The sequence below is a fragment of the Microtus pennsylvanicus genome, chromosome X (genome assembly GCF_037038515.1).
Source record: "Microtus pennsylvanicus isolate mMicPen1 chromosome X, mMicPen1.hap1, whole genome shotgun sequence".
Lineage (NCBI taxonomy): Eukaryota > Metazoa > Chordata > Mammalia > Rodentia > Cricetidae > Microtus > Microtus pennsylvanicus.
In genome coordinates this window covers 73,212,032-73,356,210 of record NC_134601.1, presented here as the reverse complement: position 1 = coordinate 73,356,210, position 144,179 = coordinate 73,212,032, and the positions used below count along the sequence as shown (strand labels likewise).

General features: G+C 35.2%; 1 protein-coding gene across 2 annotated transcripts; it reads left to right on the top strand.

Moving 5' to 3' along the window:
• The first annotated feature begins 41,666 nt into the window (after window positions 1-41,666).
• Window positions 41,667-133,436, top strand: Klhl4 (kelch like family member 4). Of its 2 annotated transcripts, none has more exons than XM_075957781.1 (11): window positions 41,667-42,360; window positions 89,888-90,052; window positions 90,612-90,748; window positions 92,815-93,011; window positions 98,015-98,227; window positions 107,231-107,399; window positions 112,201-112,425; window positions 113,700-113,862; window positions 115,737-115,949; window positions 131,551-131,722; window positions 132,062-133,436. In XM_075957781.1, the coding sequence occupies exons 1-11, from the start codon at window positions 41,939-41,941 to the stop codon at window positions 132,119-132,121; spliced, it is 2,136 nt and encodes a 711-aa protein (XP_075813896.1). In that variant the 5' UTR covers window positions 41,667-41,938; the 3' UTR covers window positions 132,122-133,436. The 2 variants fall into 2 exon arrangements, with proteins under 2 accessions (XP_075813896.1, XP_075813895.1); XM_075957780.1 differs by having other exon boundaries at window positions 41,730-42,360; window positions 107,231-107,417.
• The last annotated feature ends 10,743 nt before the right edge of the window (window positions 133,437-144,179 follow it).

Here is a 144,179-nt window from a genome sequence, read left to right as displayed (position 1 = left end):
AACCCACTTCAGAATTTACTGCAAGACTTAAGAGAAGCTGCTGTATATAAAATTTCTTTGTCATTTCTTTATTTATAGTAATCTAATCAAAGCTGAACACTGGTTAGTGCTCATACAGTTTATAGAAAACATACTTTGCAGTATCTCAAGCTCAGATTTTATTCCATTTAATTATGCATGCAGTTGCACAATCTGCTGGATATACAGTTCTAGTGTCAATTTTTAATCATATTTAATGATCTAAGATGGCTAAAGTACTAAGGCACATTAAAAGTCTTTAAATTGATTTAAATAAAGCAGAATCAAGTTCACCAAACAAGGAAATTTCTCTCTCTCTCTCTTCTCCTCTCTCCTTCCTCTGCCTTCTCCTCCCTCTCTCCCAGATTTCTCTGTGCAACTCTAGCTCAAGCTGACCTGAACATATTTCTCTTTGAACTGAGTTTTTTCATGAGATAATTCATCTTTCTAGTGTTGTTTTTCTTCACTATAAAAATTGAAAAGGATTGTTCTGGCTATCCTGTGTTGTGGGAGCTCCTTCTGCTCTTTCAGCCAATAGCCACTGAGATACCATCCCATTGTTGATGTGGGAAGGTCATTTATCTATTGTTATTTTCATTGGTTAAATAATAAAGAAAATGCTTGGCCTGATAGGGCAGATAATTAGGTGGGTGGAGTATACAGAACAGAATGCTGGGAAGAAGGGAAGTGAGGTCAGACAGGATGGAGCCAGCTGCCAGGTCAGATATGCTGAATCTTTCCCAGTAAACCACCACCTCATGGTGCTACATACATTATTAGAAATGGGTTAGTCAAGATGTGAGAGTTAGCCAAGAAGAGGCTAGGTTTCTTTTAAACACAAGCAGTGTTTAAAAGAATACAATTTGTATGTTATTATTTCCGGGGCTAAGCTAGCCAGGCGGCTGGGACACAGGTGGCAGGAATGCAGCCCACAGCCCCTTACTACAAATGTTATTTCAGGTATAAAGCTAGCCATGTGGGAGCCAAGCGGGATGAAAAGCAGATTTGCTCGCCTAATCACTACAAATGGTGCCCAGACAAGGATAAGTGAATCCACAGAAAGCTTGAGAAATCTTGGGAAAGAATAGAGTAAAGCATGTTTTCTTGGTAGCAGCAGTTTCTCAGCTCTGCTCTGCTTTCTAGAGGCAATCAAGTGTTCTCATCTAAGAGAGATTTCCTGACTCAGCTTTAGCTGCAAAGCCCTGCAGCTCCTTTAAGAGGTCCTGCCACAAAACACTTAAATGTTGTTGATGAAAAACTGTAGCAGGAAAAGAGCTACGCCATTTTAAAATGCCAGTTTTCTGGGCCATCCTGCCAGGGCAAACTCTGTCTCTTTCAGGCAGGCAGTCTGACTGAGTGTGGTCTGTGAGCAGAATGTTGCAGTGTGCTTGCTGGCAGGGACCTTGAAACGCCATAGAGTTGTGGCAATAAAAATGACTACAGCTGGTACCTCTGCCATGAGGCTAGAAAGCTATGGAATGGGCTAGATCTAGCCAGCAAAGCCACAGCTTTAATTCTACCCAGATCGATCAGTAATTTAACGGTTCATGTGGTCAGAGAGAGAGAGAGAGAGAGAGAGAGAGAGATAGTAAACAGAGATTCAAAAGCAAACAAACAAAATAAAATACCTTTAAATGATTTACAGTATGTTAAAAATATATGCAGGATAAAAGTTAAAGTCCTTAAAGTAAAAAACAAAAAAAAAAAAAGAAGAAGAAAGAGAGTAGTTGGGTGTGGTAGTACACACCTTTAATCCCAACACTTGGAAGGCAGAGAGAGATTGACCTCTGAGACTTCAAGGGACAGAGGTAGATTGACTTTGGTGACTTCAAGGTGTGGTAGCACACACCTTTAATCCCAATGCCTGGGAGGCAGAAAGACAGATCTCTGTGAGTTCAAGGTATGGTAGCATACATTTTTAATTCCAGCAGTTGAGAAGCAGAGGCAAGTGGATCTCTGTGAGTTCAAGGACAGCCTGGTGTACAGAGTTATTCCAGGGCAAAGATATACAGAGAACCTGTCTCAAAAAATAAAAGTAAAAATAAAAAAAGAGGTTAAAATAAAGCCGCAGAAAGATGGAAAATACACAGATAATCTTGATACTGTATGCTATTATGCTCTCTTTGAATTGTTTGAATGCTGAGGAAGGAGCAACAGCTGCTAAAAGATATTCATTTATAAATGCTGCTGAACTAATCCAAAACAGATATTTTGAAAATACCTTGACTTCCAAATTTGGATCTAAGGTTATGATGCTTTGGAAAAGTCCTTTTTTTGTTTTCACAGAGGATGAGACCCCGTGGATTGCTTCTACCCCAATATGGTATGATAGACCATGCCCTCCTGAAAGGTTGCTGTGAACACCCTCAAAAAATTACTTCATTCAACTGCTGACTGAGATGAACCTGGCACACAGGTTGCACCATAAAAGACATGATTAACAGTGCCCCCATTCAGCAGGAAGCAATTTGGAGAGAAAAAACTGTGCCCATGTTCCCAAATATTGTTTATAAATGTTCTTTTACATTTAAAGGGGGATATATAGGATATAGATATGAATAATTTGCATTGTTATGACTCTTGGTTTATTGATACAAGTTTAAGGTCAACTTTGTTATATGTGATTGTGTAGTTTATGTAAAAATGTAATGTATATAGGCTGTTAATGGATAATCATTAATAATAATCAAGCTTGTAGTCATGTTAGTTAGATTTTCCTGATGTGCATAGATATATTTCAGATAGGCATTCCTCATGTCTTTCAAAGACTATAGAATATGGCATTTAATATTTTAATAACTTAGGCCTTTTCATGACAATGAGACATGTCTGCTCCTGGCAGCACCGATCTACTTCAAGAGGAAGATGGGCATCGAAGAGGCTCCTCATGGAGTTGGTTACCATTTGGGAAAGAAACTGCTCTTGCAGGACTGATGCCTAAACTGGACACAAAGAACCTGCTGAAAGAGGACTGCTAAACTTTCCTAAAGATGAGATGGTCTTTCGGGGTTTCTGATTCATGAAAGAGTCTGTGAGACATTCTGCAAGACACAGCAGATAGTGACTGAACTGCCTTTGAAATTTCTTGCTTCATGGAAATGTCTCTGGATACTATGGGCCTGTAGGCTGAAGATGGATGCCCCAATGGTACAAAAGAATTTTGGGTGACTGTACAGGCAGCGAGATGTCTCTGTCATTCCTAGAGTTTTGGAAGTTGCTTACTTCTTGTTTACTTAGGTAATATTATATCCTTCTGGAGACTTTGATGGAGTTAAAGGATAGATAGCTATAGTTCTCCTTAATTATAATAAAAGATAAAATAGATATAAATATTGTAAGTGTAATTCTTGCTTTATAACTGTTTTTCTATATGTAATTTTACTATGTTAAAGTGAAAGCCTTTCTTTTTTGTTTAAACAGAAAAAGGAAAAATGATGTAGGAGGGTCATCTGTCTATATGTTACTTTCATTGGTTAATAAAGAAACTGCCTTGGCCCTTTTGATAGGACAACAGCTTAGATAGGCAGAGTAGATGTAACAAAATGCTGGGAGAAAGAAAGCAGAGTTAGGCCGATGCGATGCTTCTCTTACCCAAGACGGGCAGTGGTTAGACTCATGCCTGTAAGCTACAGTCAAGTGGCAATACACATTAATAGAAATGGGTTAATCAAGATGTGAGAGTTAGCCAGTAAGAGGCTAGAGTTAATGGGCCAGGCAGTGTTTAAATGAATACTATTTGTGTGTTGTTATTTAGTGTGTAATGCTAGACATGCGGAAACTGGGTGAGACGAAAAGCAGGCATGCTCGTCTCATCACTACAACCTTGGGTTTTTTGCTTTTCTGTATGAAGTTGAGTACCGTTCTTTCAAGGTCTGTGAAGAATTTTGCTGAGTGTTGTACTGAATATGTAGTTTGATTTTGGTAAGCTTGCCATTTTTATTATGTTAATTCTACCTATAGAAGAGCATGGTAAATCTTTCCACTTTCTGGTGTCTTCAATTTCGTTCTTCAAAGATTTAAAGTTCTTGTCATATAGATCTTCCACTTATTTGGTTAGAGTTACACTGAGATATTTTATGCTATTTGTGGCTATTGTGAAGGGCGATGGTTCTCTAATTTCTTTCTCAGACCATTTATCATCTTTGTAAAGGAGGGCTAGCTACTGATTTTTTTGAGTTAATCTGGTATGCTGCAATATTACTGAAAGTGTTTATGAGTTGTAGAAGTTCCATGGTAGAATTTTTGGGGTCCCTTATGTAAGCTATCATATCATCATCAATAGGCAGAACCTGGAAACAACCTAAATACCCCTCGACCAAAGAATGAATAAGGAAAATGTGGTGCATTTACACAATGGAGTATTACACAGCAGGAAAAAATAATGACATCTTGAAATTTCCAGCTAGAAAACATCATATTGAGTGAGTTAACCCAGACCCAGAAAGACAAATATGATATGTACTCACTTATAAGTGGGTTTTAGACATAAAACAAAGAAAACCAGCTTATAAATCATAGTCCCAGAAAACCCCTAGACAACAATGAGGACCCTAAGAGAGACATATCTGGACCTATTCTACACGGGAAGTAGAAAAAGATAAGATCTCCTGAGTAAATTGTGAGTTTGGGGACCATGGGAGAGGGTTGAAGGGAATGGGAGAGAAATAGAGGGGAGTAGATAAAAACATATGGTTCAATAAAATCAATTAAAAAAGAAAAAAAAAAGTTGGTGAGAACCCAGCCAAGCTAAGGCCAGGAATGTAAAATGTCAGAAAAGTCTTCATAATTGTAAAATAAAGCTTTATTGCTATTTTCACATTGTGGGCAATAATTTCTATCTTAGAATGTTAAATGAATTGTTTATTAATAAGTAATATCCTTAACAGTGCCTAGCATATGCCATGTAGTCAATAGATTTTTGCCTTTTTAATAGAATAGTAACTGGACTCACAGTCTTCAATGTTTGATATTCATATTCTGCATAGATATTTGCATTTGTTTATGAAGAATATATCTATTATTTAACTAAGTATGGTAAGTGGTTTGTCATTTAAAAACACTATAATCAATAATAATTTAATATACTTAATTCCAGAATTATAACAAATTGCCTTTTTAGAATTCAGCAAAGAGTACAGCTAAAACTGTGATTTAACTAACATATACTTCTTTCTAGGTTGAATCAATTATATACCAGATCTAATAATATGAATTTTAAAATTAAGACCACAATAAGTTGATATTTTACTGAATTACTTTTTAAATTACCATTATAAAATTTGGAAAAACTTTTAAAACAAATAAAATGAGAGTGGCCAACATTCAGTATCATACAGAGGCAAAAGCCAACCAAAGTTTGTAAGTGTATATACTATCTAAGTATTGGTTAAAGTCATAAAGCGATATTTACATAGATTTATGTGATAGAGATGTACAAATAACTTCTATCTTGTAATTTCTGTTTTTGAACATTTATTATTTTAATAACTATTTGATTACTATTTACATTGAATGGATCTCCAAATGGCTCTAGTTTCAACTGAAATCATTTCTCTTTCTCTTCTTATTGACTAAGTTTGGAAACACATGTATCCTATTTTTAATAAAAACATACATATGTGGTGGTTTGAGTAAGAATCACCCACACACACAGGCTCATGTATTTGAATGATTAGTCACCTAGGAATGAAGCTGCTAAGATCTGAAATATTAGGGGATCAGGTGGAGTAGCTGTGGCCTTGGAGGAAGTGCGGTACTTTGTGGCATGGGATCTGGGACTTCTAAAGTCCTGGAAAGGCCTGGTTGCTCTATTTTGATGCCGCTTGCAGATCCAGATGTAGAATTCTTAGCTACCACATCTGCCTGTTTGCTATCATGTTCCTTGCTATGAGGATGTTGGACTAAACCTCTGAAACTGTAAGCAAGCTCTAGTAAATGCTTTCTTTTTTGAGAGCTGCTGTGGTCATGGTGTCTTAGAAGACTAAGACAATATACATGATGCTTTACATATTAACATATTTATCCTGCATATAAGGTTTACTAAAAGACTCCATATACTTTACTTTTCTGAATTGAATAAATATGCAAATTTTCTTATTTCCCTTTTGCTTTTATTACTTGCTTTCCATGGTCATATTATGATCTGGAACTAGAAATGAACTATGCTTTTAGATCAAAGTGTTAGGTTTAATAAGCGATTATCAAAAATTCTTTAGGCTTTACTTTAGCTTAGCTTTTAACATCAGGCATAAAACTTGCATATGCCACGTTCTGATTACTCTAATAGTCTTGCTCCACTCCATATTTTTCTTCAAAATTTTAAGAGTTTTGAATATCTGCCTGTTTTCACATTGCAATTAATAACATTTAGTATAACTTCACAATGAAGAACTAAATCAATTTTACATAATTGTTTTCTTAAAGCTTCCTAAAACATACTTTGCTCTTTTTTGAAACTTTAATTTTTTATTGCTTCTTTAAGATTTTTGAATGATAATAGATGAATTTATTGTTTTATATTTTTGTGTACTGCTTCAGTTTTTAAACTTTATTTTGATAGATTTTAGATTTTTATTTTATGATGACAAATATTTATTTTTCTCAAAATTGTTAAGCATTACTAGAATATTTCATTATACACCATTATATTGGTTACTTTTCTGATTCTGTTAATAAAATGCCATTCTCTAAAGCAACTTATAGAAGGAAGAATTTAATTTGGTTTATGTTACACGGGGATATGAATATCATGGTGGAATGAGACGTATTGCCAAGGAGCAGACATGGCAGCAAGAGCAAAACACTGAACAAATACATCTCAACCACAACACAAAGCAGAGAGAAAACAGAAATTAGGGTGACTCTCTAAAAAATCAAAGCCTGCCTCCAATAGCATACTTCTTCCCACAAGGTTCCACTTTATTTAGGTTCTAAAACCTCTCCAACAGTATCAACAACTGCAAACTGAGTGTTCAATTACAAGAAGATATGGGCAACATTTCTCATTCCAGCTATCAAACTCTAATCCCTGGCTCCCAGAGGACTCATGGCCATACCATAATAGGAAATTACTACTGTAAAAGTCTCCATAATCTTCTACAGTTTTCAACACTGTTTTAAAGTTCCATACCCAGCCTTGTTTTGATAGTCAAAGAAATTTCTGAATTGTAGAGCTCTATAAATCAAATGAGATTATAAGCTTCCAATATATAATGACACAGAATATACATTGTCATTTTAAAATAGAGACATGAGGGCATAGTGAGGAAATAGGCCAAACAAAAATGAGAACCCACGAAGACAACTATCAAGTCCTGTAGGTTCATGTGCAAAGTTTGGGACTTTAATTTTAAAAGGCATAGATAACTTTGCCCCTCCAGCTTTGCTGTTCAGAATGGACTAATTTCCAGGTGCTGTGCACCTCTCCCTGTTGCATTGGTTACACTACTAGTATATAACTGTCCTCATCAGATCCATCTCCTCAGCTTCCATCTCCAACATCCAAGTCTCACCACCATAGCTCTTCCTTCATGTTCACAGCTTTATGTAAGGATTCTCAATGCCTGCTATCATGGACCCACATGTCACATGAACTCTTGACTCAGCTGCTTTCTGACACTGGATGGTTTATCTTCACTCTTGTATCCTTTATGCCTCTAAATCAGTAGCACATGGACAACATTGTTTTACTTCCAGCTTTAGATAGATACTGTCCTTAATTTAGCAGTACATTTTTAAAATCATGACTCAGTTATTTTCTAGGAGCAGAAAATGCCTTAGGCTCTCTTTTACAAGTTGGTAGTATAACTGGATGGTTTTGCTCTGGGAATATCTTCTGCCTTATTCCAGTGCAAAACAAGCCTCTTCTTAATGGCCCTGATCTCCTTTACATTTACAACTTCTCTTCCAGCACCTGCCTCATCTGTAACATTAAGATTTATATTGGCTTCTTTTCTCTTCCACACCATATACTTTGTATTTCTGCCCCACTTGCTCTTATGGCCATGAATAAACCTTATCAATAGTAACTAAGGAACACACTCAACAATATGCCGTGTCAAAATATCCTCTACAAAATAAATTAGTCCATTGTTTGTTTGTTTTTTTAATTTAGCCTCAGACACCTTCTCAGTACTTGAGCTGAATAAAGTCAGGTTCTTTGCCAAAATATCTCTGGATTGGCCTCTACCCATATTTGTGCTAAAGTACTTATTTTGCTCTGAAAACTCTAGAGCTGGTACTTCATGGTCCACATTGTTTGAAGTACTGCTGTCCTTCCAAGCTTCTATTAGAATGATCCCTTAATTTCTGCTTACACTTCTCAACTACAGTTCTTTTCCAAAATTTTAAAGTCTTTCAAATTCCTCCTAAAATAACATGGTCTGTTTCTTCACAGCAACAACATACACCCTGGTAGCAACTTTTGTGTTGCTTAATTTTTCTGTTGCTATGATAAAAACCATTACCACATGCAATTTGGTAGAAAGTGAACAGGAAGTGGAGCAACACTGTAAACACAAATCCTTCTGCCAGTGAAATGCTTCCTTTAACAAGGCTCCACCTCTGAAAGTTCTGATGCCCACTGACTTCTGTGGAAATATTTAATGGTATTAATGTGAACAATTTTCTATGATATTGAGGTGTTTTATATATAGAGTTGTTTGGCTACCTCAATTTTGTGCTTATATATGGCATAGTTTGTGTTTATGTGACTTTTATGTAGTGTGCGTATCCTTTTGTTCTTAGTCTTTTGAAACTGGACTATATTTCTATATTAATTTTACAGACACTATTTTTTAATCTGAAAAGACCTTTGAAGCATTGTAGTAACTTATTAGCTCAAAAGACACAATTTGTTATCTCAAAATGATTATAGAAAGGTAATAGTTTAGGTATAGTGACAGCACATTTTGGGAAATTAATTTTGACAAGAAGACAACAAAATGAAATAATAAACAGACTTTGGAAGTTATATGGACAACTCATACTGAACTTGACTGAGGGACTAGAAATGGGAAAAAAGAAGATGTATACTTAAGAAACTAATATTAAACTTTTTGACTGTGAAAAAATTAATTAATGCTTCTGCTTTATAGGAATATCTATAAAAGTTGAAGATAATGAGCAATATGCAAAATAATTTAACATCTGATTATTTACATTGTGATGTACATCTATAACACTTACATCACATTGGTGTCTACCTGGCTTGATGACTGTCCAAAAATATTGTGGTTTATAAATATGTTTCTATACTGGTGGTACCTTTCACTACTATTCTAATACATGCTGTAATTTCTGAGTCATCAATGAAAATAAAAAACTATTCCTCCATTTGAGGAAATTAATATTATTTAATGAATGTATTGTTAACAGTTTCCCCATAGTCATCCACTGTCTCTGACTTTTAAAACCTTTCTATCCCCTTTTCTGCCATAATATTTGATTTATTGGCATGGAAGAGTATAATATAGATGGCCCATTTAATGATGAGCCTTTTGAAATTTCAGATTATCTATATCTTGGATATCTGTGAATATCTATGTTAATTGCCATTGCTGCAGAAGAAGATTATCTTTTGAGGAATGAGATATGCACTAGTCTATGAGTATAACAATAAGACATTAGGAGTCAGTATAAAAATATCTACTTATAATAACAATAGCGGAAGTTTCTTACCTAGGACCTATTATTGGTCAAACCACAGGGTTTTTTTGGTCCTAACAATAATGTCAGGTGTAAGTTCCATTTCATGGAACAGGCCTAAAATACATTTGAAAGTATTTAGTTATTCCTATAACATTTATGTCAGTATTGAACCAGTAGGCATAGCTAATCATGCTTCTCATTGGTACACCACACAAAATTCTCTGATGAGTAAGACTGTTATTCCTTTTATTTCCCTCTGTCAACATTCATAGACTCAGCAGTAGCAAAATGTCCAATAGAGATCAAACTTCAAGGACAGTACCATAAAAATTCTCCATGTCCCAAATTTAATCTATATTGAACAGAATATATTGATAAATCACTGAATATATTCTTACTTTCAGGACTTAAGGGTCCGAAGGGAAATAATGCCTGAAAGTAAATGTCTAAATAGAGTGGTAACTTGAATAACAAGAATGCAGAATGTTAAAAAATAGTTTTACTGACCATTTTTTCTTTCTTACCTGCCTTATCTTCCTTCCTTCCATCTCTCTTTTTCAAAAATCACTGACTGCATTCAGTTGTGTACCAATGGTGATACCATCAGGTTCCATTGGATAGTTCCAATGAAATAGTTGTACACACGGTACCGAATAAAATAAATGGATAACACAACAAAGCCAATAATCACAAATCTTAGGATTTGGAGGATTGGTAGGGATAGTAGGAAGATTTAAAAAAAAGGTATAAGGAAAAGAAAGAATTATTAGAACATATTGTCTACATGTGACTACATATATATGAAAAGTTAGGAGCCATATTGCACAATTATGACTAAAGCTAATTAGATAGTGTCTATGGGAAAAATTAAATGAGTAAATATTTGAGGATGCAAAAAATGGTAATGGTAAATATGTTAATATTCCTCATAATATTAATTTTTCCCTGTTCGTATGCATCAAATACTGTTAATTTTGCAAACCTTGAATTTTATTTTATAATGAATATAATGTGGGTTCTAGAAAAACAAATAAATATGAATGAGGCATAGGCTGGATGTAAAACACGAAACACTTTCAGTAATGTAGCAGGATACAAGATCAACTTAAAAAAAAATTAGTAGCCCTCCTGTACGCAGATGATAAAAAGGCTGGGAAAGAAATCAGAGAAATTTCACAATAGCCACAGATAGCATAAAATATCTTGGAATAACTCTAACCAAACAAGTGGAAGACTTGTATGAAAAGAAGTTTAAATCTTTGAAGAAAGAAATTGAAGAAGATGCCACAAAGTGGAAAGATCTCCTATGCTCTTAGGTAGGCAGAACTAACATAGTAAAAATGGCAATCATACCAAAAACAATCTACAGATTTAATGCAATGCCCATCAAAATCCCAGCAAAATTCTTCACAGACTTTGAAAGAATGGTACTCAACTTTATATGGAAAAGTAAAATACCCAGGGTAGCCAAAACAGTCATATACAATAAAAGAACTTCTGGAGGCATCACAATCCCTGACTTCAAACTCTACTACAGAGCTACAGTACTGAAAAGAGCCTGGTATTGGCATAAGAACAGACAAAAGGACCAATGGAACAAAAGACCCAGATGTTAATCCACACACCTTTGAACACCTGATTGTTGACAAAGAAGTAAAAAATATCAAATGGAAAAAAGAAAGCATATTTAACAAATGGTGTTGGCATAACTGGATATCAACATGTAGAAGAATTAAAATAGACCCATCTCTATCATCATGCAAAAAACTCAAGTCCAAATGAACCAATGACCTCAACATAAAGCCAGTTAGACTGAACCTTACAGTAAAGAAAGTGGGAATTACACTTGAACACATTGGTATAGGGGACCACTTTCTAAGTATAACCCTAGTAGTACAGACACTTAGAGAAACAATTAATAAGTGGTACCTCCTGAAACTGGAAAACTTCTGTAAAGCAAAGGACATGGTCAACAAGTCGAAACGGTGGCCTACGGAACGGGAAAAGATCTTCATTAACCCCATATCAGACAGAGATCTGACCTCCAAAATATACAAGGAACTCAAGAAATTGTTCATCCAAAGAAGAAATAATCCAATAAAAAAATGGGGCATAGACCTAAACAGAGAACTCTCAACAGAGGAATCTATTATGGCTGAACGACATTTAAGGAAATGTTCAACATCCTTAATCATCAGAGAAATTCAAATCAAAACAACTCTGAGATTCTGTCTTACACCTGTAAGAACGGCTAAGATCAAAAACACTGATGACAACTTATGCTGGAGAGGTTGTGGGGAAAAGGCAACATTTTTGCATTGCTGGTGGGAATGCAAGCTGGTACAGCCCCTTTGGAAGTCAGTATGGCGATCTCTCAGAAAATTGGGAAACAACCTTCCTCAAGATTCAGTAATACCACTTTTGGGTATATATCCAAAGGATGCTCAATGGTGCCACAAGGACATGTGCTCAACTATGTTCTAAGCAGCATTGTTTGTCATAACCAGAACCTGGAAACAACCTAAATGCCCCTCAATCGAAGAATGGATAAGGAAAATGTGGTTCATTTACATAATGGAGTACTACACCACAGAAAAAATAATGACATATTGAATTTTACAGGAAAATGGATGAAGCTAGAAAACATTATTTTGAGTGAGGTAAAGACTTGTCAAATCTAGGTCCTCCCCCCCCCAGGAAAGATTCCTAGACAGTGGAGGGAAAAGAGGGCAGCAGATGAACATAGAGGGCTTCTGGTCTTGGTGCCTCTTCACTGTGCTAGAGCAACCCCACAAACCTCGCTAAACCCGTTTCTTCACCTTCACATGCCTCTTCAATTTAAGGGACACTCTGGAAGGCCATTCCATATTTATTTATTTATTTATTTATTTATTTATTTATTTATTTATTTATTTATTTTTGAGACAGGGTTTCTCTGTGTAACAGCCCTAGCTGTCCTGGAACTAGCTCTTGTAGACCAGGTCGGCCTCAAATTCACAGAGCTCCGTCTGCCTCTGCCTCCCGAGTGCTGGGATTAAAGGTGTGCACCACCACCGCCTGGCTAAAACAGATTCTTGTAGATATATTTCAAATCATGTGAGTGAGGGCTGGAGAGATGGCTCAGCGGTTAAGAGCACTGGCTGCTCTTCCAGAGGTCACGAGTTCAATTCCCAGCAACCACATCGTGGCTCATAACCATCTGTAATGAGATCTGGCGCCCTCTTCCTGCACGTGGGCATACATGAAGGCAGAATGTTGTATACATAATAAATAAATAAATAAATCTTTTAAAAAAAAGACAAAAAAAAACGAAATAAAATTATCACCTGTACTCACCAATAGGTGGTTTTTAAACATAAAGCAAAGACAACCAGCCTACAAATCATAATCCCAGACAACAATGAGGACACTAAGAGTGACTTACATAGATCTAATCTACATGGGAAGTAGAAAAAAACAAGATGTCCTGAGTAAATTGGAAGCATGGGGTCCGTGGGGGAGGGTTGAAGGGGGCATGGAGAAGCAGGAAGGGAAGCAGAGAAAAATGTAGAGCTCAATAAAAATCAATAAAAAGAATTAAAAAAGGACAGTTTTGGAATTCAGTCCTCATCTTCTACCTTTTGTTCTGGGGAAAAACACTCAGACCATCAGCTTTGTGCTGAAAGTACTTTTTTCCAAACTTCACTTTGAAGTTTTATATATATATTTGAGACCTGGTCTTTCATTAAGAACTGGGGCTTGTCAATTTGGTGATACTTGACATAAATGTAAGGGATCGACCCATTTCTACTTTCTCAGCTTTGAGATTACAACTCTGTACTTCCACACCTGGATTCTTAATAGGGGCTCAACAGAGGTCCTCCTGGTTAAGGCAATCAGTCTGAAATTATTTTATAATTAAATTTAAAATTATAAATCTCCTTAAAATATACTAGGTGCAAGCTGCAATATAACATCCTTTGTCCTATAGGTTAAATGCTTTTGCTTCTTTAGTGTAGTCCCACAATATTCAAGTGGATTAGCTTATTAATGAGATACAGAGCACAAAATACAACTGATTATTAACATAACTTAATATACTTAGCTACTTAAAATTGATGACAACTAAAATCACAGATGAAATCTCTACATAGTTTTCATCAACTTTGTGTTACCAATACAAATGTTTATCATTTCTACATGTATATCTATTAAGAAGTATTGGTGTACATTGTTATTTTTAATTCTTTGATTTAAACTTTTTTTTACTCAGGTTAAGACTGATTTAATTACAATTTGTTTATGAATGTACTTTACTTGTAAGATTTTTGTTCTTGTGTGCTTTTGTACTGTTGTTTGAAGTTTATTCAGCTGGACTGCAAGGTCAAGCAGGTTGTTGGCTAGACTCCCTGGTAGGGTGGTGCTGTTATTTAGGCTTTTGGTTAGCCTCCCCTCTTGGATAGCCTTCCTGCTTGGGTGTGATCTCTCCTGCAGAGTTCAGCATTCTTGGGGATACTAACTTGCTATCACAGTCAAACAGTACAAATTAGAGGAACTCCACATTTTCATGAAAGTGTTTGTGGCAATTCAGGTGACAGAACAAGTGCATATGGGTATAGTGTAAACAGAAGTGCTGTGTACTAAATCAGTGTGATGCCCTCTGCTATGCTCCTTGCTTTCCCCAATAGTATAACTGCATCAATAACAAAAAATGTTCAGTTTCTAAAACAATATAATTAAAGTGAGCCCAGAATTTTCTGTTCCAAAATGATTCATAATAAATACTGGGTGTCTTGCACAATGTGTTAAAGTATTGCTATTGAATATTCACCTTTGTTTTTTCTTTCTTGCTCAAAGAGAAATTGATTTCAATGATATCTTTTCCTACATGTACTTTCCTGACCCAACTAAGAGTGAGTAGAAATTAGTGTCATTTATACTCTTATCATTTGTCATTCTATTTGTATGTTCTGTTAGGGTTCTGTGACCTCATACTATATTATGAAATTCAAATAAAGGCATTCTTCTTTATGAATTATACTAAATTAGTATTTTATTCAAGGGATCACAACTGTGGTCTTATTCCCATCTTTCTGAGTTGGGTTCAGAGTCACCATGAAGTTCTGTGTACTAATTAGTGTGATGATTTCTATCTTTCCTGATGTATTTTACAAACTTTGTAATTTAGTGCACTTTCTCTGAGCATAATTTGTCTTTTCTTTTAAACGTTTTATTTATTTATTTATTATGTGCAAAATGTTCTGCCTGCCTGTATGTCTGCATTATAGAAGAGGGTACCAGATTCAACTATAGATGTTTGTGAGTCACCGTATGGTTGTGCGGAATTGAACTCAGGACCTCTAGAAGAGCAGCCAATGCACTTAACCTCTGAGTCATCTCTTCAGTCCCATAATATTTCTGTATCCTTATATATGTAACAATTACAGTCTCCTGCATCTTTCCTTCATGTCTTTATATTAAAATGAAACCCTCATGTAATTTACTTGTACAAAACTCTCTAGCTGCTCCATAATATTTTATTATTTTCTTAATACAATTCTTAAAAAAATCCTTATTTCGGTATTAATTCCAAATAATTCTTATTTTTGTTCATATAGTTCCAGTGGGTTTCCTAAGTCATTTTGTGATTAGGATATCTGATCTGTGAACTGATATCATGTAATTATGTTGGGATATGTGGAATGTCTGTGGAATTCCCCAAGTGAATATTAAATAGAAATGTTTTGAATCATGTGGATTTCAGAAAATATTCATGAAATCAATTATCTCTTAATAATAAGGTTGAGTAATAAAAATAGAATCTCGGTAGATTTCTATTATTAGCTGGAATGTTGATTGCATTACTGAAGCAATCCTAATGAGGTGACCTAGAATGATTAAAAGGCCAAACTTTGCATCATTTTTAGGTTATCTCACAACCATAAAGTACAATTGAATTTTTACAAAACTTTTTTTGCATATATTAATTTTAACAAATGAAATAATAAGTTTTATTTATGGCATTTTCATACAAATATTTCATACACTTTGAAAATATACAATGTTTTTCTAAGTCTGGTTATTTCATATAAAATTATTATCTCCGTTTTCATCCATTTTCTTATAATTGATGGAATTTCATTCTTCCAAAGAAAATGTGGTCTCCATAAGCAATGAAGTTTTGTTCATCCATAAATTTTGCTATAATTCTAATGATAATTGTTTACAGTGAGATACAGTGTGTACACATATAATATAGCATAGGCATAGGAAAAGCACTGCCATTTGATGAACATTAATCCAATGATCAATCAGTTCTATCTTCAGTAGCTACTGTGTCTATCAACATTCACTTTCTGTTGAGAACGTAAGAGACATATAGATAAGTAACTTCTGAACAAAGTGAAATAATGAGAATGATCCATTTAGACAGGAAGCTATCAAGGGAAGAGACCATGACTGTGTTAAATGGAAGTGTTAAGTCATTGATTATTTTATATTTTATCTGAATTACATCTTTAGAATTGTCATAAATCCCTCTGGACTTTCTCCTAATGAGAACAAAGGTACTATATTTACAGGATCCAAAGAACTTCTGAACTCCCATCAAGTGTCACACAGGGGTACAGAATCCTGATATCAGAAGAGAGTAAAGATTAATAAATATGGAGCAACTAGATGTGAGTCCTGAAGAAAAATTTAGGTTGTTCAGAGTGGAAATGGTGATCTTGATTTTTAAATCAGAGAAAATTGTGTAAACACAGATGAAAGTTGATAATAGAATGTATTATTCACTAATATAGCTTCAACTGAGAATCTCACACAGAAATTTTCAAGCAATATAGGTGAATAACTATACGACATTTTAGAATCCTTAATAAATGGGGAAGTGAGAGGACCAAAATAATATTGAATTCTATTTACATAGTGCTTGCTGACATACTTTGCTCATCAATTTTACTAGTATCCTTTCCTCTCACTGATCAGTATCTCTTTAAAACTTCATCTAGTGCTATAAAGCTACAGGTCTAACGAAGAACAATCTCAACCCAATGTTATTTCCATTTTCTTTAAAGAAACATGTTTCTTGTTCCACATATTCAACTTAATTTGAGACTAGCCTTTTAGGAGGAGAAACTGAAACATTATATTCCATAACATATCGGGCTGCTATATATGAACAAAAATAGACCCATCTTTCAAAGGAATGTCTTTTTCTGAAACACAGCAAATTGTTCACAGCTTTTACTCATGTCAGAATTTATCTCTTAATTTATTGTTTTGAGTTGATACTCAGCAGTCACGTTTTAGTGTGTGTATGTGCAAATGGACTATTTGCTATTTAGGAAATGACAGCTATACATATGCCAAGTCACTATAATACTTGTAAGTTATAAAATAACATCTATTACACTGTATCAAATAATTATGGTTTAGTGGAGTGATAATTTCCGTTTTAATGGAGGGAAGAGGTAAGGGAAAACATAGAGCTGTAGTCTTTAAAAAGCCTTAAAGTAGCATCAAAACCATGTTGCAGCACTTCTTTCTCTACTACAGACCATATAATTTCATCTGGCTACTGGATTGCAATATTATATCATATATACCTCCTCAAGCTCAACCTAGTTCCTAATCAATTTATTCCACTAGTGGTCATAAATCATGGTTGGTGAAACAATTTAAAGTAGGATAGAAGGTTGCAAATTTGGGCAGATATTCTTTACATCTTGTATACATTAAGAGGTTTATTAATATTACAATAGAAATGGACCAAGCATTTTTTCCTTTCATTTGTATTCATTTTATGCAGGTCTCTACCACAGTTGTTATGACATTTTTTGTTCTGCAATCTTTAATATTTAAAAGATTTCTCATCATTGAATGCCCGATTCAAATTAATTTGTTTATTGATTTTTTTTATTTTTTATTTATTTTTTTGTTTATTGATTCTGTATTTTTAATTTGGTAAGATTTTTTTTTGTTTTTTTTCGAGACAGGGACAGGGTTTCTCTGTGGTTTTGGATCCTGTCCTGGAACTAGCTCTTGTAGACCAGGCTGGTCTCGAACTCACAGAGATCTGCCTGCCTCTGCCTCTCTAGTGCTGGGATTAAAGGCATGAGCCACCACCGCCCGGCTTTGGTAAGATATTTTTAAAAACTGTACATGTTACACTTTCCCTTGCACTTTACTTGACAGACACATTTGGTTGATTTATGCTAAATACATAGTTAATGAAATAAATTGAACTTCACTTAGAAACATATAACATAACATTATATATGTTACTTGTTTCCCATTTTCATAAATAAAGTTTTAAAAGAATTTTGAAGAGCAGTCAGGGTTCCCTACCCTGTGGAAAGTCCAAGGTCCTCCCCGCTCCATCCAGATCTAGGAAGGTGAGCATCAAAACTGGCTAGGCTCCCACAAAGCCAGAACATGAAGTAGGATCAAAACCCAGTGCCATTGTCCTTGGCTTCTCATCAGCCCTCATTGTCCGCCATGTTCAGAGAGTCCAGTTTTATCCCATGCTTATCAGTCCCAGTCCAGCTGGCCTTGGTGAGCTCCCAATAGATCAGCCCCACTGTCTCAGTGGGTGGGTGCACTCCTCGCGGTCCTGACTTCCTTGCTCATGTTCTCCCTCCTTCTGCTCCTCATTTGGACCTTGGGAGCTCAAACAAAGAAAAAAATAAGAATTAACTGCAGGGGGATTTGTAGCCCTTTGGTTGAGGACAGGGCATACGATAATCTTGTCAATCCAAGTTTGGGCATAAATGCTTAGTATCTGTTTCCTCATTATTATGTAATTACAACAATATTGTTTGTCAAAAAAAAGAATAAAAACATTCATAAGGGTTATCTCAGAAAATTAAAAAAAAAAAGAATTTTGAGCCAGTGATATGGCCAAATGGGTGAAGTCACTGGATGCATGCATTCTAGCTGCATGACCCACAGTGAAAGGGGAGAATGAACTCTTCAAAGTTTTTCTCTGTTGTCTTCATGCACACTCTGGTAGTTTAGATCAAATACAAATATACATATGAGCACCTTGGCACATGTGAATGCATGCATAAATGCTTGCACACACACACACACACACACACACACCAAATAATTTCAATACAGTACAATGTTTTCATTTCAGAAAAAAATCAGTGATCTAGAAGTGACTTCCATAAAAAAATGCACACCACCCTCTACCTGCAATTAAACTTCATGCTTAAATTTAACTATATATAATTAAATATATGCTAAATATATATCATTAATATATATATGTGTATATATATACATATAATGATATCTCAGCGTGTAAACTATTTTCCATACAAACACAAGAATCAGAGTTCAATGCTAACTACCTATGTGAAAAATAAAGGGCCAGAACTACAGTGTGCACCTATAATCAGTCCCGAAGCTGTAGAGGCAGAGAGGAAGAATTTCCGGGTATTGATGGTAAGATAATCTAAATACTTCGGTGAGCTACTTTAGTGAAGGACCATCTCAAAATATACAGTGGAAAGCAATGTATGATAATGCCCCAAAATTGATTTTTGGTGTACACACCCACACTAAAACAGGTCTACACACTCTAGAAAGAGGTATAATACATGATTAAGCACTCACACGCATACACCCACACATGTACAAACATACACATCTATTTGAAAGCATTTTAAAAGTACTATTTTCTCTCTGATTGTAAACTGCAACCCTGCCAATAGGTGGTACTGAAATAGTAGAATCACAGTGCCGATATCTGCATATAATATATAATTTACCATAAAATTAAAATTTAAAAAGTTGTCTACCATCTAGTAAAACCATGGGACAGAACTGAATTCTAATAGACTCAGCTTGCATAAGCAAAAATATACTTCCTATGCTTTAGGAATTATGGTAGGATAGTATTGAAACTTTTTAGATTATCTTTAGTCAGTAAAATAGAATAAATATAGAAACCACAATATATATATATAATTTAAACATTCAACAAATATATTCATTAGTCCTTTCCAAAGCCTGAACTAAAGATAATATAAAATTTGAAATGCTTTGAAAGTTTTGATAATTTGATTTCATTTTTACATATGTCTAGGTACAATATGCATTTACTATAATTTTACTGTTAATGGTTTATATAAATTCATAATCTATTTAATAGATGCTATAATTAGAAATTTGGAACTGACCTCTTGTTTCACCTAATTTGTCATTGCTCTATATTAGCTATATAATAATCATATTTTATATTTTACTTTCCTGTTATTTATAGACTATCATGATCCTGTAACTTCAATCTTCCAGTTTTGTGATAATTACACAAGCACAGCAAATCTCACTTATTTGTAGTAACTATACACCAACAAGTAATTTTGAAATCATAATTAATAATAATGATGCAAGTTTTCTACATAACTCTGACTCTTTGTCCATAACATTTTCCTCAACTGGTCAACTTATAAGGTTCTTTTAAAACTAGTTATTTTTAGTTATGCATATATTTTATGTATGTGGTAGGCTCATGGTGCCTGCACAAGTGAAAATGCATCAAAACCTCCTGGAGTTGTAGTTCTAGAAATTTGTGAACTATTGAATGTGGTTGATAGAAACTGAACTTGGGTCCTCTGCAAGAGCCGTCTTTACTCTGAACTGCTGAACCATCACTCCAACCTTCATGTAAAGTTCTTAAATGCATATTTCTTCTTATGGGCATCTGATAATTTACAATCAATGTATTTTTGTGACTTTTAACAATAAATTCATAACAACCCATATTTTAAATCATGCTTGAGTTAATTCTATCACATTTTCTTTTCTGCAAGTCACATTATAACTTCCTAGTTCAGAAGCCGAATTACAAAGCACTATGCTTTGGGGGGCATTTCTAACAATAAATTATTAATGTAAATTATGAAATGCAATAAATTTGAGACTAAATAGACTATTGAAAGCACTTGTTTATGATATGGAATACAATACAAGAAAACAGAACAGTTTACCTGACTTTATGCAAAATATATGCATATATATATAACTATATACATGATATAAAGAAACCAAATTTTCTCATACTCTTCATAAGGGTTAGCAATGAATATGTGTGATAATATAGTATACTGCTAGGCTATACTGTTAAACGGTAGGTATATTTAATGTATATGTATCTTACAATTTCTTTTTACTGTTCCTGGATTTATTGGAACCTAACCTCATTGTAATCAAGGAACATGAATACTTAAAGTATTTAAAGAATGTAGTTAATTAACTATTATGTACTCTTATATCAGCAATTCCAAGATTTGCAGAGTTAATATATTAATTCTCTGATGCATTCTGACTTCTCCTAAGAAAGGTTTCATAATTTATGAGCCATTTTTAGGTGAAAGGAAATGCAAATTCACTTTATTTTTGGAACTTGGATATATTCTCATATATAAATAAGACACAAGATTGTTTTAAATTAAATTGTTTGTGTTCAATGGATAGGGTATTAAGTTTATGAACAAATTTAAATTATACCCTCACAAAAGATAAGCAATCATTAATAGTTTTTAAAAATAGAGTATTTGGTAGAACATAAATTCCCAGTATTTTATTTGCTTTCATGTAGAAATAAAAACTGCATTAATCATTGATTTGTATAAGCAGAGAGTTTTATACATCTTCATTTATAAAATGTTGCTCTTATAATAGTACATATTTCAATGATAATTCACCAGGGCTTGGACTTTGTCAAAAGTATATGCTTGCACATATACAATAACATATTTTATTTTATGTCATAACAAACTCCTAAAATGAAAGTGAGTGCATTTCAAAGAGTCTTTAGAGAAATAGAACTGATAGAATGAATACATACAGTATCTATTAGATCGCATTAAAGCTTATGGTCCAACTATTCTTACAATGGCTGTCTCTAGATGGAAAGTTCAAGAGTTAAGTAGATTTCAGTACACAAGGCTCAGTGTCTCAAGTGGTCTTCAGTATACGCTGGAACCCTGAAGAAGTAGACTGCGATACTGATGAAGGAATAGATGTGCTTGCAAAACAAGGGCAACCTGGCAAAGAGCAAAATCTTTCTTTTTTGTCCTTACATAGGCTGCCAGGAGAAGGTGCAACTCAGATTAAAGCTGGGTTTTCTTACCTCAAGTTATATGAATGTAGCAAGGATCTTTGATGGAGGAAGAGCATTGGTTAATTAATAAAGAAACTGCTTGTCCTGATAGGTTAGAACATAGGTGGGTTGAGTAAATAGAACAGAATGCTGGGAGGAAGAGAAAGTGAGGCAGATGCCATCCCTCTCCTATCCAGGGCAGACGCGATGAAGCAAGCCGCCAGGTCAGACATGCTGAATCTTTCCCAGCAAGACTGGTGCTACACAGATTACTAAATATTGGTTAGGCAAGATGTGAGAACTAGCCATTAAGAGGCTAGAACTAATGGGCCAAGCAGTGTTTAAATGAATAGAATTTGTGTGTTGTAATTTGGAGTATAAAGCTAGCTGGTGGCCAGGAGCTGGGCAGTGGAACACAGCCCGCATCTCCTACAACAGATCTTCTTTCATCAAATGATCCAATTAACTAAAAATCTCTCACATGTTTGACCAGCTGCTGTGGAATTTAGTTAATTCTATATACAGTCAAGCTGGCAACTAAGAATAGCCATCGTAAGTATATCCCTTTTCAGCATGACCCATAATCATATATCTCTAGCTTGCTTAATTTCCAAATAAAAAACAATAACCGTGTCATAATCACACCTAACTTGATATAATTAACGCATATTTGCTTGCTTGAATAATTGCTTAGTGGGTAATAACACTGGCTCTTCTTTCAGAGGACTGGGGTTTGATTCCAAACAAAGCCACCTCCTAGGAATCCCTGCTATAGCCCTCCAAGACACTGATTGTATATTTGTGCTATAACTTTATTCAAAAGGCTATTTCTTCCTTTCATGGGGCCAGATGCTACAGGAGAGCGGAGGACATGCTAATACAATGGATTCCATGATTTTTTTGTCTACTGTCACACTTCTTTGGCTGTAAGTGAGTGCCTTGGTCAGAAGCAATACTGTGCAGAATACAATGATGGTATATAAAGCATCTGTAAATCCATACATCCTAGTTTAGGGAGAAGCATTATGTGCATTAAAGGCAAATCCATAACCAGGATAAAGATCTAGCTTTGAGATATATACATGAAGTAAAACTGCAAAGCTCTTCCTCAGAGGTACTTTGCCTTCAATCAAGGGGTGTCACAGTCTGCAAACTGGTTTAGTTCTTGATATTGTTTCATTCACTGGTATTTCCTCTTGCTTCAATATAATGCAACCACTCTTTTATTTGTTTGAGACTTTTCCCCTATTATACAGACCAACAAAATTCCAGTAGGCATCTAATCTATTTTATTCCTAGAAATACTATGACTAATTTGCCAATACCAATGTTCCATATGAATCATGTCACCATAAATTGCTTTGCCTGTGCTGCTCATTCTTGATCAGGCCATTTTAAAGATTGTTTTGCCTATACTAAAAATTGCAATAACTATTACCATGTTGCCTTTGGTGATTGAGTGCTGCCACCTGCCTCTTGCTTCTTCAGGGCTGTTTAATACGAGTGGTGGGGCTGTGTCCCCGGCACCCAGCTGCCCACCCGGCTAGCTTTACCTGAAATAATTACACGGAAACTGTATTCTTTTAAATACTGCCTGGTCCATTAGTTTTAGTTTCTTATTGGCTAGCTCTTACATATTGATCTAACCCATTTTTAATAATCTGTGTAGCCCATGAGGTGGCTTACCAGGGAAGATCTTAACCTGTGTCTGTCTGGAGTGGGAGAATCATGGTGACTCCCTGACTCAGCTTCTTTCTCCCAGCATTCTGTTTTTTTTTTCTCCGCCTACCTAATTTTTTGTCCTATTAAAGGGCCAGGGCAGTCTCTTTATTTAACCAATGAAATTAACACAAAACAGAAGACTCTCCGCCATCACAGGGCCCAATTAAATCCATTACATTTAATTCATCCAACTGAGCAGCATCTATCTTGATTTATAAGAGGTTGTGAACCACATGAAGTGGCTGATGGGAACCACACATTGCTCTTCAGGCAGAGAAATACTTGTTCTTAACTGCTGAGTCATATCTCCAGCCCCATCTTAAAAAAAATAATTCCCTATTTTCCTGCAGTGCTTGCGATCAAATCTATGGGCTTGTGCATGCCAGGTAAGCATTCAACCAGTGATTCACAACCCTGGCCCTTTTCTCTTTTCTTTATAGTAAGTTTTTCCTCAGTTTGTCTTGAATTTTTCTCCTTTTTCCATCATTTCCTTCTGTTCATAAGTATATCCAAGCAATTATTAGTTCAAATATTTAGTTTTGTTGCATTACATTTCCATTTGTTTCTTTTTTAATGGCATTTGCATTATTTAAATAATTATCTTTAAATAAACGGAGTCACTTCAGCTTTATCACAGATAATCCTACCAAAACTGATTATGAACCCTATTCCATTCAAACTTTTAGCATAAAGATATTTGCATCATATTGGTTTTAACATCTCAGGAAGGAAAAAAAACTCAAAATATTTAATTTTCTAACTACTGGCAACAGAGTAGTTTAAGGTTTAATTTAGATGGCATAAATGAGTAGGAAAGCTCATGGAAAATACTCTGAAATTTTATGTTAGAATCAGTGATGTTGAGCCAATTAGCAGTGTTTACCATGTTAGATATTTGGTCGCTAGACTAGCTGGGTGATAAAATGCATGTTTAAAAAAATAGGATTCAGCCAGATGGTGGTGGCACACACCTTTAATCCCAGCACTTGGGAGGCAGAGGCAGGTGGATCTGTGTGAGGTCGAGGCCAGCCTGGTCTACAAGAGCTAGTTCCTGGACAAGCACCAAAGCTACAGAGAAACCCTGTCTCGAAAAACCAAAATAAATAAATAAATAAATAAATAAATAAATAAATAAATAAATAAAATAGAATTCAAAGAGTTAAGGTTCAGTAAGTGAACCCATTATTCCTGAACATGAATCATTCTAAATTCAGCCTACTACTGCTAGTAATTATTCAATCTAATATTTGAGTGCAAATAATACTTCAACATGGAAAAACTTATCTAACAACAGAGCCATACACATTCTAAAGTGATTTATTTAAAAAAAATAGAGATATCCTCAGAAGATTTTCTCCCATTATATTAAAGACAAACTACTAAGTTTGTTCATCAATTTATTAAATTTAACTGGCAAATATTTTATAGAAGAGATACACTATGAATGCAATGCTTAAATTAGTTAATTGTATTTTATAAATGCTTTTCCCAAGTTAGAAAGAATCATTGCTTCGATACAAAGGCTGTGTGTTTCCCTTTATTTTGTAGATCACACACAATTATAATAAATAAAAGTGAACCTTTGAATTATAACTCAATCTTCCAATTTTACATCTTGCAAAACTCTAGTAGGTATTGAATCTAAGTCAGGATGTTGACATGAATACAGACAGAACACAGAACAGATTTTTTTTTACTACATATAACCACTATGATATCTTTCTACAGAAAATCTATGTTCATTCTGTGTCAATAACTCATGTAAATCAGAAATTGTTCTCCTTATTTTATAACTCAGTGCTTCTAATAATGTAATAAAAGGAGAATCACAATGAATAGAGTCAATATGAAAAAAATGGAATCATTTTAGATATGACCCTTATGTTTTAGGCATGAGTTATTTGAGGTACATACAAATTGTTTCATATGTAAGAAGTTTATTATTACTGATGGAAACTAATATATTATTAGATAAACATACTATAGGCTATTTACCCATTCATTTCTTAAAATATATTTGAATAATTTCTACCTTTGGGCTATAAAGATAATAAATATCATGGTTATTGTGTATGTTTTTGCCTGAAAATAAATTTTAATTATTTGTGGAATAAGATACTCAAGAATGAAACTGTCTGATTTTATGACAGTCATATTCTATATTTTATACATTTATAAGACATTATTAAACACTTTTAAATTACCAATTTGCAACATGTAAGGGAATGACATTCTAGAGATTCTCATTAATACTTGATATTGTAACAATCTCATTTTTGCCACTTTGTTAGACTCATTGTCTTAGTTCATTTTGTGTTCCTAAAACAAAGTATATCACAGTGGATAATTTAAGAAGAAAATAGGTTTATTTTGGTATACTGTTTTGAGGGCAGAGACATGAGAGTAGATGATATTACCCTGTGTTTATTAGTATGGGAGAAATGGAGGAAAGGTGCTTATTTTCCTTGACAACAAACACTTTGAAAACCTAATCATTTCTCCTTAAAACTAATTTTGATTCCCAAATAATCCTTTCTTGAGTTTCCTAAGCTTATAATCTTACTACATCTCATAAATCTCACTATTTTAGAAAACTATGCACACAGAGCAAACCTCAACATGTGACAAGTCACAGTCATACCACAGTAGTACTTATGATGTAAATCTACATTTTTACCAGCAGTCAAAGATACTGAATAGTCCCTCATACATTCTCAAATGGCATCTTTACATTCATTTTGTCTTTATGTCAGCTTGGGTGTTCTGTTTGAAATGATGCCTTTCATTTCACTGAGTTATTTATATATTATAAATCTTAGTCCTTTTCTACCTACATATCTTGCAAACATTTTTATTTCTATTTGTGTGTATGTTTTTTGAGAATGTATACCTGTGCAATGCCCTCAGAGGTCAGAAGACACCACCCAATCACCTGGTACTAGATTTGCAGAGGTTTATGAGCTGCCATATGTGTTCTGGGAACCAAACCCAGGTTATCTGGAAGAGCAGCCAGTGCTCTTGACTTCTGAAACATTTCTCCACTCTGCCTGTTGGAGAAAGGTCCCTTGTTTGTCCCGGCCACCCAAAACCAAAATAACCACACAGAAACTATATTAATTAAAACACTGTTTAACCCATTAACTCTAGCTTCTTTTTGGCTAACTCTTATATCAATTTAACCCATTTCTATTAATCTGTATATCACCGTGTGGCAGTGGCTTACTGGCAAAGATTTGGCATGTCTGACTCTGGTGGTTCCATGGTGTCTCTCTGACACTGCTTTCTTCCTCCCAACATTCAGTTCCATCTTCCCCACCTACATAAGTTCTGCCTTGCTATATGTCCAAAGCAGTTTCTTTACTCATTAATGGTAATCACAGCACCAGAAGGGACTCCCACATCAGCCTCCTGCTTATGGTTATTTTTCCCATTGGATTGATTTTGTAAGTTTGTCAAAATTAAGTTGTTAAATGTTGGGTACTATAATTTCTCCTACTTTACTCTTACTTTTCTTTTAATCCTTTTCCTTTTTAGTCTAAATTTTATTTAAATTATCAAAACTATACAAAGTTTTTGGATGCTTGTAAAATTTATTGTTCTTAAAATTTTATATGTTCTTGAGAGTTTTATACTGGTACACAGTGAAACACAATCATAGATAGCTTGCACTTATCCTGTGCAACTGCTTCCATTTATCCCAAATGTATGTATCTCCAAACTTCATGGTTTTTCTCTATTTCTCTCCCTGAATGTTGTGTCTTAGAGTAATAGCCATAGAATCCAGTTAATGCCTCCCACATGTGCCTTGGGTATAGAGTCACCCATTGGAATTTGTAATTACATCAGTCCTTACATCCTTAAAAAAGAATTTGTCTCCTTCTTCTAGAAATTATCAACTGCCAATAGCTCTTCAGTTCAGGGTGTGGCCTGGAGATCATCAACTCTATCTATGACAGAATTTTGACTCTTCTGCAGCCCCCACTAGCTGTCATGCATTCGTGCATCTGTCAGAAACATCATGCTAAAAAGGTAGTGTTTCATAGCACTCATTCTCCCATCCTTCAGCTCTTAATATTTTTTAACCTTTTCTTTCATGATGTTCCCTGAGACTTTGTATGGTTAGGTTAATATTAATCCTCTGTTTATGGCCATGAAAAACTTGCATTTCTGATGTGGGAGTCCCTTCTGGTGCTGTGATTACCATTAATGAGTAAAGAAACTTGCATTAAAAAGAGGAATATGGGATGTACTCACTCATATTTGGTTTCTAGCCATAAATAAAGGACATTGAGCCTATAATTCATGATCCTAGAGAAGCTAAATAAGAAGGTGAATCCAAAGACAGACATATAGGCATCCTCTTGAATATTAACCTTCATCAGGCGATGAAAGGAGACAGAGACAGAGACCCACATTGGAGCACCGGACTGAAATCTCAAGGTCCAAATCAGGAGCAGGAGGAGAGAGAGCACGAGCAAGGAACTCAGGACCGCGAGGGGTGCACCCACACACTGAGACAATGGGGATGTTCTATCGGGAACCCACTAAGGCCAGCTGGCCTGGGTCTGAAAAAGCCTGAGATAAAACTGGACTTGCTGAACATAGCGGACAATGAGGACTAGTGAGAACTCAAGAACAATGGCAAAGGGTTTTTGATCCTACTGCACGTACTGGCTTTGGGGCAGCCTAGGCAGTTTGGATGCTCATCTTACTAGACCTGGATGGAGTTGGGTGGTCCTTGGACTTCCCACAGGTCAGGGAACCCTGATTGCTCTTCGAGCTGATGAAGGAGGGGGACTTGATCGGGGGAAGGGGAGGAAAATGGGTGGCGGTTGCGGGGAGGAGGCAGAAATCTTTGATAAATAAATATTTTTTTTAAAAAAAGAAAGAAATTCTCTTCTGTGAAACAGGCCTTAATTCCAATCTGAGGGTAACTAGTTACTCAATAATAGCCTTGCCACCATTTGATCTGTGTGCACACTTTCTCTGGCAGGTCATTATTGCATCGTGCTGCATTCAGTTTTGTGTAAGACCATTGATAATATTTTTCCCTCAGCAGCTTCTAACACTTTCTGGTATAATGAGAGCTAGTCAGTAGAGAAGAAGTTTCCCTGTTGGTTTGAAACTTATTTTACTATGTCCTACAACCAAAGTATGTGGTAACATTTTTATTTAAATTATTTTTCAATTTACATACAACCCCAGTTCTTCCTCCCTCTCCTTCAGGTGACCCCTTTACTCCTCCCTTACTGACCCCCCCATCCAGTACTCAGAGGCGGTAAGGCTTCCCTTGGGGAGTCAAAAAAGACTGGAATTCCAAGTTGAGGCAGAACCAAGCCCCTCCCCCACCCCTCACCCAGTTATCAAGGCTGAGCAATGTATCCCACCATAGGGAATGGGCTCCAAAAATCCAGTTCATGCATCCAGGATAAAATCCTCATTCCACTGTCAGGAACCTCCCAACAGATCAAGCCACATAACTCACCCACATTCAGTGGGTCTAGTTCACTCACAAGCAAGTTCCAGTCCAGAGTCTGTAAGCTTCCAGTAGCTTGGGCAAGCCAATTGCTCTCTTCTTTCCCCATCATGATTTTGACACCCCTTGCTCATGTTGCTCCTTCTTTTCTTCAGCTGAACTCTAGAAGGTCAACCCAGTGCTTGGCTATGCATCACTACATCTGCTTCCATCAGTTACTGGATGAAGGTTCTGTAATGACAATTAGGGTAATCACTATCTGATTATAGGGGAAGGTCATTTCAGGTACCTTCTCAACTATTGCTAGGAGTCTTAGCTGGGGTCATCCTTGTAGGTTCCTAAGAATTTCCCAATCATCATGTTTCTCCCTAACCCCATAACAGTTCCCTTTATCAAGATATCTCTTTGATTGTTCTCCCTCTCTGTCCCTCTTCAACTCAGCCTTCTTGATCCATCATGTTCCCACTCTCCATTCCTTCCCTATTATCCCTGTCTCCCAGTTTACCCAGAAGCTCTTAACTATTTTCCCTTCCTGAAGCCCGCCACGTGTGTTCCTCTAAGGGTGGTTCTTTTACCTATCTTCTCTGGGTTTGTGGATTATAGCTTGGTTAGCCCTTGCTTTACATATCCTCTTATGATACTCTGGGTCTAGATTGCCTCACTCAGGGAGATTTTTATAGAAATTCAATGCAACCACAATCAAAATCCCAACACAGTTTTTCACAGATCTCAAAAGGACAATACTCAACCTCATAGAGAAAAACAAAAAACCCAGGATAGTCAAAATAATCCTCTACAATAAATGAACTTCTGGAGGCATCATCATCTCTGACTTCAAGTTCTACTGTAAAGCAATAGTAAGTAAAACTGCTTGGTATTTACATTAAAACAAACACATGGTTCAATGGAATTGAATTAAAAATCCTGATATTAATCAACACAACTATTAACACCTGGTTTTTGACAAGGCAGACATACTTGTACAATGGGAAAAAAAAGCAATTTCAACAAATGGTGCTGCCATAACTGAATGTCACCATGTAGAAGATTACAAAGAGATTCATATCTATGCCCATGCACAAAACTCAAGTCCAAATGGTTCAAAGACCTCAAAAAAAGAAATCCAGCCACACTGAACCTCATAAAAGAGAAAGTAGGAAGTAGTATTGAACACATGGGCACAGGAGACCACTTTCTAACTATAACACCATTAGCACAGACACTGCAAATAATAATGAATAAATGGGAACTTCTGAAACTGAGAAATTTCTGTAAAACAATGGGCACAGTCAATAAGACAAAGTGACAGCCCCCAAAATGGGAAAAGATCTTCACCAACCAGACAGAAGGTTCATCTCCAATATATATAGAGAACTCAAGAAACTAGACACCAAAAATACCAAATACTACAACTTAAAAATAGAGTACATATCTAAACAGAGAATTATCAGCAGAACAAACCCAAATGGCTAAAAGACATTTAAGAAATTGCTCAACATCCTAATCTATCAGGAAAATGAAAATGACTCCGAGATACCATCTTATATCTATCAGAATTGTAAAGATCAAAACACTAATGACAGCTTATGCTGGAGTGGAGAGGATGTGAAGTGAGGGGAAAACTCCATTGCTAGTAGGAATCCAAACTTGTACAGTACTTTGGAAAACAGTGTGGAGGTTTCTCAGAGTGTGGGGCATCAATCTAACTCAAGATCCAGCAATACTTAACTTTTGGGGCATATACTCAAAGATGTACAACCATATCACAAGGACATTTTTCTCAGCTATGTTTATAGCAGCATTATTGGTAATAGCCAGAGCCTAGAACCAACCTAGATTCCCCCCACCTAAGAGTGGATAATGAAAATGTGGTACATTTATACAATGGAGTATGTGGTATCTTATGTAAAGGGGCTTATCATAAAGTTCTGGGAGATAACCAATGCCAATTACAACAGCCCATGTTGTTTCAGAGACCTTTAGGACCTAACATTTCAGTAAGTGGTAGGAAGGAATCTGATGATTTCCACTGAGGTTTTCATTTAATAAATAATGTATTTGGGAATTGTATTAAGCACAAATGTAGTGTAATTATTTTCCAGTTCTGTTTATTTTAAAATTGTATTTTGAAATTTGCACATTGACTTAAGATTTCCAAAAAGTTGTTTCATATATCCTTAGTTTTGACTAATGGGCCTACTATCTCTTCCTTTCTCCAAATCTACTGCACTATTCTCACTCAATCATTTAATCTCCCAATATTTTTACTATGTTTCATTTCACTTCTATTCTATATTTTTACTTTGCAATATTGTTTTTGCCTTTTAGTCTTATACATATTTTCATAAATATTCCTGCATCTTGTCTTTAGGCTCATACCTCTCTTCATAAATATTGATGTATCCTGTATACATCTACAAGAAACTTTAGTAGTATTGATAATAGTTTCATTAAGTTATTGTATCATTCCTGTAAGTGTATGTTTTTCAAATATGTACATATTAACTATATACATTCTAAATCTAATGTATATATATATATGTATGTGTGTGTCTGTCTTACAATATATTCCCTAATAAACATACTGTTCATATACATACACACACACATATATATATATATACATGTTTATTTGCATTGGTTTGTCTTACTTAATATATGCAATAAGACAATGTTTAGCCCACTTCAACACTGTGCTTCTCTCTCAGATTCCAAGCTCTCCTTCTCTACCATAAACACTGATGGACAATTCCTCCCGCAATATTATTTTTGGCTATCCTATACCTTCTCCCAAATCCACATACCGAAATGTGTGCCCTCTATATTTTTTAAATGCCATGGTTAATTTATCATGCCTACATATTCTTGGAAGTGTGGTCTTCTAATGGACCATGGTCATCCTACTAGGGCACTTAGCCTTAAATAACTGATTCTCCCTCACCCAGCAACTGTCAGTTCATAATAGTTCTTTATGTAGGCATTGGACTTTATGCCTACCTCTTCTCTCCATGCTGAAACTTGTTCTGACTTGAGATTTTTCAGGTATTATGTATGTTAATAAAAAACTGATATGAGTTTATATGTTCAACTGTTCTGCTCTACCCTGAAAACATTATTTCCTTATATTCATATAATGTCTCTCACGCTTTATGCCAATTTTATGCTTCATTTTCTGTGATGATTAATGAACCTTGGAAGGGAGGTTGTTATACAAATGTCCCATGCACTCTGCAGTCTCTTTTTCTCTGCACATCTACAAGTTGTATGTCACTTTATTAATATTTGTGTTCTGCCAGAAGAAGCTTCTCTGTTGAGGGAGGTGAGATGTAAAAACTATGAGTACAGTAATAAGTCATTAGGAGTTTGCTTCGTTCAGTATCTATTTAGCAGATAAACAAATGCAGTTCCAGGTGTGGTTTTCACCTTGTGGAGTTGAAATTAAATCCTATCAGAAAGTTGTTGATTGCTTCTGTGATGTTTGTTGCACTATTGCAGCAGTGGACCAGTTTCTCTTGTAGTTGATAAGACTTAGAGCTGGATAATACTGCTGTTTACTTTTTTCTCCAGGTAGCTGGCATAGTATTTTTCTGCACCATGAGAACCAGTCAGTAAAAATGAAGCTTCCATATCTGTACCAACTGATTTCTTCCTGTTCTAAACTAAGATATGCAGTTTCTTCAGCAATAGAGTTTTATCATCAAGTTCTAGAGGATAACTATGATACTTCTTGTCAACTTGGTTTCATTTGGAATTAACTAGAACTCAAGCATTTGGGAACATCTGTGAATAAGTTTTTTGATTGGATCATTTGAGGTGAGAAGACCTGACCTAAATCTCAGCCACAGTTTCTGTTAGCAGTCTACATAAAAGGACTTTGATGAAGGAAGCTTTTTACTTTTTATTTGCTTTCTCTCACTCTCATTGGCAAGTTCCTCCATCCCATTACTGATATGGCTTCACTGCCATTAGAACCTACTTATTCAGGATTGCAACATAGATTAAAGACTGGTTTAGACATCAAGATTCAGGGACTGTTTTGTTGATGTTTCTATCAGCAGGCAGCCATTATTGAACTGGCCAAACCATAGCATGTAAAACTACTCTACTTAATTAAATATTTACATACTAACTCATTCTGGGCATAGGGCTTTTTATATGTTAGCCTGAAGTGGCTGATTAGGTATTTTCTCCCTGTTATATAGCAGCTCCATTTATCCTTTTTCTTATGTGTGTATTTCTATACTTTAGGAAGCTTCTACAGAAATATGCTTCCCTGTGACTTTTTTCAAATATATTCAATGTTATATATCCCTTACAGTATTACTTATAGTATGTTGCCCTCTCATTTTCCACCCAATTTAACCCATACTGTTCTATTATTTCCTTTTTATACTGCAGACAATCCTTTATTTAAATAATATATGCATATAATATATATACATATATAATTTACTTTTTATTTTAGTTTCACTCTGTTACAAACATATCCACAGGGCATACAAATGACTTAATGATTTTTAAAGAATTTTTTGATCTTGCAGAGGGCCCAATTTTAGTTCTCAGTAGCAGCATGGTGGCTCACAACCAAATGCAACTCCTGTTTCAGGGGATGAAAAGCCCTATTTTGCCTTTCATGTACATCAGGCAAGGAAGGAAGTGCTACACATTCATGCATGCAAGCAAAACACAAACACAGTTATTTTTAAATTTATTCTTCTCTCATACATTACATCAGACTGCAGTTCCTTCTCTAGTCCTCCCAGTTCTCCTCACACACATCTCTCCTCCCCCCAAAATCCACTCTTCCTCTGTTTCCCTTCAGAAAAATATAGGCTTCCCAGGGATATCAACTGAACATGGCATAATAAGAAACAATAAGCCTAGGCACATACCATCCAATCAAGGCTGATTTCATGACATTAAAAATAGTACTACCAAAATGATTTGTTGTACGTGTATCTTCACTACTCACATACATGTGAAAATTTATCACAGTCATATATTTGGAGTTAAACACCTACCTTATAGCTGAGTATTGTGAAATTTCAATTTGGGGAAGTTATATAAAAAGTATTTTGATAATGTATTACTCTAATATAACTGAGAATGATTTCCTGTAGTATTACTTCATATTTTGATGCTATGCAATAATATTTAATAGTTTTACAATTTGTTCTTAATATTTCTGATAGTTTTTCGTGTTTGATATTTCAGTTTGTCTATATTTTGGATTGTTTTGATGTACCTTGATGTTTTTAAAATTGGTTCTTTTCAGGGAAACCACCAGAAAACACAGAGTTTTGGGGCTCAATCTCAGTGGATGTATCTACAAAACAATTCCACACCTAAGGTTCAGGGAATATTGTTAAAGAGAGGGTATAAAGAAGGTATAAAATACAGGAAGATCAAGGCACCTCCCTCATCTTTCTGATCTTAATTCTGTAGCATTTTTTTTATCTGACAGCAAAATTTTATATATTTCCTTATTACATTGCTTTGACCTTGCAAAATTGGCAAAACTACACATGCACTCACAATGGATAAATGCATTATTTAGGTGGATAGTTAACTCTTTGAAGAGTGTTTTATTTACCTTTCACAAAAGAACTGCAATTTCTTTAAATATAAGACTGTAAACCTCAATTTTCATAATTGCAGTGTGTGTGCCTATCTATGGTGGTTTGAAAGTAATTGACACTCGTAAGCTCATAGGGAGTGGCACTATTAGGAGGAATGGCCTTGTTGGATTAGGTGTGACATTGTTCGAGGAAGTGTGTCCCAGTTCACTTTCTGTTGCCTACTGATCAAGATGCAGTACTCTCAGTTACCTCTCCAGTACCATGTCTGACTACATATTGCCTTGATTCCTGCCATGACAATAATGGATTAAGCCTCTGAAATTGTAAACCAGCCTCAATTAAATATTTTCCTTCATAAGGTCATGGTGTCTCTTCACAGCAATAGAAACCCTAACTAAGACACCATTCTATTATATATTATTTATTTACAACTGAGAATTAAGAATTATAAAATGTTCTATCATGGCAGTTGTTAGACAGAAAGAAGCATGTAAATATATGTTTCTAACAGTAAAAATACTCTTAATAGTGATAAAAAGGCATTTTCTACATTGTTTACAGATATCTACAAACACTTTATAGTTTAAATTGCCCTTTTCCAATACATTTTATACATCAGAACACTGCATTGTTCCTTACTTTCTTTTATGAATAAATTCTGAAGCACAGGACAATTTTTTCATGATTTTTCCATTAGATGGAATTTGTAAGGAAGCTGAGAATACTATATTACTAAAATTATTTCCTTTTAAGTAACTATGATTATTTCATTGTATGTTATTTTAGATTTATTGCTGTATGTGATTGTTTTAAAAAATCTAGGATGTTCTTTTAAATGTAATTTTGCTCAGAATATCTCAAATATACACCATATGCCTTATGTGAAGCCAGCCCATCATTTCTACATGATCAAGTAGACATTAATCATATTTAAATGAAATAAAGTTATAAATTTAGTTCTTGAGTTATTATTAGGAGCTGTATAAATACATTCACTGACCCTTGATATTAATTGCAATTTCCAATTATCCGGAAAACTTTTAGTAAAAACTGAGAGTTGTGTGCCTTTTCCTGTATGTTCACAATTCATATCCCCAAAACTGCTGAAGGTGCTGGTTATATAATGTTCATGTGAATTTCTTTCAGTTTGATAGATAATTAGTTTGAAGAATGACTCATGAAATATGTCTGTCTCTTATTCTTTACATGATACAATGTAAACAAATACTAAATAGAATTTTTCTGAGCATGAGCTCAGTGTTATTTTCTACACAATATTATGTTTTTAAGTAATGTTGGAATTGTGGTATATGAATTATATCATACAAATAAATCAGCCTTTAGCTTTGTTCTACTGTGCCTAATTTGTGTGGTGTGGGTAACTCAGCATGAATCTACTCTTTACTATATTTTAGTGTCATTTAAACCCCTTGTTGAACATAGCAGGTTCTCATTGAGTGGAAGGAAAAGCATGAAATTGGGTGGGTGGAACATGAAGGGTGGGGGTGGGGTAAAGATATGGGTAAAATTAGGGAGGAGTTGATGGAGGGAAAAAACCATAATTAAAATGTATTGTGTGAAAAAGATTAACTTTTAAAAAAGTATTTCCTAAACTCTGACTCTCAGTAGCTATTTTTATTTTTTCCTCTATATTTTGATTTCCATTTCTGTACAAATTGGCAGATAAACTTACTTTATTTATTTTAATTGACAAATAATTACATACATATTAAGTTGTAAAAGTTGATATTTTGGTATAGACTTACATTGTAAAAAGACCAAATCAAGCTTATTGGCATCATTTGACTTCCATTATTTATTGTTCCTTTATGCTAAGACTATAAAACAATTATTGCTCAAATATTTTGGAATATGCAATCCATCATTAATTACAGCAATCTTATTGAATAGAACAATGAAATTCACTTCTGACATCTAACTGAAACTTTGTACTCCTTAACTAGTTTTCCCCCCTTTCAGTTGAAACCCTTTCCCAGCCCTGATAGTCATCCTTTTATTTTGTAATTGTGTGAGTCCATTCCCTTTTGATTCGATATATAGATGAGCTAGTACTGTGTTTTTCTGACTCTTGCTTTTTCTTCTAAAAATTAATGCTCTCTAGATTCAGTGTTGTTGTCTGTCACAAGTGACATAATTTGCGTTTTCAAACTCTAATGGCTATTGATTTGTGTAGTTACATGAGAATTTTAGTGCATTTACCCACAGATGAACACTTAAGTTCTTTCTCTATCATCACGACTTTGAATAAAGTTTCAATCAACATAGTAGTATTGATGCCTGTTCAATGCATAGACATCATTTTTTGTTTATATTCCCAGTCATAAAAGTATTGATTTATATGACAGTTTTACTTTTATTTTTTTTAAGCTCTCATACTGTCATCTACAATAACTGTGCTGGTTTACCATCCTATCAAATGTATAAAGTTTCCTTTACTTGAACATCTTCTAGACACTTGTTTTATTTATTTAATATGGTTTAGGTTAAAATATAGCCTATCATTTCCTCCCAACTACTTCTTCCCCCAACATATCTTCCCTCTCCAGTCTCTCCCATCTCCCTCTTAAATTGATAACCTCATTTTCCTTGATTAATACTATCTTGTAATGAGTAACTATTTAGAGGGCTTATTCCTGGGAGAGGTTAATTCTCCTCTCCCAAACATAGCAGTCATTATTTGCCTGTACTTCTTTGTCCAGGGGGGGGGACTCCATCTTTATCAGTATGTCTATTGATATTTATTAGGCAGCCATTTCTAAAAGACACAGTCTCATAGCTGACTTCCTGAGCATCTGTTACTTAAAATCTTTGTGCCTAGTTCTCTGTAATGTTTTCCAAGCCTTAGGTACAGTTTAAAAGTACCAAATAGATCAAAAGTGGTATTTCATTGTATATTTAATGTAAATTTCTTATTACTGAAAATATTAACCTTTTTACATGTATCTGATGGCAATGTTATGTTCAAAATTCTCAAATTTTACTTTGGCATAAATATAAAAAAAGAATCTTAGATACTTATTTCCATACTTGACCAATATTGAACTCCAGGTATAAAAATTCAAAGTACAATTGAAGTTAATCATGCCAATATTTTCCTAAGATATTAAAATCAATCAATTTAAAATTGAATTAACCAATTCACAGTAACTACACTTTCTTTATAATTAAGAATCTTTTACTATTTTTGTAGTTTTTATTTTTTCATCAGCCTTTGCTGTGAAGAGCAAAAGAATCTTTTCACATTCTTGATTCAATTTTGATTAAATATCTTAGTTAGAAGGAAGGTACATTGGTAACTAAATAACTGTGATAAACGAAACTGGTAGACCTATAAAATCGGCAGAGTATGTTTAATGCAGTCTATACTGCTTTACTTCCTTAAATTTATATTTGCTTAAAATAATTATAAATTTATATGTGTATATACACTTATTGACATGCTACACGTCCAGGCCAGGTTTGTGTGTTATCTATATTTTTGTAGTGGTGGAAAATGAATACTATTTTATACAGAATTTTCTGATTTAAACTTTTTAAATTTTTACTTATAAGGCACAATTTGTTTCATCCTATGTCAATGTATGTATAGCTTTCAGCATTTTAACAAGTACATGAATACCATTTGTATTGAAAAATACATATTTATTAAATATTATACTGAATCTGTACCACTCAGAAACTGTGGATTGGATTTTTTTTATGACCCTAAAATTTCTAAATTCACTTCCAATTTTTCTTGTTTTCAAGAATTTAGGAATGAAATTTAACTATAGATATTTACAAAATTTAGACATTAAATTATATAAAACTGTAGATATATTAATCCAAATTATTGTATGCATTTCAAACCCAATTATTTTTTTATTTGAAAGCAAGGTACTCAAAAGTGGAAAATAGTTTCAGAAGAAAAAAGATTCCACTGTAAAACACACATAGGTTTCCCCACACACACTTAAAGGTATTTTATTTTAATGTCCACTTTTCATATTTTTATATAAAATAAGGAATAGACTGCAAGTTAAAAAGAAGATAGTCAACTTTTATTATTAATAGCTATATATAATACATATATTTAGTTTTTAAAATTAAATGACAACAGTAACCAATTTTGCATGATTGTGTATTCTTTCTGCTATAGAATATTTCAGAAGTCTAATACTTCAATAATATGTTCCTAGATTCTATGTGATACTATCTTGTAACTGATTTAAATGAGTTAATATGAATTCTTATTTAGCATGTCAAAGCTATAACACCTTTGGCAACTTGCTTCTAGGTAAAAGTAATCTTCTCCATAATTTCATCATAGTGGTAGGAGCACTTGCAAGTGATGGAGGAAGGTCATTGGCTAATAAAGGAACTGCCTTGGCCCATTTTATTGGTTAGGACATAGGTAGGTGGAGTAAACAGAACAGAATGCCGGGAGAAAGAGGAAGTGAGCTCAGACTCCACAGCTCTCCTCTCGGGAGCAGATGCCTCAGAGAGACGCCATGCCCCAGCTCCGACCCAGGATGGACTTAGGCTAGAATCTTCCCGGTAAGACCGGTGCTCACAGATTATTAGAGATGGGTTGATCGGGATATCAGAATTAGCCAGTAAGGGCTAGAGCTAAAGGGCCAAGCAGTGGTTAAAAGAATACAGTTTCTGTGTAATTATTTCGGGGCATAAGCTAGCTGAGCAGCCGGCTGGGGTGTTGGGGACGCAGCCCCGCCGCTCCTATTACTACATGCAAGAGGGAAGAAAAACCACATAATGACACAGGAAGTCAGAGAATAACTCAAGAATCAATCTTTGTATTTTGTGTTTTTCTGTTTGATAAACTGTTTGGTCCTATGACAACTATGTTAATTCTTTCTAATGATGGATTCTCTAATCTCTTTACTCCCATCATTTCCATCCCTTCAATGTCCCACCCATCACCTCCCATGTCTTCCTAGCAGAAAATGCTTCCAGCGCATTAACTCTAGTGGGGGAAGCTACATTCAAACCTTGGCATTGTTTAGAGCTAAATTTATTAAAATTCAGTACTTTTTATTCCTGTCACACATCATGTACACATCTATTAAAACTCTTCAATCATTCTATCCGACACATACGATTTACTTTCTCTTTGTGCAGCATTGTATTTTATGTATAGTGGGTAAAAACATATACCATGAATCCTAGGTATTTAGTGGAATCTTACATACTTAGATAATAAGAGAGGATTCCAGATTTAATTGTTTGTGCACATTAGCCATATATAAAGAACTATTTGAGGTTTTATTCAGTTACTTAGAGTTTGCATGATGAATACTCTTCACAATCTGTCAAAGACTATAGATGCTAACACTTGGACTAAACAATCTATGGGGAAGTAGAGTATAAATTTAGAGTTGAGAATAAATGGCCTATAACTCCTAAAATGAGCTCTATATATGATCAGTATGTCTTTTAGTGACTTTTGAATATCAGACAAGCTTGAATTAGCCAGAGCTTTCTAAAGAATATAGTTAATGGGGTGCATGGTAGGCAAGAAGAGGCTGGAGTTCTCAGACCTCCAGCAAGGAAGCTGGAGAAACACATGTTCTGATGGTATAGCTTGGGTTTGAATGATTTCAAGCATGAGTCCCAGAAAAAGGCAACGTTAGTTCAAATCTGAACAAAGATTCATGCCTTCAACTGGTTAGATGTCTCACACAGAATTACACCAAAATATTTTACTCACTCTGTTGATGTAAATATGAAACTTACACTGACACGCTCAGAGAAACAGCCAAATGAGTGTCTAATCAAATATCTGGGGATTTTTTTAGCCTAGTCAATTTGCCATAAAGTAACAGTCATGCTGACAAAAGCAAGATGGAAAAGGGAAAGTTGCAATTAGAATTATAAACAACTAGAGATAAACCCCAGACTTAGAAGAGTTAATTTCCTTCTCTAATTTCTTTTTAAAACCTTTTTGCACTTGTGTTGGTAGCTACTTATAAATCAATTTAACTTCTCCATATTATAATAATTTTTCTGGGGACACACAACTTATTAACAACAAATCTGAAACTGAAAATCTTACCAATTCAATATTGATTTTAAGGATGTGCTAAGTTCCCTTTTTACTAATTTGAGTGTAAACCACAAGATCTGGATATACTTCAAAATAAACTGCACAATGATGTTGGTATTCTACTAATGATAAATGTTAGTTTGAGTTAGAAATATTTGCCTTGGCATAAAATAGTCATTCTGAACTAGATGTCAAAGAATTTTGGATATGACTCAACAGTGTGGTGATTTTGAGTTAATTTAAAACATGCCCTGCTGCATCCTTTTTAAAAGAGTTCTGAACAAAGAAAATAAGCCTTATCACTGCCTGTGAAAGTACAGGGTATGATAAAGAGGTGTTTATATAGGCAAGAGGCCAGAAGATGCGTTCATTTTCAAGCTATGGTCAACGACAGAAAACATCCCTTTCAAGTTAAATCAGAAAAGCACTGTCTCTCCATATGTTTGCTTAAGTTAGTTACTCTTCCTACAGCACTTAGTGGGATGAGTGTGTGTGTGTGTGTGTGTGTGTGTGTGTGTGTGTGTGTGTGTGTGTTGTAGGGGTGTGGGGGTGTAGTCATGGCTAATCAACATGATTTTACTATTTTTATATTTTCTATTTTCAAACAAAATGTTTATCCAGAGTCGTTCACATTTTCAGAAGAGCTCTGCATGTAATAACTGCAGATCTGCATAAGGGTACTGAGGATACGATGCTTTTCCTTAATGAGCTATATTCAAATTTTACATAAGAAGAATCTCAAAATAGATCATAACGAATTCTCCATGACAAATTCTCCTGGGACAAATTAGCACAGTTTTGGAAGTGGGTTACTGAGAAGTGAGTATGCCAGTGGGGAGGGCACGGGGAATGTAGAAGTGCCTTTAAACATGTTACTTTTACTCACATGTCTGTGTTTATGTAGTAGCTATGCACTTTGGCATCAAAGAAGCTGGGTTAGATATTTACGAGTTCAGGCGTGAGGGCTGTGAGTTTGCAAATCTAGCAGCTGGAGTGTGTTTGTGGTCGCTGCTTTCCTGTGCTAAGCTGATTTACTTGTTTAAGGTCTGACCTCATCATCCTGTCAGTATGGGTTCCCACCTACACTGTTAGCGGCAGCTTTCTGCTTCAGCTAGGCTGAAAGTATTCACAGTGTATCACTGGCAGAGGGGGAGGGGAGAGAAAGCAAGAAAGACTGCTCTCTCTCTCTCTCTCTCTCTCTCTCTCTCTCTCTCTCTCTCTCTCTCTCTCAGCACTTGTGCTTTTGTTAGTTCTACACAAGAGGCAGAAAAACAAGAGATAACAAAGGCTCCATTTCCTTTCTCTTAGAGAAGGCTTTTGTCTTTCCTCCGGCAACAATGTCAGTGTCCGGCAAGAAAGAGTTTGATGTGAAACAGATCCTGAGGCTTCGCTGGAGATGGTTTAGTCATCCTTCTCAAGGATCGCCTAACACTGGAAGCTGCCTTCAGCAGGAAGGATATGAGCATAGAGGGACCCCGGTGCAGGGCAGGTTGAAGAACCACTCACGGGACAGAAATGGACTGAAGAAAGGCAATAGTCCTGTCCACCACAATATACTGACGCCGGTGCCAGGACCAGCCCCTGCCCATCAAAGAGTCCTTCAGAATTGGCACCAACAAAACGTGATAGTACATCTTCAAGCAAATGAAGGCACTCCTAAAGCGGCTCCAGAGGAGAATTTGCTCAAAGAAGCTTGTGAGAAGCACTCACAAGATTTGGAGATGATGGGTGATGACAAAATAGAAGATTCTAAATCACGGTAAGAGTTTTTGGTTATGTAAGTGAAAGCTTTAGCCTAGATTAATTTATTCTACAAAACTCCCATTTCGTTCTAAATAGAAATGTTATACTATCTCTGAGTTTGTGAGCAGCCAATCAGGGTCTTCAAGACCTCTAGTCTATGAAACAGCACTGTAATCAAGCATATGTTTTGATAATTAATGAGAAGTTATTATTCCTATGGTAGCTTTACTTCTGTTATATTCAGAATTTTCCTTTGCTTTTAAGAGGGATTTCTTTACGTTACTAAGCTCTGTAGATGTTTTTAACAGTTTAGATGTCCCCACAGTGAGAATTGTTTTGACAAGTGCATTAAATAAGAACTCTTTCTGATTTTGTGAACGGGGCAACTTTGAAAAAAATGAATCAAAGTTCTAACTGCAGAGCATATACTTGTTTACTGCTTAGGACACAGTAATAGTTTAAAAATTGTGTTTCTTTTAAAGTAAGAATAGATAAAATTCCTTAGCATTTGAAAGTCAGTCATTTTAAGTGGCATTGCTTTCATAGCCAGTTTGTAACACAGAAATGTTCATGGGACAAGCAATAAAAATCTGCTTACATCAGCAGGATCTTAAAATAAGAAAATGAAATGCATATTTTGGGGTAGATTTCTTATATGATTTTAACCTAACTTGCTCTCATCAGTAAGGTCTGAACGGAAGAAATATTTATGCTATCTTCAGCACTGTCAAGTTTAAGTAAGCCTAGTGCATCGCCCATGTTTTGTATTGCCATTAAAAATTTTATATTATTAATTTGGTAAGTCATAATTAAATTTTCAACTGAAATTAAGTTTTAGGAGTGCTGTAGAATGAAGAACTTGCTTTGATGTATTAAAAAATCACATACTAATGTAGAATGAAACTATACTAACTTCTTTGAAAATCTAGGTGTTTGATATTGTGTTCCTATTAAGTACTGGGATATTTTCTTCATCGTGAGGGTCTGTTCACTATATTTAGAAAATGAAATCTTATTTCCATGAGTTTAATACAGAATATCAAAAGAAAATGAAATATATCATGATAGAGAAAAATCACATATGCAAATGACAGCTATATAGGAACTTGGTCTTCATGAACTGTAAACAGGTAAAAATTGTCAAATGGCTTTAAGCACAATATTAGATCACTTGCAATAAAGATCTTTTAAAATATCAAGTGTTTCTTTGTGAGCATATGCATTTTTTATTTACCTGAAAAATAATATGACTACAAAAAAATAACTACCATGACTGAATAGAGAATATAGCTCAACTAAAAGACTTTCAAAATAATATGAAATTAGTGTTTTTCAATTCAAAGCATTTTCTTGTGAACTACTTCCATACTTCTTAACTGACAAGTTGAAGGTTAAAGGAAATATTTGTCTCTGCTATATATAAATTTAGAAGTCCACTGTCATATTCTAAGAAAGCTCTGGGTATATCTCTGAATAAAACTAAAAAGAATAAAAATGTGTCTAAGAAATTAGATACTAAAAGAAAACGACAGGTACTTGTCCAGTCTAAAACACCAGATGATTTTATTTATGATTTTGACATTTCTCATCTGCTAAGGAATTGTTCTTAATTATTAAATTTTCATAGGAAAGTTACTATTTTCTTAAAATAAACACAGGAAACATTTATGCATGTGTCAAGACTATGAAGGCAGAAGGGAAAACTAAATTGAGGACTTTATTAGATAAAATATTATGTCTCTTATTACCTATTATACATTTACATGTTTTGGTCCAAGATAATTCATAGAAAAGCTCTAGGATTTCGTGTTCTTTTAATTCTCTCTTCTGTAGCAAGATTGGAGAACTGGAAAAAAAGACTTCACTAAATTGGCAGCATCCTGCCATATCCTTGATACAATTTCAGATAAAATAAAAACAGCAAACAGTATGGAGAAATTATAAATCTAGTATGGGTGAGCTCTCATACCTCAGCAATGAATACTTTTAATTCTGTAAATATTATAAAAACTGAACCCATAATGAGCTAATTTATTAGTGTCCAGTATTACAAAATAAGCTAAATTAATTCCCCAAGGAAATTAAAATCACTATGTCAATTTCTATTAATATGTTTTTATAATAATTAAAAATTCAAATATATACTTACAAACTTGGATCACAAGTTAGTAGTATATTTAAGAATGTCTGCCACAGGCTTAATCACTGTGAGGATGCATATATCAATATTCCCCTCATCATAGTTCTGAATTCTTTTGTCATTTGATTTTTTGATAGTCATCTGCCAACTCTGCATCGTTGCTTGTTTTGCAACTACCTAGTTCAAGAAAGATTTTCTCTTTTTTGTTTTAACCATAAAGTTTCAAAGATAAACAACGTAATATTACATTATGCTTGTGCTAAATGACAAGATATTTAGGTATAGCCATGATTAATTACTCATAAATAAATAATTGTATTAGTGTTTAGGTGAAAATCACAGTGTTAACATTAATCCACATTATATAAACATCAATTATTGAATAAAATGTATATGACTTGTTTATGGTATTAACACACACACTTATGGTACCAACATACACCTTAATAGAGAGCTTCCAGTTAAAGAATTATTAGTTTAAAATATCAAAAGGAATGGGGATCATGTCACTGGCCTGTTGGACCTATAAAGTTTTTGAAAAACTGACAACTGTAAGAAAAATTAATCTGCATATATTTCTAATTTGGGAGTATGTGCTGAGAATTAAAATTGTGTCTTCACTGAGCACTTTATTTTTCAAGTAAAATTTGCCTTGAAAAATTGTAATTGCCATTGGAAATATCCATATAGAATAGGAAATGGGAACTGTATTAACAGAAATTTTCATTAAGTAAATCCACAAATACTGAATATCCATTATGTTCAGGAATTCTAGATGTTAGTAATGAAATGGAATAACAGGAAGTATCCCATTTTATATCATATACATATTATGAAGTTATATTCAGAGACAGAGTGAAAAAGAAGGGATAAACAAACAAAAATATAAATTTGAATGGATATAAGTGGTCTTAAAGAGTCCTTAACTACTATACATCATTTTTTTTTCTGTGCAAATCAGTACTACAGGCCACCACAAAACCACCTGAATCAAGTACAAAACATCTTCAGATTAAATGGTGAACTAAACAAATTCACACTACACTCCTCATTGTGGTGATTTTATGATTACATTCATGTCCTTTGGACATAGAGGTGAGTTCTCAGCCATCCTGTAACCATGGTGGCATTGTGCTATCTAGGAAACTGGATACTCCGCTCCCACACAGTATGCCTCATGCACAGAGACCTATGCCCTTTGTAGGAAGTATAAACATGACATTGTACAAGATTTTTTGCCAAAATATTTATATAGAGACACTTTCAGTATGGGCTTCCATTCTCTGTCCAAACCCATTTGTAATATAGAATCTACTTGGAAAATACTTCCACATAAGGAGAAACATGAATTAAAAATGATGAAACTTATTCTAATATTCTTTCTAATATAATAAAGAGGCAGCTGTGTAGTGTTTGTAGGCAGGCTCTAAGAAAGTAAAACAGTAATTTCAATGACCCTGTGCCTGAAATGTGCTTGGTATGTTCAAATACCAATGCATTTTTTTACTAGATTGCACAACAGAAACAGTGAGAGAAGAGAGTTTTGAAATGTAATACAAAAATAAATGCTAAAAATAAGATAATAGTAATGCAAAAATGAGAGGTTCTTAAAAATGTCATGGTTATCTTTATTTCTGGGCATGAAACATAATTTAAGAAACCAGTTTTATATGTGCAAGTGAGTGTTAAATCAAAATGTGTAAAATATGTCTTCAGTCCTCATTAGTGTAAGACTCCTTTTAAATGAATGCAAGTTGCAGGACAGGATGATGTGTGTATAAACGATCACCCATACAAGACTGATGGTTACAATACAGGAAGCCTGATAAGAACCTGATAAGCATCTGTGAGAAAAAAAAAATTACCTTCCATTTGTTAAAAACCCATTTCAACTTATAAATTATACATTTTTATGTGTATTAGTAAAAAATTTCATCTTAAGTAAGCTACAATTTGAAAAACTAAAGGATTGTTTGAGCACAAATGAAGAAACAAAAAGTACTATTGTTTTTAAAAGTGATAGAAAAAATGTTGAATATTTTTCATTTTACAATGAATATTATTACTATTTATTTTGTATGCCTTGTTTAGTGCCTAGAGTTATGGTGAGACTGAATTGATCAGTCCAATTTTCTTCGCCAATAGGAGCTCTTATTTCCATAATAAATAGTTTTACTCTTGCATTTGTCTTCTCATACAAGCAAAATACAAACAGATTTGCTATACTGAGTAATATGCTTGGTACATGTTTTAAGAACACAAAAATGCATGAATGCTTTTATTTAAAAAAAAATCAATGCAGAGCTAGTTCCAGGGTAGGCTCCAAAGCCACAGAGAAACCCTGTCTCGAAAAACAAAAAACAAACAAACAAAAAAAATCAATGCTAGAATCTATTTGTAGCAGCCACAAGTGTCTCACTGTTTTGTTTATCATCCTCTGGTCACATAAACTTATTCTAAGGAGTTCAAATGATTAATAATATATAACTTATGGGTAATTTAGGATTAAAAGTCATGTGAATTTGGTCAACAATGTTTTAATTAGCAATAACAACTATTAAAGTGACCATGACCCTAAAGATTCAGAGTTTCTTTCTGTATTAAAACTTTTTGGAAAGAAGCATTTTTGTATATTAAAAATACTTGGAAATTCTCAACTCATCCATAGTGAAGTGATTTATAGAAAATGATCAGGATAGCAGCAACTGGTATTGACATGGCATACCTGAATATCACCTTATTTCAACATTATTTGATTCCATGTGTACACACACACACACACAAACATACACACACACACACACACAAGGTTTTACATGATTTTTCTTTATTTCTTATGCTTTCAAAGAAAAAATTCATTTAAAGTGCTTATTCACATGGATAATTATATATTTCTGGAAATTTTTATTCTAGGTATGTTTGTTGCATATTATTATGCAAAAATATTGTGGTTTTCTAAGGAACAAGACCTGCATTATTTAATTTTACACCACATTATTCACTAGAAACTGTTTTCAAATGAAAGAATTAGGAATAAATACCATTATTTTTATAGAGTAGCTGAGGCTAAATTTTCTTAAATGTGATTTAAAACAAAATATACAGAAGTATATGAGTTCCTGAAGTATTTTCCTGAATATACACCATTTTAGAAGATAATTTAAATGTATGAGATAATTCCAGACAATTTAGAGATGGAATTTTTTGTTTAGTTTTTAAACAATTTTTAACCATAATGTATTTTCTGAAATTAGATTCCATGATCCTAATATTAAATATATTTATACTCTTTTTACCCATAGTTTCTTTCTGACTATTAAATCCTGTGGTCCTCACGTTAAATAGATTTTCTAAGTCAACAGCAGTGTACCACAAACTTATAAAAAGTGAATATTTGATGTTTCTTAATTTGCTTGTATTCCTCTACAACCATTAAAATAATGCTGTTGATTCACAATTTCTAATGAATATGTCATATTTTGTTTCATCAAGATGATATTCTATAGGCAATTCTAATGGTGGTAACTGAAGCTCTAATAATAACATGAAATAGTTTTATCCAGATGAAATTACTCATGGATAGCATTTCATATGTACCTATCGTAGGAGTACAGAATTCATGTATAATCACAGTTTTCCATTAGAGAAAATCACATTTCTTTTTAATGGCTAAGTATACCATGGAGACTAGTGACATAGTGAATATTCATTGATATTTTTAAGTACAAAATTAATCATAATTTTATATTGCTGTCTACTACTTAATTTTGGGAAGAAAGTATTGATACATATAAAAACAATAATCATTATATAAAACTTTTAGCTTCCAATGATAAATACATCATATAGCCATTACGTATACTTTATTTATGATCATTCTATGCAATTTATATATTTTCACTAAAGAGAATGCCAAATTTTTAGGCATACTGGGAGAGGTAATATTTTCTAATTGTATATTTAAAAACAACTGCTTAAGGCAAATAAACTAGATGCAATGAATCTAAATCAAATTTTTTCTAGACATCTAACTGTAAGGCTGTGAAAAAGAATTGCTGACATTTTAAACAAAGAGAAGGGTGTGTGTGTGTGTGTGTGTGTGTGTGTGTGTGTGTGTGTTCTAGAAATAGTATAAAGTACACATTTTTAAGTCTACAAATAGACACGGAACTTTAGACAGCATTTATTTACATTGGAAGAGAGAAATTCCAATGATCATGTTGATGCAACTTACAGAAATGAATCTTTAATCCTCCCATGATCTTCATTTTATTAACCTGTCCTGTTTTGGTCACAGTGACTTACCCTTTGCTTACCTTCAAATGTTATTGTGAATATACCTCACACCTTTTGCTCTTCTGTTTTTGTTGGATCGTCAGTATCCAAAGTTTAGTAGCACTTAAAACAATTACATCCTACAGGAATATTTAATGAAAAGCAATTCAAAATGCAGTTCTCTAATAAGGTAAAAGCCCATTTAGCTTATTCAAAATATCATAATTTTTTTAAGTTCTATAATGTTTTTTCTATAATGTGTATGTTATGATTCTAAATTGTACCATTATTAATGAATAAATTTACTTTTCTTTTATTAATAAAAAGTTTCAAAAACTTTTATGAAATAATCTTAGACTGACTTAGAGACAATAATCCATGTACTTTTACTCCCTCTCTGAATGAAGATGCAGCCAGTACTATAGAAATGAGGTATGCCATAAGACAATAAATGGCTCTATTTCCTATCAGAAAATTTAACTATATTATGTAATTACAAATCTCTAGGTTAATAATTAGCTCTCTGAAATCTCAGGCACTTCCTTTTCCAAGTTTATTAATCCATTAGCATATAACGTGAAGTTTTAACAAGAATAAGCAAATAATGTTCAAAATAACAGGCCTGGTATGTGAGAATTCATTTCCTTGAAACTAAGATGTAACATAGAAGGTAAAACAGTTTGTTAGCTCAAGATGTTCTTTTTCCACATCTAAATTGTATTAACAAAAATAATAGTGCAGTACAAGGAATATGATTAAGCACAGGAAATTGAAAAGAAGCAATAGCACTTTATTTGGTAAAAACTGGAAATTTCTTACCTATATATTTATTTACATAAAAGTGGAAGTCTGACTCTGGAGTAAAAGTTTCAGAAAAAGCACCAATATTGTAAAACTAACCTTTAAAGCTCAACAAGAATATAGAGAAGAAAACACCCTTAGTAATTCTCTATGGGTGTAAAGATTACAGCAATGTCGCCTGAGAGACAGAATAGATACTACACTCAGCTTCTCCCTGGAGAAATTCTGGGGTTTATAGTAACAATTTCTCATGGTATTTCTAAAGGAAAATTCTTGACAAATAGTCCATAGTATTACTTAAAGCCTTGTGCCACTTTGATATTTAATGATGCTTATTAAGTTCTACCATAGGATTGTAAATATTTTAAAGATCATGCCCTTAAGAAGTTTACAATGCAGTTTGAATGATAAAAAAAATAAGGGGGGGTATACACTTCCTTCATAAAAGCCTTAAATAGTTATAATGGCAGCAACTTGTTTTAGGTATCCTGGTGTTTAGTGGAGGACAGTGAAGATTGAAGGAAGTCTAATGATTCACAATACAAACAGGGGAAGGCTCAATTTAAGAATAGAAACAAGTTCAACAATGTGGAAAATTCTTATTTGGTTTCTATTTTCTAGCAACAAAAGGAAAATAACTACAATGTACTATTATCACCAGGGTTCCATTCAACTCTCTGATGAGCAGTTTGGGTGATTTAAAAATAATCCTATATGTGCTGAAAATATGTATTCTGCCAATCACATTCTTCACAGTATTCAAAAATTTTCCTTGCCTTCCCCAGGTCCCACAACAAATTTTCATAGATATTGTATGTTTGAGGATAAGCAATAATCCTGCACAGAATTTTGGTTATTTTATTTCCACTGAGCTGTCCATGATAATCTCACTTTAAAATATCATGTTGTTTCTGAGTTTGAAAAGGCTCTTAAAGAACTATGCAGATATACAAAGTAAACCCAAGTATAAAATGACCACAGCTAATTCAAGGGAGAAAAATTCAAACTGTAAACACAATTTCCTAACTGTTGGCTGCTCACCATACTCCTTTCTCGATTTCATGTTTAACTGTTTCATTCTGAAAAAAAAAAAAAACAAGCCTGCAGTTAGCATTATAGTTGAAATGAGATTAAGTTGCACAGAGGATTTTGTGGAATTAAGTAATTGAAGTAACTGTACCACTTTAAAATGGAAAATTATCATGTCAGAGATTCACTTTAAGCTACTTCATAAATCTTTAGAGAATGGATATGGCTAAATCACTTTGCTTCACTATTTGGAAAAACGTACATAAAGTAAGTAGTCAATTTGTAAGTAGGTATTAGTCTTTATAAATTGTATATTACAAAAGAGGAGTTTTGCCGATTCTGTGGAATTTCAAATACAGGAGAGAAGGGTAAACTGTCAATTTCTGCCTCAGTAATATACATAGTAAAGTACTAAATGAATTGCTATTTGGTATGTTTCTACTATTGTTTCTCATTTTGATTGGTTTAACTTGGTTTGGATTTAAGACAGGGCTTTTTATGTTATACAATATATTCTTATTATGTTTATACCTACTTTTCTTCTAGTTCCTCCCCATCTCATTTCTGATCCTGATACACACTCTTTCTGCCTATTATTGGAAGTCAAACATATGTCTAAGGAATAAAACTGATATAAAACAAAATAAAATAAGATAAGGCAAAAACAAATCAAAATAGGACAAAACAAGAACAGCGAAATAAAACCATATGAGATTCTTATAGACCAGAGACACACATGTGCACACACACACAGGAATACAATTAAGAATATATACAGAAAACACATGTAAGATAGACGTATATATATATATATATATATATATATATATATATGTGTGTGTGTGTGTGTGTGTGTGTGTGTGTGTGTGTGTGTAAGATATATATTCACAAAGGAATACTAAGGTATATTTTTAAAGCTCTGAATTAATATTATTCAACAAAGAAACTCCAAAAATTATGATGGCTTCATTTTTTTTTTGTTGGTCATCTACTGCTAGGTATGGGATCTGTCCTTAGAAGTGTTTATTTCCTGAGTGAGACTCCTTTGGATAAAACTTACTTTTATTTGAAAGTGGTTATCAATTGGAGATAGCTTCTGGGTTAGGAATAGAGATACGTTTCCACATCTCCTCTCAACTCTACAACTCCATGTGAGGTAGTCCCATTTAGTCTCTGTGTATGAGCCACAGTTTCTGTGAATTCACATGTGCATCATCTCTGTTGTGTCTACAAGACCTTGATTCCTTGGCATCCTTTATCCCCTACAGATCTCACACTTTTTCTGCCTTCTCTTTTGCAGAATTCCCTAAGTTCAGATAGGGATTTGGTGGAGACCTCACTATTAGGGATGAGTGTTCCATGATCTCTCACTCTCTGCAAATTTTCTGATTATGGGTCTCTATAGGTGTTCTCCTTTACTGTAGGAAGGAGCGTCTTTGATGATGATTGAATAATGAACAAATTTATGAGCATAGCACAATGTCATTAAGTGTCATTTTATTGCTATGTTTCTTTAACAAAGCAGCAATATTTTACATTTCCTAGGTTCCTGGCCCTTCTAGTCTCAGATTCATGGCTTCCCAGGTTTATGTATGCCTTCCATTTCATGGAGTGAGCCTTAACTCAAATAAGATATTTGGTGGATACTTACACAGTCTTTTTGCCACTATTGCACCAACGGATACTGGCTTACCCTTTTAGATCATAGGATTTGTAGCTGAATGGAGAGATGGTTCAGCTATTAATGGCTAGGTTCACAACTTTTTAAAATGTTATTTTGAAAGAAGAATTCTTTTTGTGACAGATTTCTGGAAAACTGTAGTAAAATATAAAGAAGTTCTCAATTCCACTACCATATATTATTCATGATATGAATGAATTTCACCATCACTCACTGTCCATTCGCTTGTCCTCCTCCAGTTAAGCCTTGAGGGTTAACTACAAGAAAACAAGGCAAGGAGATAATACAGACCGCATGATGTAACTCATATTGCTTTCAAATTGATTTTATTTATGTACAATTCTACAAAAACCCTTGAATTTTCTCATATTATAGTCAAGATTATAGGTCTTTTAAATAAAAGAAACCACATGAGATGTTTATATTTTATTTTATTTTTAAGGTAGAGTTGGTACAGCAATATCTATCACTATTTTTTTCATACAATATATTTTAGTCATTTTCTATCCCTTCCCCCAATTCCTCCCAGATCCTCCCCATTTCTCTATGCTCCCAATTTTAGGTACTTTCTATATTCAGCACTAAAAAATATCATAAAAGAAAGAGACAATAAGATTAAAAACACAACAAACCAAAATTAAGTCTATTTTTGTGTGGGCCAATGTAGGACAATAACTCCTGGGCATGGGGCCTGCCCTGGATCGTAGTTGATAATACACAGTGACAGGCTATTGCAGACAACTTATTTTCCCCTTTCCAGAAGGTATCAACTGCAAATACCTTCATGACCAGTGTAGAAATTTGAATCAACTACCCCTTTTTAGTGTTAGGATTTTTTTCTGGCTTGAACCTGTGTAGATTTTGTGCTTGCTGCTACTGTCTCAGTGAGGTCGTAAGTGCATCAGTCCTGCTGCTTCATGAAGACACTATTTCTTTTTATTCATTCACCATATCCATTTATTACAAACTTCCCACCTTCTCTTCTACATAGATCCTTACTGGAAGAAGACATCCCATTTATTAGTGCTTGCTCCAACTAACTGTTCTCTAGATAATGTCCAGTTGTGGATGTCACTGTTAATTATTATCTATGCCAAGAAGAAGCTTCTCTAAAGAAAGTTGAGTGGCACAGTGATTTATGGGTATAAACAGTGGATTAAAAGTATTAATTTTTTTTACTAAGTTCCTATAGCAGAATAATAATTTAAGATTTCCCCAAAGACCATGACCCATTTAATCTAAGGTTCTTGGCATTATTAACAGTCCTTTATTTGGGTTTCATTTCATGGAGTGTCTCTTAAATCCAAGCAAGCAGTGGCTATTTACTCCCATAATTTTGTATTTTTCTTTTTTTCTTTTTTCTTTTTCTTTTTTTTTGATTTTTGCGACAGGGTTTCTCTGCAGCTTTTTGGTTCCTGTTCTGTAACTAGCTCTTGTAGATCAGGCTGGCCTCGAACTCACAGAGATCCGCCTGCCTCTGCCTCCCGAGTGCTGGGATTAAAGGCATGTGCCACCACCGCCCGGCTAAGTTTGTATTTTTATTGCACCAGTATATTTGCATGCAGATTGTTGATGCAGGTCACAGAGTTTGTAGCTATGTGCCACTGATGATTATGTTTCTCCTCTGGTAGTATAAAATGTATCTTACAGCACCATGAACTCTAGTCAGTAGGCATGAAGCTTCTGGGAACAGCTAAATATTACCATGGATGGATGACATAAGTGTTAGTCTTCCGCAATAGGGATGTACCATAAGGTTATGGATGCTAATCAACAGCATTGGCAATAGCCTATCATGTTTGGGTGGTGTATAAGACCCCTTTGGCTAGAACCTCAATAATACATAATCCATTTCTGGCATTGTGGATTTTACTTTGCATCAGAAATAGCTAATTGAAACATTGTGTAGCCTGTTATGTAGTGACTTCATTTAAATCCCTTTCATTTTAAATATATAGTTTTAGAAATCTTCTAAAGAAATTTGTTTGGCATTACAAATGAATTTTAGTATTGTGTCTTTGCCTATATTCTCTTTTATCCCACCTTCCCACCCTACTTTCCTTTTAAATACCTTATTCTACTTTCCTCTTTACCTCTTTATAGGCCTATATTCTATTTCTTTTTTTTTGAAAGTTCTCCTCTACCCTGATGGCCCCTTAATAGTTATCTAAATTCTATGGTTAATGTGCTTAAAACACACATGCCTAAAGCTTAAAAGTAACATCTGCAAATAAGAGAAAAAATGAATATTTGTCTTTTGGTCTTGGGCTACCTCAATCAGAATGGTTGTGTATAGTTCCATCCATTTACCTGCAAATTTCATAATTTCAATTTTCTTAACATATAAATAATATCCCCATGTGTAAATGTACCACATTTTCATTAGTTGTTTATTAGCTGATGGACATCTAGGGTTTTTCCAATTTCTAGCTGTTATAAATAGAGCAGCAGCAACCATGGTTGACCAAGTAAACCTGTTGTAAGATGTAGAGTCCTTTGATTACACGCACAAAAGTGAAATAACTACTTTGATATTGCTTGGAGGCCTGCTCTTTCTTTCTTACCTCGTTCTTTTCCTTTTCTTTTCAACCCTTCCTTTCTTTCTTTTTTTTCTTTTCTGATTGGGATATATAGGAGGAGTTGATATGGGGAAAAGGGGGCTAGAGTTAGGGACTGGGTGAAATGGAGGGGGGAACTGCAGTTGGGATATAATTTATGAGAGAAGAATAAAAGTTAATAAGATAAAGTTAAAAAACAAAACAAAATATACTAATTTAAAAATGTGTACCTAAAATAGATGTATAGGAAGTAATAAAAATAAATCCTCATGTGGTAATGATGGACATTCTAATCATTTTGTGTTTAGAGTATTTCTATGCTGTTATTTCTATAATATCCAACTCTGTGGATTCCCCGCATTATATATCATCTATTGCATTCTATGAAGAGAAATAAAGATATGATAATACTTTCTTCTAAAGTCAATGTTGTTTTCACTCTTTTCTTTTTCTTTTATTTTTGTTTGTTTGCTTGTGTATCATTATGTAATCTGGATATACCTTAGTCAAATTTCCTATGTAGATTAGGCTGGGCTTGAACTCACAAAGATCTTCCTGCCTCTGCCTTCTGAGTGTGATTAAAGGTATACACCACCACACCCAGCTCACTTGTCTCTAATAATTACACACACACACACACACGTATATATATATATCATAAGTGTGTATGTATATGTGTGTCTGTACAAACACACATGTGCATGCACAAACACACACACACAGACCAATTTTTACCTAGGGAATCATGTTCTTTTAATGTCTCTTCTATATATGGAATATATCTCCTTTGCTAAGACATCAGAATTTTCTAATTTCTCCATATTGTGTGTTTGATAAGCATAATGTACAAAATTACATTTCTTGGCTGCTCACAATAATATAAAATCCAATTTCTTGTGTTTTACAGCTTTCTCCATTACTATGACACTATTATACACAGTTTTTCACTTCAAAAATTCACATTGTGTCATTATGCTAATCAGATGCTGAGAGTAGCTTAAATCTTCATATCTGCCATTATAGATGAAATAAAGTTTCTTACTAAGAGGATTACAATTCAGTCTTCTCTTGGCCTATTTCCATTAGTCAAGTGGCATTTCATTACCATTTACTATTTAATTTTGTTTTTCATGATGCAGTTAGACAGCCTTGGGCAGAAATAGTACAAGATAAGATTTGCATGCATTTGGAGAGGAAAGATGGATATGTATATATTGGTTTATTTAATTTTATTAATTTTGCCAGGCAAAATGAAAATAATTCTTAAATTTTGACTCAGTATATGCTAATATATTATCATGTAATATTGACTGCTTAATATTTAATGCCTAACATTTTTAGGCATTCTCTCCCAGTTCATACCGCTTTTATGGCCAGGTCAGAGTAGTAGAAATGCTAGATTTAACTTGATTTGATTTTCACCAAATAAATATGATCATTAAACCAGTTTTGTGCTTTCACTTTATATTCCCATACAGCCAAATCACCAATTGAGTATTATCTCAATTATGACTATACTTTCTTGGTATCTGTTGTCATTATAGCATTGAAAAATTCTTTTGTACCAAAATTTATTTTGCTTGTCGTTAAATAGACACACATCCATTCCCACCCTTCCCACTTCATTGGCATTTGTTTTCTCAGTTCTATAAACCTTTATATAAATTATTATTGGACTTGTATAAAATCATCAATAAGTCCAGTAAAATAAGTAATAAGATATTAATAGCAGCCTACATCATTTAAAATTGGATAGGAAGAGAAATACTTTTGCAAGTCCCTTAATCATGAGATAGTGCTGTTATTCTTCTCATATAGCAGAAGTTATTTCTTGCCCAAGTCTGACTTACCTTTTATCATGGAGGACAATTATGTTAACAAGAGGACTTAGAATAGAAATTATGTACCCGAGATGAGAATGAGAGGATGAACATTTTTTTTTAAATTTTTAAATGAACAAATGGGAATGGTTTTATTGAATAAAGGATAATATTTTGACATATATATACACAGAAATATACATAATTCTAATAAACTAAACAGATTTTTACTGTAAATGAAAATTATCTTAGGGTATTTTCTAATACATGAAACTCGTACATTGAAATTGCAAATGTGCAACTTACCAAATATCAACAAGGAATGAACAATGGTGTAGTGACCTTGACATAAAACAATTCTAAAATCATATATCATTAATTTTCATAATGTTTTATCAATAAAAAACGGAAATGGGCATTTGTTAAGTTTAGTTACTTGAATCAATACCTCAGGAGTTCAAGACAATTTCACGATAGTCAAGGCAGAGCTTCATTTTAAATATATATTTATGCTGAGCAGATTCAAGCCAGTTTTCCTCTGATCCTTTGATTTTTAACTTGGCTGCTAGCTTCAAATGTAGAAATTAATGAGTAATTGTTATGGATAACAGACAAAGTGTAATATTGTAGTTAGTTTTTGTTTTCTCTGACATCATTTTTGTTTTCCTTGTCTATGTCAGTTTGTAGTCAATTTGTTAGAATATTGGTCATTACTGCTTTTATAAAGATACCAGAATGAAAAAGAAAACATTTTGTTCACTTTTCTAATAAAATAAATGAATAAGTAATTAATCAACAGAAGAAATGGAATGTATTATTAAATTAAAGAAACCAACTTACCCAAATGTTTATTACAGCATAAAAGGACTGCCCACCAGATGAAATTTGTGTTTATTGTACACTCTACATAGAAAGGCATGATTGAGTGCCTTTGGGAAATATCTAATTCCACTTCTGTTATTTAATGCTGTTATGAATTGCAGTGAACTGTTGAATCTCTCTGAGCCTCAAATTCTCTCATCTATAAAATGAAGAGTAGCAACAAGTATTTCATATAGCTATGTGGAATATATGCTGAGGCAATAAGTTGAGAAATTTTAATATTTCCTTGTCCTTAAGTGTGCAGTAAATGTTAGCATTATTGATTCAAATATCTGAATAATTTTAGAATGCCACATTTGTATTTTATGAAAATTAAAGTAATTAAGGAAATTTAGCTAGTTTTGCTTTTGAGTGAAAAAAAAATGCCTCTGAATAATTTCTGATTCACTGAATTGTTCTACAGAGTGTTGAGGAAGGAGCGGGCTGCATCCCACTGCCTGGCTAGCTTAACCCACAAAATAACCACACGGAAATTCTATTAATTAAATTACTGCCTGGCCCATTATTTCTAGCCTCTTATTGGCTAACTCTCCCATATTAGTTAATCCATTTCTAATAATCTGTATATCACCACAAGGTTGTGGCTTACCGGAAAAGTTTCTAACCAGCATCTGTCTCAGGCAGAAGAACCATGGCATCTGCCTGTCTCTGCTTTCTTCCTCCCAGAATTCTGTTCTGTCTTCCCCACCTACCTGGGTTCTTCCCTATCAAGTAGGCTAAGGTGGTTTTCATTAATAACCAATGAAAGCAACACAAATACAGAAGGGCCTCCTACACCATTTTCCCTTTTCTGTTTAAATTTAATTTTATTATCCCTCACTTTTCATTTGGAGAGATTTCTATAATCAGTCTATTATAAACATCATTCGCTAAAATTAATTTTCAGAATAATAATGTTTAAAAACTAACATTTTCTATTACAAGAAGTTAATGGATAGGAAATATAAACTGAATACACGGGTTGGTGCTTGGTCTTATGGCAGCTTGATTGCATTTCTTTGCTGATGCCCATGGGAAACTTGCCCCTTTCTGAGTGAATACAGAGCAGTGGATTGAGGGGGGTGCAGGAGAGGTAGGGAAAGGAACTGGGAGGAAAAGAAAGAGGGCAGGCTAAAGTTGGGATGTAAAATGAATAAAAAATTAAATAAAAATTAAAAATATCGAAATGGTAAAATTTGGGAAATTCATTTATAATAGTTTATAAAATATGTACAAGTTTAAATGCTTCTAAATCAGAAGAAGATCTGTTAAGATATTATTTAAGTTTTACTCCCAAATAAAGACAACCTGAATTTTTGCTTTCAGAAAGAAAGGCATTCAACAATTGATTATGTTACTTAACTCTACTCTTAATTTCTTGGGGAGGGTAACTGGAACCTTCTGTCCACTGCGATCACTCTGGCCTCCTAACCTGTAGCTACCATACATATGTGAATCTCCATAAATGTTGGGCAGGCTGGGGTCCAGATCAACAATGCCTGATGGTATCTCTACTACTTGTAACATGACATCCCACTGATGGCCAGATGCCAAGTGACAAGACCATTGAGGGAGGAGACGCCACCTTCAGCACCTTCTTTAGTGAGCCAGGCACTGGCAGGCATATTCTCAAGCCTTTAATCCCAGCACTAAGGAGGCAGAGGCAGATGAATCTCTGTGAGTTTGAGGCCAGCCTGGTCTACAAGAGCTAGTTCCAGGACAGGTTCTAAAGCTACAGAGAAACCCTGTCTCAAAAAAAATTATAAAATAGAATCTTAACTTGTGCTTCATAAAAATGGCTAATTTGTGTTACTTAGCCCACAAGCTATAATTTGTCTGCCCCTATTCTAACATGTTGTGAAACACAAAATTAATATTGCCTAGAAGAGAAAGCCATGAAAAATGCCCTCAGGTTGACAGACTTCTCTGAAATCCTTAAAGCCTTGAAGTTTCTCAAAATTCTCAGTAGATGACTCTTGCTTTCTGTTTTAGAAGAGTTTTGACTTCACGCTGCATTTTGACTAATTTTGCTATGTCAGAATGCTTTGCACACTGTGGAGGAAGCTAAAATAAAGTTGACTGCAAGTTGTATTACACTAATACAAAACAGTAAAAGAGCATATAGAAAGTACCTCTGCACCTGATCTTTGAGTTCAATAGATATTTTTAGAATGTATAATAAATGTATTAAAGGTCAAAATAAAAAATACATCTTAAAAACTTGCTTTCTATTTATTTACATTCTAGGGTAGTACGTGGTGTATGGATGTTCTAATCCAGAAACTATAATAATATAGTAAGTTTCAATAAGTATAATAATATAGTAAATCTTAAATAACAGTATATCTCAAAAATCATAAATAACATGTTTTAAACTAGAGTAGGAAAACAAGCCTGCAAGAACTAAGGTTTTAATCCCAGTATGATATCTATGTGTGTGTGTGTGTCCATGTGTCCATCTGTGAATATAAATATGTCCTTCTCATATGCAGTATATAATTTAGGTACAAACTACTTTCATAAATGACTAGCTCTTTTATGTGCACAGAGAATACATTCATATAGAAATAAAACCACAGTACTTAACATGGGTATTGCCAACAAACATTTGTCTTTAAGATCCTATCACAAAATGATGACATTCTTCCTTTAAGACTCTTAATAACATGAAGTTAGGTAAGGAGAGAATAACTTAAGGACTAGAAGAAAAACATTTCACAGCCCAAATATTCTGTCCTCATATATCAAGCTGATTTTCTGAGTTTATTTTTGGAGATTACTTCCTTTCTTTCAAGGTTGTCATTGTCTTTTGTTTAGCTGTAAATAGCCATGGCCTTTCTGTTAATATTTTCAATAAGAATATGTTAATTTTAGACAACAAATACACTTTTCCATATGTTACTGGTTCATTGTTTTATTGTTGTAAGTATACTTAAATTTTGGTCTAACAATTTAACAAATTTAAATGTGCAATGCTGTATTAATTACAGTGTTATTGTGTAACAGATCTCTAGAATTTATACTTCTTGCATAACTGAAACTTTACACTCAATCTGCAGCAATTCCACATTTCCATTACCTATAACTTCCTAGCAACTGCTTTTTCCTTCCACATTTCTATGAGATTGGCTCTTAAGCATATACCATATTAGTTGATTAAGGTAGTATTTATCCTGCTGTTGCTACATAATTCTATCTAGCACAAAAATCTTTCAAATTCATTCACATTTTATGTCACTGCATTCTCAATACTGTATAATAACTATTTCATTGTATGAATATACCATAATTTATCCATTAAATCATCTATGTTAAATTTAGGTGTTTCCCTATTTGTGAATAATGTTGCAATTAACAGGTGCTTAATGTTTGGTGTCAATTATACAGGATTTAGAATCTTTCAGTAGAAAAACCTCTGAACATTACCTTTGTAGAATTATCTAGATATCTAGTTATTCCTCCTTAATCCAACTATTGCTGACCATATTTCAGTGACAGTGGGACTATCCACTAGGGCATAGGAAACCTACCAGCAGCTGCACCCTCAAAGAAAGCTTACTCTACTTCCCTGTGCAGACATCAATTTCCAATAGTTCCTCAGCTAGGGAAGTAGAATTCTGAGTCCCTCTCCTTGTTCATGCTGCATTTTTGAATGGTTTAGATATTATACCAGTATTATGAAGTCAGCTACATCTCCTATGAGTTTACTTGTTCATCAGCCATAACATGTTTTTTCAGCTAGATTAGATCCATTCATCTCGATGTAACACCAGACTTAAAGGAGGGTTTCGTGATCCTTGGGCTGGAATCTTGAACCAAATAAAAAGAGGAAACTGAGAGCTTAGCATCAAAATTTTTCATTCTCTTGGATCTGAGTATATATTAAATATGAACAGTAAGCTCCTCCTCCTGCCACAGTGACATTTTCCCCAGAATAGATTCTACCATAAACTATGATCCAAAATAAGCCCTTTCTTAGGTTGATTTTGTTGGGTATTTTGTCCCAGCAACAGAAAAATAACTAATACAATTTTCCAGCCTCTCTTATTTTAACCAATGCCTCATATCTATTACTATTTTCAAAATAGCCATTTTCAAAAATGTTCAATAATTGTTCACAGTAATTTAGATTTATAAATATTGGGTATTTTTATATCTTCACTAAAAATATTTATTCAAGTCATTTACTTGTTTTAGAAGTGAGTGAATAATTTTGTGTATTATAAGCAATAATTAAGGGCTTATGTATGGTTAACCATCAACAGACTGATAATGAACTTGATAAAGCTTTAAATCACATGTAGTTTTGGAATCAATAATATTAATAATATTATAAAAATCAGAACAAATACTAAAGAAATCACATTCAAATATATTGTATGCAATATTTTGTATGTTCTTATTAATCATCAAAAATAAAATAAAATAATGTTCATTTTTTATTTTGTGATAATATTATGAGATAATAATTATTTTCCTTTCTTTTAAAATAACTATTATTTGAAAACATCAAACATGTTTATAATGTATTTGATCTTGTTAGTCCACCACTACCTCCTTCCAGCTCCATCGGACCCATCATTTTTTTCTGTCTTCCAACTTCTTTGAGCAGACATCAACTGCCAAAAGCTCCTCAGCTAAGGGAGAAGACTGCTATGCCATTTTGATAGTTCAGGCTATAATTTTGAATGGTGTGATCTCATGCATGTATTATGAAATCAGCTACAGCTACTGGGAGTTCATGTGTGAATCAGCCATGTCATGTCCTTTTAACCAGAATAGTTACTACTTTTTCCCTAACGCTATTCCTGTCTACTTCAACATAAAGCTGTATTTTCTATTCATTCATTTGCTTTGGCCATTTGCAAAATTTAAAAACATATATGCCTTACACCCCTCAGTTTTTAAAATTTCTACTATTAGTTCATACTTCTTTTGTTCTTAGGTATTCTATTGTGGATTTATTCTGAATTTTATACCACTCATTTATGTAATGTATATAAAATTGAAGGTGAAAATAAACCTAGCAAATAGAGAATCACAAGAATCTCTTATCAACAATACACCAGCACTGTTCATCCTCGAAGGAACTCAGAACAGAAACACAAACAGGGAAGGATTCTAAAGACAGGAGCCAATGCAGAGGCCATGGAGAGGTGATGCTTACTGGTTTGCTTCCCCTGGCTTGCTCAGCCTAATTTCTTATGGAACTCAGGACCACCTGCCCAGGAATAGAATCACTCCACAATGGACTGTAAATTCCCCCAACAATAACTAATTAAGAAAATGCCTTATTTCTGAAACTTATGAAGGCATTTTTTCAGTTGAGTTTTCCTCCATTCAGATAATACTAGCTTGTGTGTCATGCTGGTATAAGACTAACCAGCAAACAGCTTTAAATTTTATTTTTTTCATTCAGTTAATTTGTGTGTTCCTTGATATATATATATATATATATATATATATATATATATATATATATATATGTTTACCCTAACTCTCCCTCCCATATTTGACTCACTTTTCTTGCTACTACTATTATTATCTTCCTATCTTCTGTACAAGCCCCTTTCCCAAATTCATATTTTTTTTGTTTTTGAGTGTGTGATCTCTGATTTTAATGATTAATATCCTATGGCCACTGATTTGGAATTACTACTGAAGTCTGATGGGTAGAACTATATACTAGAGCTTGGTGAGTCCATCAGTTGCCAAACCTGCAGGGAGGGAAAAATGCTTCCTGAGCTTCCCATGATTCATGATTGACTATTAATCATTCCAGTCTCACAGCAGGCTCCATGCAGACAAAGGCCAGTTGTATGATCACCATGTGTAATGGAGATGTCATGCCCTAAAGATAACATCTTATATCTCTTGTACCTCTCTTTTAGCACTTACATCCTTCCTACTCTTTTTGAAATGTTCTGTGAGCCTCTGATGAGGTGGTACAAATGTCCTGTTTAGGACTGAGTTCTAAGCCCTCATTATTGTAATTGCTGTCAATTCTTATATAATAGACAATAAAATTACCTCATCTAATTTTTCACATCATTTTGTCTCTTGTTGTTAATTTGTCATGTACTATCCAAAAGATTGAATAAACACTGAGATTGTGTAATGAATTTCTATTAATCTTTTAGACAAGGTATTATACTTCTAGTTTTAGCTCTTTGGATGCTTGGACTATTTTTTTTGTCAATTTAAACTTTGAAATTTCATTATGTGTATTGTAGTTAAATTATATCACTCTATCCTTTCTTTTCTCTTCCCATGTTCCTGCCACACTACCTCTAGAATTGATGGAATTTTCTTATATAATTACGATAGTTTATTATATGTCCATATGTAAATCTAAACAACACTTTCTTAGTACATTTAATGTTGCTAATACACACACACATAGGGAAGTTCATCATTGAACATAAATTTTTATAACACAGACATTTCAGATGTTTCTATACTCTCCTGTTATACAAAACTAGTTTTGTTCTAAAAGTCTAACCCTTCATCATAGAAATGAATCCCAGGATTATTACTAATTTCATCAATAATATACATTATTAATAATCATGTGCCATCTTATTCTTCAATAATTGAAGACCCATTTTCCCTTATTTTCCATTCAACTAGTTTTTCTTTATTTTGTCACTGATGAAATTATCTTAAATATTTACTTATTTACTTATGTCTCTGTCTCCCTTCATTCCACAGTAAAAGCACCAAAAGAAATAAAAGCTTGTATGTCCCATTGTTTGGTACATAGAACATGCTTAGTAAATATTTTTGGTTTTGTATTTTAACAAAATAAAATATAATATGATAAAACAAAACCATCACCTTGAAATTGGACAAGGTAAACCAACAGAAGAAAAAGATCCCCAAGAGAAAGAACAAGAATCAGATAGCCACTCATTCACATTTTCAGGAGTCAAAACACTAATCTGGAAACCATAATATACACCCAGAAGCTCTAGTACAGACTTGTGCATCCCTGTGCATGCTGCTTCAGTTTCCATTAGTTCATATGAACTTTGCTCATATTCATTTAGAGGGACTTGTTCTCCTGGTGTCATGCATCCCCTTTGCCTCTTACATCCTTTCCACCTCCTCAGTAAATAAAGTAGTAATTTCTCAGAAAATTCAACAGTGAATTCATGACCAATCACTGCAAGTTTAAGAGATAAATGTTTGAAAGTTTAAGCAATTAATATTCAAAAGACACAAACTATCGATGGTTTTGTGTGCCAACTTCACACAAGCTAGAGTCATCAGAAGAAGGAGCCTCAGCTGAGGAAATGACTCATTGAGATCCAGCTAGAAGGCATTTTCTCATTTATTGGTAAATGACAGTGGACCCAGTCTATGGTGGGAGTTGCCATCCCTGGTCTGCTAGTATGTGGGCTGAACAAGCCATAGGAAGTGAGTCAGTAAAGCTCCACTCCATGGTCTCTGCATTAGCTACTGCCTCCAGGATCCTGCCGTGTTTGCCTGTTATAACTTTATTTGGTGGTGAAAAGCAATGTGGAAGTATAAGCCAATTAAACATGTTCCTCCCAAAATTGCTTTTTAGTCATGGTGTTTCATCAAGGCAATAGACATCCTAACTAAGACAAATTGGTACCAGCAGAGTAGGACATTTCTATAACAGACCTGACAATGTTTTTCGCAAGAACTTTGGAACTTTGGCCTAGAAGAGCCATTGAGTACTTAGGGACCTCAGTGTGATGTTCTGTGGAAACTTGGAAGATAAGAATATTGAGAGAAGTGCAGAGGATGGAGACCAGGCTTGCAAAATTTCAGAGGAACATTGAAAGACTCTATCAGGGCCACTTGATTATTTTGAATTAAGAATCTGGTACAAGTTAGAATTAAAGTTAAAGAATCAGCTGTTGTTAACAAGACACCAGAACTCCTAACGCAATCATGTGTTTCTGGTTAGCTGGGGCTGAAGAATCAGTTGTGATTAACAAGTTACCAGAACTACTAAAGCAAAATTTTGCTTTGTTGGGACAATTGATGCTGGCCCACTGGAGCTAAGAAATTAGCAATGATTAAAAGATTAGCATCACTGAAGTAAAATCTTCTGGAAAGTGTTTCCTGAGAGTCTATAGAAACTGTATTGCAAACGCAGTCATAATTTACCTGATGCTGGTAGTCAGACATAATAATGTGTTAAATGTCACCCCGGTGGTACTGGTCTTGAAGGAATGAAGCTTTCATGGGCAGTGGCTGAGGTGTGGCACTGTCAAGGGCCAGGAAAGAGCCCTGGTGAAGTTGTAGCCGCAGTAGTGTTGAAAACCCAGAACTGAAAGAAGTTGAGGATTGGCAACATGATGAAAACCTATGAGAGGCTATTGGTGAAAGTGCAACACAGTCACAGCAAAGGACCCCAGCACTTTGGAGATGCCAGTACCATGTGATAACCAAATACAAATAGCAACAGTAGTGGAGTGAAGCTAGTCGGAGCTTGGAAGACAAACTGTGTTTGTTAAAATGAGCAGAGTTGGTGAAGTGACCCAAGCTCTTTGCAGTTGTCCAGAAGATTATAAGTGGATCCCAGATGTTGGATGGTTGGAATTTTGTTTTGCTTTTGATTGTGACTGTGCCCTAATTTTTTTCTCTTGAAGTAAAGTAATATATATTTTTTTCCCACTGGAGCCCACAGTTGAGAGACTTGAAAAAAAAAACTGAATTTTTTAAAGAGATTAGTTGTTTTAAAGTACCTTAAATTTTAATGTGTTAAATTTGTAAAGACTGTGGAACTATTGAAGTTACTTAAATCTTAGGGATAAATAAGAAAGGAAGGGTGTGACTTAAAGGTGATATATTTCAAGTTGACAATGGGTCAGCTGTACTTGGTGGTATTGTGTGTCAAATTGACACAAGCTAGAGTCACCAGAGGAAGCAGCCTCAGCAGACTAAATGCCTCCTTGAGTTCCAGATGTAAGGTATTTTCTCAATTAGTGATCAATGGCAGAGGGCCCAGTCCATGGTAGGTGTTGCCATCTGTGGGCTGGTGGTTTGGGGTTCTATAAGAAAGAAGACTGAGCAAGCCATGGGAAGCAAACCAGTTAACAGGCCCCTTCCGTGGCCTCGTATCAGCTCCTGCCTTGGGAATTTTATCCTGCTTAAGTTTCTGTCTCTTTTTTCTTTTTTTTCTTATAAAATAAATACCAATCCAAATTTGCACTCCCTCCCCTCTTCCCAGTCCCCTCCCTCTCCCACCACAGACCCTCCCCCACCCCTCCAACCCCGCCCTGTGGAAAGTCCAAGGCCCTCCCTACTACATATAGGTAGAGCAAGGTTTACATCCAAAGAGAATAGGATCCCATGAAGCTGGTATATGCAAGTAGAGACACATTCCAAGGTCACTATCAGTGGCCCCTCAGTCTGCCCCAGCTGTCAACCCCTTTCAGGGGGGAGCTTGGTTGTTCCCATGCTTGTTCACTTCCAGTCCAGTTGGAGTTGGTGAGCTTCCTTACCTCAAGCAAACTGTCTCAGTGAATGAGCCCTTCAAGGTCTGGAATTTCTTGTTGATACTCTCACTCCCCCCACTGTTCAACTGGATCCTGGGAGTTCAATCCAGTGCTCTGATGTTGGTCATTGCCTCTGTTCCCCATCTGTTGTTGAACAAATATTATATAGTGATATTTAAGATAATCATCAGTCTGACTACAGGGTAAGGTCATTTCTGACACCATCTCCTCTATTGCTTAGGGTCTCAGCTGGGTTCATCTCTGGGGATTCTTGGGCATTTTTCTAGAGCCAGGTACTTTGCTAACTCCATAATGGCTCCCTCAATCAATATATCTATTTCCTTGCTCTCATATCTGTCCTTCCTCCATCTCGCCCATCCCATTCCCTCAAGTTCTCCTCCAGCCCCCTTCTCCCCTCCTTTACCCCTTGCCCCCGTGCTACCAAATTTTTGTCTGATTCCAATTTCCAGGTGGGTCTATATATGTTTCTCTTTGGGTTCACCTTATTACTTAGTTTCTCTAGGATCCTGCGCTACAGGCTGGTTGCCCTTTGTTTATGACTAATATCCACTTATGAGTGAGTACATACCATATTTGAATTTTGTGATCTGGGTTACCTCACTCAGGGTGATGTTTTCTAATTCAATTCATTTGCATGTAAAATTCAAGATGTCATTAATTTTTACTGTTGAGTAGTACTCTAATGTGTAGATGTGCCACACTTTCTTTATCCATTCTTCAGTTGAGGGGCATCTAGGTTATTTCCACGTCCTGGCTATTACAAATAATGCTGCTATGAACATAGTTGAACAAATGCTTTTGTAGTATGATTGAACATCTTTTGGATATATTCCCAAGAGTGGAATTGCTGGATCATGGGGTAGATTGAATTCCAGTTTTCTGAGGAACCACCACACTAATTTCCAAAGTGGTTTCACAAGTTTGCATTCCCACAAGCAATGGATGAGTGTTCCCCTTGCTCCACAACCTCTCCAGCATAAGCTATCATTAGTGTTTTTGATCTTAGCCATTCTGACAGGTGTAAGACAGTATCTCAAGGTTGTTTTGATTTGCATTTCCTTGATAGCTAAGGACGAAGACCATGTGCTTAAGTATCTTTTGGCCATTTGAAATTCTGATGAGAATTCTCTATTTAGTTCAGTACACCACTTTTTAATTGGGTTATTTAGAATTTTAATATCTAATTTATTGAGTTCTTTATGAATTTTTGATATCAGTCCTTTGTCTGATGTGGGCTTGCTGAAGATTTTTTCCCATTCAGTAGGCTGCTTTTTTGTCTTATTGACTCTGTCCTTTGCTTTACAGAAGCTTCTCAGTTTCAGAAGGTCCCATTTATTTATTTATGCTCTTGTTGTCTGTGCTACTGAGGTTATATTTAGAAAGTGGTCTCCTGTGCCCAAGCATTGAAGGTTACTTACCACTTTCTCCCCTATCAGGTTCAGTGTGTTCAGACTTATATGGAGGTCTTGAATCCATTTGGACTTGAGTTTTGTGCATGGCAACAGATATAGATCTATTTTCATTCTTCTACAAGTTGACATCCAGTTATGCCAGCACCATTTGTTGAAGATGCTTTCTTTTTTCCATTGTATCTCTTCTGCTTCTTGTCAAAAATCTGTCTTGACTTCTTTTGATGATGGACAGCAATATGAAAGTGTAGGTCAAATAAAGCCTTTCCTCCTCAGCTTGCTTATTGATCATGGTGTTTTGGCACAACAATGGAAACCCTAACAGAGACACACAACACAACATATTATATAATGATCAATTAGATATGGTTTTATTTTTATAAAGCTTTCTAACCTGGGTACTGAGGTTACTAGAAGAATTCTGGATTTTGGCTTGAGGATATGGTGTTGTTTGAACATATTGCCAGCATTTTTCTAATGTTATCCTTTAGTTGATCAATGTTTGAAAGCCAATCATCTATGGGAGATTTAATTTTGTACTTAGAAGATTTATAAAATTCAGTCTATGTTATATCATCAAAATGCATTAATAATAAATTTTACAATGTGGTAATTAAAACAAATACATTTTTATTTTGTAATTTCATTTATTACCTTCATATTTCATTGATGGGCACTGAGAAACTTTTATATGAAAATCTTACTGACTTATATGAATCTAGTAAAAGAAATTCTGAGTAAAATAATATTTATTATGTCAATGTTCCAGCAAAAAAGTCTCTCTTACAATGAACTTGTACACTTAAGATTTTATAAAATTTATGACAATGTGCTTTCCTTTTGTATTGATTCATGTTAAGTGCACAATAAAATTTAATGTTCAACTGTAAGAACTAATTTTCTCTGTAGACCCAGTTACTGTCTGTTTTATTTGAAATAGTAATTTGTATATAGGGCTTTCTTTTAAAATTTTCCTTCTGTTTGTAATTGCTCTTTCACACATATTTTTAACATTTTCACACAACAGACACCCTATCTAGTATATTTAGGGAATATATTGTGGCAACAAAATTTTTACATAAAAACCAGAGCTATCTTTATTTGGGTACATATATGTACATGAGTATTAGTCATTCAAAAAGTAGGAACTCTTGTCTTTCTCTTGCTAAAGGAACTCTTAAGATTAGCTATTACTGTTGAGGGAGCTGCAGGCTGCGGTCCTGCCACCTGGCTCCTGGCTGCCTGGCTAGCTTATTCCCTGAAATAACAACACACAAATTGTGTTATTTAAACACTGCCTGGCCCATTATATCTAGCCTCTTCTCGGCTAACTCTCATATCTTGCATAACCCATATTTAGTAATCTATGTAGCACCACGAGGTGGTGTCTTACCAGGAAGATTCTAGTGTACGTCTGTCCATCTTGGGCTGGAGCTTCATTGCATCTTCATGGAAAGGCGTGGCAATTGCCTCACTTCCCTCTTCCTCCCAGCATTCTGTTCTGTCTACTCCACCTACCTAATTTTCTGGCCTATCAGACCAAGCAGTTTTCTTTATTGATTAACCAATGAAACAACAGATTGATAAATGACCTTCCCACATCATATTACAATTCACCCTGACTTTATAATTATTGTCATGAAATTTTGTTACTGATTTTGTGGATTGAAGCGCTATACTTGTAAACAGATGATCAAATTCCTGTTGATGCCAGAGGAGAGAAAAGGTGGTAGATAATTTGAGACTCTGTACTCTATGTACTTTAGTTCCCAATAGCTCTTAAAGTAATATGACTCTTTGAGAAGTGTTTCCATGTGAGAGCTTTTGAATGCTACTTGCTCTGCTGTGAAATTGAAGTTCATAAAGCATGCTGTGTTTACCAAGAGACAAAAATACTCACTTAATGTTATTTTTAACAAATAAAAGTACAAATAAATTTTCAAGCTATTGCTTAAATGTCATTCTTTATTGCTCATAAAAATAAGTTTATTATTATAGCTAGTGAATCAACTTGCCCTTAATGCCAAATATTAGACATTATATTATGTTTTTCTTAATGTTCCTTTATCTTTAATTTTAAAGATAGTCAACATACCATGCTCAATGATATCATAAGAAATAACCAACACATATCACACAGAAACAAGAAAAATAGACAATCCAATCAGGCAAAAAAATATTCCTGACAAAAACATATGAAATAAGATAAGAAATATTTTTCTAAAAAAATGTGTATACTTCAGTTTAAGGGTAAATGTAAGACTACTATGAATAAATAATTTTCACATGATATATAATACTAAAAAATTGTTTTTAAAGACCTTAAGCTTAACCAAAATTAGAGGAAACACTTGTTTTTCTATTTCTATAATCCTATTTTATGTAGTGATATCATGCAAATCAAATGAAGGAACCACTACATTTATTTTCACCTTGCTGGAGCCACATCTTTCTTGATATTATTAAATAATTTGGTCATTAGAAAGACTGTTAAAGCACAGCTTTGATCTTTGCTCTATTTGATAAATGCATTTTATTTATTTTATTGTCTGGACAACCCTTTGAGTTTTATCAGTTGGGAGAAAAAACATTAACCCTGATGCTTAAATTGTCAAAGAGGGGCATGATCATGGAAATTTTTTATTTTTACACTTTCCTTATTTGCTCTCATTTTTTTGTATTTTTTACTGAAAATAGATTCTTTTCTCATACATACATCCTGAGCACAATTTCCCCCCATCTCTTTCTGCCGGCTCCCCCCTTCCCCTATTCCCCAGATGTACTTCTTCTCTGCTTCCTCTTCAGAAAAAAGTCAACCTCCAAGAAATAACAGCCAAACAGGACGACAAAGCAAGATATAAAAAGGCAAGGCAAAAGCCCTGACATGAAGACTAGGCAAGGCAATCTAATAAGAGGAAAAGAGTCCCAATATCATTCAAAAGAGTGAGTTAGAGATAAATCCATTTCCACTGTTAGGAATTCTACTATTAAGAGTCCCACAAAACCCCAAGATAACAACCACAGTATATACACAGAGGACCTGTAGCAGATTCAAACAGGCTCTATCTTGCTCCTTCAGTCTCTTTGAGCCTTTTCGAGCCCTGCTTAGTTGATTCAGTGGGACATATGTTCCTGGTGCCCTCTATCTACCGTGATCCCCTACAATCTTTCAACCCAGTCTTCCCTGGCATTTCCTGATCTTTGAGAAGAGGAATTCATTAGAGATCGCCAATTTATACTCTCCCTCTCCATGTCTGACTGTGGGTCTCTGTAACAACTCCCATCTGTTTAGAGGAAGCCCCTCTGATGATGTCTGATGATGATTATAGCAGAATATAATTAGAAATTATTTCTTTTTTTTTGCCAGTTGAGTTTGGTTCTACCCTAGATCTCTGGGCAATGTAGTACTCATTCCTAGCTATCCAGGCAGTGTAGGGCAAGGGATTCCTCTCATGTCATGGATCTCAAGTTAGACCAATCATTGATGTTGAAGAAATGGTCTTCCCCAGGGATAAACCCTCTAATTTGGTTATCCAATAAAAAGTGAACAGTTCTGCAATCATACACATGAGACTAACAATAAATGGATTGAGTAGGTTATATATTATATATTTAAGAATTTATATGCATATGTGACAATAACAATAAAGAGTATGTCAGCCGGGCGGTGGTGGCCCACGCCTTTAATCCCAGCACTTGGGAGACGGATTTCTGTGAGTTCGAGACCAGCCTGGTCTACAAGAGCTAGTTCCAGGGTAGGCTCCAAAACCACAGAGAAACCCTGTCTCGAAAAACCAAAAAAAAAAAAAAAAAAGAATATGTCATTTCAAGGCAATGTGAATAGTAGAAAGGTATTAGAGAGAAGAAAGAAAAAGTGGAAATATTTTAAGTTAAAACTTTTTTGTTTTTCTTTTTTCTTTTTATTTTTTATTGATTTTCATTGAGCTCTACATTTTTCTCTGCTCCCCTCCCTGCCTCTCCCCTCCCCCTTTAACCCTCCCTTAAGGTCCCCATGCTCTCAATTTACTCCAGAGATCTTGTCTTCTAATCTATTTCCCATGTAGATTAGATCTATGTAATCTCTGCTTGTGTTCTCATTGTTGTCTAAATTCTCTGGGATTATGGTTTGTAGGCTGATTTTCTTTGCTTTATGTTTAAAAACCACCTATGAGTGAGTAAGTACACGCGATAATTGTCTTTCTGTGTCTGGGTAACCTCACACAAAATAATGTTTTCTAGCTCCATTTTCCTGCAAAATTCAAGATGTCATTATTTTTTTTTTCAATTAGGAAACAGCCTTCCTCAAGACCCAGTAATATTACTTTTGGGTGTATATCCAAAGGATGCTCAATTGTGCCACAAGGACATGTGCTCAACTATGTTCATAGCAGCTCTGTCACAGCCAGAACCTGGAAACAACCTAAATGCCACTCGACCAAAGAATGGATAAGGAAAATGTGGGACATTTGCAAAATGGGGTACTACACAGCATAAAAAATTAAAACTTTTAAAATATCTGACAACAATTTCACAGAGTTTAATGAAAATTTCATTTGAACATACATGGCATATGTATGGAGCAAAATGTTATATTTTAAGAAATTTATCCATTATATAAGAAGATATAAGGAATGCATAATTTAAATATTTAGTACTATTGATAGACAATATATTCCTTATTATAAAAGATAAGAGGCATAAACACTTTATTATAATAATAAATTATAGCTTAACTCTTGAATATTGCAGAATTATAATATATAGAAAATACCATAATAAAGGTTCAAAATATTCAAATTCTTAGATTATAAAACAGATACTGTGGTTGCTCTACCCAAGATGTACCATGCACTCCATCTAGGATACTTTCCACATCATCTTCACTGAGTTTGAGAGAAGGTAATAACCTGTTGTTATTTCATATTGTATACTAACTTATGAAGATTTGGAGAAAGATACTGCAAAGGAAAAATAACATGCTGGATTTGTTTTTCTGCAAGTGGGATACAACACTCAATATAGGATTTTCTAGTCTATTCATTTGCCTGCAAGTTTCATGATTTCATATTTTTACAACTGAGTACTATTCCTATTCCTATTTTTTTCTTTTTTTTTTTTTGCATTTTTCGAGACAGGGTTTCTCTGTAGCTTTTGGTTCCTTTCCTGGAACTATCTTTTGTAGACCAGGCTGGCCTCGAACTCACAGAGATCCACCTGTCTCTGCTTCCTGAGGGCTGGGATTAAAGGTGTGCGCCACCACCACCCGGCTTCCTATTTCATAATGTGTATATACATGGCAAATTCATATTCATCCCTCTGTTGAAGAATATTGGGGTCTTTATATTTTCTAGCTATTGTGAATAGGTGGCAATGAGCATTGCTGAGCAAGTATGAAGTTCTTTGGGGATATACCAAGGGCTTGTGTACCTAGAATATATATATTGGTTCCTTTCTTTCTTTCCTTTCTTTCTTTTCTTTCTTTCTCTTTCTTTCTTTCTTTCTTTCTTTCTTTCTTTCTTTCTTTCTTTCTTTCTTTCTTTTCGTTCTTTCTTTCTTCTTCATAGTGATTTCTAGAGAAGCTGGAGCAATTATCTTCCCATGAATAGTGAAAGATTGGCCACATCTCCCCAGCAAGTTTTCAGTTTTTGGTAATCGTTGCCATTCTGACTGGGGAGAAATGAAATCTCAAAATTGTTTTAATTTGAATTCTTCTTTCTTTTTTGAAGTGTTTAAAAAAGATTGGTTGTAGCTCTTCTTTGAAAGTCTCCTTTAATTCTACTGTCAATCAATCTATACCCAAACAGTTTTTATTTGGAAGACTTTTTATTACTGTTTATATCTCCTCCGGTTTTATAGATCTGTTTTGGCTATTGGCGTTTTCTTGGTTTAACTTTATATTTTCTGTTACATTGGTGTGGATTGTTGTAGATATATGAGAAAAACCACACAATTTTGTCCATTTTTCTGGCTTCAAATATTATCTTCAAAAATCATTCATGTTGCAACATGTATCAAGATTTTAATCTTTTGAAAGCAAAGATGATTCCATCACATGAATATATTATTTTGTTTACCAGAAGATGTGTACGTACATTGTTTATTATACCTTGTATATTTTCTAAATAATAATTCTATGAACATTTCAGTAAATATTTCTTTGAACATCTGTTTTTATTTTTTTTAGCTAAACTTTACAATTACAACTGTTTAAGTGGCATGATTGAAGAGTTGACATGTTTTCACAAAAAGGTCATATTTTACAAAACTACACAAAATGTACGAGAGCTCTCACTTTTTCTAAATCCTTTGAAATACTTACCTTTACTTTGGGGGGGGGGATTGTTTTGGTTTCTGATAATAACCAAAAGACATGTGGTGATATCTTGTTATGATTTTGCATATCTGTAAGATAAGAGCTTTGATTTTTATAAACACCTATATAGTTTCCTAAGAAAATTTCTATTAATAATTTGTTTATTTCAACAAGAATTGATATTAGATTGTATCAATGTGTTATCTTACTGATTGGCACGTTCTTTTGCTTTTCATTGTTTTAAAGGGTTTTAAATATTGGCTAACTTTTGACTATTGAATCAAATTTTATGGGATAAATTCCACTTAGTCATTTCTTGTATTCTTTTAATATGCTGATATTGGATTTTTGGAATTACTTTAATTATTAATTTGTATTTGAATTCATGAAATAAGTATTTTTATTTTTGTGTTATTTATTCTTTCTGTATTTTAATACTTATTTTTTTCTCATAACATAAAAATACAAGTTTGGTTAGATTGCGGGAAAATTATCTGTATTCTTTCAATCATGCTTTCATTAAATGCTGATTGGCCAGGCAGGAAGTATACGTGGGTCAACCAGACAGGAAGAAGAGGTGGGACAATGAGAACAGAATTCTGGGAAGGAGGAACCCCGTTTCTCCCATTTCCTGCCCAGATTACCAAAGAAACAGGATGTTACCTGCCTGTTGAGAAAGGTACCGAGCTATGTTGCTAACATACACTAGAATAATGGGCTATATAAGGTATAAGAGCTAATATGAAGCCTAAGCTAATAGGACAGTCAGTTTATAACCTATGTAGACCTGTGTGTAATTTTTTCTTTCTTTCTTTCTTATTTATTTATTTTTATTATTTATTTATTTATTAAAAATTTACACCTCCTCCCCACCTCCCATTTCCCTCCCACTCCCACCACTCCCCCTTCCCCTCCCTTACCAGTCCTAAGAGCAGTCAGGGTTCCCTGCCCCATGGGAAGTCCAGGGTCCTCCCCCCTCCATCCAGGTCTAGGAAGGTGAGCATCCAAACAAACCACAAAGCCAGTCCATGCAGTAGAATTAAAACCCGGTACCATTGTCCTTGGCTTCTCAGTCAGCCCTCATTGACAGGAACATTCAGAGAGTCCGATTTGATCAAATGCTCCATCAGTCCCAGTCCAGCTGGCCTTGGTGAGCTCCCATTAGATCAGTCCCACTGTGTCAGTGGGTAGATGCACCCCTCACAGTCCTGACTTCCTTGCTCATGTTCTCCCTCTTTCTGCTCCTCATTTGGACCTTGGGAGCTCAGTCCAGTGCTCCACTGTGGGTCTCTGTCTCTATCTCCATCCATCGCCAGATGAAGGTTCTATGGTAATAAGCAAGATATTCATCAGTGTGGCTATGGGACAAGGCCAGTTCCTGCACCCTCTCCTCTGCTGCCCAAGAAACAAGCTGGGGACAACTTCTTGGACCTGGGAACCCCTCTAGAGTCAAGTCTCTTGCCAACCCTAAAATGGCTCCCTTAATTAATATATCTACTTCCCTACTCCCATATCCACCATTCTTCCATCCCAACCATCGCATTCCCCCAAGCTCCCCCAAACCTCCCATTTTCCCTTCTCTCTCCCCATCTCCCCTTACACCCACCCCACCCCCACCCCCATGCACCCAACTTCTGACTGGCATTCTATTTATTTATTTACTTTTTATTGAAAAGAAAAAAATTTCCGCCTCCTCCCAGCCTCCCATTTCCTTCTCCCTCCTCCCGCCTCTCTCCCTCTCCCCCCACTTTTCTCCTCCTCCCTCTCCAGTCCGAAGAGCAGTCAGGGTTCCCTGCCCCGTGGAAAATCCAAGGTCCTCCACCCTCCATCCAGGTCTAGGAAGGTGAACATCCAAACTGGTTAGGCTTCCACAAAGCCAGAACATGAAGTAGGATCAAAACCCCGTGCCAATGTCCTTGGCTTCTCATCAGCCCTCATTTTCCGCCATGTTCAGTGAGTTTGGTTTTATCCCTTGATTTTTCAGTCACAGACCAGCTGGCCTTGGTGAGCTCCCAATATATCAACCCCACTGTCTCAGTGGGTGGGTGCACCCCTCGTGGGCCTGACTTCCTTGCTCATGTTCCCCCTCCTTATCCTCATTGGGACCTTGGGAGCTCAGTCTGGTGCTCCAGAGTGGGTCTCTGTCTCTATTTCCATTCATCGCCAGATGAAGGTTCTATGGTGACATGCGAGATATTCATCAGTATGGCTATAGGATAGGGTCATTTCAGGTTCCCTATATTCAACTGCCCAAGGAACTAACTGAGGACATCGCCTTGGGCACCTGTGAGCCGATCTAGGTTCGAGTCTCTTGCCAACCCTAAGGTGGCTCCCTTAACTAAGATATGTGCTTCCTTGCTTCCCTATCCAACCTTCCTTTATCCCGATCATCCGGTTTCCCCAAGTTCACACCATCCTCCCCTTCTCACTTTTCTCTCCTCCTATCCCCTTACCCCCATCCCGCCCCAACCCCAAGATCCCAGTTTTTGCCCGGCAATCTTGTCTACTTCCCATAGCCAGGAGGATAACTATATGTTTCTCTTTGGGTTCACCTTCTTATTTAGCTTCTTTAGGATCACACATTACAGACTCAGTGACCTTGATTTATGGCTAGAAACGAATTATGAGTTAGTACATCCCATGTTCATCTTTTTGGGTCTGGGTTACCTCACTCAGGATAGTGTTTTCTATTCCCATCCATTTGCATGCAAAATTCGAGAAGTCATTGTTTTTACCGCTGAGTAGTACTCTAATGTGTATATATTAAACACTTTCTTCATCCATTCTTCCATTGAAGGACATCTAGGATGTTTCCAGTTTCCGGCTATTACAAATAATGCTGCTATGAACATAGTTGAACAAATGCTTTTGTCATATGATAGGGCATCTCCTGGGTATATTCCCAAGAGTGGTATTGCTGGGTCCAGGGGTAGGTTGATCCTGAATTTCCTGAGGAATCAGCACACTGATTTCCAAAGTGGTTGCACAAATTTCCATTCCCACCAACAATGGATGAGGGTACCCCTTCCTTCAAAACCTCTCCAGCAAAGGCTATCATTGGTGTTTTTGATCTTAGCCATTCTGACTGGTGTAAGATGATATCTCAAAGTTGTTTTGATTTGCATTTCCCTGATGGCTAAGGAGGTTGAGCATGACCTTAAGTGTCTTTTGGCCATTTGAACTTCTTCTGTTGAGAATTCTCTGTTCAGTTCAGTGCCCCATTTTTTAATTGGGTTAATTAGCATTTTAAATTCTAGTTTCTTGCGTTCTTTATATATTTTGGAGATCAGACCTTTGTCTGTTGCGGGGTGGGTGAAGATCTTCCCCCTTCAGTGGTTTGCCTTTTTGTCTTAGTGACAGTGTCCTTTGCTTTAGAGAATCTTCTCAGTTTCAGTACGTCCCATTTATTCAATGTTGCCCTTAATGTCTGTGCCGCTGGGATTATACAAAGGAAGCAATCCCCTGTGCCCATATGTTGTAGGGTACTTCCCACTTTCTCTTCTATCAGGTTCAGTGTGTTCAGATTGATATTGAGGTCTTTGATCCATTTGGACTTGAGTTTTGTGCATGGTGATAGTTATGGGTCCATTTTCATTCTTCTAGAGGTTTACATCCAGTTGTGCCAGCACCATTTGTTGAAGATGCTTTCTTTCTTCCATTGTATACTTTTAGCTCATTTATCGAAAATGAGGTGTCCATAGGTTTGTGGGTTAAAATCTGGGTCTTCTATACGATTCCATTGGTGGACTTCTCTGTTTTTATGCCAGTACCATGCTGTTTTCATTAATGTAGCTCTGTAATAGAATTTGAAGTCAGGGATGCTAATGCCTCCAAAAGGTCCTTTATTGTATAGGATTGTTTTGGCTATCCTCGGTTTTTTGTTTTTCCATATAAAGTTGATTATTGTCCTCTCAAGATCTGTGAAGAATTTTGATGGGACCTTGATGGGGATTGCATTGAATCTATAAATTGCCTTTGGTAGAATTGCAATTTTTACTATGTTGATCCCCCCAATCCAAAAGCAAGTGAGATCCTTCTATTTTCTGGTATTCTCTTCAGTTTCTTTCTTCAATGCCTAAAGTTCTTTTCAAATAGATCTTTCACTTCCTTGGTTAGAGTTACCCCAAGATATTTTATGCTGTTTGTGGCTATCGTGAAAGGTGATGCTTCTCTGATTTCCCTCTCTGCTTCCATATCCTTTGTGTATAACAGGGCGACTGATTTTTTGGAGTTGATCTTGTATCCTGCCATGCTTCCTAAGGTGTTTATCAGGCGTAGGAGTTCTTTGGTGGAGTTTTTGGGGTCACTTATGTACACTATCATATCATCTGCAAATAATGAATGTTTAACTTCTTCCTTTCCAATTCGGATCCACTTGATCCCCTTATGTTGTCTTATTGCTATTGCTAAAACTTCAAGCACTATATTGAAGAGGTATGGAGAGAGTGGTCAGCCTTGCCGTGCTTCTGATTTTAGTGGGATGGCTTTGAGTTTCTCTCCATTTAATTTGATGTTAGCTGTCGGCTTGCTGTAAATAGCTTTTATTATATTTAGGAATGACCCTTGTATCCCTAATCTCTCCAAGACTTTTATCATAAATGGGTGTTTAATTTTGTCAAGTGCTTTTTCAGCATGTAAAGAAATGATCATATATTTTTTTCTTTCAGTTTATTTATATGATGGATTTTCATATGTTGAACCAGCCTTGCATCTCTGGGATGAAGCCTACTTGATCCTAATGGATAATATTTCCAATGTGTCCTTGGATTCAGTTTGCTAGGATTTTGTTGAGGATTTTTGCATCTCTGTTCATGAGTGAGATTGGCCTGTAATTCTCTTTTATGGTGGAGTCTTTGTGTGGTTTTGGTTTCAGAGTAACTGTAGCTTCATAAAAGGAATTTGGCAATGACTCTTCTGTTTCTATATTGTGAAATACATTAAGGAGTATAGGTATTAGGTCTTCTTGGAAATTCTGTTAGAATTCTGCATTGAAACCATCTGGTCCTGGACTTTTTTTGGTAGGGAGGTTTTTGACAACAACTTCTATTTCTTCGCGACTAACAGGTCCATTTAGATTGTTCACCTGGTACTGGTTTAACTTTGATAACTGGTATTTATCTAAAAAAAAGTGTCCATTTTTTTATATTTTCCAGTTTTGTGTCATACAGGCTTTTGTAGTAAGATCTAATAATTCTCTGGAATTTCCTCTGTGTCTGTGGTTCTGTCGCCCTTTTCATTTCTGATCTTATTAATTTGCATAGTCTCTCTGCCGTTTGATTAGTTTTGATAGGTGTTTATCAATCTTGTTGATTTTCTCCAGGAACCAGCTTTTTGTTTCATTGATTCTTTAGATTGTTTTATGTGTTTCTATTTTGTTGATTTCAGCCCTCAGTTTGATTATTTCCAGAATTCTACTCCTCCTAGGTGAGTCTGCTTCTTTTTTTCTAGAGCTTTTAGGTGAGCTGTTAAGTCTCCAATGTGTGCTTTCGCTATTTTTCTTTAAGTGGGCACTTAGTGCTATGAATTTCCTCTTAGGACTGCATTCATAGTGTCCCATGAGTTTGAGTATGTTGTTTCTTTATTTTCATTGAATTCAAGGAAGACTTTAATTTCTTTCTTTATTTCTTCCTTAATCCAGGTATGGTTCAGTAGTTGACTGTTCAGTTTCCATGAATTTGTAGGCTTTCTGGGGTAGCAATTTGTTGAATTCTAACTTTAATCCATGGTGATCTGATAAGACACAGGTGGTTACTAATATTTTTTTGTAACTGTGGAAGTTTGCTTTGTTACCGACTATGTGGTCGATTTTCGAGAAGGTTCCATGAGCTGCAGAGAAGAAGGTATATTCTTTCCTGTTTGGGTGAAATATTCTATAGATGTCTGTTAAGTCCAATTGATTCATTACCTCCATTAATTCTCTTATTTCTCTGTTAGTTTTCTGTCTGATTGACCTCTCCATTGGTGAGAGAGGAGTATTGAAGTCTCCTACTATTAGTGTGTGTGGCTTGTCGGCTGCCTTGAGTTTTAGTAATGTTTCTTTTGTTTACGTGGGTGCTTTTATATTAAAGGCATAGATATTCAGGATTGAGACTTTGTCCTGATGAATTGTTCCTGTTATGAGTATAAAATGTTCCTCCTCATCTCTTCTCATTGAGTTAAGTTTGAAGTTAACTTTGTTAGAAATTAGTATGGCCACACCTGCTTGTGTCTTAGGTCCATTTGCTTGATAAGCCTTTTCCCAGCCCTTTACTCTGAGTAGGTGCCTGTCTTTGTGGTTGAGGTGTGTTTCCTGTAAACAACTGAGTGTTGGATCCTGTTTTTGTATCCAATCTCTTAGCCTGTGCCTTTTTATAGGTGAGTTGAGACCATTGACATTAAGTGATATTAATGACCAGTGGTTGTTAACTCCGGTCACTTTTTTAGTAGTAGAGTTTGTTTGTTTCCCTATTTGAGTTGTGATGGTGGAGGGCGTCTAGATGTCTGAGTTATTGTGGTCATTGTTGGACTTCTTGGTTAGTGATTTTTCCTTCTATTACTTTCTGTAAGGCTGGATTTGTGGCTACGTATTGTTTAAATTTGTTTTTATTCTGGAAAATTTTTTCTCCATTTATAGTGAACGAAAGCTTGGCATTCTTGTCTCCTTCCAATTGAGCCTATAATTCGTGATCCTAGAGAAGCTAAATAAGAAGGTGAACCCAAAGAAAATCATATATCCTCCGGTGTGTAATTTTCTTTGGGACTTGCAGGCTGTAGGATACCGGGCAGGACAGAAACCCCAACAGATACCGGGCAGGCCCCTCATGTTACATGGTTAGATTTGCCTATATACTTAACTTTATGTTCCTTCTCTTTCCCCACGTGCTGTTGTCTTTTATTTTTCCCTTGAAATCATTTATGTCCTACTATAAGTAATCTTCATTTTGTTTCTTTTTTTTAAAAAAAAAATTCCTTTTACATCCTAATCACAGTTCCCCTTCCATCCCCTCCTCCTGTACCCACATAAATCCCTCCTACCCCATGGCCAAAGGGTAAGGCCTCCCATGGGGAGCCAACAAAGTCTGTCATACCAAGCTGAGGCAGGACCAAGCCCTTCCCCCCTGCATCAAGGCTGAGCAAGGCATCCTACCCTAGGGAATGGGCTCCAAAAATAGGAGTCATGCACCAGGGGTAGATCCTGGTCCCACTGTCAGTGGCCCCACAAACAGACCTAGCCACACAACTGTCACCTATATGTAAAGGGCTTAGTTCTGTCCCATGCAGGCTCCCCAGCTGTTGGTCCCGTGTCCTTTAGCTCCCACTCATTCTTGTCAGCTGTGTCTGTGGGTTCCCCTTCATGATCTTGCTTATATAATTCATCCTCCCTTGTAGTAATATGGGCGGCGGCAGGGTTGCGTCCCCAAACACCCCAGCCGCCTGCCCGGCTCAGCTTATGCCCCAAATAATTACACGGACACTGTATTCTTTTAAACACTGCTCTGGCCCGTTTCTAATCATCTGTGTAGCGCCCCTAGGTGCGCTTACCGGGAAGATTCTAGCATAAGTCCATCCTGGGTCGGAGCTTCATAGCGTGCGTCTTCCCTGGAGCGGGCAGCATGGTGTCTCTCTGAATCGTCTGCTCTGGAGAGGAGAGCTGTCGAGTCTGACCTCACTTCCTCTTCCTCCTGGCATTCTGTTCTGTTTACTCCACCTACCTAAGGGTGGGCCTATCCAATGGGCCTAGCAGTTTCTTTATTGCTTAGCCAATGAAATCAACAGATTGATATATGACACTCCCACATCACTTCCCCTTTTTCTGTTTAAACTAAAAAGAAAGGCTTTAACTTTAACATAGCAAAATTACATATAACGAAACAGTTATCAAGTAAAAGTTACAATAGTCTTTATCATAACTAAGGAAAACTATAACTATAACTAACTATTCTTAACTTCATCAAAGACTCCAGAAAGATACAATACTACATAAACAAACAAGAAAAAAGCAACTTTTAAAACTCTAGAAATGACAGAGACATCTCGCTGCCTGGACAGTCACCCAAAGTTCCTTTGTACCGTTGGGGCATCCATCTTCAGCCTTCAGGCCCTTGGTATCCAGCAGACATTTCCATAAAGCAGGAAAATTCAAAGTCAGTTCAGTCACTATCTGTTGTGTCCTGCAGAATGTCTCGCAGACTCTTTCATGAATCAGGAACCCCGAAAGATCATCTCACCTTAGGCAAGTTCAGTAGTCCTCTCTCTGTGGGTTCTCTGTGTCCAGTTTATGCAACAGTCCAGGCAAGAGCAGTTTCTTGCCCAAATGGCTATCAAACTCCATAACGAGCCTCTTCGATGCCCATCTTCCTCTTGAAGTAGATTGGTGCTGCCAGGAGCAGAGTGTCTCATTGTCATGAAAAGTCCTCAGTTATTAAAACATTAAATGTCCTATTCTATAATCTTTGAAAGACATGAAGAATGTCTATCTAAAATATGTCTCTATATATCTAGAAAATCTAACTAACATGACTAGAAGCTTTACTATTATCGATGATTATCCCTTAACAACCTATATTTCTTAATTATACAGTAAATATTTAAATGAACTACACAATCACAATACCTTAATCAAAATCAGAAGCACTTATACATATAACAAAATTGACCTTAAAATCATACCAATGCAAATTATTCATACCTATATCATATCCCCCTTTAAATGTAAAAGAACTTATAAACCATATTTGGGAACATGGGCACAGTTTTTTCTCTCCAAACTGCTTCCTGCTGAATGGGGGCGTCGTTAATTAGGTCTTTCATGGTATAACCTGTGTGCTAGTTTCATCTCAGTTGGCAGTTGAGCGAAGCAATTTTAGAGGGCGTTCACAGGAACCTTTCGGGAGGTCGTGGTCTATCATACCAAATCGGGATAGAAGAAATCCAAAGGGTCTGGTCCTCTGTGAAAACAAAAGAAGACTCTCTCCAAAGCATCATATCCTTAGACCCAAATTCTGAAGTCATACCCTCATGATATCCGTTCTGGTTCCACTTGGCAGCCCATATAATGAAATGTCTCTCTGTACTTAGCTCCTTCACAGTCAAAAATTTTAAAGAAAACACAATAATACAAAGAATCCAGACTCTCTGTGAATTTTTCATTTTTTACGTGGCTTATGTTTCTTTATATCTATAACTATCTGTACTCTGTCTCTTTAAAGACTTTACTCTTACTTTTTTCTTTTTAAACCATTAACTTTATTCTCTATATTCTTTTTCTTCTCTCTCCCAAGCCTACGTACACTCATCCAACAGTGTGACTCATTTAGTGGTCTGAATCTGTCCTATTGTGAATCTGCAATTTTTTACTATCCAGGAGCACTTTTGATTTACGCCTTTAAATCACTAGGCGCTTAAGAATCTAATCTGGGACATTCCTAGATTAACTTTTTGCTTTTTGAGCATACATCTTTGACCTGGAATAACCCTGTAGACCAGGCTGTCTTTGAACTCTCAGAGATCCGCCTGTCTCTGCCTCCCAGGCATTGGGATTAAAGGCGTGTGCTACCACACCTTGAACTCACAGAGATCTGTTCCTCTCTGCCTTCTAGGCACTGGGATTAAAGGCGTGTGCTACCACACCTTGAAGTCACAGAAGTTTACTTTAAGAATTTTAACTTTTAGTCTGTATATATTTTTAACACTGTAAATCATTTAAAATTTTTCTTTGTCTTTGAATCTCTTTACTGTATCTCTCTCTGTTTTTCTGACCACATGAGTCTTTAATTTACCAAGCAATATCAGTAGGACTGAAGGCGTGGCTTTGCCAGCTAGATCCAGTCCATTCCTTAACTTTCCAGCCTCATGGCGTTTCAAGGTCCCTGCCAGCCAGCGAGCTACAACAGACAACACTCAAGTCCTCTCTTGGTAGCCGGCCCTCCTGTCTCAAACAGTCAGAGTTTGCCCTGGCAGGATGGCCCAGAAAGCCAGCATTTTTAAATGGCACAGCTTTTTTCCTGCTACGGCTGAAAACCGAAAAGCATGTGTTCAGCTTTTCATCAATACCGTTTAAATGTTTCGTGGCAGGACCTCTTAATGAGCTGCAGGCTTTGCAGCTGAAGCTGAGTCAGGAAGCCTCTCTTAGATGAGGCGCTTGCTTGCCTCTAGCAAGCAAAGTAGACCAGAGAAATTGTCACAATCAAGAAAACATGCTTTACTCTTTCCCAAGCTTTCTCAGGCTTTCAGTGGGTTCAGTTAGCCACACGTCTGGGCGTCATTTGTAGTAATATGGGCGGCGGCAGGGTTGCGTCCCCAAACACCCCAGCCGCCTGCCCGGCTCAGCTTATGCCCCAAATAATTACACGGACACTGTATTCTTTTAAACACTGCTCTGGCCCGTTTCTAATCATCTGTGTAGCACCCCTAGGTGCGCTTACCGGGAAGATTCTAGCATAAGTCCATCCTGGGTCGGAGCTTCATAGCGTGCGTCTTCCCTGGAGCGGGCAGCATGGTGTCTCTCTGAATCGTCTGCTCTGGAGAGGAGAGCTGTCGAGTCTGACCTCACTTCCTCTTCCTCCTGGCATTCTGTTCTGTTTACTCCACCTACCTAAGGGTGGGCCTATCCAATGGGCCTAGCAGTTTCTTTATTGCTTAGCCAATGAAATCAACAGATTGATATATGACACTCCCACATCACTCCCTCCCTTCCACTGAACACCCTGAGCTAGACCCAGTGTTTGGCTATGGACTTCTATATCTGCTTCTATCAGTTACTTGATAATAGTCCTAGGATGGCAATTAGGGTAGTTACCAATCTGATTACAGGAGAAATCCAGCCAGTTCAGGCACCCTCTCGACTCTTGCTAAGTGTCTTACCTGAGGTCATCCTTGTGGATCCCTGGGAATTTTCCTGGATCCAGGTTTCTCCTTAACCCATAAAGACCTGCTCTACCATGACATCTCTTTCATTACACTCCCCCTCCATCCCACTCACAACTCGACCATCCTATTCCCTCATGTTTCCTTTTTTACTTTCATATCACATATATTGTAAACCCCTTTGATCCCCCTCTTACGGAATATTTTCTGATTTTGGAGTCTCTACCCATACTCATTTCAGAGGGAGAATAATGAAAGAGATGTCATCATAGAGCAGGCCTTTTTGGGTTAAGGAGAAACCTGGATCCAGGAAAACTCTCAGGGATCCACAAGGATGACCTCAGGTAAGACACTTAGCAAGAGTAGAGAGGGTGCCTGAACTGGCTGGATTTCTCCTATAATCAGATTGGTAACTACCCTAATTGCCATCCTAGGACCTTTATCAAATATCTGATGGAAGCAAATATAGAAGTCTATATGAAGATATAGAAGTCCACAGCCAAACATGGGCTGATCATATATCTCCATTATGAATGGAGGTATAGTGACACGAGGGACTCAATTTGAGAAAAAGGATAATAAAAATCACCTACCTGAGTAGGTGTACCTACCAGCTTGGTGTGGCAAATGGAGGTCCCTGGTAGAAGGTCTTTTGGATGCTGGTGGCTTAATCAAGGAAATGGAAATAGGCTAGAAGGGAAGCTGAGAGAATCCACAGGAAGGAGAGGAGGAAAGCTGAGTCTGTACCAAGAGCCAGAATCTCCAGAGAAGGTAAAATGATCTGGGTGAGCAAGAAGATAACACAGGATGTGAACCATCCCACTTAGGAGTTTATTAGAGGGGGAAAGTGCACACAGGCCTGGGAAAAACTGTATAGGGGGGAGAGGGAGAGAGGGAGAGAGGCTGCCTCACTGAATGGCGTACAGAGAGAGTAAAGATGGCACATCCAGCTTTTAAAAGCTGCCTAGCACATATGCACAGGGGGAAAGACATGGCTACATCACACACTGATGACGGGCGACCCACGCCTTGCACATGCACACAAAGGGTTAGTGTGAGTAGATCACACGCTGATGACACAGATGATGGGCAATCCATGCATGCATTCAAGGATTTTAGTTGAGTCATATGTGGAGGTAACCACGCCTGCGCGCACGTGGGTCACGCGGGACCCTTTGTTCCCAATGGTCTGCCCACATGTGCCTGCCTTTAGGACCCGAAAGTGCAGCCTTATGGGTGGCTGAATAATTACAGAAGGAAGCATTAATGTTGCTTTAATCCCAATTTTATAGGATAAAATTAATACTTGGAAAGATAAATTATTTGTTCAATATGACTTATCTAATAGATAGCTATGATTGCACTTAATGTAAACATTTCAACCCCATAGACTGTTTTTTTCTGATACCTTATGCTCCCCACCCCCATCTTACAAACTGTGGCTAGAACATCATAAGGGAAAGAAAGTCTAATGCTATAGTATTAATTATAATATCTGACCTATTAGTATAGCATTTAAAATGAGGGTAAGTGAAAAACTTATGAATTGTATGAAATTATTGAGAACAAGTCAGGAAAATGGACTGGCTTTGTTTGTAATACTAGTGGTTTGTTTCTTTGTTTCATTATCTTCTCCTCAAATAATAATGGGCATATATTATATTTTTAGTTTCATACTATAAATTAAGTTACATATGTATTATATTTATATATTTATTATGTTTATAATGCATTTTCATCTACATATGTCTCCCTATGCACTCATTTCTTATTTCTTAAAATGATCAATCATAGATTTACATCTGTGCTTTAAAATATGTAAAACTTGATTCGCTAATAGTGCAACTGCTTAGCTTGTGATACTTACATGAAATATTGTGAGCGATTATGTAGGGTTCATCTTTGTAAGACTTTTAGGTTCTAAATATCTCCATGAAAAATAAAATACCTTCCAAGTATCTCATTAGTCATTATAACTGAATAAAATTCTGAATTAGCTTGTATTTAGAGAAATTATTTTGATGTTAACCAAATTGATCCAAATAAAACTTAGAAAAAAATCACTTCTGATCACAAAATTCCAAATATCCATTTGTCTCTATTGAGACTATATTCTACTATTTTAATAACTACTAGTAATAACTAAAAATTATTACACAGTAAATCATTAGAGGAGAGGAAATATTAAAATCTGGTGAGTTAACAGCAAAACACTTGAAAGAAAATTAGTGAAAGTAGGAAGGGAGCTAGTTGAGATGTGAACAAGCATGATCTTCGGGAAAGGCTAAGTGAAGACAGTGAGCATTAGAAAAGAAACTAATATTTTTAAAAAGTCCATTCAATGAAGAAATTGTCTTTGAAAAACTGGTGCAGCCAATTCATAGAAAACAGAAGTCTATTTTAGCCTTAATTTTTATTATATTTTAAGTATTGTTTTCATTGAAATGCAAACACATGACTTTCTCCTTCCTTTCTACCCTCCAGGCATTCCTGTCTCCCCTTCCTAAAATCCCTCTCATTTCCACCATTCTCAAGTTGGCAACCATTTATTGACTATTATTGTTACATTCATTAATGTGTTTAAATGTGTTTGCACATTATATATAACTACAAGCTATTGAGTCGATTTTTGTTATTGGTGTGTATATTACTTTTAAGCCTGATCGTACTGTGTTAGAGAATCCATAAGGGGCCTCATGCATGGAGTAAGCTAATTCAACTTTCAGTAGTCATTAGTTGCTTATAGTTCCTGTACATCTGACAGAGAACTCATATGCAGAATATACAAACTCAAGAATAAAGTGTCAAGAAAACAATTAAGACAATTAAACTCAATTAAAAATAGGCTAGGGATCTATGAGTTCTTCATAAAATAGACTTTATTTTTGTTTGTTTGTTTTTGGGTTTTGTTTTTAGTTTTTTATATTGTAAACAGATTCTTCCCTCAGACAACACATCCCAACCACAGTTTCTCTTCTCTCTTAACTCCCTCTCATTTCCCCTCTCCCCCAGAGCCAATCCTCCCTCCATTCTTCTTCAACAGCTAGACAGGACAAAACAAAATACAATAAAACAAGACAAAAATCCTCATATCAAGGCTGGTCAAGGCAAACCAATAGGAGGAAAAGAGTACTAAGACAGGACAAAAGAGTCAGAGACACACCTGCTGCCACTGATAGGAATTCAACACTAAGTTAACAGCCATAGTATATATGCAGAGGATCGTGCTGATTGTGGCTTGAGCTTCTGTGAGCCCATGTGAGCCCTTTTTAGTTGATTGTGGTGTGTTATCCTGATGTCCTCTGTCCCCTCTGAATCCTATAATCTTTATGCCCCTTGTTCTGCCAGATTTCATAAGATTTCCTAAGGGAAGGAACCCAACGAAGACATGTAATTTAGACTTTTGCTGCATAATGGCTGGTTGTGGGTCTCTGTACAGGAGCCTATCTGTTGCCAGAGAGAGCCTCTCTGATAATAAGAATGTACTCACTGTTCTAACAATCTATAAGTATAGCAGAATATCATTAGGAATCATTTAACTGCTTTTTTCCCCATGTTTGTTTGGTTCTATCCTAGGTCTCTGGGATATGCAATCTTCAGTTCCTGACCATCCAGTCGATGTAGGGCATGAGGTGTGCCTCGAGCTAAATCAGACATTGATTGACTTCTTCACATGTTCTAGATTACCAATACCCCACCATGTTTTGAATGCCTAATGGATTGTCAAGTGTTTTATGGTTGAATTGATGTCCAAGTTTCTCCTTCCATAGATTGCAGAGTACCTTCTCACACAAAAAAGACTAGAATGTAGGGGTGAAGTATGACTTGAATATATGAAAAAGAATGTCACAACAGTGCTGGTAAATGTGACATATAGACTCATTTTAAGAAAGATGGGCATGTCTTTTCGATCTATATCTATACATCTATATGTATATACCTAACTGTCTGAATATGATTGAAGATATTATTTTGAATTAAGTCTAAACATAATAGTTATAACTATAAGAATTAAAGAAATAGCACAAATATAGGGTGATATTATATTTTGTGGAATGTATTTATATAGAGAGAAATACTAGTTGTAATGTTCTAAATAAAATACTGTGACTCTTCATTTGAATAGAAGTTTAGGCAGAAATAATGATAAAATATTTATTATCATAGAGAAAATTTTAATGTAATTTACTCAAGAATATTATATATAGAAGTCATGACTAGATTTCTACTAGATATTATATTATGTATTAGAAGATCAAAACATATAAAATGATGATATGATAAATCATATTTTCATTTTCACTTAACTTCTAGACTGTATGCTGAAGAATCTGAAGAAATGAATATCAGTTCTGAGGATCACTTCCGTTCTCAAAACCATGCAAATCATACTCTCTGTAAAATGGAAAACTATTTGAGAGAGAAAAAATTATGTGATGTGCTACTTATTGCTGGACCTCTCAAGATTCCAGCTCATCGGTAAATATTATTATGCAGACAGAACATGCAAAGAAAGCAAGTATGAATGAGAATGAATCTGTAAACTTATTACAAATTATATGGTGGAGAAATCATTTTTACTTTGAAATATTGAAAAATTATTATTATTTGTCCAACATCTAATAGAGCCATAATTGGAGATTTCATGATGCATACAAAATACCAAAACCTCTGAAAAGATCAGTCTACTTAACTGCCCTTTTAACTTTAGTAAAAAATTAATTAAATATTAAATAAAATTTCATAAATTTAATACAAAATATTGTGATATTTAATATGTATGTTTTGAGACAGACTCTTTTTATGTATCCCAGTCTGGCCTGGATACTGCTATGCTAGACCAAGCTGACCTAGAACTCACAGGATCTGCCTAGCTCTGCCTCCCTGGAATTAATGGTATTTGCAACCATGCGTGGGAATTTTGAACATTTAATGAAGAAAGCAGACTTACACGTTTCACAAACTTATTGAAAACATTGTATGATTATATGTGATGTTGTTGATTGATATAGTATTGATTTAACTTTCATGGTTCTAGATTGGTTCTCAGTGCTGTGTCTGACTATTTTGCTGCAATGTTTACTAATGATGTGCTTGAAGCCAGACAAGAAGAGGTCAAGATGGAAGGAGTAGATCCAAATGCACTTAATTCATTGGTGCAGTATGCTTATACAGGTAAGCTCTCATTTTGAATTAACTAACATTAACATTACATTATACATCCTGCATTATAGTTATTTGTGTTCTACAAAAATGGAAATATACCATTTAGCAATTAAAGAATTTTCCAAAACTGAAAAATTTAAAAGGACAAAATAATGAATTAATCACCATAATGTAAAATATAATGAACGTGCTGTTAAATATTGCTACCATGAGAGGAGAGGGATATTTTAACATAAAATGCAAGTTTGTGTCTTATATGGGTTAAAAGTGTGGAGTAATTTATCTATATTAATTTTAATTATGTGTGCTTGGTGGGGAGGCTATGTGCATCTGATTGTAATTGCCATTGGGGAAAGAAGAGATTATTGGATCATGGAGCTGGAGTTAAGGGCATTTGTAAGTTCTTGAACATGGATAATTGATTAAAAAGATAGAACAGTTATAAATATAAATACAGCTTCCCTCTGATTACAATAGAGTAAAACCAGAAAGTGATAAAAGAAACACAGAAACTATACAAACACATGAACATTTACCACCATTTTATTAAATAATTAATGTATCATCACAGACATTAAGAAGGAAATTAAAATATTCCTACCTTCAAAGGAAAATGGAAACATAACATACTAGAAACAGTGGGATAAAACAAAAAAAGCTTAAATAGCAAAAAATTATCACTATAAGTGTTTATATAAAATGTTAGAGAAATCTCAAACAACATAATGAACAATACAGGCATCACAACAATTTAATTTCATTATTAGTAATCATAAATCAAATATTACGATCAGGACATACATTAAATAGATAAGAATGATACAGAAGGAAGGATCACTTAAACAAAGAGTTGGGCCTTTTAAAATAAACAAGTTTAATAAGATTAGAAAGGAAAGGGAAAACATCACAGGAGAGACAATCAAACTCAGAGAATCATTAGAATGTAATTTGAAGATAAATATTTCAATAAATTGGAAAAACTAAAAGAGATGGATAAATTGTAAGCACACATCAATTACTAAAATTAAGTCGAGTTAATGTAAAAAAATACTTTAATAAATCTAAAACACGTAATGAAAAAAGTGCTACAAAATAAATGCCAAAACTGAATACAAAACAAAAATATAGTTATAGGTCAAACTTCATGATCAACATGGTTGAAGACAGTCTTGATAACATTTCAAGTTCAACAACATATAAAAATGTCAATTGCCATGATCAAGTTGACCCAAGGGAAGAATATGAGCATACAAAAATATGTCTGCAAGCGATATATTAGTTATTGTTAGTCATAATTATAAATAATGAAAAATCAGAATATTTATGACATAAAGAAACATATAGATTAGTTAGATAGATAATATGGACTGTTAATAGGCAATGAAATATGAAGGAAACACTGATAGATTCTCCAGTTGAAATGAATTTTTAAATGCCATGCTAGTTGAAGGAAACCTACTATAAAGATTATTTATTATAGGATTCCATAGTTGCAAGTGGATAAGAGAAATCAGCAGTTTAAAAATATAGGATGTGATTACACTTTCCTTTTTCTAAGATACTAGTGGTTCTCCCCAGTTTAAGAAATAACACAATAAAATATGTAGACTTACTGCACACCTTGGAAAATATTATAGCTCAGAGGTTAAGAGCACTGACTGCTCTTCCAGAGGTCCTGAGTTCAATTCCAAGCAACCACATGTAATGAGGTTCACAACCATCTGTAATGAGATCTGGTGCCACTGGCCTGCAGGCATACACGGAGGCTGAACACTGTGTACATAATAAATAAATCTTTAAAAAAAAAGAAAATACTAACTTACCATTCTTTATAATATTCACTATTCATTTGCTGCATTCATTTTGTTTAATCTTGTCTGACAGCCTTTTTCCTTCTTTATTTGTATGTACACAAAGACTCCTTTGTATTTCTGTCTTAAACCATATTCTGAAAGAAGCTACTGAACAACAAAAGACATGGATGCCCTATAAAGGCCAACTAATATGTCGCCTAAAATATCTGTGTCTTATTTTATGTGATATGTAATTGTTCTCTACTAATTCAAACCATTTAGGTGTGCTACAACTGAGAGAAGACACCATTGAAAATTTGCTGGCTGCAGCGTGTCTCTTACAACTGACTCAAGTCATTGATGTCTGCTGCAATTTCCTCATAAAGCAACTTCATCCTTCAAACTGCCTAGGGATTCGCTCATTTGGAGATGCCCAGGGCTGTGTGGAGCTCCAGAATGTGGCACATAAGTACACCATGGTAAAATAATCTGTTTCAAAGTAACTGATTGTAATGATATATACTTTCTCTGATGAAACTTAAAGCCTATATAAGCTTACATAATTTTCAGGTAACTTGTACATTATCAATAATTTAAACAAATTTTTGTTCAGGTGAATAATACTCAAAATTTTTACTTTAGAACTAAAATGGAGTTTTACTAAATCTCTAAACTACAGAGAATTAAAATACTGCTCATTCTTAAATTGAACAACTCTGTATTTCTAATTGAATATACAGCATTGAAAGCATTACCTGCATAACCTTTTCAATAATTAGCAACTTATTTTGTAAAATTTGACAAATTAGGATTTCTATTAAAATTATATATTATTCAATTTTACAAAGTGAATACAACTCAGTTTATAGATTGTTTGTTTATCATGTATAACGTAGTTGGTATAATTCCAAGGCCTTTTATAAACTGGGCATGGTGGTTAATATCTGCATTCTAGTCCGGTTGCTAGAGATAAGAGCATCAGGAGTTCTAGGTGATCCTCAACTCCATAAAGAATCTCAGGTCTGCCTGGGATACATGAGACTGTTTCAGAAAAGAAGCAGAAGAAGAGAAAAGTATAAATGGCAATATTTCATCAAGATTAGTAACTCAAATGATTTTATTGAATTGGCTTTAAGTATTAGAAAAACCTTGTAGTTTGGAGAAAATAATTTTCAGTTCACTCATTGAACTTTAGAATTACTCTTAACTCTACCAAGTTATAATGAATCAATTGATTATCAGTAGATAATACTTATTTAGAATTTGTACAGAGTAAAACCATCTTTATTTATTTAGATAGCAGTCAAATGAAATACAGAATATAAAGGGGAAGGGAAAATAGGATATTATATATAAAATAAAATCTTTACTATGGTTACTAATATTTCTCTGATAAAATGAAAACAAACTAACCTCTAATGCAGTAGATTAACAGAGAGGTGGATCTCTTTGAAACTTTATCAAAAGATAAATACTTTGAACAAATTAAATTGCTCCAGACATTTGAGTTTTTAGGAAGAGGTAATTGCATATTAATGAAAAATAGAACACTAAGTGTAAAATTATTCAATACAAATAATAGATTGTAGGATAAATTCATATATACCTATATGCATATATATATATGTATACACAAACACTCCTCTCAAACTCAAAACATAAAATATGAGTTGTCTAAGTTTTGCATAAATTTTATTCTTCTTTTTCCCCACCCCTACCAGCTCATTGCTTAGAATTTGAAGTTTCATATACAGTCCTGAAACAATACCAGAATGTGGAGAATCACATAATCACAGACTAACATTGTACAATATGTTATTTAGTCATGCTATTTATATTCCTGTGTCAAAAATATGGATGCCATATAATCTAAAAGAACAGCAGTTATGTAGTTCAAAGGTTAATCCTACTATAAAAGCCAAACATGAAAACTTCCTGTTAAATTGCTTAAATTCTTGAAGTAAGTATTAACAGTTTCCTGTCTGGTATCTTACTCTTGCAGACAAAATGCACTCTGATAAACAACTTGTATTATTTTTGCTGCTCAAAATGAACTTGCCTTCCTCTTTAATTTTGGTATCCAAACTGAGTGTCAAAGCAAGATGTCCATAAATATGCAATAGAGCTTTGTCCCTTAACACCCTTTTCAATAATATTAGTATCTATTTAGAATATAATAAAATTAGAAAAAATACTTCTTATAATATGTTTACAATTCTGCATTGATAGTATTTGAATGCAAATAATTACTTTATAAAAATACTGTTAGGCAAATTAGGTTTTCAGTTATTGTGGCTATGAAATATTATCAAAGTATCTCTTACATTTTAAGAGACTATAGCTTTCCTGGACCTCAAAGCCAGTTATTAGTGCACCTTGAAGTTACTTCAGACTTAAAACTGTTTCATGTTATGTACTCGAATTGTCTGCTTAGCTTGACTTTAACAGAAAAAAGTGACAACCTTACTTCCTTTGGATTTCCCACATAATTAACTTTCACAGCCTAAGATAATCAATGCATACCTACAATTTGAAATTATATACTCTTCCTTGACACTGACATAGACTATTCTTGTGTATTGTTTGGTGAAAGCAGCAAATACAGAAGTTGAAAACAACTTTTTAAAATCTAACATAAGTCCTCCCCCCTCTGTCCATATCTAGGAAGGTGAACATCCAAACTGGCTAGGCTCCCACAAAGCCAGCACATTACGTAGGATCAAAACCCCGTGCCATTGTCCTTGGCTTCTCATCAGGCCTCATTGTTCGCCATGTTCAGAGAGTCCAGTTTTAACCCATGCTTTTTCAGTCACAGTCCAGCTTACCACAGGGCAGGGAACCCTGACTGCTCTTTGGACTGGAGAGGGAGGGGGAGAGGAGTGGAAGGAGGGGGAGAAGGGTGGGAGGAGGGGGAGGGAAATGGGAGGCTGGGAGGAGGTGGAAACTTGTTTTTTTTTTCTTCTTCCTTTTCTCAATTAAAAAAAATAAAATCTAACATAAGGATTGAAAGAAGTGGATTTTGGTTGGCCAGCAATGATGTTTGTTGCTTGAATAAGTTGGGATTAGCTGGAATCAGTGACTTACTACCTTATAAAATTCTGTTATAAAGGTTCCTGTAAGGTATGCCATTCCTTCTCCATGTGATATTTTCTATGCTGCTCCATAAATACAAAGCAAATTCTTTATCAGTGACAGATTCAGAGACTCACATATATAAACACAGAAGGACATATACATATTCAGGAACAGATTCAGACTCATACAACAAACAGAAGACAACACACAGGGAACATTAAGTAGAGAATTCAAATCTGGACTCACTCTTGGTTAAATGACTCAAAGGGTAAGTGTTTAGTTTTTTTCTTTCCTTAATGAGACACCAATGCATTATTGGTGATGCATAGAGTTAATCACTAATGAACGAAATGATAGTTGAGTTGATAGAATAAGGAAAACAGCTTGCCTGCCCTGATTTGGGTGTTTTTTATCCACAATCAGCTTTGGATACATACTGCAAGCCTACACATAAAAGTTTCTATCTCAGTCATATAAATAATCAAAATATAATAAACAAAATATTTAGTTTATAAATATTACATGAAGTTAAGTACAGATCATAAATGGTTAACAAAAACATAAAAGAAAATCTTGCTGGAAGTTGCAAAAAAAAGGGCATCAGGTTCAAAATAATTTCAAAATAAAACCATTTAAAATGATTACTTGTCTATAGTGTGAAGTTCCACAGTGGCATGCACAGATGTTTGAAGATAATATATTTACTTTTATTTACACTAGTCTATATTGCTCATCAGTTTTCAATATGCATATGAAGCAATGACTCTGAAATGATAGCAATTGGACCACAAAGTAAATATATGCTTGTGTATTAAATATCACATTAACATATCTTATCATTACTTTAACTCTCAATAAAGACATTTTAAATAAACTTCTCTATGATACAATTTGGCACTGAGTAAGTTTTACATACAGAAATACTCTGTATCTTGTTTTTATTTAAGGAATAAATACAGTTTCAGAATTAACACCTGATGACCATGACAGTTAATCATACATTTAATTTTTTATTTTTTAAAATTTCATTTTACCTTCCAACTACAGTTTTCTCTCTACCCCTATTCCCACCTTCTTTGTTTCACCCATAACCCCTCCCAAAGGGCAAGACCTCCCATGGGGACTCAACAAAATCTGGCACATAAAGTTGAGGCAGGACCAAGACCTCCTCCCCCCGTATTAAGGCTTCATATGGCATGCCATCATAAGGAATGGGCTCCAACAAGCTAGCTCATGAACCAAGGATAGATAGATCCTAGTTCCACTGCTAGGGGCCCCTCAAATAAACTAAGCTACATAGCTATCTTCTATATGCAGAAGGCCTAGTTGAGTTCTAAAGAGGCTCCACAGCCATTGGTCTAGAGTTCATGAGTTCTCATGAGCTTGGTTCAGCTGTCTCTATAGATTTCCCCTTAATGATCTTGACCTCCTTTGCTCATATATCCCCTCCTCCCTCTTTTCAACTGGATTCCTGGAGCTTGGCCTGGTGTTTGGTTAATTTTTTCTTAACATTTCTACAAATACTCTGTAACCTCGAAAAGACAGTTGTATAGTTGAGCAAAATAAAATAAACATGATTTCAGATATTAATGTTAGAGTTCAGAGTTTTCAACTCATATAGGAGATCAAACAATGTGTACTGCATGTCTGTCATTAGAGTAATCCATCTCTTCATAAGATCCTATAGTGATTACTTATCACTTGTATAATTATTAATTAATGTGTGAAAGAACATTGCAATAATTTTCTATAAATGGGAGAAATGTTAGCCAGAGTGGTATGCGACAGAAGAACATCAGTTTTGTTTCAACTGATTGCCTTAGTCACAAAAGGGTTCATTGTTTAAATAGCCATACTGATTTAGGAATTTAAGCCATCAGCATTTCAATATGGAATTATCAGCCTTCTTTTTTACTTCATGAAAAAATTTGATACTTATTCTCCTTTTGCTAATGATTAAAGTAGAAGTAGAAGTAATGTAATTATTTGATTTAGTTAAAACTCCAAATTATTTATAATCTGTTTTAAGATTCTCCAGAATATCCGTTTTTATCAAAACTCAATCTACAAAGAAAATGCTTAATTATGTTTCAAGAGTATAAGAGTTTATATACTTAAAAAGATTGACGCATTCAATTATATAAATATTTGAAATAATCCATGTTAATAATATGTATTTAAGAACTAGAAATTATGGGTGTGCTTTAATGAAAAATTGAAACATAGCTGCTTGTACTTTGATATTAGATTAAATATATATGGCAAGTGCAAATGGAAACTTGAAATTACATACAGTAAAATGTGTGTTCTGATCTTTATGGAAATTAAAAAATAAAATACATTGAACTCTTATTTTATTAAACAGATTTTCAACTACTTTATCACAAGATATTGTATTTTTTTGTAGGAACATTTCATTGATGTAGTAAAGAATCAAGAATTCCTTCTGCTTCCAGCTAATGAAATATCAAAACTTCTGTGTAGTGATGACATTAATGTGCCTGATGAAGAAACAATTTTCCATGCTCTTATGCAGTGGGTAGGTCATGATGTTCAAACTAGGCAACGAGATCTGGCGAAGCTGCTTTCTTATATCAGACTGCCATTACTTTCACCACAGGTATGGAAATTTATTAAGGTAATGTAAATTGGATTTCTAAATTACCGCTAGGCAGCAGACCAGTCATTATCCATCCAGTTTTACAAAGATTATCTAATAATGGTGTATACAGGAATCACTTCATAGAAAAACATACTCTTCAATTGAAATTATTAATAATGGAGAAAAAGGAACATAGTTGAATATAATAACCTACAGATGATCCTAAACATCATAATATACATCAGTTTCAGTTTCATCCTTTGTCAGACAGCATTATAGCAAACAAGGAAAATGATTGGGGCTCCTTTCCTGATTCCTCGCACCTTCTAAGCAAAGTGGTTAATAATCAAGAGAGCGCTTCATGTAAGGGGCTTTAGGAGGAGTTAGATACAGGATATTACCTACAAACATGGGCAAATATCTCCTGTAATTGAAAACAAGCTCCTGTCCTTTCAGGTGCACTCATTATAATGGTATTCTCATTATGTGTACTAAACTAAAGGATTACAGAAAACGATTCTAAAAATAAATGTCCTTAGTTAAGACCTAAGATTGGCTCATATGTTGTTCAGGGTTTTTGTTTGCTTTCTTTTGTTTTGGGGGGTTCTTTTTGTTTGTTTGTTTGATTTTGTTTTTTTTGAGATAGGGATTCTCTGTAGCTTTGGAGGCTGTCCTGGAACTATCTCTTGTAGACCAGGCTGACCTCGAACTCAGAGATTTGCCTTCTCTGCTTCCTGAGTGCTATGATTAAAAATGTGCACCGTGACTGTCCAGCATGTTGTTCAGTTTTAACATGAATTTTTCCTCAAATGCAGTGCAGGCCTATTATTGCAACATTTGTGTTAATAACAATTTATTAATTGTAAACTAATCTTATAGTAAGTGTGATTTATACAATATAGAAAAGCACATTGCTCATATGAGTTTCATATTTATTGAATCTGGCTAAAGTGCCACAAATCATTTACTATAAAAAGAAAAATAGGTCTTGTAAAATTAATATAAAATTCATACATTTTATAACACGTTCCCCAATTAAATGTTAATATTGAAAAACATATGTTAATGTATTGATTATTTCTCTCTTAGTTTTCATCTGTTACTTATTTGTATGTGATTGCATAAGCCATTATTATCAAACCATACAATAGAAAAAATGTAGTTTCTAAGGTGGCTGTTATTCCCAATCAAATAAAGTGAAAAATTCTTGCTTGACATTTTTTTTTTAATTTTTAAATCTATATACAATGCAATTAAGGTTTCTCTAATGATATTTCATTCATATGAATCTATTATAGTTTGTTGATATTCAGCTTACTGTCACATCCCATGTCCTCCTCTTGCCTTTCTTTTATTGTCTCACAAATAAGCACATCATGAAAGTAGAAGAGACGAATACATATAAATAAATTAAGATTTTGTACATGCATGGGAAAGGTGTTATTTGTCTTTCTGAATAGCTTATTTTTGCCGAGAATGGTCTTAATTTACTTGATTAGCTTGTAGATACTATTGGCTAGTTCCTCTTTATGAAGCACTGTTTTATTTCATACTGTTGGTAGGCATCTATATTTATTGCATATCATAGATTTTTGAATAGTGTTAAAATAATCATGGGTGCACAGGTAACAATCTACATAAGATGCTGAATTATATTTCTTTGTAAATATTTCTCAGATTATTTAGTTAGATTATTTAGTAGCTCTATTGTAGATTTTTGAGGAAACTTCCTACTAGTTTCTTTTTACCAGATTACTTTTGAGACAGCAGTATATAAGGTTTTATTTCTCCTTATATTATACCAATATGTTACTCAATGGAGTTTTTTAAATTTTATATCTTTTTAAATTTTATTCTTAGAGGTGTATATTAATATGGAATTTCAGTGCATTCTTACTTTGTGTTTTCCTGATGTCTAAGGATGTTGAAACTTATTTACATATGTTGAATGACCATTTGTGTTTTTTAATTTGAGGATTATCTGTTCTGTTCAATTCATTTGTCCTTTTATTGATTTAATAAATTTGTAGTAGGAGGCTGCTTGTTGTTTCCTGGCCACCCAGACTCCTGAAATAATCAGAGAAACCATATTATTTGCAATACTGTGTGACCAATAGCTTAAGTGTATTTCTGACTAACTCATATCTTAAATTAATCCATTTCCACTAATCTGTGTATTGTCACGAGGCTGTGGCTTACTGGGTAAAGTTCCAGCATCTCTCTCTGCTGGGCTACATGGCTTCTCACTGACTCCACCTTCTTTCTCCCAGCATTCAGTTTAGTTTTCCCGGACTAGCTAAGTTCTGCCTTGCACAGGCATAAGACAGTTTCTTTATTCATTAACCAATAAAAGCAACATATACAAAAGGAATTCCTACATCCGTATTTGATATTTAAATCAAATTTCTGTTGATTCTAGATATTAACACTTTCTAAAATCACATTTATTTTTATTGTTTTAATTTCATTTTAAATTCCCACCACAGTTCTCCTCCCACCTCCCCCTTGCCTCCCCAACAGCCCAATCCCCATTCAATCTACCCTATGGGTAAGGAAGCTACAATGGGGAATCAACAAAGTATGGCACAGTAAGGTGGAGCAGGACAAAGTTCCTCCTCCCTGCATTAACGATGAGCATGGGGTCCCATCATAGACAATGGGCTCTAACAAGCTAGCTCATGCACCAGGGATAGATCCTGGTCCTATTGTCAAGAGCCTCTCAAATACTACAATTTTCATCACTGTCTCCCATATACTTGGAGGGAATAGTTTGGTCCCATGGAGGCTCCACAGCTGTCGGTCTAGAGTTCATAAATTTCCACAAGCTTGAACCAGCTGTCTGTATATTTCTCCATCATGATCTTGCTCATATATTACCTCCTCCCTCACTTTGATTTGATTTCTGGAGCTCGCCATGGTGCTTGGCTGAGGATCTCTGCATATGTTTCCCCTGGTTACTGGATGAAAGCTCTATGATAATAATTGGGTTATTCACCAATCTAATTACAGGGTCAGGCCAGGTTGGTCACCCACTCCATACTTCTTGCAGTCTTAGCTTGGGTCATCCTTGAAAATTCTTGGGAATTTCCTAGGAGGAGGCTTCTCCCTAACCCCATAGTGACTCTCTATTAAGATATCTCTTTCATTGCTCTCCCACTCCATCCCTCTCCCTAATTGATCATCCTATTCCCTTACATTCTCCTCTCCCATCTCCTTTTCTTTACCACACCCTTGCCCCGAATTTAACCAGGTGATCTCATTTAATCCCTCTTCCCAGGGCAATCCATGTACCTCTCTTAGTGCCTTCCTTGTTACCTAGCTTCTCTGGCACTATGGATTATAGTCTGGTTATTCTTTGCTATACATGTAATATCCACTTATGGGTGAGTACATACTGTGTTTGCCTTTCTGAGTCTGGGTTACCTCACTCAGGATTTCTTGTTCTAGTTCTATTTGCCTGCAAATTTCACAATGTCACTTCAATTTTCAGCTGAGTAGTGTTCAATTGTGTCAATGTACCACATTTTCTTTTCATTCATTCTTTCTTCAATAGAGGGCCATCTAGGTTGTTCTAAGGTTTTGGCTATTAAAATAATGCTGCTGTGAACATTAATGAGCAAGTGCCCTTGTTGTATGATTGAACATCATTTGGTTATATGTCTAGGAATGGTATATCTGGGTCTAGAGGTAGATTGATTCCCAATTTTCTAAGAAAATTCTATAGTGATTTTCAAAGTGGCTGTACAAGTTTGCACTCCAACCAACAATGGAGGAGTATTCCCCTGACTCTGTATTCTATTAACCAATTAAAATATATAGTTGGCAAAGAATTTTCTTGCATTATGTACAGGTTGGTTAATTTGTTTTCATGATGCTTTTTTATTTATTTCACGTGATCTTGTTCTTCATCTGTGATCCATTTAGAATTGATTGGTACAATGTAAGAGGTAGAAAATTTATACTTACTCTTAAGCATGCAGATATCCGATTTTCCTCCCTCCATCTGACAAAGAGAAGATCTTTGCTACTGATAGTTTTTATCAAAAGATAGGTGTTGGCGGCGGATTCTGTCCTGCCTAGTGCCATAGCTAGTCATTCCCAAAAAATAGACAGAGGCCTACATTAATTATAAACTGGTTAGCCTATTAGCTCATGCTTTCTTATTACTAACTCTTACATCATTCATTAATCTATTATCTTGTCTGTATTTATCACATGGCTTGGTACCTTTTGTCAATGTGGCATTCTCATCTTTCTTCCTTTATGTCTGGGTGATGACTACAGACTGAGCCTTTCCTCTTCACAGAATTCTCCTGTTCTTATTGCCCACCTATACTTTCTATCTGAATACTGGCCAATTTGAATTTTCTTAAAACAATACAGGTGACAAATCTTTATAGGGTATAAGACCACTGCCCCACAGCACTTTCTCCCTTTTTTTTTCAAAGCAAAAACTCTGAATCTAATCTCCTTTGTTTAGCTTTCTCCATGACCATTATTCATAACAACTTTTAACTAAAACTCTAAAAAAAAGAGAGAGAGAAACATCCATAATTCATTTTTAGGGAATGTGGGCCTAGTTTTCTATGATACTTCCTGCTGATTAGAGATGCTGATAATCTTATAGGGACCTAAAGAAAATTTAGAGTTATGGGCAAGTCCTGAATGGACTATTCTGTGAGGCTTGATCATCTCAGCCAGCAGTCTTGAGGCTGTTCTGGATGTAAAACTCAGACATCTGGGCCAAATGCCATTATTGGATATTTCTCAGGGGGTCTTCCTTGATCAAACCTGATTTTTCTAAGCCCAGAATGAATCCGCAGTCTTTCATTTCCTGTGGAAACAAAAACAAAACCTCTTCTCCAAACTAACATATCTTTTTCCTTAAATTTTGAAGTCAAGGCATTTTTCAAAATTTATATGCCATGTTAATCCAGCAGCATTTATAACCAAATGTCTTTTAGCAGCTGTTGATTCATCCTCAGCCATCAAACAACTCAAAGACAGTACAATAACATACAATACCCAGATTTTCTGTGTATTTTCCATCTTTACATGGCTTTATTTTGAACTCTATTTCTTTTCCCTTTCTTTTTAATTTCTGTTTTTATCAGACAGGGTTTCTTTGTGTATCTTTGGTTGTCCTGGAATTTACTGTGGAGACCATGCTGTCCTTGAACTCACAGAGACCCATCTGCTGCCTCTGCCTTCCCAAGTGCTGGGATCAAAGGTGTGTGTGTCACCACTTCTTTCTCTCTCTCTCTCTCTCTCTCTCTCTCTCTCTGTCTCTCTCTCTCTCTGTCTCTCTGTCTGTCTCTCTCTGTCTCTCTCTCTTTCAACTTTATCCTTTTATTTTTCACTCCCAAGCCTACATATATTTTTAAACACACTGTAAACCATTTAGAGGTTGGTTTTGTTTTGTTTTATCGGAGTCTATCTTTACTCTATATCTCTCCTTTTATGACCGCATGAGTGTTTAATTTGCTAAGTGGTATGGCTAGGATTAAAGCTGTAGATTTGACAACTGGATCCACCCCATTCCTTAGCTTTCTGATAGTCTATCTTCATGGTGAAGCTGGAGCCATGTTTATTGCTACAACTGTATGGCATTTCAAGGTCCCTGGAACTACCAAGAAGCATGGTATGGGCTATCCATAAATACCATTTAATTGTTTTGTGGTGGGCTTCATAAAAGAGCTGCAAGGTTTTCCAGCTAAACCTGAGTCAGAAAGCCTCTCTTAAATGAGATACATTTTTCCTAGCAAATGGAGCTCACACAAGAAAATGCTGCCATCAAAATGTCATGCTTAACTCTGTTCTTTTGTCTCGAATTACTTCCCAAGATCTCTCAGGTTTTATGTGGATGTAGTTGTCCACGTTGGCACCATTTGTTGGTGAAGGTTACTGTCTGGCTTGGTGCCACAGCCAATCAGTCCCAAAGAAAACACACAGAGGCCTAAATTAATTATAAACTGGTTGGCCTATTAATTATTTTGAGGTGTGTTCCTTCTAGTCATAATTTCTTTAGGGCTGTTTATCCTGAAGTGGTGTTGAAGATCACTGAAGGCTTTTGTGGTTGTCAATATTGTTATAATATCTATTAAAATCACCTTGTGGCTTCTATTCCTGAATCTATTAACTTATTGTTTTACATATGTTGATATACATTTATTGTACCTTCTTCACATACTGAAAATGAAACATATTTAAAAATATTGTTTGTCAGTTTTCATATATTTTTAAGACCATTTGAAAATATTTTATTGAGATAATGTGTGTCTAATTTCTCTGGAAAAAAATGGTTTAAATTTTTCTATTTTTTGTGTGTGTTCCTTTTTGGTTTCAGATTCAGGATAATGCTACCTTCTTTTGGTGTGATTTTTGTAGAATGCTTTCTCTTTTGCTTTATTGAATTTTCTAAGACATAGTTATGTTAGTTATTCTTTAAAGGTCTGGTAGAATTCATTAATGAATCATATATTTTTTTCTTTTTTGCTGAGATACTTGGATAATGCTTGAATCTTTTGGCTCATTATTTTTATACTATTATTATCACTTTTTATAACCTCTGAATTTAATCTTAGTGGTTTCTATCTGTCTAAGAATTTACTCCTTATCATAGACTTTCCAGAATCTTTTAAATAAACATTTTGAAAGGATTCACTAACAATTCTCTGAATTTAATCTGTTTCTAATGTAGTGTTTCCTTTTTCACCTATCATCTTGTTAAATTTGGCCCTTATCTTACTATATTTTGTTGATTTTTGTTATGTTCTTCTGGTCTCCATTCCATTTTTTCTGCAATAATCTTTGTTATTTTTTCCATCTATTGACATTGAGTTTAGTTTGTTATTAATATATTTATGGTGTCAAAGTGTTTTTTAAGTTGTTTGTATTTTCTGTTTTTTTAAAGCATTAATATCCTCATAGAACTACTTTTGCAATCTCATACTTTCTAATGAGTCCTCTTGTTTATTAAATTATAAAATTTGATATGCTCATTGAGAATATATATGTATATATACATATATAATGACATAATATCAAAGGCCTTTTGGGTTTTTTAAGACAATGTTTCTTCAAGTGCTTTCTTGAGCACATTGTTTATCCAAAAGATAAGACAATAATAATACCTAAAACATAACTACTCTCTCTCTCTCTCTCTCTCTCTCTCTCTATATATATATATATATATATATATATATATATATATATATCAAAATTCTTAATAAAGAACAGATAGTTGAAATTCCGATTATGTAGAAAATTTCTATTTGTGTAAGCATACGAAACTAGGAAAATGATTAGATTCTGTAATTTTCACAGAACAACATCAAGATATTTTCTATGAACTTTTTAGAATCTATGTTTTTAGACCCTATAATTAGGTTGAATAATATATATTTTAACCTGTTCATCATATTTTTTGACATGAAAAATCCTGGGAAGCACTTGTGTATACAAAGCTCTTAAATTTAGAGCTCTTTATTTAGATTTGGTATTTTTCAGCAGGCATTAGGTTAAACTTCTCTTTATTAGAATAATGGGATGTGTCATACCTAATCATACAACTATTGTTCTCTGAACTTTAATAATGCTTTATACTTAAAATATGTCTTATTTGAAAATTTCCTAATATTGTTAGTAATATGAAATTAGATGGGCATGTAGAGTTTCTAAGATAATTGATTATATTTTGTCAAGGACCAGCCTTCTTACCAGGGTAGAGACATGGGAAATTAAGAAATATAAGTAAAGAATATGAAGATGCATAAAAATAATGAGACAGAAAACTTGGAAAGTATCAGCAGGGCATTCCAGTGACAGAAATCCTGAAATTCTCTAGCGTTTATTTTTTCACAACTTTTGTACTCATCATAAAGGGTGGGGCTGGGGCATGGGGGTTGTTTAGGGCAGAAGCACATTTGCATATCCTGACCACCTGTCAGAATGGCATGGACTTACTAGAATGACCTATTTTAATTTCAAAAGAACTGAGCAATCACCTCCTGACTTAGGGCATGCAACAATTACTGTCAAATCTCCAAACTCTCTGGTTATCAGACAAGGTGGAAATGGGCCAGTATTTTTTGACTTCCACAATATTTCAAACAAACACTAAAGAAATAAAATATATGAACATTATAAATCTATAAAGTGTTTTTTAGAGGAAAGTTTTATAGCATAATCTTCAAACCTATTTCAAATATCATGTTTAAGAAATGCCTGCAGTTTAGTCTGGCAAATCAAAATATTCCTTCACCAGAGAACAAGTCAAATAAAACAGAACTAAAGTTAACCAGAAAAAGAATTGTCATAGAAATCTTATGGTATAAGACTAACAACTTAAAAAAAAAAAAAAAAAAAAAGACTAACAACTTAATCCATCAAACTTGTTTGCTATTTCTTTTGATATACTATGCCAGTGTGGATTCAAGGATACATATCAACACTCTGAAATATGTCTTTGAGTTTTCTGCGGTTCCTCTTGGGAATAATATTTTACCTATATTTCGTCATAGTTATTTAGGATCCTGTAATGTATTACGTAATGGCAATATCTATCACCCACTTTTTCTGGTCTTGACTAGTAATTATTCACACACACACACACACACACACACACACACACACACACACACACACACACACATATATATATATATATATATATATATATATATATATATACACACTAGCTCACTTTAAAAAAGCATATGCTTTTAGAATAGTGCTGTGATGTAATGATAAAGATACAGTACAGATGAAGGGGATAATATCTTTACAGAGTATGTTTCCATGACATCTCCAATATTCCAAATACACAAAAATATGAACTGTTTGAATTAGCTGAGTAGATGAACGTACTCAGCATTGTGTGCTATAGCTAGTCTCTTTGATTACTTTTGACAAATATTTTTCTTGTCTGTTTTCATACTTAGTATTCCGTGTTATAGAAATAAACCATGTTCTTTCTATGTTGGACTCCTTATATATGTACCATGCATTGTTACTTTCCAGTTACTAGCAGATCTGGAAAACAGTTCGATGTTTGCTGATGATCTGGAGTGTCAGAAGCTATTAATGGAAGCTATGAAGTATCATCTCTTGCCTGAGAGAAGATCCATGTTGCAAAGCCCTCGTACAAAACCTAGAAAGTCAACTGTGGGGGCACTTTATGCTGTGGGAGGTATGGATTCTGCTAAAGGTAAAAGCAACACATTAATTAATTGGGAAAACACCTCCATTTGAAAAAAAGAAGAGAGAGATATTTCTAACAGCCTCCACATTATAAGGAGATTATTAAATTCTTGTTAAGTAAGTGTATCAGAAGCTGAATTTTCATAAAAAGGGTAGTTTGTATGATTATTTTATACCTCATTTTCCTCCTTATCTTATGGATCATCATCTGTTAATTATGACTTACTTAATTCTTAATAGAGATTTTACTTTAAGAACACAATATTAGGTTTGACTATTCAGTTTTCTCTGTCAAACCTTTACAGGGAAATTTTATTTATCTATCCAGCTCTATCTATCTATCTATCTATCTATCTATCTATCTATCTATCTATCTGTCTGTCTGTCTGTCTGTCTGTCTGTCTGTCTGTCTGTCTTTCAGTCTATCTATCTGTATCATCTTTCTTTCTTTCTATCCATGTTTCTTTTTTAGAAAGAGATAAATGTATTTTCCCAAATACAATAGTGACATCTAGTTAGTTCTCTTAATTCTGCTACATGCTTAAAGACTAATTATAAAAAAATACTGAAATGTTAACTGTAAGATCCTCAGTTTGAATTGCAATATAAGGTTAATTTTATATAAATAAAACTTCCATGAAGATAAAGGACCAGCTTCTGAAGCTATTTTCCTTCCCCTTCTTGAAAAACTTTGTCTATGGCTTTATTATTTTCATGTGAATTTTTCATTTTTATGATCCTTTTGGCTAAAATAACAAAGCAAAGATTTTTTTATTATTTTATTTTACATGCAAGGATGTTTTGTTTTCATACATGATTGTAAATGCATGTTTAGCACCCATGAGTACAATCTCAAGAAGAATAGAAGAGACTTCAGATCCCTTGGTTTGTTTTTAGCCATCATGTGTTGGAAATAGAAACTGGGTCATGTGAGAGGGCAGCTGGTGATTTGCCAACTGAATCATCTCTCCAAACTAAAGAAATGATTTTATAATAAAGTTTATTGAAAAGAAAGTGAGAATACTGATAAATCATAAGTTGAAATTTTATTTGATAGATTGAATAAATGACCTACAACTTGAAGGTTTATCCTAGTAACAATCCATTATTTCCATTTGAAATTGGAATAGATACAAGAAATATGCCAATTAATTACAAAGAATTTTTACCTAGTGAATTTTCTATTACTATAATAGAGTATCTGAATCTAAGAAATTTAAAATAATAAAAAAATATGAGCTTGAGGGACAAAAAAAGTAAGAAAGTGAAAATAGCAAAGAACATAAAGAAGGTAAACTTTTGTTTTTATCACTGCTCATTAATTGTAGAATAAAGTAGTTTCGCTATGATACTGTAATATATTCATATAGCATAGTTGTTTTGTTTTTTTTAAATTGCCCTCTATTGTCTTTTCTCATCTCCTGTCTGATTTTTGTTTGGTAATAGTCTGCTTTCACGATAACTAGCGGAGTATTGTGAGAGCAAAATTGATCAATTTGTGAGAGTAAATATTCATCATCTTATCAGTTCTAATGCAAAAAACCTTTAAACATTGCCACATTATAGATCAGCTTGTCAATATATAAACTCTACAAAATACATATCTAATTTAACACATTTGAAAATGAGATTATAGAGGAAATAATTTCCAAAATTCTGGAACTACTTCATATAACTAGCGTTCTTCAGAAAATAACAAATACTATATGATACCCTAATTAATTTCAGGTTTGACAGTTTCACATTTTATTGCTTTTTGATTGTCTTATTTTTCACATATTGCTTCCATAGCCTAGGCTGATTTAAAAGGTGATGGCAATCCTACTGCATCAGCCTCCCAAGTGCTGCTATTACAGACATAAATGACTATCCCTGACGTTATTGCACTGAATAGAATAACATTAACAGCTTCTTGGTACTTAAATTAAAAACTGAAGGTATTAAGTGCAAAACATAAATGCAATTATCATTTGTTGAGATTTTTTTTTCTTTCAGTGCTAGGAATCAGTTCAGCGCTTTACTTATGCTAGGCTTACGCTCTACCTATGCCCTATGCACTATAAATTCTGTTTCTAGTTTGTGATATCTTTGAAAACATAATCTGCAATATAGAAACATTTCTAAGTATTGAGACTCTGTTCATTTTATTTATTAATTGTATCGCGAGCACATGTGTGTCACAGTGTGTATATGAAGGCAATTTACAGGCATCAGTTGTCTCCTTGAGATCAAACTCCAGTCATCAGGTTTAGCTGCCAGCACCTTGATCCACTGAGCCATTTCTCTGGTACAGTATAGAAATCTCTTGTGTGTGTGTTTGTTGCATTTGCTCTTTCTTATCATTTTCAAGTATTTCTTGTCTATGTTATCCTTAAATGAATAGTTTTTTTTAAAACAATGAAATGATTGTAAGTGTATCCAGTTTCATGTCTGATTCTAAAGATCAATGAAATAGGAACTTTTTATAACTGAACTCTCTTACCACAGTTCTGTTTTGAAGGCATGTAAACCTTTCATTTTGAGGGTCTCTATATAGAAACACCATATAAAGCTCTATGGGAAGTTGACAACTATTAGGAAAATAATAAGACCTAGTAGTATCAAGTACCTTTTGAAAATATTTAATAACTCTGACCATAATACTGGAAGAGAACTTCTATTATTTCTACTTTGGGCAATTTAAGATTTGATAATCTTGAAATGTTACTGAGTAATACTTACTAGAAGTCCTTGTTCCTTTATCGCCATTGTCACAATTCTAGAAGGGATAACAGTAAAACCCTCTATACTCTTTGTGGTTTCAGGTTCTTGAACAATCAGTGTGAGCTCCTATGATCAACAATAAAACAGTACAGAATTAGATACAAAATCTAAGTAGTATGCACAAAATGTGGAAAGTGTAGAGTCTGCTTACATAAATCAGTATTATATTGAAAAGCATTTATCATTACAGTGCTATATATGCCTTTTCTTATAGTATATTGTTTCAGTTGCTTTGATGATGCTTTTTGAATCTAATTAATTCCTATTAATGTCTAGGAATATAGTACTCTATTATATATTTTTGGCTCTAAATTATACAATAAATACAGAACTACAATTAAATACAGACAACACACAAATGTCTGAAGCTAATGCTAATGACTAGAAATTATCATAAAAGAACCATCATCAGAAACTGTAGTCAAGATCTGAGTCAAAATTTTAAATTTGAATAGTTGAATTATCAGAGATGGTGATTAAAGAAACTGAGAAAGTCTTTAAAGTTCAAAATTCTAAAGTACTTATCCAAACTTTTGTGATTGCGATAGAGAAGTTAAATAAAATCTTACCTTGTGTAGTTAGCCTACTACCCTGGATATCGAGATATTTCTAGTTCATTTTTCTATGATAGCTAATGTAGCCTTGTGTAATTTCCTAACCTATTACCTTTCCAATGTTATCTATATTTTCTTAATAATTAGTATAGTTAATTTTGAATTCCAATATAAATTGGCTATGATAATTTTCACTGAATAAACCAACAATGAAACAAATCAGAAGAATTAAAAGAATGATTTGTGAAAATTGTAATAAATAAAAACAAAACATTCTCAGAAATGTGTATTCGAAATCATGTAGGAATTTGTATATATTTAAGTTTAACTGTATCATCTAAATATTTGTAGTGCAGAAAAGATGACCTAAATCAAAATAAATTAGCTATAGAGACAATATAAGCTCCACCTAAGATTTTGCCCTTATATGCTCTTAGACCATAGCCTTACAGCTGTCAATAACAACACTGCAAATGTTAACTTTATTTTCATTGTTACAGTGAACTATTTTTCCTACAAATCCACCAGTAAAGAACATGTGGGAAGTGTTTTGCTTGTCCCTCTGATAAACTATAGAAATGAATACTAATTAAGTCTACTTTAGTTTTTTCATTATACTCATAGCCATTGTGATGAATCAGCCTTCACTGAAAATGCTCAGCAGCAACACTGAGTAAATTACAAAATGCAGTGTTTATAGAAGTAAAAAATTCATTAAAATATTAGTTTAGAATTTACTATTTCACTGGTGAGAATATACTACTTCACTAAGCTGATATTTCAAAAGTTTAACTTAAAATTTTCATCAATGAAGTAATTCTTTAGAATTCTATAACTTCAGCTGCAATTCTTCACATAACCACCATGAAAATTTTGGAGAAATAATGCCAAAACCATATGTGAAATGAATTGTAATTCATAATTATTTAGTCCTCTCTCTAATATTTAATACATTTAAAATAATTTTCAACACACATATACATCTCTATACATACAACAGAAAATCCTTACATTGTAGAAAATACAAAGAAAATAATTATTAGCATAATTAAAATTTCAGTTCACTGGCTTTAGTAAGCCATAGAAGGAAATATTAATTCATCTCATATTTTATATAAATATGCACTAAAAGAACTAAGATATGAGCTTTTTATAATATATATAAACCATGTATTGGTACTACCTGTAATTGCCCACAATTTTATTTCATGTATTATTTAATATTATCATTAAATTCATATTTTGATGTCAAAACCAAATACACTACTTTCTGCTCAGGCTTCCAGTTTAATTTAAAAGCAGTGGAACTATCACTCCTTGCCTTATATATCAGTTAGTACTGTTACATGAGCTAGTTAAATTAATTTCAACTCTCTTTCCTGATGGGATGTTGTGAATTAGAACACATAATATTAAATAACCACACTTATTGTTTAATTTGGTTTTTATTATTGCCAATTACATCTTTAACAGGTACTACTACAATTGAGAAGTATGACCTCAGAACCAACAGTTGGCTCCATATTGGCACTATGAGTGGTCGTAGACTTCAGTTTGGAGTTGCAGTTGTTGATAATAAACTTTATGTCGTGGGAGGAAGAGATGGTTTAAAAACTTTGAATACTGTAGAATGTTTTAATCCAGTTACCAAAACCTGGGCTGTGATGCCTCCTATGTCAACACATAGACATGGGCTTGGTAAGATATTTAATGCTATATAATTTCTCAAAAATATGTAGGAAAACTTTTCATATTAGATCAAGGAGCACTTTACAAGGAGATATTCCAAGAATCACAGTGGCTTAAAGGTTCTGGGAAGGTTAAGCAAACTTGAAATGCTCATGGAAATCTTTAATTGTAACAATGTTATATTTTAATTCTATGTCCCTTCTACCAACATTTGAAAGAGTTCCGTTTCAGAGAAGATGTTAATTTTCTGAAGGTATATTTTATGGAGAATATAAAATGCAACAGAATACTTCCCTCAAGCTCAGTTGGGAGTAAAATTTTTGACAATGGTAAAGTATTATAAGCTCTTGTCAGAAAATTATGCCTCTCCACAACAAGCAAATTTGCATTCACTAAGATGTTAAGAGATTTTTGAATGCAAATACAGGATAAATATATTTATGATTAGTAGTTTTGCTGATCAGAACTCTAAAGCATAATTAAGGCAGAGATCTCTACACAGTTTATGGATAAGTAATGTTGTGTAGAATATTGGAAAACATTAATTCTCTTGAATATATATCAAGGTACATTGATTTCTCTATACTATGTTCTATGTGCTTAAATATTATGGTATCTGAAAAAATGAAGTATTTGACTTTTTTTACAAAGTACGCTTTTATGATTTCAAAAAAAATTATGTGTAAGCAAATGTATCTATATGTGGGCTTACAAACATGCAAATGGTGCCTTGGAGATCAGAAGAAAGTATCAGATCTCTTGAAGCCAGAATTGCAGGCAGTTGAGAACTGCCAGACATGAGTGCCATAACTGAACTCATCCAGTTTCTTGGCAAGATCACAATAGACTTTCATATGGTACTATGGTACTACGTGTCAGATCCAGGACTGGAATTTTCTCACCATTTGTTTTGTTAAATTGTTTCTGTTAAATCATACACAATGTAGTTATTATCTGTTATATCATTATAATTCTTATGCATGTACATGTCCTGAAAAGAAATAAATGCAAGCTTTAAAAATGCAATCTAACACATGTTACAAATCACATATGTGAGAAGAATGTACAAAAAGCAATGAGAATCTGATTATTGATATCTTATCATGAAATATAGTGGTCAGGGGAAGTTTTTCTACTATAATAATACCATATTTAGCCTCATATGTAATCAATTAATGACTCACATGGGCAGAAAACTATTTCAGATACAAAATAGTTCTTAAAGCAGTTTTTTGCTTCATGAGGCATAGGTAAATGACCCTTTATACTATGCTATCCTTTAGGTGTAGCGACGCTTGAAGGACCAATGTATGCTGTTGGAGGTCACGATGGATGGAGTTATCTAAATACTGTAGAAAGATGGGATCCTGATGGACGTCAATGGAATTATGTGGCCAGCATGTCAACTCCTAGAAGCACCGTTGGAGTTGTTGCACTAAATAACAAGTAAACTTAAATATACAAGCTCTTTGTTACCAGACCATGTTGTGCAGTTTCTTTATTATGATCATCAGTCAGTAAACATTATACGTTATCAGATCATCCTTATTAGCAATTATAAAAGTCATTTGGTGGAATCTTCCTTTCTTTGTGATGGAAAATAGTTTTCTACAATAAGTGCTACATTAAAAAAAATATAGACTCTATTCAAAATTTGGTCCTGGATCCAGAAATATAAGCAATGTTTGGGGAAATTTTTACATTGTAGTCTTATCTTAAATGAATCAGAAACTGCATTTTGCTTAAATTTTTAGGAAAAGTATATACACATGAATTTGAAGAACACTATTTTAGATAATAATTTCCAATTTGCCCTAAATAAGTGACATCTTTTGCATTACAAATTACTCTAAATTTATAAAAATAATTTGTCTTCCTATGTTTATGAATAAGGTAAGTTATTGTTCACCAATCTCTCCTCTGAGAGTTTAAGGTGCATAAGTAATGAATTCCATCTGGTTTTGCCCTTCCTGAAGACTCACATTTTTCTGATTCTGTAAAAACAAGCTCTCCTGATGCTTCCAAACCTTGAATCAGTACTACATAATTATAATGGTTTTCTTTATTTTTATTTTCTTCTATTATTGAGATTATTAAATAATTATATCATTTCTTCCTTCCTTTTCCTCCATCCAAACTGTCCCATATACCTTTCATATCTTTCTTGCAAACTTAAGGTTCCTTTTTCATTGTTTTCACATTCATGCATATATATGCATATTATTAAATATAATTATAAATTATATTATAAATTAAATATAAGCTGCTTAGTCTGTATAATGCTACTTACATGTGTGTTTTTCAAAGATATGAAACCACTCTTAGTCACATATAGCTTACATGGTAGATAGTTCAGACAATAGGGTAACCAATGTCAAGATTCATGTGATTCTGTACTACTAAGTATGAAATTGGTACCTGAACATCAATGAGCTTAGTAAAACCTCAGCACAGGTGTATTTTAGAACTCAACAGAAAAAGAAATAGTAAGTAGTTAAAGCAGAAGAGAGGTTCCTATTTATAATATTTTTGGGTTTCACATAATTGTAAACTGACTGACTGTTCTAACCAGATGATATCAAGTGATTCAATTCCATAACCCCTCTATACACCACACCAGATTCAAATCATCAACTTGAATTTATTTCATTTTGCTTTATTGAGCTATATTGCTTTCAATTCAGTGTGAAAGAAAGCTACAAGCATAAGGTTTGATGATTGTTTATCATCTTTATTATTACCATATAATATTTAAATTAAAACATTATATATTATAATAATTTACATTCATAAGTTATTAAACAACATTTTATAGTTATATTTTCTTCATAAGGATAATCTACCTTCTCAATTTTATTATATTTCATTAGTTGCCTTATATAAACATCTTTTAGGAAAAATATTATATTTAATACTAAACAACTCATACATGACAGAAAGTATGAAGTGAAACAGATTGACCTCCTGTAACTGCAACTTTGTTGAAACTGATTGTTGGGACTACATATGAAAATAAATCTTCTTGATACCTTCTGAATTTCTGCACATAAATATTTTCCAGATCTTTCAGTGTTAAGTCAAAATTTTTTTTGACAAAAATTAAAGAGGGTTGTTTGGAATAGACTAGGCTTTACCAAGGGCCATAGATAAATACCCATTCGCAAATCCAGTCTTTCTGTTGACAACAGCAATGGACTAGAACATACATTATAAGGTGTGAGAAAATAAAAATGCCTTTATAATCATCCCTGTAAATGAATTTGTGTGACTATGTACACACATATGTGTATATATGTATGTGTGTGTTTATTTTTTTGTAGGCTGTATGCTATTGGTGGGCGTGATGGAAGTTCCTGCCTCAAGTCAATGGAGTACTTTGACCCACACACTAACAAGTGGAGTCTGTGTGCTCCAATGTCAAAAAGACGTGGAGGTGTAGGCGTAGCAACGCACAATGGATACTTGTATGTTGTAGGGGGGCATGATGCTCCTGCTCCTAACCATTGCTCCAGGCTTTCTGACTGTGTAGAAAGGTAAGTTTTTACACATGTGGTTATTTGGACTATTTAATGAGAAAAAAAATTGAAACTACAAAAATGTAATTGGATTCATTAGTTTTTAAAATAGATTTGTACTTTGTAACATTCTACACTTATGCTTTTACAAAGTATTTTGTAAAAGGCCCTATAAATTTAGTATTAAACTTTATGAAACATATTTGTTAAGTTATGTTATAAAGTAGTGACACAAAAGAGATAAACGAATAAGGACATTTTATGCAAAGTTATCAATCAGTCATGTTATCCAAATCAAATTAAGTTTACCATTTCAAAACTCAATTTGGTCTTCAAAGTGATAATAAAATGGACTGTCAAAAATATGAGCAGCATTTCCAAACAAAATTACTTTTCTGAACAACAACCTTACTTATTGCAATAAATATTTCCTTGCTCAAAGCTAAGTTTACAGTTTTAGTCTTTGGTCTTTGGGCGTCCTCCACCCAGATCACAAATAAAGACACAGAGACCTACTCATACTTATGAATGCTGGAGCTTTGCTTGTTTTTAACAAGCTTTTCTAACTCAAATTATCCGATTTCTCTTTAACTTTGTTTTGCCTCTGGGCTCTTTACCTTTCTTTATTCTATATATCTTCCCTCTTCTTAATCTGTGGCTGGGTGGCTGGCCCCCAGTGTCCTCTCTCCTCTTTCTCTTACTTATCTCTCTTTTTATTCTCTTGTTTTATCTCTCTATCAGGCAATCCTACCTATCCTTCTCCTGCCTAGCTATTTATCAGCCATTCAACTCTTTATTAGACCAATCAGTTGTTTTAGACAGGCAAAGTAACACAACTTTACAGAGTTAAACTAACTGTTGTTAGGTAATATTACATCCATCTGGGATCTTTGGTGGAGATAAAGACTAAATAGGGTTATAGCTTTACTTAGGCATGATAGAAAATAAATTAGGCATAACATTTCAGAATCACTAAGATAAGATAATTAATGGAGTATTTTATTTTGAATTTGCTAAATACAAATGATCTGAATTGTAAATGTAACTCTTACTTGATAACTGCTTTTTTATATTTATTTATTTGAAGTGGGAGTGTTGTTATCTATCTGTTGCTTTCATTGGTTAATTAATAAAGAAAACTGCTTGGCCTGATAGGGCAGAATTTAAATAGGTGGAGTAGACTGAACAGAATGCTGGGAGAAAGAAAGCCGAGTCAGGCACGAATGAAACACATCTTTATATCATTAAACAAATATTCCACAGTTTAAACAAATATATCTTTAACTAACATTCTATGATATTTCTCACTTTTCTCTAAATAAAAATAAAATATTTTAACTTTAACATTGTAAAAGTGTACACAACAAAAGCAATTATCAGGCTGGAGTGATGGCTTAGCAGTTAAGAGCACTGACTGCTCATCCAGAGGTACTGAGTTCAATTTCCAAAACCCACATGGTGGTTCACAACCATCTGTAGTGAGAGTCCTCTTCTGGCCTGCAGCCATGCATGCAGACAGAACACTGTACCCATAATAAATAAATAATTTTTTTTAAAAAAAGCAGTTATAGGGGCTATAGAGATGGCTCAGAGGCTAAGAGCAATCCCTGCTCTTCCAAACATCCTGAGTTCATTTCCCAGCAACCACATGGTGGCTCATAACCATCTGTAATGGGGTCTGGTACCCTCTTCTGTCCTGAAGGCATACACACATACATAATATTCTATCCATAATAAATAAATGTAGTGGTAGGAGCGGCGGGCCACTTCCCACCACCCGGCTAGCTTTACTTGAAATAATTACATGGAAACTGTATTCTTTTAAACACTGCCTGGCCCATTAGTTCTAGCCTCTTATTGGCTAATTCTCACATCTTGCTTTAACCCATATTTAATAATCTGTGTAGAACCATGAGGTGTGGCTTACCAGGGAGATTCTTAACCTGCATCTGTGTCGGGTGGGAGAATCATGGCCACTGCCTGACTCGGCTTTCTTTCTCCCAGCATTCTGTTCAGTCTACTCCACCTATTTAAATTCTGCCCTATCAGGCCAAGCAGTTTTCTTTATTAATTAACCAATGAAAGCAACAGATAGATAACAACACTCCCACTTCAAATAAATAAATATAAAAAAGCAGTTATCAAGTAAGAGTTACATTTACAATTCAGATCATTTGTATTTAGCAAATTCAAAATAAAATACTCCATTAATTATCTTATCTTAGTGATTCTGAAATGTTATGCCTAATTTATTTTCTATCATGCCTAAGTAAAGCTATAACCCTATTTAGTCTTTATCTCCACCAAAGATCCCAGATGGATGTAATATTACCTAACAACAGAGACATTTTGTTTCCTGGACATTCATCCAATGTTCCTTTGCAATGTTGGGACATCTATTTTTAGCCTACAGGCCTACCATATCTGGCATACTTTTCAGTGAAGCAGAAATTTTGAAGGACTGTTCTACCTTGTATTGGCAAAATTTGACAGTCACTTTCCTCTGTGTCCTGCAGAATGTTTGTCAGACTTTTCTGTGAAGCAGGATTCTTGAAGGACTGTTCCACCTTCTCTTGGCAAACTTTAACAGTTTTTTTTTTATGTGCTATACTTGCCACATTGAAAACAAACTCCATATGGAGTTTCTTCAATGTCCATCATTCTTTTATGAAGTAAAGTGTTGATGCCAAAAGCAGATGTGTCTCATTACCTTCAAAACCTTAGGTTATTAAACATATTAACTGCCACATTCTATAGGTATTTTAAATGTTTGATAATAACCTATCTGTCTAAAATATACTTGCTTAACCTTGAAAACATATCTGATATAACTAAAAGCCTCATTAGTATAGATTAACTAAACACCCCATATCCTAATTATACATTGTATTTCTAAATGAGCTGTATAAGCACAATACACAAAATAAAAATAGAAACATATATACATTACAACAAAATTAACTCTAAATTTGTATAAATATATGAAAATCAATGCCTATGCAAAATAATGGAGATTAATAATTGTCTTCTTATCCTATATTGCTATATTTCTTTAATGATAACAAACATCCATAACCCACCAAATAACCAACAACGATCTACTCCATCTTTTTGGAATATAGGTTTCATGTTCTCCAAATTGCTTCCTGATATCTGTGGGTGAAGGCTTCTTTAGGGGGTCCCTGTAAATATTGAGATAATGGCCAAGTCCTGACAGACAAGATATATCTTTTGCTGATATATATCACCTGTCAATATCAGCAGCCCTTGCCCAATCAAACCTGATACTTATCAACCTGGAAGGAATCTATAGTTTTTGTTTTTTGTAGAAATAAAAACAAAAGCTCTTCTCCAAGGAAATTCATTTTTAAAAATTCTTTTTAAAAGTTAAGATAGACCAAAAGCAGGTTGGTTCCACTTACCAGTCTAGTTCACAATCCCATGTCTGTCAGCCTGCTGCCCTTTGGTTATAGCAATCAAAAAACTCAAGTTCAATAAGGCAATATGTAGGATACAGACTCCATGTGTGTTTTCAAAATTTACATGGCTTATTCTTTTTTATATTACTTTACTTCTAGCTATAAAGTTTTGTTATGTTTTTAACTTTTTTTTTAGTAACTATTTTACCGTCTCTTTTCTTAAGCCCACATAGATTGTAAAACTCACTGTAACCTGTTTAAATGTTTCTCCATCTAGACCTCTTTTACTGCGTATAGTATAGCTGTTTTTGACTTTATGAGTCTTTAAACTGCTAAGTGGTGAGGCTAGGACCTCTGCTGCACTTTTAGCCAGCTTTTCTTAAATTATTCTATTTTTCTTCAACTGTTTTTTTCTCTGTGTTTCTACCTTTCTCTAGTCTATGTCTTTCCTTTCTTCTTACTCCATGGCTGCCCAGGTTGTTGGGGAGTTGGACCTTTGCCTCCTCCTTTCCTTCTTCTTTTCTCACTATTCCTCTTCTCTCTCATCTCTCTCATTTATCTTCTCTGTCTGGCAGCCCCAACTATCTTTCTCCTGGTAAACTATTGTCTATTTAGCTCTTTATTACATCAGTCTTGTGTTTTACACATGCAAAATAACTTTGCTTCACAGAGTTAAATAAATGCAACTTAAAAGAATGTAACACATCTTTTTATCATTAAACCAATATTCCACAGCATAAATGAATATAAAACAAATTAAAATAATATTCCATGGCATGAGTTCTTAGAGTGGAAAACATTGGTTTAGATAAATAACATTATTTGTTGCTTAAAATAAAGATCATCTGTCTGTATTCTCTTTCAAAGTAGACAAAATACATAGGCACAAAAATAGTTAAAATAATGTTAAATTATCACCAAATCACAAATTATCAGTGAGATCTCAGAAAACACAGATGATATAAGGGATATTCCTTTAAAGAAATTAATGGAACAGGTAGAATTTGTACGTTGTAGACATATATTTCTGTTGGAATTTTCTTACTAACACACACACACATATATACACACACAAATACACACAGGATTGAACACAAGTACACAAATGTCACACACATTAAAGCCATTACTGTAAAGAAAGAGAAGGTTTTCCAGTTTTCTGGTTTCCATCACTGCTATCTAATCTTTTTTCTATTTTTCTTTTTTTTTAATTTTTATATTATTATTACAAATTTTCACCTCCTCTCTTTTCCCTCCCCCTTCCCCCTACTACTCCTCCCTCTTCAGACCAAAGAGCAGTCAGGGTTCCCTGCCCTGTGGGAAGTCCGAGGTCCTCCCCACTCCATCCAGGTCTAGGAGGGTGAGCGTCCAAACAGACTAGGTTCCCACAAAGACAGTACATGCAGTAGGATCAAAACCCAGTGCCATTGTCCTTGGCTTCTCAGACAGCCCTCCTTGTCAGCCACATTCAGAGTCCAGTTTGGTCACATGTTCCATCAGTCCCAGTCCAGCTGGCCTTGGTGAGTTCCCATCAGATCAGCCCCACCATCTCAGTGGGTGGGCGCAACCCTCGTGGTCCTGAATTCCTTGCTCATGTTCTTTCTCCTTCTGCTCCTCATTTGGACCTTGGGAGCTCAACCCAGAGCTCCAATGTGGGTCTCTGTCTCTATCTCCATCCATTGCCAGATGAAGGTTCTATGATGATATGCAAGATATTCATCAGAGTGGCTATAGTATAGGGCCATTTCAGGCGCCCTCTCCTCAGCTGCTCAAGGAACAAGCTGGGGACATCTCCTTGGACACCTGGGAACCCCTCTAGAGTCCAGTCTCTTTCCAACCCTAAAATGGCTTCGTTAATTAAGATATATACTTCGCTGCTCCCATATCCACTCTTCCTCCATCCCAACCATCCCATTCCCCCAAGCTCTCCCCATCCTCCCCTTCTGACTTCTCTAACCCCTTCTCACCTTACCGTGGCATTTTCTTCTGTAATAGGAGGATTATAATAATAATTGGACACTATCTTTTTAAAAACCATTAAATTAAATTATATTAATATAAAAATGATTTCAAATTATTTATGTGAATTTTGGAAGCTTATACTACTTAAGAGATAGAACCATGGTAATTTGAAATGAGATCTACAGTACTTCATTAGTCTGTGATATTCCTTATGGGTCCACTTTGGAAATATGTAATAATAATTAAAAATGAATTGCTTTGCTTGCAGTTCTTTTTTTCTTTATTTCTTGTTTATTTTTTTTAGTTGTTGAAAAAAAAATTCTGCCTCTTCCCCATTTCCTATTTCCCCCTCCTCCCACTCCCCTGTTCCCCTTCTTCTCCCCCCCCACTCCATTCCCCCTCCCTCTCGAGAATGAATACCAGTCCAGATTCCCTGCCCTGCTGGAACTCTAAGGTCCTCCCACTTCTATCAAGGTCCAGGAGGGTGAACATCCAAACAGGCTAGGGCAGTTCATGTATTAGGATCGAAACCTTGTGCCATTGTCCTTGGCTTCTCATCAGCCTTCCTTTTCCACCACGTTAAGAAAGTACGGTTTCATCCCATGCTCATTCAGTCCCAGTCCCGCTGGTCTTGGTGAGCTCCCAATAGATCAGTTCCACTGTCACAGTGGGTGGGTGCACCCCTCGTGGTCCTGACTTCCTTGCTCATGTTCTCCCTCCTTCTGCTCCTCATTTGGATCTTAAGAGTTCAGTGCCGTGCTCCAGTGTGGGTTTCTATGTCTATCTCGATGCATCGCCAGATGAAGGTTCTAAGATGATATGCAACATATTATCAGTATGGCTATAGGATAGGGTCATTTCAGGTTCCCTCTCCTCAGTTGTCCAAGGTATTAGCTGGGGACATCTCCCTGGACACCTGCGAGCCCCTCTAGAGTCAAGCCTAAGATGGCTCCCTTAATTAGGATATATATTTCTCTGCTCCCGTATCCACCCTTCCTTTATCCTAACCATCCCATTCCTCCAAGCTCCCTCCATCCTCCCCTTCTCACTTTTCTCTTCCCATTTCCCCTTATCCCCTTCCCACCTCACCCCCAAGTTCCCAGTTTTTGCCCGGCAATCTTGTCTACTTCCCATATCCAGGCAGATGACTATATGTTTCTCTTTGGGTCCACCTTCTTATTTTGCTTCTCTAGGATCACAAATTATAGGCTCAATGTCCTTTATTTATGGCTAGAAAACAATTATGAGTGAGTACATACCATGTTCATCTTTTTGGGTCTGGGTTACCGCACTCAGGGTAGTGTTTTCTATTTCCATCCATTTGCATGCAAAATTCATGATGTCATTGTTTTTTACCCCTGAGTAGTACTCTAATGTGTATATATTAAACACTTTCTTCATCCATTCTTCCACTGAAGGATATCTACATTGTTTCCAGGTTCTGGCTATTACAAATAATGCTGCTATGAACATAACTGAACAAATGCTTTTTTCATATGATAGGGTATCTCTTGGGTATATTCCCAAAAGTGGTATTACTGGATCTTGGGATTGGTTGATCCTGAATTTCCTGAGAAATCGCCACACTGATTTCCAAAGTGGTTTCACAAGTTTGCATTCCCACCAGCAATGGATGTGTGTGCCCCTTACTCCACAACCTCTCCAGTAAAGGCTATCATTGGTGTTTTTGATTTTAGCCCCTCTGACAGGAGTAAGATGGTATCATAAAGTTGTTTTAATTTGCATTTTCCTGATTGCCAAGGAGGTTGAGCATGACCTTAAGTGTCTTTTGGCCATTTGAACTTCTTCTGTTGAGAATTCTCTGTTCAGTTCAGTGTCCCATTTTTTAATTGGGTTAATTAGCAATCTAAAGTCTAGTTTCTTGAGTTCTTTATATATTTTGGAGATCAGACCTTTGTCTGTTGTGAGGTTCATGAAGATCTTCTCCCCGTCAGTGGGTTTTTTTTTTTTTGTCTTAGTGACAGTGTCCTTTGCTTTACAGAAGCTTCTCAGTTTCAGGAGGTCCCATTTATTCAATGTTCTCCTTAATGTCTGTGCTGCTGGGCATATACGTAGGAATTGATCTCCTGTGCCCATATGTTGTAGAGTGCTTCTCACTATCTCCTCTATCATGTTCAGTGTGTTCAGCCTGATATTGAGGTCTTTAATCCATTTGGACTTGAGTTTTGTGCATGGCAATAGATATGGATCTATTTTCATTCTTCTACAGGTTGACAACCAGTTCTGAAAGCACCATTTGATGAAGATGATTTCTTTCTTCCATTGAATACTTTTAGCTCCTTTATCGAAAATCAGGTGTTCATAGGATTGAGGGTTAAAATCTGGGTCTTCTACTCTATTCCATTGATCGACTTCTCCGTTTTTATGCCAATACCAAGCTGTTTTCAATACTGAAGCTCTATAATAGAGTTTGAAGTCAGGGATGGTAATGCCTCCAGAAGTTCCTTTATTTTATAAGATTGTTTTGACTATCCTGGGTTTTTTTCCCATATAAAGTTGATTATTGTCCTCTCAAGATCTGTGAGGAATTTCAATGGGATTTTAATGGGGATTGCATTGAATCCATAAGTTGCCCTTGGTAGAATTGCCATTGCTATGTTGATACTCCCAATCCAAGAGCAAGGGAGATCCTTCCATTTTCTGATATCCTCTTCAACTTCTTTCTTCAAAGACTTAAAATTCTTGTCAAATAGATCCTTCACTTCCTTGGATAGAGTTATCCCAAGATATTTTGTGCTATTTGTGTCTATCATGAAAGGTGATGCTTCTCTGATTTCCCTCTCTGCTTCCTTATTCTTTCTGTATAGGAGGGCGACTATTTTTTTTTTTTTTTGGAATTGATCTTATATCCTGTCACGCTACTATAGGTGTTTATCTGCTGTAGGAGTTCTTTGGTGGAGTTTTTGGGGTCGCTTATGTACACTATCATATCATCTGCAAATAATGAAAGTTTAACTTCTTCCTTACCAATTCGAATCCCTTTGATCCCCCTATGTTGTCTTTTTGCTATTGCTAGAAATTCAAGCACTATATTGAAGAAGTATGGAGAGAGTGGACAGCTTTGTCGTGTTCCTGATTTTAGTGGAATGGCTATGAGTTTCTCTCCATTTAATTTGATGTTAGCTGTCGGCTTGCTATAAATAGCTTTTATTATATTTAGGCATGACCCTTGTATCCCTAATATTTCTAAGACCTTTCTCATAAAGGGATGTTGAATTTTGTCATATGCTTTTTCAGCATCTAATGTAATGATCATATGGGTTTTTTTTTCTTTCAGTTTAGTTGTATGGTGGATTACATTGATAGATTTTCATATGTTGAACCAGCCCTGCAACCCTAGGATGAAGCCTACTTGATCATAATGGATAATTTTTCTAATGTGTTCTTGGATTCAGTTTGCCAGTATTTTATTGAGTATTTTCGCATCGATGTTCATGAGTGAGATTGGCTTGTAATTCTCTTTCTTGGTTGAGTCTTTGTGTGGTTTTGGTATCAGAGTAACTGTAGCTTCATAAAAGGAATTTGGCAATGCCTCTTCTGTTTCTATATTGTGAAATACATTAAGGAGTATAGGTATTAGGTCTTCTTGAAAGTTCTGGTAGAATTCTGCATTGAAACCATCTGGACCTGGGCTTTTTTTGGTAGGGAGGTTTTTGATAAAAACTTCTAATTCTTCGCAACTAACAGGTCTATTTAGATTGTTCACGTGTTCCTGGTCTAACTTTGGTATATGGTACTTATCTAAAAAAGTTTCCATTTCTTTAACATTTTCCAATTTTTTGGCATACAGACTTTTGTAATAAGATCTAATGATTTTCTGAATTTCCTCTGTGTCTCTGGTTATGTCCCCCCTTTCATTTCTGATCTTATTAAATTGTGTATTCTCTCTCTGCCATTTGATTAGTTTGGATAGGGGTTTATCAATCTTGTTGATTTTCTCCAAGAACCAGCTTCTTGTTTCATTGATTCTTTGGATTGTTTTCTGTGCTTCTATTTTGTTGATTTCAACTCTTAGTTTGATTATTTCCAGGCTTTTATTCCTCCTAGGTGAGTCTGCTTCTTTTTTTTTTTTTTTCAAGAGCTTTCAGGTGGGCTGTTAGGTCTCCAATGTGTGCTTTCTCTGTTTTCTTTAAGTGGGCACTTAGTGCTATGAACTTTCCTCTTAGGACTGCTTTCATAGAGTCCCATAGGTTTGAGTATGTTGAGTCTTTATTTTCATTGAATTCCAGGAAGACTTTGATTTCTTTCTTTATTTCTTCCTTAATCCAGATATGGTTCAGTAGTTGACTGTTCAGTTTCCATGAGTTTGTAGGCTTTCTGGGGCACTGTTGTTGAATTCTAAGTTTATTCCATGGTGATCTGATAAGACACAAGTGGTTACTAATATTTTTTTGTAACTCTGGAAGTTTGCTTTGTTACCGAGTATGTGATCATTTTTCGAGAAGGTTCCATGAGCTGCAGTAAAGAAGGTATATTCTTTCATATTTGGATGGAATGATCTATAGATGTCTATTGAGTCCATTTGATTCATTACCTCCCTTAATCCTCTTATTTCTCTGATAGGTTTCTGTCTGATTGACCTGTCCATTGGTGAGAGAGGAGTGTTGAAATCTCCTACTACTAGTGTGTTTCGTTTGATGACTGCCTTGAGTTTTTGTAATGTTTCTTTTACATAAGTGGATGCTTTTATATTAGGGGCATAGATATTCAGGATTGAGACTTTGTCCTGATGAATTGTTCCTGTTATGTGAAAAAATGTCCCTCTCTATCTCCTCTGATTGATTTTAGTTTGAAGTCAACTTTGTTAGAAATTAGTATGGCCACACTTGCTTGTTTCTAATGTCCATTTGCTTGATAAACCTTTTCCCAACCCTTTACTCTGAGTAGTCTGTCTTTGTGGTTGAGGTGTGTTTCTTGTAAACAGCAGAATGTTGTATCCTGTTTTCATATCCAATCTCTTAGCCTGTGTCTCTTTTTAGGTGAGGTGAGTCCATTGATATTAAGTGATATTAGTGACCAGTGGTTGTTAACTCCGGTCATTTTTTCTTTTTCTTTTTCTTTTTTTTTTTTTTTTTTTTTTGGTATTAGAGTTTGTGTGTTTCCCTTCTTCGAGTTGTGTTGTGCTGTTGAAGGGTCATTAGATGTCTGAGTTATTGTGGGCATTGTTGTACTCCTTGGGTTTTGATTTTCCTTCTATTCCTTTCTGTAAGTCTGGATTTGTGGCTACATATGGTTTAAATTTGTTTTTATCCTGGAAAATTTTGTTTTCTCCATTTATAGTGAATGAAAGCCTGGCTTGGTATAGTAGTCTGGGCTTGCATCCATGGTCTCTTAGTTTTTGCAGTACATCTATCCAGGACCTTCTGGCTTTCATGGTTTCCATAGAGAAGTCAGGTGTAAGTCTGATAGATTTACCTTGACCTTTTTCCTTTGCAGCTCTTAATATTCTTTCTTTATTCTGTTTATTTTGTGTTTTGATTATTATATGGCAAGGAGATTTTTTCTTTGATCCAGTCTATTCAGTGTTCTGTATGCTTCTTGAACCTTCAAAGGAATAGCTTTCTTTAGGTTGGGAAAGTTTTCTTCTATAATTTTATTAAATATATTTTCTGGACATTGAGCTGTACTTCTCCTTCTTCTACCCGTATTATTCTTAGGTTTGGTCTTTTTATTGTGACCCTGATTTCCTGAATGTTTTGTGATGAGAATTTGTTGGTTTTGCTGTTTTCTTTGATCAGTGTGTTTATTTTCTCTATGGTATCTTCAGTGTCTGACATTCTTTCTTCTATCTCTTGTAATCTGTTGGTAGTACTTGTAGTTCCTGTTCGTTTACCCAGATTTTCCATCTCCATCCTTCCCTCAGTTTGTGTTTTCTTCATTACTTACATTTCCTTCTTCAAGTCTTGAACCATTTCCCTTACCTGTTTGATTGCTTTTTTTGTTTGTTTGTTTCTCTTGGTTGTCTTGGGTATCTTTAAGCGATTTATTTATTTCCTCTCCCTTTTTCTTTGTCATCTTTTTTTATTGCAGTTTTTTACCTCTTGTTTAAGGCCCTCTATTATTTTCATATAATTCAGTTTAGAGTCGATTTCTTCTAATTCTTCTGGAGTAGGGTGTACAATTCTTCTCATTTCGGGATCCCTGGATTCTGGTGATGTCATGTTGCCTTTCAGGTTGTTAGAGGAATTCTTGCATTGGCGCCTTCCTATCTCTTCCTTCAAATGGAGCCAGGAGAGGCCTGGTGTCTTGGTCCAGTCTTTGCTGTGACTGACTCTCTGGGTGGATCTCCTCAGTGTAGAAGCAGGAACCGTTCCATACAGATGGAACTCCTCAGCACCGAAACATGGACTTCTGGTAGTCCAATGACCCGCGGACAAAAGGGCGAACTTAGGGGGTCTGGGCATGGTCGACTAGAGCACAGGAGACCTTGCAGCACAAGCTGAAGGTGCCTGCGATCTCTTTTGGGGATCCTAGAGGCCTCACCGATAGGCAGGCACTCACCTCTCTCGATGGGTAGCCTTAGTATAGGAGTAGGAAACTGTTCCTGAGCAAAGGACCTTGCAAACAGCACATGCTTGGGGGCAGGGTCTTGTGTAAGAAAGACAGCCCTGCAGCAGGAGCTGGGGGAGGGGGTTTTGTCCTCTCTTCTGGGACAACCAGCCCCTGGATGAACTCCTCAGCACCTAATCAGGGGTGCCTGGTAGCCTAATGAGCCGGGGACAAAAGGAAGAACATGCCAGGCAGGGCGGTGTCCTGTGGAGCAGAGGAGATCCTGCAGCACAAGCTGAAGGTGCCTGGGCTCCCTTGCAGGGAACCTTGAGGCCTGCCTGGTATGTAGGCCCTCACTGCTCTGGTTGGGTAGTTTTAGTGGTCTTGAGCAAAGGACCTAACAGACAGCAGGCCAGGCTTAGGGGTGGGGGCGGGGGGCTGGTTGGTGTGTAAGAAAGACAGCCCTGTAGCAGGAGCTGGGGGAGGGGGGTTTGTGCTCTCTTCCGGGACAATCTGCCCCTGGATAGCACACACTCACCCATCCAGATGGAACTCCTCAGCACTGAAACCACTGCTAACCAATCTTAACTTAATAGCGGAAATGACTTATTTAGGTTATAATCCACTATTGAGGAAGCAAAGTTACGAATTGCAGCAAGAATATGGAGGCAGAACTGAAGCAGAGACTGTGAAGGAACACTACTTGTTCCTAAAGGCTTACTAAGCTTGTATCTTTTTTTTTTAATTTATTTATTTATTAAAGATTTCTGTCTCTTCCCCGCCACCGCCTCCCATTTCCCTCCCCCTCCCCCAATTAAGTCTCCCCCCCACCCCGAAAAGCAATCAGGGTTCCCTGTCCTGTGGGAAGTCCAAGGAACCCCCACCTCCATCCAGGTCTAGTAAGTTGAGCATCCAAACTGCCTAGGCTCCCACAAAGCCAGTGCGTGCAGTAGGATCAGAAACCCATTGCCATTGTTCTTGAGTTCTCAGTAGTCCTCATTGTCCGCTATGTTCAGAGAGTCCGGTTTTATCCCAGGCTTTTCCAGACCCAGGCCAGCTGGCCTTGGTGAGTTCTTAATAGAACATCCCCATTGTCTCAATGTGTGGGTGCACCCCTCGCGGTCCTGAGTTCCATGCTCGTGCTGTCTCTCTTTCTGCTCCTGATTTGGACCTTGAGATTTCAGTCCTGTGCTCCAATTTAGGTCTCTGTCTCTGTCTCCTTTCATCGCTTGCTGAAGGTTAATATTCAGGAGGATGCCTATATGTTTTTCTTTGGGTTCTCCTTATTTAGCTTCTCTAGGATCACTAATTATAAGCTCAATGTCCTTGGTTTATGGCTAGAAACCAAATATGAGTGAGTACATCCCATGTTCCTCTTTTTGGGTCTGGCTTACCTCACTCAGGATAGTGTTTTCTATTTCCATCCATTTGTATGCAAAATTCATGAAGTCCTTGTTTTTTATTGCTGAGTAGTACTCTAATATGTATAAATTCCATACTTTCTTCATCCATTCTTCCATTGAAGGGCATCTAGGTTGTTTCCAGGTTCTGGCTATCACAAACAATGCTGCTATGAACATTGTAGAGCATATACTTTTGTTGTATGATAAGGCCTCTCTTGGGTATATTCCCAAGAGTGGTATTGCTGGGTCCAGGGGTAAGTTGATCCCGAATTTTTTGAGAAACCGCCATACTGCCTTCCAAAGTGGTTGCACAAGTTTGCATTCCCACCAGCAATGGATGAGTGTACCCCTTTCTCCACAACCTCTCCAACAAAGGCTATCATTCTGAACAGAGAATTCTCAACAGAAGAACTTCAAATGGCCAAAAGACACTTAAGGTCATGCTCAACTTCCTTAGCGATCAGGGAAATGCAAATCAAGACAACTTTAAGATACCATCTTACACCTAAGCTTGTATCTTTATACAGCCCAAGAGCATCTGTCCTGTGATGGCATTGCCAAAAATGGAGTTCACATTGACCATTAAGCAAGAAAATGTACACAGGCATGCCTTCAAGCCAATGATTTGGAGACAATTCCTTAATTGAGTTTCCCACTTTTCCAGTGATTCCAGTTTGTGTCAAATTGACAAAACTAACCAGCAAAACAGAAAAAAATGTTTTACATTTACAACATTATTACTTGTTGAAAAATGGTGAATTGCCCATTTCCCTGGAATTGTCTTAACCATTACTTAACATAGGAGAATTTAACTTTGATAATTCCCAATCCATCAGTGTTTATTTTCTATAATGTTAATTTAAAATGCAGTTCAAAGCCGGGCGGTGGTGGCGCACGCCTTTAATCCCAGCACGCGGGAGGCAGAGGCAGGCGGATCTCTGTGAGTTCGAGACCAGCCTGGTCTACAAGAGCTAGTTCCAGGACAGGCTCCAAAACCACAGAGAAACCCTGTCTCGAAAAAACAAAAAAAAAAAAAAAATAAAATGCAGTTCAAGAAGTCAAAGAAATTATTTCTAAGCATTCTATCATGTGTGCAATGGGCCCATTATTAAGTCTCCTGTTTGTAAGAACATTAGAAATCTCCATTAGAATTAATGTGTTTAATTTATGTGTCTATATAGACTGAGTGAAAAGACATAGAAACAGGGAGATAAGAGGTGTTATTATAAGTTGAATATAATGAATTAGTCAGTGTGTTGCTTCATAACTTTATAGGTTTCATATTAATTAATAATTTCATTTCCTTCTTAAAATTCAATATTTTCTGCTGGGTTTTATCCAAGTGCTAGTGCCTTAACATTTGTCAACAATGTTAAGAACCTAGTTTCAATTCTCAAGTATGCCAATAATGAAGAAATTAAGCAAAATCATAACAATTCAACATTTTCTGAATTAAATAATAACCTGATAATATTGGTATTTTGAGATTTGATTATGTATGAATTGAAAATACTTGAGAATTTATGTAAACATGTGAGGAATCACCTCTGTGAGTTTTCACTCACTTCTACTTATAATTAATTAATTAATTTGACCACTATAGAATCAATTACATTATTGTTTGGAAAATACTACACATAGAGAATCAACTGTAGCTTTTCTCATTCTAAGTTTCAACATACCATAACAATTTAACATGACAAAGTAAGGATATTCAGAATGTAAAAGATACATAACGATAATCTTGATAATTTGTGGGTTTCTGATATTATTAAAATATTATTGAAATAATCTAAAATTCAGAAAAAAGTTAAAATGAGACTTTTAGGTATCTATTGAAAATTTGTTAAGATTAAAAGATGTAATCCTAATATAATTAGTAAAAGGTGACATACAAGACAACACTTTCAATGTGCTTTTACAAATAGATCAACATGATTAGAGTCAATGTTACATAGTTTAAGCATACAGGTCAAAGTTATAGAAAAGTTATTTATGGGAGACTTTAATGCCAAATTTGTATAACATATGAATTGAGTATGGACAAAAGAAATACCTGAGGGAAAAAGGAAGCACTTTTTATGTATGCTTTGTGTGCCCTCTTGTGGCTGGAGAGAGCTATATCATGTACATATTCTTTAATTCTTCAATTCTTTATAATTTTTTTTAACTCTTTTGTCTTGTATAGCAAACCTATGGTTGATAATGCTTTTCAGTGTTCCTAATTATGTATTTTACACAATAACACATTTTATTAATGCCTATTGATTTTTATTGTGATATTACTGAATTTTACCTCTCATTTTTCTTCCTAAATCTCCTAAGATATGATCCAAAAAGTGATTCGTGGTCAACTGTGGCACCTTTGAGTGTTCCTCGTGATGCTGTTGCAGTATGCCCCCTTGGAGACAAACTCTATGTGGTTGGCGGATATGATGGTCATACATATCTGAATACTGTTGAATCATATGATGCTCAGAAAGATGAATGGAAAGAGGTATTATAGTAAAAATCTTCATGCTATTATATTTCAGAATTTATATATCAAATTCTTGTGATCCATTATTTCATTTAATCCTCAAAAAACTTTGAGTAGTAGTATCATTAGCTGTGTGAAAAAGCACAGTTGAAAAACTGAGAAAATTGTCACAAAAGTAAAAACTTAATGCCAAAGCACCTGATCTTCCAGAAGCCATCTACAGTCTTCAATGATCTGAGCTGCAATTTTCTTATTTAAGGACAAGGCAAAAGTTGGGTCAAGGCAGGTAAAAATTCTTTGAAGGCTAACCTTCTGGGTTATACTAAAGGCAGTGTTTCTTTTTTATTTGTGTTTTAGGAAGTCCCTGTGAATGTTGGAAGAGCCGGAGCATGTGTTGTAGTTGTGAAGCTACATTGAAACTCTCATTAGCTAATACAATGGAATAGAGTTATCTCAAGAATGAAGAAGAAATATCCTCTTTTCAGAAGTTGATAGCAGATTCAAATGCTGTTGTGTTGTTTTCACGTGTAGTTGAAATTTTTAACATTCATACGGCTGAAAAATGTGGATTACATGTTACTGTTGAGTATATGTGCTGTCTCAGCTTATAATCTAATGCAAAATCCCATGGGCTATGTTTAGCCTCATTAGCATAAAATGTTAAAGTACCTAACAAACATTTGGCAGTGGGCAGTATTTGAAGGTGATGAATGCATTAACAGTTTTCATGTAAGGGTCTAGGAAGTAAAAACATTTTCTACTAAAGGTACTCTACCATCTGGAATAACTTAATAAAAAAGAATGACAGAAGCTTTAAAGCATACCGTCTTGTTTCAAACAATAGCTCACCTAGCTAATAATACCTCACATTTGCCAAGAAGAAAGTGTTTTCTGTGCCAAGCATGAAACAGGTCATTCACTGATGTAATTTCCTAGACTAATTACACAATGTCAAACTTTTCACAGGCTATTATTTTCAGTTAACTTTCTGCTAAAATATGTATATAAATTTTCTATACCATGACATGGTGTGTTGGTAGATTCATGTGCAGTAAAGTATCATAATGTTGCATATACAATCTATCATCTGTAACAGTGAATATTATATTGTTACAAACTTTGCCTAAGGGCTTCATTGTACAGAAGTTTATTCTTTCCTCAAACATTTAATATTTTCTCAATAAACACCTTCCATTATGTTAAAATTTGATCTAAACAAAGTTAAAGTTGAGAATATGGTGCACAATATTAACAACGGAAAGACTAAAAAGTTTAACATACATAGTCAATTCTATAATTTTTCTTTACCTATCTATACCTAATCTTCTTTTAATTTCATAATCATGTTTACCTAGCAGTAAATAGTAAAGACATATGTACTACAAAACTACACTTTTGAAAATAAAAATAAAAAGAGTATTTGAGTATTACTTTAGCTTTTATTTTATTTTCATTTACACTACTTAAAGATAAAACATGGTGAAATATTGAAAACTCATGTTTTTGAAGTTAACTTTTCAAGTAAATGTTCCATTTTTGAATTTCTATAATACTTCTCATAAAAGGAACTTTGTCTTGTAGAATATCAAAACAAACAACAAAATCCAGAGTAATGCTTATAAAATGCTACTTACTACCTATTAATTTTTTTAATATCACAGTATATGTTGAAAAAAGGTATTTGTACTTTGGCAAATTGAATTTAAATAAAATCTTTTCCGTCTGACTATAATGATTGTCATTCTAAAATATGCCCAGTGCAAGTTGTATGATTTTTCTGATGCTGTAGTGCCCCCAAGCAAAAATATTTTAATGTTAATACACAATTCCCCTCCTTTGTTTCTTATTTTGTCTATAATTCTCAACAAAGTGGTGCAGACTTCTTCACATCAAAGGTGGCATAGAAAGGTTAGCATATACAAAAAAAGAAACACAAGACATTTCTGGATTTTAGTGTTTATTTTAGCATTTTTTAATTATACATACTAATAAGTTGCCTTGTGACATTTCCTACATGTACATAAGGCATGTTTATCATATTAATCCTTTATATACCATCTCTTTTCTTCCCTTACTCCTACTAATCTCCTCTCTCTCCTTAGCTAGCTCTTTCTTTAATAACTTTTATATTTACCTTTTTGAACTCACTGCAAACAAATGAGTTCCATTAGTACTATTTACAGTGGCATGGGCGACAGGTTGGTTAGATGTGTTAATTTGTATTTTTATCAAATTAATGTGAAAGTACAAATGTCACAATTCTTTAACCCCATCACAATTTTTCCTCATGAATATGAACATGTTTGAAATGAAGAACACAGATTTTATTTATTTTGTATTTTATTTTTTTTAAAAAAACTATCTTTTTTGCATTTTACATAACAATCCCAGTTTCTCTCTCCCCTCTTCCCATTCCCTCCACCTTCCTTCCCACACCCCATCCCCTCTTCAGAGAGGGTAAGGCTCATTGCTTTAAGGAAAAACCAAGGCCTTCCCTACTATATCTACACTGAGCAAGGTATTCCCTCCAGAAACAATGGATTTTAAAAAGTCAGTACAAGCAGTATGGATAAAAGCTGATCCCATTGCCAGTGGCCCTGTAGTCTGCAACAGCCATGTAACTGTCACCCACATACAGAGGGCTTAATTTGGTCATCTGCTGGTTACTTCCCTGTCCAGCCAGAATTGATGAGCATTCATTAGCTCAGGTAAACTGTTTCAGTGGGTATCTTGATCTCTTTGCTAATATTCTCACTCCTCCTGCTCTTTGACTAGGCTTTGGGAGCCCAACCCAGTGCTCTGTTGTGGATCTCTGCCTCTGCTTCCATCAGTTGCTGGGAAAAGTTTCTATGGTGATATTTAAGATTGTCATCAATCTGACTACAGAGCAAGGCCAGTTCGGGCACCCTCTCCACTATTGTTTACAATCTTAGCTGGGGTCATCCTTGTGGATTCCAAGGAATTTTTCTCATGACAGGCTTCTTGATAGACCCATAATGGCTCCCTCAATCAAGATATCTCTTTCATTGTTCTCCATCTCTGTCCTTCCTCCATATCAACCATCCCATTCCGTAAATTCTCCTCCGCTCAGACCCTTCTTCCCTCCTCTTCCTCTTCTGCCCTTCCTTCTCCCACTCCCAATGCTTCTAATATTCTCAGGAGATTATTTCTATTCCCTCTTCCCAGGGGGATCTATATATGTTTCTCTAAGGATACTCCTTGTTACTTAGCCTCTCTGGAGTCATGGATTATAGGCTTATCCTTTGCTTTACAGTTAGAATCCACTTATGAGTCAGTACATAGCATGTTCATCTTTCTGTGTCTGGGTTTCCTCACTCAGCATGTTTATTTTTTTTCTGGTTCCATCTATGTGCAGCAAATTTCAAGATGTCATTGCTTTATATTGCTGAGTAGTACTCCATTATGTAACTATCATGGTTTCTTTATCCATTCTTTGGTGGAGGAGCATCTAATTTGTTTCCAAGTTCTTGATATTACAAATAATGCTGCTATGAACATAGTTGAACAAATATCCTTGTAGTATGATTGAGCATCGTTTAGGTTATGCCTAAGTGTGGTATTGCTGGGTTTTGTGGTAAGTTGATTCCCAATTTTCTGAAAAAAAAACAAAAACAAAAACACCATAATCATTTCCAGACTGTTGTACAAATTTGCATTCCCACCAGCAATGGAGGAATGACCCCCTGCTGCACATCCACTCCAACATTAATTTCATTACTGTTTTTGATTTTAGCCATTCTGATAGGTGTAAGATGGTATATCAGAATAGGTTTGATTTGCATTTCTCAGATAGCTATGGATGCTGAACATTTCTTTAAGTATCTTTTGCCCATTTGCGATTCTTCTTTTGAGAATTCTCACTTAGACATGTATCCCATTTTTTAAATTAGATTATTTGATATTTTGATGTCTAATTTCTTGAGTTCTTTATATGTTTTTGAAATCAGTTCTCTGTCTGATATAGAGTTGGTGATATTCCCATTCAATGGGCTGCCTTTTTATCTTATTGACTGTATTCTTTGCTTTACAGAAGCTTCTCAGTTTCAGGAGGGCCCATTTATTGATTGTTGTTCTCAGTGTTTGCAATATTGGTGTTATATTTAGAAAGTGGTCCCCTGTGTCCATGTATTGAAGACTACTTCCCAATTTCTCTTCCATCAGTTTCGGTGTAGTCATATTTATATTGAGGTCTTTAGTCCATTTGAACTCTATTTGTATTTTTCCAGACGTTGACATCAAGTTATGCTAACACTGTTCTTTGAAGATGCTTTTTTTCTATTGTTGTATAATTTTAGAATCTTTATCAAAAATCAGGTATTCATATGTGTGGATTAATACCTTGGTCTTCAGTTTGATTCCATTAGTCAACCTGTCTCTTTTTATGCCAATAAAAACAGATTTGGAATTTAAATGGGAATTGCATTGAATTGCTTTTGGTAGGGCTGCCATTTTTATTATGTTGATTCTACCTATACAAGAGCAAAAGAGATCTTTTCATTTTCTTTTATCTTCTTCTATTTATTTCTTTGAGGAATTAAAAGTTTTTGTTGAACAGGTTTTTCTCTTCTTTGGTTAGTTTTACCTCAAGATATGTTATTTCTGGCTGCTGTGAATGGTGATGTTTCTCCGATTTCTTTCTCAGCTTTTTTATCATTTGAATATAGGAGGGCTACTGATTTTTTTTTTAGTTGATCTGTATCCTGTCACATTACTGAAAGTATTTATTAGCTATAGAAGTTCCCTAGTAGATTTCTTGGGGTCACATATGTATACTATCATATCATCTTCAAATAGTGAAAGTTTGACTTCTTCATTTGAGTCCCCCTTATGTTCTCTTATTGCTCTAGATAGAACTTCAAGAATTTTGTTGAATAGATATGGAAAGAGTGTACAGACTTGTCTTGTTCCTAATTTTAGTGGAATCACTTTGAGTTTCTCTCCATCTAATTTGATGTTGGCTGTCTGCTTGTTGTATATAACTTTTATTATATTTAGATATGTTCCTTGTATCCCTGATCTCTCCAAGACCTTTATGATAAAGGAATGTTGGATTTCATCGAATGCTTTTCAACATCTAATGAGATAATTTTATGGATTCTTTCTTTCAGTGTATTTATATGGTTGGTTACATTGATAGATTTTTTTTTAATGCTGATCCATCCCTGAATCTTTGGGATGAAGCCTAGTTAATCATGGTAGATGATTTTTTTTGTGTGTTTTTGTATTTGGTTTGCCAGTATTTTATTGACTATTTTTGCAACTATGTTCATGAAGGACAATGGTCTGTAATTCTCTTCCTTGGTTGAGTCTTTATGTGGATTCAGTATCAAGGTAACTGTAACCTCATAAAAAGAATTTAGCAAAGTTCTTTCTGTTTCTATTTTGTGAAACAAATTGAGGAGTATAGGTATTTGCTTTTCTTTGATGTTCTGGTAGAATTTTTGCTAAAACTATCAGACCCTGTTCTTTTTGTTGTTGTTGCTGGGAGGCTTTTGATGACATCTTCTATTTGCTTTTAAGTTATGTCTACTTAAATTGCTCACCTGGTCTTGATTTATGTTATCTTTGACTGATGAATCTATTTTCTCTACGGTATCTTTAACACCTGTGATTCTCTCTTCCATCTCTTATATTCTGTTGGTTATGCTTGCATCGGTACTTCCTGATCATTTAACCAAATTTTCCATTTTCTGAATTCCCTCAGTTTATATTTTCTTTATTGCATCTATTTCAGTTTTCAAGTTTTGAACTATTTTGTTCACTTGTTTGTTGGCTTTTTCTTGGTTTTCTTGAGTTTATTTAAGATATTTTTTGATTTCTTTCAATTTTTGTCTTTTCCTTCATTTCTTTAAGGGGATTTTTCATTTCCTCTTTAAGGGTCTCTATCATCTTATCATATGTAAGGACATTTTCTTCTGCTTCCTCTGGGTTAGGATGATTAGGTCTTCCTGTTTTATGCCTACTGGGTTTTGACATTATCATGTTGCTTTTTACGTAGTTGAATGAATTTTTGCTTTTGGTGCCTACACATCTCTTCCTCCAATTGGTGCCAACAGTGTCTTTGCTTCTTGGTCCAATCCTTGCAGTTGGTATTTGTGTCTTAGGAAACTGTTCTTAGTCGATTCTGTGTAGTCACTCTCTGTGTCTCAGGGAGCTGCTGAGATCTCTCTTGCCCTTCTCTCATGATCTGCTGTGTGCCATTGCCACTTCTGGTTAAGAGTTCTTCTGAAGTATCAGGGATAGGTGGATTTGGGGGCAGAGTGGGCCTTGTAACTTAGAGGATCAAATCAATTGGGGGTGGGGGTTGGAGATGACTATCTGCAGAAAGCTTGCCTGCTGGCAAGCTAGTGAAGCTGAGGCAGGTCACTATCTGACTTTCTTATTTCTGGGTTATTTTAATGTAAGACAAGTCTTGCTTCAGTACCTTCTACTGTAGTTCATGCTAATTTTTTTCAGATCAAGTAAGCCTTTCAAATATTTTCTATTAATTAAATTTTGTTTATACAGCTTTGCACATGTGCAATGCACATTCATGTTTCCCACCTCTGTCTCCCTACCACTACTTTGAGTGACTCTCCTCCCCACAAATCTCTCTCACACATTAATACTAATCCTTTTATTTTGTGACCTACCATAGGCCATGTAACTCATCTCAGATCCACCTGCTACTCTCTACCTACCCAACCTCACGTGTCCCCCGCCCCGAAACCTATTACTGTATTGGATTGAGTTACTGTATTGGGTTTGGAGTTACTTCCTAGAGTGTAGGAAATCTACCAGGAGTCATATTTTTAAAGGAAACTGATTCTCTTATTTCAGTAGTTGTCAATCACCAATTTTCCTTTGTCCCCACCATTGACTCCCACGCTCACATTTTGTTTGACTTGAGCTTGTAAAGTTATTGAATATGCTATTATAGCTGCTGAAAGATCATATGTTTAATTCCTCTATTTGTTCAGAAAATACAATTTAACTCTAATACTACTCTACCACCTTGACTCTTGCATATCTTTCTGTTTTCTATTCTTCTAAGAACCCTGAGATTTGGGAGGCTGGGGTAAGATGTAACATTTTATTTTTTATTAAAAATTTCCACCTTCTCCCCTCCTCCCACTTCCCTTCCCTCCCCTCTCCCCCTCCCCCTCCCTCTTCAGTCCAAGGAGCAGTCAGGATTCCCTACCCTATGGGAAATCCAAGGTCCTCCCTGCTCCCCTCAGGTCCAGGAAGGTGAGCATCCAAACCCACTAGGCTTCCACAAAGCCCATCCATGCAGTAGAATCAAAACCCAGCACCATTGTTTTTGAATTCTCCATCAGCCTTCACCATCAGCCACATTCAGAGAGTCTGGTTTGATCACATGTTCCATCAGTTCCAGTCCAACTGGCCTTGGTGATCTCCCATTAGATCAGTCCTACCGTCTCAGTGGGTGGACGCACCCAACGCTGTCCTGACTTTCTTGCTCATGTTCTCCCTCCTTCAGCTCCTCATTTGGGCCTTGGGAGCTCAGTCCAGTGCTCCAATGTGGGTCTCTGTATCTATCTCCATCCATCGCCAGATGAAGGTTCTATGGTGATATGCAAGATATTCATCAGTGTGGCTATAGGATAAGGCCAGTTCAGGCACCCTCTTCTCTGCTGCCCATGGAACAAGCTGGGGACATCTCCTTGGACACCTGGGAACCACTCCAGAGTCAAGTCTCTGCCAACCCTAAAATGGCTCCCTTAATTAAGATATCTACTTCCATACTCCTGTAAGATGTAATTTTACTATTTATGGTTAATCATTCCACAGTTTCTTATGTTCCACATGTGAAAAGGCTATAGGCCTTACTGTATATCGGTATCTCTTGCAAAATGAAGTTTCTCTATGAGGGTTGAGAGATGTACTATTCTATGGTTAAAGTCAGAAGTCATTAGGAGTCCATTTAGCAGCATAATAACAGTAAGTTCTCTCATAGAGCCTATGATTTGTCTAGTCACAGGTTGCTGATGCCAATATTGGTGCCAGGTATAGATAGGGTCCATATTGTGGACAGGGTGGTAATCCAATCTTAAAGTGTTTGGCTATTCTCTATAACATTTGTGTATCACAATTAATAAAAACCCAGAGACAGTTCTTAAGGTTGAACCTGAAGGTAAGAAAAACAAAACTGCTAGTCACTTGTTCTTACCTTTACCTCAGCCCAAAATGGTGATCCTGCTTCCAGGAATCCTCAAAATGAAACTGTGCCTGAGAATTATCTTCTCCTGTCTTATACTCCTCTCTAGTTCTGGTATTGAAGAGACATGCACCAAAATGACCAGTTTCTATGGCAAACTAATGTGGCTACTGGGATTGAAAATGTGTTTCATGACTGCCTGGTTTGTATGGTTGACGAGGATGGATGTTTTACTCTCTGAATTTCAGGCAAACTTTATTTATTAGAATAGAAATGAAATATAACTACACATTTGTGCCAAAATCTTGCCAATAGGCATATCTTGCTGGAACAGTCATTATGGTATCCTTCAAGATTCACAGTTGGGTAAGACTGCTAACTACTTTTCTCTTTTGGTAGCGTGCATAGCACCTCCCACCACTCTGAATGCTGGAGAATAGATAAGAAGCTTCTAGGGCAGTACCAGCTTGATTTCTCTAAATTTTATGAAATATATATATATATATATATATATATATATATCATCAGCAATATAATCTTATCGTCAATTTCTTGGGGTAAAGGTGTAATCTCTAGAAGTCTACATGATCCCACCAGCAATCAATTCCAAAAGAGCTTACTGTTGTTGGTTGTTTCTCCCCCTTTTTACTCTGTTGTCCTTTATACTTTGGTCTTTGGACTCTTTGGGGGGCTTGCCACCCAGGTACAAAATAAATCGCATACCAAGAGATATATTATTATTTGTGGACAACCAGCCTTAGTTTAGCTTTTTTCTAGACACCTTTTCTTATTTTAAATTATCCCATCTACTTTTTGCCTTTGGACTTTTTTATTGCTTATGTATATCTTACTTTCACTCTTACTCTGTGGCTGGCTAGGTGGCTTAACTCTGACTTTCTCCTCTCCTCATTCTGTCTTGCCCCTTCTTTTCCCAAGATTTCACCTCCTATTCATACACTTTGCCTACCAGCCCGACTTATACTTTCTCTGCTTTACTATTTGCCACTCAGTTGTTTATTAGAACATCATCTATTTTAGACAGACAAAGAATCACAGCTTCACAGAGTTAAACAAATATAGCATAAACAAAAGTAACACACCTTAAAATAATTTTCTACAACAATTTACATATTTCTGGCACTGGTCATTTCATTTCCTAGTTTATGTTATAGTCGACTGTCATATATATGTATACATATAAATGATATATATCAAGAAGCAACATTTTTGTCTACTAATTGTAAAGTGTTTAAATGTATGCATTCATATACTCATAGAAAGAATGCATTAATTAAAAATCATTTTTGGTAGTAGTTTTGTGAGAATGGCCCCCAAACTCTCATATATGTACATGTTTATTACCCAGTCAATGAACAATGAACTATTTGGAAAGGATGAGGAGGTGTGGCCTTGTTGGTGTAGTTATGTCTTTTGTGGGACAGTTATGCCTCTGAGAGTGGGTTTTGAAGTTTCAAAATCCCATGGCAAGTCAAGTCTCTCTCTCTCTCTCTCTCTCTCTCTCTCTCTCTCTCTCTCTCTCTCTCTCCCCCTTTCTCTCTTTGCCTGCTGTCTGTGGATCAGAATAAAAACCTCTTAGCTACTTCTCTAGCACCATGTCCATCCATTTAACCTCTCATGATAAAAGTGAATTAACCCTCTGAAACTGTAAACAGGTGACCAATTAAACACATTAATTTTAAGAATTACCTTGGTCATGGTGTCTCTACACAGCAATAAACCAATATCTAAGACATTTCCCTAACTGCATCTGCCTTGAAAGGTGATCTCCATCAATAAATGACCAGAAGGACCTGCCTTCACTTCATTTCCCAGTTATGTTTTGCTGTGACAAATATAGCTATATTTTTGTGTCTAGGCCTCTGTAGGTGTCCATCCATATTGGTCACATCTGCTCAGATTTTTTTTCACTTCCTTTTTTGTTCATTCTATGCTAGAGTGGCCTAGCATTATTTTCAAATGCAGCTGTAAAATGGAAGCCCAAGGTGTCTTCTGCAGTTCTCCTTGAAGTCAATAAGCATTTAAACAGAAACAAATCAAGATGGAAAATAATAATAAAAAACAACAAAAGCAGTACAACATTGTTTTTCATGTATACTTATTTGATTAGGCATTAATGTGGACACAGTTAGTTTGCTGGTACCATGTAATGATTACTGTAAAACTGACCATCTGTGCCATCATTTGACAGGTAACATGCCAAGTTGTTGACAACCTTATTTAACTTGGTACCTTAACCTGTGTGATGGGGAGGTGAGTGATTACCCACTCAGCTCTCAGGAGATCTTGCCTATTTCTCCTTCCCCTGAGTATCTATCCATATTTTTCTTAGGATAGTCCTTGCTATTTAGCTTCTCTGGAGTCACAAAGTAAAGGCTCCTTATCATTTGCTTTAGAGCTAGTATTCACTTGTGAATGGGTACATACCATGCTCACCTTTTTATTTTATTCCATTTGTCAAACTGTGTGAGATAATTGGGAGCTTTGGGGTGAGGGGAGAAGTGAAAGTAGAAGGGAGGAGAACTAGAAAGAACAGGATGGCTGAGATAGGGGAAGGACAGAGATAAAGAGCAAAAAAAGAGATATCTTTATTTTGGCTGCCATTATGGGACTATCAAGAAACCTGGCACTAGAGAAATTCCCAGGAATCCACAAGGATGACCACAGGTAAGACCCTAAGCAATAATGGATAGGGTGCCTGAAGTGGCCTTGCCCTGTAGTCTGGCTGATGACTATCTTAAATGTTACCATAGAAACTTTATCCAGCAACAGATGGGAGCATATGCAGAGAACAACAGTGGAGCATTGGGCTGAGCTGCCAAAGTCCAGTGGGAGGGAAGGACGAGTGAGAACAAGAGCAAATAGGTCAAGAACATAATGGAGATATCCACTGAAACAGTTTACCTAAGTTAATGGAAGCCTTCCAACTCTGGCCTTACCATGAGGGAACTAGCAGATGACCAAACTAGGACCTCTGTATGTGAATTGCAGTTGTATGGCTGGTGTAGACTTTGGGGCCACTGACAGTAGAACCAGGATTTAGTACCATTGCTTTTTCTGGCTTTTTGGAACCCATTCTCTGTGGAGAGATACTTTACTCAGCCTAGAAATAGGGGGGAGGCCCTTGATCCTGCCTGAAAGCAATGTGCTAAACTTCTTTGACTCCCTATGGGAAGCCTTATCAGGGCTCTGAGGATTGAATGGGGGTGGGATGGGGGGTTTGAGAGAGGAAGGTGGGGGCAGCAGGAGGAGAGGAGAGAGTAGGAAATGGATTTGGCATGTAAAATGAGATGAGATAGCTTTATAAAAATAAATTTAAAAAGGAGAAAATCAGATGGCTATCTTTGAAATCCATCCCTTCACAAATCTTCATATTTACATCTTATTTCTGCCAATTCTACACTAACAAAACTTGATTCAGAATTTTTATCTGAACAAATAGGATATTTCCGGCCAGCCCAATGCATATTAATTTGTTTGACTGAGCAAGTATTAAAATCTGTGAGAAACATAATTCTCTTCTTCAGATCACAAGAAAATTCGTGGTTTTATTCATGATAGTATGTCCAATGCATGTCATCATTTATAGTATAGAAATTGTTTTCAACAAAGAACTATTCAGCTCAATAAACAAACAAATGAATAAATTTAATATAATTGATTGAGGTAAGTTTTTCAACAAAAAGATATTCCCATAAAATTAGTTCAGAAAATAGTTCTTTCTGAACATTATTTCAAAATGACTTTAAAATCTAAAAGTAACTCCTAAATTGTAACACTTGAAGCAATTGAAGTTGGCCTTGTTGTAATAATGTCTGTAGTCCCATATTTTTACATTGAATGACAGTCAGACTTCCAGGCCATAATTTGCACCTGCCACACAGGAGGTGGTCACCTCCATAAACAGGGTCAGGATACACTAAGGCTACTCACCCAGAGCAGTGAGTGCCTGCCTACCGGGCAGGCCTCAAGGTCGCCTGCAAGGGAGTGCGGGCACCTTCAGCTTGTGCTGCAGGGTCTCCTGCATTCTACTCGACCCCTGCCATGCCCCCCAAGTTCGCCCTTTTGTCCATGGATTATTGGGATACCAGGCATCCCTGTTTCAGTGCTGAGGAGTTCCATCTGCACGGGAATGGTTCCTGCTTCTACACTGAGGAGATCCACCCAGAGAGTCAGTCACAGCAAAGACTGGACCAAGACACCAGGCCTCTCCTGGCTCTATCTGAATGAAGAGATGGGAAGGCACAAATGCAAGAATTCCTCTAACAACCTAAAAGG

Excerpts from the sequence above, each read along its gene's own strand:
- Klhl4 (XM_075957780.1), top strand. The coding sequence starts at position 41,939 with ATGTCAGTGTCCGGCAAGAAAGAGTTTGATGTGAAACAGATCCTGAGG. Across the intron at positions 42,361-89,887 it reads ATAGAAGATTCTAAATCACG|ACTGTATGCTGAAGAATCTG; the intron begins GTAAGAGTTTTT and ends CTTAACTTCTAG. Across the intron at positions 90,749-92,814 it reads GGTGCAGTATGCTTATACAG|GTGTGCTACAACTGAGAGAA; the intron begins GTAAGCTCTCAT and ends CAAACCATTTAG.